Raw genomic sequence first — 144,179 nt, 5'->3', positions numbered from 1 at the left:
ACATTGAAAAATAAAAATTTATCAGATCAAAAGATTGAATTTAAATCAAACAACCTCATGTTTGTTTGTGTTCTTTTTCCCAAAGGTTTCCTTTACAGCAATTTTGAATTTCACATTTTCAATACTGCTCTGAACAAACTCTGGAAATCTTCCTAAGGCAGAACATCAACATTCAGTAGGACCTTCCAAGATTTATGTTGCTGACCCAGCTTGGATTACCAGGAGACACAGCATAGCTGTATCAGATGGAGATCCTGATTAGTGTATACACAGCTATGTCTGGGGCCTCTGCCAGCACAGCCTTTCCAGCACAGCCTCTGAAGGAGAAACTTGCCTTCCATCACTGCTTGTCCTGTCTGTTCCTGTTTAGCTTCATAGCTCCACACTGGCTCAAAAAAGTGCATTTATCTAAAATAAAGTTGGAGCTTTCAATTTCATTTGGCTCGTGAAATTTGGTCCTACCCACTTGCATTTTGCTTGATTTTTTTTTTTTTAATGTACACATATACATGCATATATATACACGTGCATTCACACATATACAGAAACATGCAATGGTAAATACAGAAAACAGGCCTTTTAAAATGTTTTCCAGGTGGTTTTCAGGCCCAACAGCTGAGACTCTTTTTTTCTTTCTAAAGTACTAAGAGGATAAATATTGCCATTTAAAAAATAAACTTCCTCAAAATTGTCCTTTCTGTTCTGAAAGACCATCTTGTTCTTTAGGTGATTTATGGTATCAATCTGTAACTACACGTGTATTGTTCAGAGTGTTCAGCAAACAAGACGTGAGTGTTTGAAATACTTCAGGGCAGGAAGAGGCACAAAACATTAAAACAGCCTCCCAGTTCTAGTACAGGCACTTGAAACCCAGTGTCTTCTTTCCTGTTAATACATCCCATGCTGTCACTGCCTCTTCATTTCCACATAAACGAGCATTGACAGGCCAGCTAAGCCAGGCATTTGCTATGCAGAGACCAAAACCAGCTTAAGTTGAGTACATTCCCACTTTCCAAAGTGTTAGGCCATTGGCCAGCTGGGCCAAAATATTTTGATTCTTGATTACTTGATGCCCAGAAAAAAAAAAATCAACGTAGGAATGCGGGCCAGGTAAAATGCAGCAGCAGAATGAATGTTAGGAGATTGGTGTACCATGAGCATGGAAACCACCATCTAGTGGCAGGGTTGGGCCAACCCTTTCCCTGGCCAGTTAAATCCCAGAGGTTCTCACCATGGCCCTGCTGCCTGAGGAATCCAATTTCTGTTTCAAGGGGAAGGTCTCCAGAGAGAAGACCAAAAAAGTTAGCCTTAAAAGACATGAGCCCTGAGAGAATTATAGGAATTCTGAAGTCTGTAGCCTGAGGGTTTCTGGGAAAGAGGGGAGAGCCATCCCCCTGCAGGACCAGCCATGTTAGGGAGAAAGCAAGACAGTGAGGAGGAGAGGGAAGAAAGAGAGGAGTAAAAAAGAGATCTGGCAATTTGCTTAGAGAACCAAGGAATAATCTAGGCTAGGAGGCACTTCTGGGATGGCTCATTCCAACTTTGAGTTGGAGCAAGATCAAATTGCTCAGGGACTTGTTCAGTCCAGCCTTCTACATCTCTGAGGATGGGAAATCCCACAGCCGCTCTGGGTGACTTGTGCTATATTTGACCACTGTCATGGTAAAAAATTTTTTGGCCTTAAATCTAACTGGAATTTTCCATGTTCCAACTTGTGACATTAGAGGGCACATCCCTGCTTGCACCTTTTGTTTATGAATTTGTGTAATCCCTGGCTCTGCTGGCACTCCTTGCCTCCACAGCCTTCTAAAGCAACAAACTCCCCAAGCTGAGTACCAGCTATGCAAGAAATGCTAATCCTGGTGGTCTAAGCCAAGAATGACCTTGGGGTAGTGGCGGAGAGATGGGCAACAGATAGTTCCCACTTCATACACCTCTGTTAAGACCCATTTTCCCATCATGACCTATTTTCTAGGTTGAGGCTCTGGGATCAACAGTTCCACAAGCATTTGATTTGCCTGAAGAACATTGCAAAGGTTATTAATTTCATCAGTGACTGATTTGCATAAATTTGTTCAGCCAGCACTACAATAGCTCTTTCTGGCCAAGTCTGAATGAGCTACACATCTAATATTATATATCTCACAGACATTTTATGTGTATTACCTACGTGCACCCGTACTTACACATACATTCATCACCTCCATACATCCTTTCATGTCAGGTATGCGAATTATTTTGTTTATAAGAAACAAAGTTCCCTCCCAGTGCCAGGATTAAGACCTGCTTTCCTTTCCTGCCTCTCCTTGGGATCCCATGTGATCTGGCCAAGTCATTTCATGTCTCTGTGCCTCTGTCTCCGTTTGGAGAGCAGGGGCAGCCTGAGGAGGAACCACACGATTTGCTCTCCTTGGGGCCGCATCCTGGAGATGCCGAGCGGGAAGAGCAGGGATGTGTCATTCCCTGCAGAACAATGGCAATTCTGACATTCCTAATGTCATGGCAATATGAATATTCAAAATAACAGGGCCTTTTGTTAGAGATCCTGATTAATCGGTGATTAATATCTCTGTCATTTCCTTTAGACTAACGTGTGCTGTGCTCTTATCTGGAGAAAAGGGAAAGAGAGAGGGGGAAAAGATAGTTCCTGAGTGCACCGGTACATGGACTTCAGTTGTGTCAGACAAAGCCTGGAGACTCGATTAAGAACAAACACTGGTTCCCAAACCGTCCCTATTCCTGTGACATTTACACTGCTCAGGTTCATGTACTTAACACTCAGCTCCAGGAACCCTCTCTGATTCCCAAGTGTAGCTGGTGTAAAGTGTCAAACCCATCCAACACCGGGATGACAATTAGACACTGCAGCTATTTTCATCTTTCTCGCTGTGCCCCTTGGCTGATCCAGCTTGGCAAAACCCTCCTCTGAGCAACAGAGTACACAGAAGATCCACACTAAACCTTGTCACAATATTGGTCCCTAATTAAGTTGTTTCAACAAGAAGGCGTCTTTGAAGGACACTCATATTTTAGTGGAAAATTAAAGTATTAAGCACAGTATTTTAGATGTTTCTATTTCACTGGGACATCTGAAGATAACTTTACCATCAAAGTAACCATATCACGTAATTGTACTCAAGCTGCTGGCCCCAGTACATCTCCAGAAAACCTTCTCACTCCATTATGTGGCTCAGACAGAAGAATTTTGCCCTCAATTTCTTGTTATGCATACATCTAGTGCATATTTTCCTACTAGACAAAGCTTAACTGTGCGCAATTCCTCTGCAATGAATTACTTCTCTAGGATTTAACTACAAAGACCCATTTGGAAACCATAAATGCAGCATCAACCTCAAAGGGCAAATCCTACACTTTCATCAAGGCAAAACATAGAAGCTACATAACTATGGCAAAACATGGGCCAGAGCACTAGCAACATCTCTTCAGAAGGGGTCTGTGTTTGACAGGCAGAAATGTCAACTTCAACCAAGGAGCTAAGAAAAGAGTCTAGTTCAGTATCTGGAACTATCAAATGGGGTGCAAATCTCATTCATACCTAAGCTCTGTAAATTAAGATGAGTATGAAGGTGTGTGTTTCTGAGGGGACACTTAAGCAAAGATAAGCAGTTAAGTGCTCACAGCTTTGCTTGTGTCAATGTTATCTGTAGATACTCTTTTTCCATAACACTCTGAGCGACTTTTCAGTGTATAGATAATGTGTTCCTTAAATGCAGCCCACACATATGCATTGTAAATGGCTCTACCATTAATAATATAAATTTTGCCATTTAATGAAAATATTACCCCTTTCAGGATTCTTCTTTCTGGTTTTGTTTGATGAAGCTTCTTTAAACATACTGAGTGCTGGATTTCAGCAATGGCTTTTCCATCACTGCTGCACCAGACTGCCCTGTCTGCTGAGAGAGGTAGTCGTCCTGTTTGGTAGCAGAGAGGGAAGTTTCTTGCCAGAAGTCTCACACTTGTAATTCTTAGAAAGGTCAGAGATGGGGACTAAATTTTAAACAGATTCAGACTTTGCTTCCCTGTTAAAAACAGCCAGACCCTTTTGGGTTCTCCAGGCCACGAATATCTTGGGGTCTGAGGGAAATTCTGATGTCTTGTTTGCTCATGTTTTTCTTCATGAGGAACTACTACCTGCAATGGCTAAAGTTAAACTCCCTGTTCTCACTCTCAGTCCACTCTTTTTCCATCTTCCTCCACCACTCTTGGCAAAATATCCATCTACCTTGTTCTTAGTGCTCTCCTGATTGTGTTTCCTTAACTTTTACTGTATGATCCCATCTCTGCCAGTCACTTTTCTGTAAACTCATCCTTCTAGCCCATCCCTGCTCCATGTTCACCGGCTCGTAGCATTGACTAGTTTCTCTTTACTTGATCCTAGTTGAATGGCTCTTGCAGGCAAGGTCTAAACAAACATACATATATTTATACCATGCTGAAATAATCTTAAGTATTGCAACAACAAAACCAACAGTAGAATTTTTTTTTTCTTCATTTAACCACAGTGCTTCTAGCATCTGAAAAGCTGAACAACGGTAAGCCCTGTATGAAGAAGAGTATACAGAGAGGTATCTACCAGTTTGAGGAATTTACAAGGTACAGGAGGAGGAAGATGCTCACTGCAGTGATGGGAAATTGAGAAATGGAAGAAACACAGGCACTTCTCAAGGTCATGCAGGAAGCTTGTGGCAGAGCATGGTATAGACTGAACAATACTCAGGCACCAGCCCAGGCCTTTGCCAAGCAACTATCCAGCTTTTTAAAATATTCATGGAGGAAAGACAGGCTTGTGCAATGCTCCACAAATAAGACAGAACAAATGACAAGTCATTACCCTGTAGAAGGGCAGACTGCAGAAAGTGAATTTGAGGGGTTATTATCTGCTGGTAGAAGGTTGTAGATATTGCCAAAGCTAATTTAATTTTTTTTTTTTTTGGTTTACAGTGGTTAGGAAAAATGAGTTTTATTCTCAGCCTTAAGCACTGCAGCAAATTCTGTCCAGTGGAGTTAAACTGGCCATGTTAGCAATCCAGAATTTATATGTCACTGTTTTATCAGATTTCCAGAGACATATAATGTCTCTTTCTCCTGCCAGTAAAACCAGATGCAGAAGTAACCTTGTGTGTTTATTTAGCACGGGATTGTTAATGGCTGGGAGTAGCACACACTGGGGTGTGGCTTCCATGTCTTGCACAGAGAAGTCAGTGCTAAGAGACCAGAATTAAAACAGACTGAAGCAGAAGTGCAACCGACTGACCTTGGCGCCAACAGAGTGGGAAAAACATTATGAAAATCAGGACTCGGCAGCCAGGTCAAGGCTGATTTTCACCCCTTGAAATTCAAAGGTACTTGATACAAAGCATTAATATAAGTAAATTCTCAGTTTTCCGTTTCCTTGAGGAAACAAACTTTCAGGCTGCAGGCAGTCCTTTTCATCTCAACTTGAAGGGAAGAAAGAAAATGCTCGGTTGGTCTTTCCAGTGAAGAACTTTTTGCATAACTTCATTAAGACAAAACAAGATGGCATTATAGATTAAAGTAAAGACTTCTGTTAAGCAGGAGGTTAAACAAGTCTTTAAACACAGCTCCTGCTTCATATGCTAATCCTGATTTCACGACAGTTTGTAGACAGTCTTTTCCTCTGGCTCTACTTGGCTCAGCTTGAGTCTGAGCATCCCTGGTTGAAAGCAAGCCTGGCATCTGCAGCAATAACTTTGAGCAAAAAGGAGGTGTTGCTCCAAGATGCCTTTGGTGGTGAAAATTATGGTGTCAGTGAAGTTATCTCCTCTCTCACCCTCACAAAGCTCTTCCTCAACAAAAGGCAAAGCACCCTGAGATGTCTGGCAGCACACAAACCAGGGATCACAGAGGACCAAAACACCTGCAGCAGAAGGGGGGTTGTCATCCCACTCAGAGCACTTTGCATTTTCCTCTGCTCCAGTATTAGGAAGGCAGCCACGTGCCCAGCAAAGCCTCTGGCTGGGAGAAACGGTGTGGTTGCTCCTAACACGACTTCACAGCAGTTCCAGCCTTGCTGAGAGCCCAAACTGGGGTTAAAGCAAAGGTGAGGGCTGAAAAAACAGTTCCAGAGAAGGGTTAAGGCAACAGAGCAGCTGGCCCACCAAGGGCAGTTTTGGGTTAAAAATCCCAAACCCAAAAAACTACTTTGCACAGAAAATGCCTATGTCCAACCAAGGCAGCATCCTTACCAGTGTTAAAGCCACACTTAAAGCAATAAAACTCCTCACTCTGCCTCTGAAGAAGCAGCAGCAGAAATCTCTGATAAGTGGGAAGGGAGGAGAAGAGCATTTTACATTCTCATGGTTCCTTGGCTCACTCCAGCACTGTTTGATTAACTGGGAGCAAGATTTATGTGCTATAAAGTGCTCTGGGGAGATTGCTGATGCCAAACCTCTGCACCTGGGTTTTGAAAGCCTCTCTAAAGTTATGAGAATATCTGTATATTCTCATCTAGGAAAAGAAAGCCCCCCTGAAACCCAAAAGTAACTACTGCTTTTTGGCAGAACAGCAGAGTGCAGTTTCACCTAGGAGGTAGATTTGCAAAGATACTGACAACCACTAAATGGCCTGGTCCCACAGAAATTGGATGTGAGTGAGCATTTCATGGCCATTTACCCCTGGGGAAAGGTGTCCCTTTACCCCTGATTAGCTTGGATTCTTCCATACAAGGAAGATTAAAGAAATATCCCATTAAATTATTTCAGGATTGTTATTGTTTTTCAATCTTAAATTATTCTACCCAGTATAATCCCATGGAAACTTTCTTCAGAAGACAAACGAGTTCAGTGTCTCTTAATGGTTAGTGGAGTCACATTCTTGTGTGACATCTGCCTCTAATTTGATTATTTGGGAATGAGCATGCCAGCAGGGCCAGCAGTGCAACCAGGGATGTTATCAGCCTCTCAACTGACTTGGAAATTGATTTTCATCAACTATTGTTTAAAACTATTGTGCTGAGCATTGAAATTGGCCCCTTTTGCAAATAATTATGCTGTGCTGATGATGTTTTCTACTCCTTTTAGAAGGCATCAACAGTTTGCGATATTTGGGTGTTGTGCAGGCTTTGTCTGGAAATGGCATCCAGCCTTCAGAAAGCTCTGACCCAGGTGGAAGCTGCTCAAGGGGATGCGTTAACACCAATTTCCACCAAGTAAGATTTCTTTCAGAAATGTTCTGCTGTTTATCACCAGCTGATGCCACACATGGTGGAGCCCTCATTTGATTTGATTCTTGTTTCAGGGTTGAACATTGTGAACTGGGACAAACTGTACAGCCTGCAAGAGCTGTGGTGGCTTCAGACTATCCATGAACATGGTGAGAGAAAAGAAAAGGTGTCTGCACTTCAACAAAGGTGGAGGAGCAGCAGAAGCAAAACAGCCTTGAGGAGGGGAAGCTGAGGCAAACTGGATGCTCAAAGACCAAGATTTTGACAAATCTTGGAGGTCAGTGGCCTTGGGCAGAGAGAGGAAAGGGGTGAGATGATACTTTACACGGAAAAGATGCATCCAAGACCAATTTCTTTTGTCCCTTGTCTCCACACAAGTGTTCAGTGGTGCAACTTTAGAGGCCCATGTCTGGATGGCCATGGAGCACAGCTGTCTGCTCACAGGGAGGACAGGGCGCCGAGTTTCATTCCCATGCAGCCCAGGAGTGAGGGTGAGATCCAAGAAGGTAGTGGATGAGTGGCAAAATACTGGGAGAGAAAGAGGGTTTGGAGTGTGAGAAGATGCCTTGGAAGATGTTGAATGTCTTTGAAACAGAGGTGGGAAAAAATCGCTTTTTCAAAATCATTTGGGGTCTCACTTCTGCCGCACACTGAAGAACCTTCAGTGTTGGAGGCAGTCCCTGCCTCATTACAAGAAAACCTGAATAGCAACTAGCAGGACTTTTATCTTCTAGCCTTTTTGTGGCTGGGTGCTGCCATTACTTGCTGCTGATGCCTCAGACAGACAGGCAGCAGTGCCCTCTGCACCTCTCACCTCTGTACTCACGCCAAGCCCTTCAACCACACAAGGTACAAGAACAAAATTTGCATTTAGTCTTTGAAGCAAAAACAGTATCTCCAGGGCTTCACGTGGATTAGGTCATTAGATCTCTCCTGTTGGACAGGAGCTCCCTGAAGGAATGCAAGGAAGTAAGCAGTGTTTTGCCTTTGAAAGAAGTCAAGAGCCATGGATTTAACTCCCACTTGATCCTTCCAATTAAGCAACCTGGTTCAAATCTAGAGAGGGCTCAAGGAAAAGAGAAGCCATGGGTCTGTACGAAATTTGAAGGTACCTGCAGTTCGAATTAAGTGGTATTTGGCTTTGACAACAAATTAGTCTGCAGGCACCCACACTGCCTGGCTTGTTTCTGGGTCTCTGGGTTCCCTGGGACTTGATGTTCATGTGAACAATAAGTACATAAATTACCCAAATGTCAGGCACTTGCTGGCAATTACATGTACTGGATGCCTTGTACTCGCTGTTCACTGCACAGAGCTCCCAGCTGGGTGATGCTGGTGCCATTGGAAGAGACTCCAGCCATCTCCAGCCTGTTATTTGAAGGCCTTGTGGTCACCTCATGTGTCATCTGAAAGCTTTCCCTGGCGTGCTGGAGGAGAAAGGCAAACCAGGTTTACCTGCATTGTCTCCAGACCTTTGCAAGTTCTTCTCACAAGAGCAGAGATAATTGGCAGCAGGATCATGAGTGCTGGTAGACCCCTTAGAAAAAATCCCTCTTGCTAGCACAGGCATCTGCTTTGTTTTCCTTCCAAAGGGGTGCAGAGCACAGAGTTTGTTCAGCAGATCTGGAGGCATCAGCTGTCCTCTTTCTGAGGCTGAGGAAAGGCTGATTTTTTAAATCTTTTGTGGTGCTGCAGGTATACCTCAAGACCAGTTTTACAGATAAGTGGTCCATCTCATTTTGGAATGCAAAATAGGTAACTGTGCATGCAGAAGGACTTTTCCAGCTAAACAAGTAACCAGTTGATAAGTTGGAGTGAAACAATCCAACACTATCCCACAACCATGAAGTGTGAGGAGTTAAAAGAGCTTTAAGAGATTAATCTAGAAAAGAGATATTTCAGATGGTGAGTTGATGGAGCCAGTAGTGCAGTCTGGGCCTGCGACAGTCCTGTTAACAGGTGAGCTATAAAATTGTACCCACATCCATACACACATTTATGCATATGTATGCATATTAATCTCCTAATTGGCCTCTAAATGAGATGTAGGTATTATCCAAAAATGAGACATAGCACACAGTAAGAAATGCAAGGGTTTTATCTGTGGGCTTATTTGGCTTATTTTATCTGTGAGCTTATTTGCATTTAAATGCTGACATTTAAATACAATGCACTTCTTATTTTTTGTGATCTGGATGCCTGGGTGGGGAGAAATTGTGGTAATGCTGCTGATGGAGCTGCAGCAGCACAGATCAGAGGACCCAACCCATGCAGAACAGTAGGAACATCAGTTCCTCCCGTTTCCTTGTGAAAACTGGTGTGATTCCTCTCGCTGATGAAGTGGCAAACCCGTCTTCCAGGATTCCAGCTGGCATGGTATAAGTCTGCACACTGTTCTCCACTGATGGTAATTTATGAAACTTTAACAAGAGGGGGTTTGACTGGTGCTAGAGAGCTAAATTTCTCGAACCTCAGACCGAATGTATGCAGAGAAGTCCGGCTATAAATAATTCCTGGGCTGTTTTATAAACTATTCTAAGTAGCAAATATCATCTGTTAACCTTATTTGCAATTGGTACATGCAGCTAAAGGAAACAAATGAACTGTTGCTGAATTAATTCGCAGCCCATCCAGAAACTTTTTTGCACTTTGTCTGGAAAGTTTCCAGGCAGCAGAGCATCTGGCATGCAAAAAGTGGGTGGCTTCCTTGGAAAGGGGGTTGGTTTTTTCTTTTTTTTTTTTAAATACAATTTGTTTACAAAAATATCCACCTTTGGCCAGATTTAATTCTGCTGATCTGCCTGGAGTAGCCCATTTTAAAGAAAGACCTTTGATACTGACAGAAGCTATTAGCCGGTGAGAAGACACAGCCCCTTCCTCTCAATAATCCTCTTAGGGTGAGAAAACCTCCTGGTGGTGTCCACCTCTCTCCTGTGCAGCAGGTGGGACTAAAACAACTTCTCTAAATGAAGCACTGAAAATTTTGTGATCCCTGGGAGGGCAGGAAGACAAGTGTGGTGGTTTTGAGGGTTGCTGGTGCCTGAAGGTAAAGCAGCTCTCAGTGTGTGCCTCTCACATGGGTTAGCAAGCAGATCTCCACTGGGCTGCAGGCAGCTCCTGTCTAGGGAAGAGCTTTGTAAATAATCCCTCTTTTCTAGGAACGTGCCCAATTTCTTATGTCAGTTGCCCCACTGTGTTTGCAGTGAGAGGGAAACAATAAAAGGAATTTCTTAAAACTCCTTCTCAAGAAAAAAAACCACTTGTCCCAGAAATGCAACTACAAAAATTCTCCTTCATCTCTTCATCTCTTCTGTACAAGATTTTTATTTTTTTTTGCAATTGCATGTCTAGGTCAGGCCTCCCATGGTGTGTGCTGCAGGATGTGCAGGATGTGGCCTGGAGCCCTCTTGCTTCCATAGCCCTGAGCTCATAATTGTTCCAGTGGTAATAACAACACTGCTAATAAGGATAATGACTGCAGAGCTGGAAGAGTATATCTGATGTTTTCACAGGTGATGTAACTTTTCTTGATATGGAGATGCCTCTCAAACCCCTTCAGCTATACTTTTTATTACCCTCCATTTTCTTTTATCTTTTCTTTTCCATCTAAATACACTTTTGATTCTGGTATAAAACAGCTGACGTACTCATAGACAGACGAGTTTCCACAAGCAATTAAATTTCGGGTGCAGACATTGGTGTCCTATAAATGACATTTCTTCTGAGGGAGGGAGGAAACACAATGGCAAAGTTACTATTTTAACTTTATAGACAACAACAATAAAAACTTGAAGTAATTTCCTAGAAGAGAAAATATTTAAGAGCCAAATCACTGCTTTAAGTACAATAAGAAACCTTCATCGGTAATAAAATTCTAACAAAATGTCTTGAAAACCCTGCAAGGCTAAAGAGACCTTTAGCTATGTGGGGTTGAAGGTGGCACTGGAGGGAAGATGGCAAACTTGCCATGCCTGCTCCTCTCCCAGTGGCAAATGACTCACTGGGGTTGATTCTGAGGCTCTTTGGAAAAGTTTTAAGTTCAAAGGGTGATCTCAGTTACTGTGTCTGGAGCAGCTCCACGAACTTCCTCTCAAAATGCTACTCCAAATTTTGTCATGCTTGTGGATGGTGGGAGTTTGGTCTGTTTTCCCTGGGGTCACCCTGCAGGCATGCCTTCCCCTTCCCTGCAGGAGCACGTCCTGCACTGCTCTAACACATTGCCTGCTGCTGCCACAGAAGCAAGGGGAAAATTGCACTTGTGATTAATGCCTGAAGTTTTTATGGACGTTCATAAGACATCACTTTCTGAGACCACAGGAATTCAAAGCTTACTCAGGCTATTAGATCTAAAATGTTTTCACTGAGATATTTTGCTTTTGAAAACAGAAACAAAGAAGAATCCTTATTCTTTCATCTGCTCCAAGAAATAGGCTCCTGAGTGGCTACAGGAGGGTGTAGAACAGAGCAGGTTCCTTTCCCATTCCAACCCAGGGGCAATGCTAAAGTTGCCACTCCGGAGTGGCTCCATATCATCCTGGGATGAAGGAGAGACAGTTTGGAACTGCAGCCTGCCAAGATGCCCACTGGGAAGTCTGCCCATGGGTACACAACTCTGAGCCTCCTCGGGGACACACCGTGGAGCTTTCCAGAGCTCCCAGGGGATGGCACCCTCTGCTTGGCTCCATTGTTAGTGCTTGCAGGAAGCACTCGAGACGGCGTGGGCAGTATGGGCTGGCATGGGAGGGAAGGCCTGGCCACCAGGAACAGGGCTGGAAGGTGCCCCAGCATGCCAGGCCTGGGCACAGTGCCGGGCTGGGGCTCACTGGGGCCATGGGGCTGGGAAAACCCATGGGAAGTGCTACAACACCACATCAGGATGGACCAAAGCAGCCCCACATTCAGCCTCCGCCTCGCCGTGGAGGGGCACAACCAAGAGCTTCACTTGGTGCTGTGCCCACCTACCAAAGCCTGACTTTTTGCCCAGTTCATTTGGGGTGGGGCAGCAATTACAAGTCAAGAGAGGAAGCCACCACCCTGCCTTGCTGGGGGACCCTGTGTCCCTCCCTTGGCCATCACACCACCCCTCAGCAGCATGTGGGTGAGCATTGCTTGGATTTCACCCAGAGCAGCCAAACCTGTGCCCTGAGGGAGCCCATTCCTCCTGCCCCATGTGCTCCAGCTGAGTAACCCTGCAGGAATCAGGCACCGCGATGCCGGCGGAGCGCCGTGGTGTGCAGGGCCCCTCCCCATCACCCAGGAGCCTTGGAGAGTGTATTCCCACCTGAGCCAAGAGCAAATACCAGAGGCATGAATCCTGCCCTAACAGCTCATGGTTTGCAGAGCTAAATTAAAATGATAAAGAGGCTGCAAGGCTGGGCAGGCTCGCTGGCACAGGGCACAGCAGCAGTGGCGGGGCCACTGGCTGCGCTGGGTTCTCACCACCGAGGAGGGCAAGGGCTGCTCATGCCCACTCCTCTGCTGCTCCTGGTGTCTTGGGAAGGTGCTCATCTGCCAGGACAGAGAGGGATTCACCTGGTGCTCCCGTCCCACCCTTGCCTGGAGTTTGGCTGAGCAGCTGAGGTGGGATGAGCCCTGTTCCTGTACAGACACTCAAACACACCCATCCGGAAGACCCAATGTAATCTGCACCAAGGGACATCATTGCCGTCTTTCTCTTCACCTTGCCTTTCTCTTCAGCTTTTGATGTTGAAGGTTCATGCTGTTGTGAAAAGCAAAGCGTTTGAGGGATTTGCTTTTTTCCAACACCCATCACTTCAGTGACTGGAGAGACTCAGCTCACCCTCCCTTGGTTTAGGAAAGCTTCAAGATTCACCTCTTCCCTTCAACCTAACCCAATTTCGACCCATGCAGAGGTCCTACCCTTGCAAAGTGTGTCTCTGCTCCACCAGGAGAGACCCTTTCCCTTCCCTTGGCTTCCAGAGCCAGAGGCAGTTCCTATGAAATCTGATGGTTTTCCTACAAGCTTAAACTGATAGGTTGCTGCATGTGTAAATACTTGTGTCCACACAAAATTTCCTCGAAGCAGTCCCCAGGATAAGTAACCTTTCACAGATCTGGTTGTACCTCACCACCAGTGCTCCTCTTCCATCTTTTCCACAAGAGCTCCCCTCCCTTCTTGCCATCCACACCCATTTGTGGGTTTAGGTAACCAGGAGTAAATGCCATAGGAAGAATGTTTATGTGGTTGGAATATCCCCGTGATCCCTGACCTGCCTGTCTGTAGGAACAAATGCTATTAAAATGCAAGTGGTTTTTAAAGGGCCTGAATTCTTATTTATTTTGTATCAGAATCCTTTCTGTTCTTAGAAATTCTTTGCCTTTGCAACATCCGGCAAGATGTCACAGGAACCACAAGAGCCCAAGATACATACTTTTATGTTTCCTGGAACTCACTGGCTGTTACAGTGCCCTGGGATGTTCTGCCTCCTCTTCCTCCTCAGGGACATAGCTGAGCTGCTTCAAGGACAAATATTCCAATTATAGACAAAGCAGGGAGCTCTCAGAGGCAGGTGTTAACATTCAACTTACTGCTCCAGCTCTTCCAGTGCCTCTTTTGAGGTTTCCAGGCAGCAAATGCAATCCCCTCTGCTTCCCTTTCTGTCCACAGGTCTCACTGTTCTCTGAGTTCACATCACTGTCATCTCCTGGTAAAAAGGGAAACATCTGAATGGCACCTCTGCAATAGGAGAGCAAGAATAGAGACATGACGTGTGTGTGGAGCACCCTGAGTTCAGGGGAGAGCATGAGTGGTCACCCCAAAACCCACCACCCAATGAGTTAAGGATAGGGTTGCAAAGCTGATGACTGAGGGGAGCAGCCAAGGACTCACTCCTCATCCCCACTCAGCTGACGGAGACATCCCTGCGTCACTCACTTCCCCTCTGCCACAGATGAACTGGAATATCATGGATATATCACTTCTACCCACAGGACAATAGTGGGATCTGCATCAAGCACTCTTGCAATGCTCTCTATCTTCTATCTTCCCACTCTATCTTCTCCTATCCTAAACTACTATTTCTCAGTGGAAGAAGAGAGAAAATTAAAATGGTGTCAAGGAAAATCAACTTTTTTTCATGGACCATGGAATCCTGAGGATTAGTTCCTCTGTAATAACGATAGCTGTATATAGGTATCAGATAAAAGCCCTTACCATTCATTGGTAATATTCTGTTCTGCCATATTTTTCAGTTAACTCTTTCCATCACTAGGGATAGCAGAGTCAGAATTGAATGGACAAAATACTTGACAGGGAATAGGGCATGAGGAGAAACAAATCTCAGTCTTAAAGCTGCAACCTTGGGCAAATCTCTTATCTGCACCACTGTTTATGCTTTCACACTTCCTGTGTCTTTTCTGTCCAGACTACAGGTGCTTTGGGACAGACACCATCTCCCAAAATTTGTTTGCAACAATTCCCCTGGGAGGGAAAAGAAGAACATAATAAGTGCTTAGTGTACCATAAAATTATTTAGTAAATAACAGGCAGTTGTGAGTCACTGCCCTGTAACTCCATGTCTGGTTCTTGGTGAGTATTTTTATACACTACTAAGAGACATGAGGACTTACGCCCTATCTTCAAAAGAAGGAACATAAGGATCTTGACTCACATGGAGTTAAAAATGCAATGGCTGAGGCAGGCAGATGTCCTGCCTCTCTGGATGGGGAACATGAAGAGGACAGCTGAGGCCAGTCCCTGCCTTCAGCTGTCCCACTGTGTAGTGGCAACCACAAGTCCCTGAGCTCCCATTACCTCAATCTTTTTAGCCCCTTCTGAAAACAGTTTCATTTCTTGACACTTAAAAACTTACTGGTCTTTTGGCTCTAAAGTATCTGTTTATGTTGTTGTGTTTGTTTTGCCTTGGTTATTTTTTCTGGCTTCTGAGCAGGATTTTGTCGTCTGTATGATATAGTTTCATGATATAAAAAGTTTGTTGATGAACAGCTGTGAATGAGTCTGCAGAGCACTGGAGAATCACCCAGCTGTAGGGACAGTTTCATCTGCAGTCGCCTTGTGAGAGATGTGTCCCACTGCCCCTTCTTTTCTTCACCTGTTGTTCAACTTCATTCAGACTTCATGATAGCTTGGTGAAAAATATTGGGTAATCCTGGCAAATGCACACCACAGGAAGTGACTTTTTTACCCAAGAGCCATTTCCACACCTGATAGTGTTGGTGCATCTCAAGCTCATGCTTGCAAACTGGCTGTTTCAGCAGTGCAAGTAAAACTGCTGCCAGGTGAGCTGGTGGCAGGAGGTGGGATAAAGTGGGTTTGTCTTGGTGAACAGGAAGATCTGGTGAGTGTGGCAGCTGGATCAGCCAGATGTTTCACCAGGTTCTGAGGATTGTTTGAAGACATGAGATGTGGAACCAGCATGTTCTTTCTCTCACCAAAGAGCTTTGCCTGTGTCCCCACAGATAAGGGAGAAATCTTAAGTGTTTTCCTGTGATAATATTGTCTAACCAATTAAACCAACCTCCAGATTTTGTGTCCTGTATGGAAGTGAGAACGTCTGTGCAGCAGTGCCAGCAGGAGGACAAATTAGAAATTGGAAATGTACAGAAACATATCTTACAGTGAAAAAATGGGGCATATTCAGAAGTGGGCTGTGTCCAGGAGAAAGCAAGTGCTTCCTAGGTCAGACCCATTCCTTATCCTCCACATATCCATGCCATCAAAGCAGCATCACAACCTGACCGGCAGGGCTGTGCTACTATGTTGTTGCTCTGCAAAAACCCTTTGCAGACAAAACTAGAGGTCCTAGGCCATCAAGTGCATTTTATTCTGCCAAAAATGACAGGGCTGTCCATCCTGGGTCCCAGTGCATTCCTCCTGCCACTTCTCCTTAAAAGGCATCACCCACCTGGCCTGATTATGAACATGAACTCAGCAGCCCCACACTCACCCTTGCATAGCAACTGCTGGATAGTGACAGATTTTCAGGGAATTGGTGGTTATCTGATACATAGTTGAGCAGCCACGTTCAAGGCTATAATTGATCCTTACACTCTTTTCTTTGCCACAAGCCCACCTGCCAACTGCAGCTCTTTCCATCAGGTTGTCCTCTAAAAAAACCAAGGGATTAATCTTGTGGTGTAGCTCAAATTACACAGGAGTTATTTGGCAGAATAATATCTGTGCACTGAGCTAAAGAACCAACCTGGGAGTAAAAAAAATCAAACAAGGCTGCTCTCTTAATGTTTAAAACCTAGAGAGATGGTGTAACAGGCAACAGAGAGGGCAGATTTGCATTTTTATTTTCATTTTGAAGGGGTTCTCTTGTGCTGTGACATGTGCTCCAGGCTAATGCTGCTTTACCTTAAACTGCTCCCCTCGGGTAAATTCTAACAGCTAACAGCTCTCATGTTATTCCAGCTGTAGGCAGAATGTGTGGCACTGTGCTTTTTATTTGAAAAAGAAAGTCACAGTGGTGCAAATAAATGAGACTGGAATCACTGATGCTGCAGATTATTTGCAGCTTGGGAAGTACATGAGGTTGAAAAAATACCTCATTTATGGGCAGGTCACTATGGAGGTTAAGACCTGAAATGGAATCATTAGCCATGTTCTGTAGCTATGTTTGGTAATGTTTCTTAAATTATTCTTTCTACGGAGATAAAATCACTGCTTTCTTTTCTCCCTTTTCTGGTTTTATGATCACAGAATACATTAACATATATTCATTTTTTTGCACTTTTACAGTTGCCTTCACGTGCTTATGAACACAAATGAATTTAGCACACAGGCACTTGGACACAGACAACATTTCACCAGCTTAAAGGTGAAGAAAAAGACCTGGGGGTAAATAGCAGGGAAGCAGAAAGTGGCTGGAGGCAGCTGAGAATGCCAAGGAGAATCCAACATGCTTCACAAAACGGCCACCTGGATCTGCTGGTCACCAGCACGTGACCCTGAACTCAGACATCAGCACAAGGGAAATTCCTTAGGGAAGAACGGACCATGGAAATATGGCCTGGGAGTAGTAATTACTGCTTGGCTGCCAGTTCTTCCAAACACTGATGTCAGGGAATCCCTCTTTCCACATGTCTCTGAGAACTCTTAAGAAATCTCAAAGAGTTCTTATAAGGGGAACAGGCCTGCAATAACGGTGACCCCTCTACATCACAGGGACAGTGAAGAAGAAGAAAATGCTTTTTTTCTGACAGCCCTACCAACAAATTCACTGACAGAAGAGCTATTTGTTGGACAGGAGGTTGCAAACATTGCAGCCATGCTTACATGGGACAGTGCTGCAGTTGATACCACCTCAGTTCACAGCAACTGGGAGGCCAATTAAACCTCTGTTTGCAGAAGGAGCTGTACATTCTTATAAGCCCCTATAAGCCAGGGACATATTGATTTTCCAGCTGGGGTAGTTTCCAGTTTAATGAATTACTACTGAAATGAGAAGAAAGAAGGTTTCTCCCACTCACTGCAATCACACACCAATGCTGGGGCTCAGATGGCCAGCCAGAATCAGTGAGATGCTGTCAAATGGAGCAGCCCTCCAGTTGTACAGGGGAGTTCTCCAGAGATTGAGGGGCATTGCAGGTCAGGTCTTCTCAGGACAAAGCAGAAAGCTGCATGGCCTGAAACCCCAGACTGAGCACCTTATCAAACCACCTCCAGTCCACACCTCCCTGAAATGCCACATGGAAAGAGCTGTGCACAGAGGTCCTTGGAAGGGGCAGAGTGACTGGATAGGCTTTAGGCAGCAGAGCACCCCCATGGCATCAAAATCCACCTGGCATTAGTAGCATTTATTCCTTAGCCATCATTTGTGAATTGTTTGGGCTTTTAGCTAACGCGCCCATGTTCTTCCCTTCCCCCACCCGCCAAGTTTATGAAGTAATTTATGCATGTGTGGAGAGATTGACATTTAATAAGATGTTGGAAAAATGGAATTAAAAATTTCAGGAAGGAAAATCAGCTGGAAAATGACATTTGATCTTTTAATTGAGACAACTAGGAAGAAATGAAGAGATGTCAAGGGATGATATGGGGCTGACAGGGAAGTGGAGATGGAGGCACTTAAATACCACATGAAGTTCTTCAGATTTGTTTTACTTTGAAAAAGAAGAAAATACTAGAACTTTCTTCAAGTTTTAGGTAATTTTCAGATATTTTTAATACCTGCTCTGGCTTTATGTTTTTTTGTAGACAGTGTACCAGGGCTCCAGATAAAATGTGTTTCTGATGCATATGTTGGGTTCCCCTGTGGTCATTGCAACATCTGTCAGATCACAGAACAGTTCTGCTACCTGGACAAATCTGCTCATAGCTGCTAGAACATTGTTGTTGCTTAAAACCTTCTCTCACCTTTCCTGAAGTATTCAACTACATGCTGGGGAGGTTTAGAGAAGTAATGTCTATAATTTTACTTAATCTGGTTTGTCCTTTTCTGCTTAAAATGCCCTTTTGGCCCTAAATTTGGAATATATGTGAAAAGTTTTGGATTTTCCTAAACACATTTCTTAAAAAAAAAATAAATCTCTTTTTATGACAAGTGGAGAATTTTGATTTTTTACTTTTTTTCCTTTCAAATTACAGTATGTCTTTGTTTTATTCCTCCTTTTAAGTCCTTGTAAGCTCAGCATTATGCAGTTATTGGGAAGTCACAGATGACAGGGCTTGTCATCCTCTTTCTCTGTCTCAGATTTAGATGTCCAGTGAAAGCTAAGCTCAGCCTTTTGCCCCTTCCTAGAGAGCGTGGGATAAACTGCCAGCTGGGTCTCCCTCTGCCCACTGTAAAACGAGCCCAGGAGATCAGCCCCAGTGAGTACCTGACTCTCAAATGGCTGAAATTGCGTCAGATGATTTGCACCCAGAGTGGCTGCAAGAGAAATGAGACACGGGCAAACAGATGATTGCAAGAAAGCTGAAAAGAAAATGCAGATTATCACAAAATATACATGACATTGAGTGACAAGTGAGGAACAAAGGGACTTGGAATGAAGAGTAAAAAGGGAAAGATAAGGAGGAAAATTGCAACTTCAAGTATTTTAATAGATCAGTATCAGTAGCTTAAATTGCTGATTTTTTTTTTTTTTTGGTAAAAAATTCATGATTTCTCACAAGGCTACCTTCATCATTTTAGGATTCGTTTCTAGTTTTTCCCAATTTCTGATACATGTTACAAAATAAATGAAACCCCTGCATCTACCAAATAGGTTCTGGCATCACTAACAGCTTCCTCTGTCTTTCTCTGCTTCTCCTTTCCAGCTTCAGCTGTTGTCATCTGCCTTCACACACACTCTGTGCTGCTTTCCCTGGCTCCAGATGGCCAGAGAGAAGACAGTCAGCCAACACAGTGCAGGCACTGTGGAGCAGCCCCAGCAGCCTGTAGAAGAGACAATTCATTTTTCCCTTTCTGGGATCATCCTGTTGCATGTTTCCTAACTATGCAGGACATGATGTAGCTGATATACTGGCCCTTTTACAAGTGGATGTGGACGGATTATTATATGGATAAACCTGTCCAGCTGCTTGTTCCTGCAGCATGGAGCGTGGCACCGTGTGCTTGCATCTTCCCCGAGCTTCTCTCCAGGGCACACAGTGCAAACCCTCCATTTTAACCATTCTGACTGGTGACAGGATGGCCTCAGTGTTACTTTCAGTTGCAATAATAGGTAAAAAAATTATTCCTGTTGGAGGGTCATCCCATGGAGCCCAATGAAGACCATGCTCCCTGAAGCATGGACACAGCCAGTTTGTGTCATTTGGTGTCCGCGTCTTATCACTCTCACAGCCAAGAATTTCTTCCCAGTGTCTACTCTAAACCTGCCCTCTGTCAGTTTCAAGCCATTATCCTCATCCTATCACAACACATCCTGTAAAAAAATCTCTCTCCAGCTTTCTTGTAGCCCCCTTTAGACACTGTAAGGTGGCTGTCATCGTAACCACTGTTTCACTGATTCCCGTTCTTGGTTTTCCTAAGGTTGTAGTAGATTTTCAGGAAGTTGCACCATTTGAAAGGGTCACTGGATGGAAGGTTCAATTTCTAGATACACATTTAAGTCTGGGAGACTAAGTGCAGAGCAGCCCCCTAGAGCTGTAAGCGAAATGTGAGCAAGATATATAATTTCAGGCTGTGCCAACAATAAAATCCAATCGCTATCAGCATTATGACTTGCCACCCTTCATAGTACTATGAATTTGGAATCTGAAAGACAAATAGGAAACTTTGGAAGTCACTAGTAGCTATTACTGGAAGTGGTATAGCTGTAGTCAAATAAATGTGTCCCACTTCCAACATTCTAATATATTTTGTCATTTTTCTGGAAGAGGCGAGAGAATATAATGGAAATTAGGTTTCATTTTCCATTGTTCATTTCTAGCAGTTCTAGTAATATCTGCAGAAAACCTGCTAATCCCAGCTACACACCACAGGGAGACTCATATTAGAAGCACATCTAAAAATATTTCAAGCCAACCCACAAGTGTATTAGCATTATGATACCTCCTACAGATGCTAAGATTGGGCACATTGGGCTAGTCCTTGAATAAGCATATGCTGAGAAATGGTGCTTTTGCCACACCACTGGCAGACCCAGTGCCCAGGAGGGTCTAAAGGTGGGCAAGGATTAAGAAGGAGTGCACAAACTGGAGTCAGACTCCTTGGAGTTGAAAATAAAATCCAGTTCTAAATGTACTTTTCCTCTGGCATACTGGGCCAAGTTGCCTACACTCTTACATTCATAAATGCTTTACGTCAGTCAGCCATAAAGGGCTTTACCCATATCTTCTTCCCTTTGAAATGGATATAAACCCAAATACCAGTGGATCCCTGCGAAGGCTCTTTGGCCATTTCTGCTGGCTTTGTAACTTCTGATGTCCCGCTGAGATCAGCCATGACCAATTTGATTTGGTGCTAACACGCAGTGTTGCCATGACTCTTCCTTTTGCAAACTCTTTTCTTCTTTTCCCAAAGTCAAATATGGAAAAGCTGTGACAGCAGCATGAGCAAAAGGATATTGGAAATAATCCTCTTCATTCAGCCTGCATGCAAGATTTAGTGGTGCAGTAGCATTGCAAGGATGATTTCCACGCATCTGATAACACTGTGACACCCTATAATAAAACATATACCTTCTGTTTCATTTTATCCTTTTAAGCCCTTTGAGCAACCAGCAGTTGTTGAGTTCCCCACTCCTGCTATTAATAGTCGGGGCAGACCACTCTGCCTACTTAGATTTATTACATTTTAACTAATCTTGATTGAAGTCTTCACATGTAAGGGCTCCAGGGCAGTCACTCACCAGGGTTACACACAGCACACGCACACACAGTTTGTCCTGAAATTAGCTCAGTAGATGTCATATAATACCGTTTAATGTGAAAAAAACAGGTTTTGGTTTCCCCCTTTCTTTATGAAAGCTGGACAGCGAAACACAAGGATCCCTTCTTTCACCATGATGGATGTATTCTGGACTTTTACCCATGCAAAAATCCCTCTGAAGCCTGTGGGGAGATTTCTCTGAACAGGGAAAACTTGTGCAGCTCCACAAGTTTTGCCTGTACGGGGTAGCCATGATTCAAAAGATATCACACAGGGAAGCAGAGAAATTCCCCCCCAGTACTCTATATTTTTTGCTGAATATTTTCTATGATCAATTTTATGTTGTGAGATTTTTTAGTGACATGTGAAAACCCTCTCAGGGGAAAATTCATGGTGCAGTTTCTCAGCTGCAAGATGAGATCAAACAGGCCCAATGTACATTTTGCACGAGGATGATGAAAAGGGTGATGCTTTCCCCATGGCAAAGGGTTTTTGGAGGCTGTCATATCCCTCTGCTCCTCCCTCAGGACAGCATGAGTAAGGTGAGTGCCTGGCTCCAGATGATGAGAGATGAGAATGGACTTTTGAAGACACTCTGAATACTTTGCTTTAAATGCAAAGTGTTTTTGTCTTTTGTAGACAAAATATTTTGTTCAATGTCCATGTTTCAGTTTCTATTACTCCAGTAAAACTCATTCATGTTTTTACTGAGTAATTCTAGGTGGTATATATCAGATTATCAAAAATCATTTTCTAGGTGGTATATATCAGTGTTAAATGTGTCTCTGAGAAGCATGTGAAACCTTGAAAAATTAGAGTAAAATAAAGTAAAATAAAATAAAATAAAGTAAAATAAAATAAAAATACCTTCCATTCTGGGCAGGAACATCACCATTCTAAGATTCAACCCACTACAAGTGTCTCCAAGAACTGAATTTACTGATGAACAAGCAACACACCAGCAATGCAACGTGACTGCCCACAGCCCCCTCTGGGTGAGCTAGGCAACCTTGGGAGCTCCTGCTCCAGGAGAATAGGCTGCAGCCTTTAAAAACTCTCAAGGTCCTCCTTGTTTTGCCTGAATCTGATTTTCTCTGGACACCTGCTGCAACTGCTGCTGCGGGCAGACATAGATGCAGTGCCATTGAGGCTGGCTTAGTAAATGCTCCTATTGCAAGAATAGCATAAATCTCTTTGGTTTATAAAGATTGGCTCCAAAGTGCCTGCAGCTGGTGATCTGCAGCTCAGGCAGGGCAGTGGGTTTGTCCCAGCTGAGAACATGCAGGTGTCTGGGCAAGATGCAGTGGGTGTGGACTGAGAAATCACACAGTGCAGGGAGGTACAGCAGTGGTGCTGCATGCTGTCAGCTCCTGGAAAAGGCACTGTGCAGCAAATCTGATGGGTTCAGAACTTGTGGATCTTCTTGACCACACAGAAACCTCCTCCACCACTGGTGCTCAGCAAGTGTGAGGAATCTAGGGTGTGCTCAATGTGTTCACCACGTGCTGCGTTTACAGCTTGACGGTGACCAAGGGCAGACTGGGATTGGGGATGCTGTCAGCACTCTGCAGGCCCCTGTGAGAGAGTGCACAGGAACTGCAGAGACCTTCCCACGTGTTCCTGGAAACTGTGAAGAAACTTGCCTATTGCCAAAAGTCTGCATTTCAGGGAAGGGTGGCAAGAGGCTGATAAGAAACTGTTTTCTTGATAGTTCAGCAAAAATCCCAGGGGGAATGATAACCAGGGAGGGGCTTTTTCTGTCTGAGGTTTGGAAATGGGTTTTGGCTTAAACAGAGACTTTCAACCTATAAAGCCCTCCTACTGTGTGGTCCCAGGACAGAGGTGACCACTTGTTTCCTCTTGCTTTCTTCCTCTGGCACACTGGGATTTCTGGAAATTTTAGGTGTTGGGCTCAGCTCTGATCCTGCCCCGTATGGTGGTGACATGCAGAGGCAACACTGGAGAGTTGAGTGATGCTCACAGGATCGGTGAGGCCGGACTGGATGGCCCCAAAGGTCTTCCCATCCTGCTTTGGGAGGTGTCTTCTGCTTTGAACCACTGTTTTGACCCACAAGCTGAAGGATTTTGCTGCTCTGATGTGCTTTTGTGCTGCTCTGATCTGGGAAACAGGTAGAAAATTCACCCTTTTACTGAACTTTCTGTCCCTGGTTGTGCATCATGCCTCTGCCTACCTGGTCAGAAAGGGAGCCTTTCATGGAAAGCTGGTAATTGGTGGCATTTGTTGTCAAGAACAAAGTCAAAGGGAGGTGTAGGAGTCACCGTTAGGTGTGCATGCAAAGGTGATGTCGACACTGCTTCAATGCTTGCATGGATGCTTTAAATAGAGCAAAGCTTGTGTTTCAGGGACGTCTGTGGGGAGTAGCACAGTGTGTTTGGTTTGTGGCACTGGCACACACCACACATAGCTAAAGGAACCTCTGCATACCCACTCAAATCGTAAAAACATCAGCTGCAGGGGATTTGCATCTAATGTCTTTCTTGGCACAAACAGGACTTCCCCACCCCCAGCATCCAAATAATCCATCCCCTATCAGCTTTTGCCATAATATGTAATGCAGTTCAGCATTGCCATCAGGGAAATCTGAATGCTTTTATAAGCAATTTCATAAAGAGGTGCTTCTCTGAGCCCACATAAAGCAGAATCTGAAACAAGGGATACAACACAGTGGTGAATCTGTCCATCACCAGCAACGTATTTGGGAAATTTTGTATCTTTTTCTCTTTCACTTATTGCAAAATTCTGTATCTTATCAGTTGCTCTAAACAGTGTCCAGATTTCCTTTGTAAATAATTTTAAATTCACAGCCATCACTTTGTGACTGTAATGACACTATTCACAAGGCATTTTTACAGTTACCAGCAGCTTGATATATGTACATATTCCAGTGAAAAAAGTAATTGAACAGCCAAGCAAAACACAAAGATTAAAATGTTGTTTTAAGACTATTGAGGAACAACAGAAATGGAAGAAAGTTTGATGGGAGAAAGAGAGAAATTTCAGTTTACATTTTGGAGCAAAGACTTGGGGCCATGACTGTGGTTTCTGCTGTCTTCTGCCAGCTGGGAAACCCTCTCCTTTTCCCTGAGTGTGGATTTTCCTTAAACATTGTGACTGCAATGTGTTTTCCCAGGGTTTTGCATAGAGGGTAGGAGCCCATGGAGCAGTGCTGGGGAGGCAGACACCCAGTTGCTGCACCCCTTCCCCAGCTGATGAAGTGCCCTGGTCTGGGATGGAGCACTTAGCCCCATCCCAGCCTGCAGGGACTCTCCAGCAGTGCTAACCCACAGGAAAACCAGACCTTGCCAAGGGCTGAGTGCAGCAAAAACCCTCCCTGAAGTTCATTCCTGGGCTGACTTCAGCATGAAATTGGCCCATGGCAAGAAGTGTGTGTGGGACAGGAGGCAGGGAACGGAAGCATAGCTGGGAAGAAGGGGAGAGGCCGGGATGGAATATCCGTGATCATCAGAAGCCCAAAGGAAAAGCTCCAGGGGTAAGCAGTGGGTAGTGAGGCTGGACTGAATACTCCAAAAGCTGGGGCAAGGCTTCTGTGATCCAGGAGAAAGAGCAATCAAGATCTGGCAGAAAGTGATTGTTCAAGCAGTGCTTCTTCGATGCTGCTGTGGCCAAAGTACATTGAAAAGAAAAACCCTGTTTAAAGAAAATAAAGGGCTTAACAGAGCGTATCAATTATATAATGACAATACTTATAAAACCATCTTCTGGTCTCTCGTGCCTCACTTAGTCACGAGCAATTACTTGGTGCATTTTACTTTCTAAAGGGCAAGAAGTTCCCTGCAGAAAGCAAACTCAGAACTACTTCTTGGGAGAAGCTTCTGTGAAGTGAAGCAATATCCCAGTTGCAGAAGCCCCTGCTGTAAGGCAGCACATCAAGGAAAAAGAGCATTTCACTCAGCTTTTCCCCCTGGGAACCATTTTGGAGGAAGTCCTTAAAGAATGATCTGCATGCCCCCCTTGAGCCTTCTCATGCTTATGTTCCCCCCACCCCGGGGAGGCAGGAGGACTCTGTGAGGATGCCGTGGTCCAGACACACTTGAAGCAGCCCCACGGGGGTGATTGATGGGCACTGTGCTGGTGAGAGCACTGAAAATAATCCCAACACATGTTTCCCAGTAGCACCTGGCAGCCAACCAGAAGACAGCGCTAGCATTTCCTAAATACTGGAAAAATGACTGTCACTGCAGATGCCTCTCTAAATATAACCCCGGTGATGTGGCAGCCTGTGAAAGGCTGGAGAGGGGCAGATACTCAGGGCAGACCTACAGCTTTGGTCCCATCTGAGCCCTGGCTGCCATCCCTGCACTGCAAGATCTCCAGCACCGCTTGTGGAACAGGCTTTGAAGGCACAGACCTGCTGAGGAAGTGTCACTCAAGGCATAGGTGCCAATAAGATACTGGAAATTAGAAATGCTGAGCTAAATAAGCAAAGCAGGCCTTTGCTTATGGTGGGTGGGAGGAATAATTTTAGAGACTTTCCATGTTTTGGTCTCTCTGAGAGGGGTTTTTCCTCCTGTGAGGCCAGGGACTTGGGAGCATGGGGTCCTGCATGGTGCTGCCATGGGATGCTCCTCTGTGCTGCCCAGGGGTGTAGTTCTGAGCCTCGTATTAAGTGCCAGTCAGCTCTTCACAGAGCAGGGAGGCAAAACAAATCCTTTTCCTTCTGAAGACCAAGGACAACCTTCAGGCCCAAAAGCACAAACAACAGTGGACTGAGGGAAGAACAAGAGGAATGGAACTTCAGAACCTGGAGTTGTAACTGGACAATTAAACCCCAATATGCAAATGGACCAAAACTTATAAAAGTGTAAGACCTTGTGACTGGTTTGTTGTTTTGTGACCATTTTAAGTCCACCTTGGGTGTAGCCCTGGTCAGGCTCCTGTCCTGCCCAAGGTGGATCCTGGGGGTCTTTGAATAGACACCTGTTTTATTCTCTAGTCCAGTCTCTGTTTCAGGCCATCCCTCCCAAGGCATCACCTGCATAAGACACAGGTGCTACATGTAGCACCCAGCTGAGAGCTGGGCAGCTTTGCACATCTAAAGTTTCCTGGCTCTTGTGAGTGTTTTCACAGAGCAAAGTGCTACCCACTGCTAGAGCAGTGGAACAGGGTGTTTAATTTTTAAAGGAGGTGGGGATTATCCTCTTCAGTGTGCCCCTGTCCCGTTTGCTCCCTGGCCTCACCACAAGGATTACTTTGCCAGCAGAGTCCAGTGGTTCCTCAGGTGCCAAGCATCAGTCCTGGGAGCTGCTCTGTATTGTGTTACAGGACAAGCCAAGGGGTAGCACTGCCAGTGTTTGCTTTAGCAGTTTGCTGGGCCACCAGATGCGTCCAAATCTGTGGTTCTGACCTGAGTGTCATTTTCCCAAGCTGGCTTTTGTAGGAGGGAGTAGAGTTGAATAACCTCTTGGGTCATTAGTGAAATCTGGGCTCTGGGACAAACGCTGGTCCAAGGTGTTTCATGCTCCTGAGACTCAGAGGTATCACTTTAAGAGCCAAAATATTAAATAACATGCCTGTGTTTGTGTTTCTAAGACAGAAGAGTGTGTTTGCAGAGGTTTCATTTGCTCTCCAGCCTGCTGTCATCCCCCAGCAAGAAGTGTCAGCCCTGGGCTGCTCAGCTGCAGACACAGCCCTAAGGTGCTGTGTCATGAACCCTACCAGGTGAGAGCCAAGGGGCAGAAATCAAATTTTAAAAATAGTGGATTTCTTTGCTGCTTACTCCCTCCATGGAACTCATGAGGAGTGACAAGAAAGGTGGTGGAGGAGAGCCTTCCAGTGTTGGAGCACAGAAAGCCCCAGTAAGGAGGAGTTTCTAGTCAAGAGATGAAAGAGGGTGAGGCTGCAGAGCAAGGTGGTCACAGTAAAATGTCCAATCTGCCTTCATCTAACTCACAGGAGCAATGGGGCACCGAAAGCATCTTGACACAGCTTTCACCTGACTTACTCAGGTCCCCAGCAGGGTTGTTCTCCTGATACTTATGCTTGATAAAGCTAATGTCATGTCATCCTTCTAGAGATGTGCTAGCTGTGTTCTAACATGTGGAAAATGCCACAAACAAGGAAAAAAAATTATAGGTATTTTCCTGGCTTTGTATTCTAGGAAATTATGGAAATGTCTTTTGGCCTCAGTTTTGTTTCAGCAATGCAGAAGGAAAACCTCAGTGGGAGATTTGTTTTTCTGGATTTGGTCTTGTCACAGAATCACAGAATCTGAGCTGTGTGAAGCTGCAAGCCACCTTTTTGCAGCTCTTATTAATGAGCAGAATTAAAAAAAAATAGCAGAATAGAATGAAAATGTAAACTATGTCCTTTCTATATGTTGCAGAGTGCCTGCTAGGGCAAGCTCAGAGATCCCAAAAACTTACCATCAGACAGTTAACAAAGGAAGGCAACTGCAGAAGCCCATCTCAAATCCATCACCTAATATACTGGCAGAGGGTAATTTTGGAAATCATTATCTGAAGCTTTTAGATGCAGCTCCTCATATGCAGTTCCAAGCACTCTTCAGAAATTCTCCCTTGTCCCCTTTTTTAAATGGTTCAGGCTTCAGCCCATAGGGATGAACAATTAATTTCCAGCCCAAGGGGCAGAGGGTTTCAGACTTGCAGGTGTTCTCTCTAACAGGAGCTGTCATAGGAACAGTTCCTACAGCAGAGTAGGTAAACAAACAGATATAGAAGACAGTCCTCCAAAGGACAGCTGGTGAGAAAAGCTGTAAGGGCAGAAGTGTCATTTAAACAAAAATAGCTAATTTGGGGTCTCCTGTACAGTATCCTTCTGAGTTGCCAGTGTCTGACCATATTTGAGCATATGGTTATGGCTGATCCATTTTTGTCTCCAGCATTATCTGTACAACCCAGAAGGCAGCCCGTGAAGTTTTTGATGCAATGAAATGGGCAAAAGTAATCTCAATAAAGGGATGTGCAGCTCCATAAGCATCTCCTGAACTTTTGGGTGTCCTTTTTTCCCATGTGCTTCCCTCCAGTCTGGCTGTCTGTGCCCACCTGTTGCCTCTGTTCCTTACATTTCAATTGTAAGTTGAAATGGGATGGGAAGACTTATCTTTCTATGAGGGGCCCTTGTGCAGGGTCTTAAAGCACTGGCATTATATGTAATGTGCCCTATTGCACTATGGGAAGATTTAGAAGCTTTCTGGATTGATAAACCTGTAAAGCTCTGTCTGCAGGTATGTAGAAAGTCCTGTGCTCACACACAGGTGCAGACTGCCCAGTGTGGCATTTTGTGACCCCTGGAAGATGGGAAGTTTTGGGGTGTGACCAACAGGCACAGAGCTGAATGTGGGAGCTGCTGAGTAACCTGCATCCCAGCTGGGGGAAGGACACATCCTGCCCACAGAAACATCTCCTGCCTGTCCTGGGGCTCAGCTGTGTGTCCATCCCTGGAGCTTGGTATGGTGCTTCTGGGCAGGGTGTCATTGTATGGAGCAGCAAGGGGCTGTGGTTCATGGAGTCAGCAGCTCCTGATCCAGAGGGGAGGGAAGGGCTTTTGGGAGTGAAGAACTCAGCTGAAGTGTGAGTGATGAAGTTCTGTCCTCTTCCCAGCATGCCAAAGGGTAAATCACCCTCTCAGGGCCTTGCCCCCACACTCACGTTTGTCCTGCCGTCCTCCACCTCCTCTCCTGCCAGTCTGTGTCCTGCAGGGCTATTTGTGTTTCACACCCTGTTTATGGCATGTGGTGGAGTTGGACTCTCTCCTTTCAACTCAGGAGATTCGTGGTGGAGCAGTGAGCACAGAAATGGGTCCTTCAGCCCACCTGTCTGGTTCCTTCCTGCCTCCTGCACAGCCGTCCTGCAGGAAATGGGAGATAAAGACTCCTGGCAAATCAGCTGATCTGGGCTCTTCATCACTGCAAATCTCATATCCTATCAGGAGATTTCCCAGGATTGTCCTTCCCTCACTTCAGCATGCTTAAGGATGCTCTCAGGTGGTTTTGGTGAGCAACCCTCCATGGCTGAGACTCACAGCTCTGGGTGTCTCTACTTCAGCTCCCCTACAGTGGGGTGCTGGCTCCTGAAAGGCATTAGAGGGTATCAAGCAAAATCAGCTGACAAAAACTCCCTTTGTCTTCATACTCATCTTCTTCAGGAGGCCCATTCTGTGTCTTCCTTTTCATTCAGGTTTTAGCAGAGTTAACAGGCACTTCAGGAGCCATTAGGATTTTAATATTCATGCACTTTCCTAATTGTTTGCTTCCCAGTGCCTTCTCTTCCTGCCAGGAGATGAAATGTTCCTTGCCTAGAGCCAGATCCTCCAGCTCCCTGACTAATTTCCCTACAAATTTTGCAGCCAAACCAGTTGGCTGATAGACCTGTTCAACACTTAAATTGTACCTAGGGTGAAATTCATCTCCCTAGCTCCAGGTGCCTCCATCTATCTGGTTACCATCTAACCTGCTGCAGTCTTTTTGTAATCCATGGCTTCAAGAGGGACCTATCTCATGCTGAAATAGGTGCCCAAAATAAGTACAGTCATCCTTTATTCTGTGTTACATGGCTGTGGAGGGAGCTCTGATAAGACAGCAATGGTGTGAACATCCAAAATGCTGCGAGGTTAATCCTACTCTTGTGCCACAAGTACTGTTCTCTGGTAATTAAAACTGCTTAAAAAAATAAGGAATTATAAAAACTCCCCAGTTGCACTGAGAAAAGTCATCGAAAAACCTGTCTTCTTTCTTGCTGCTCTGATTGAAGAGTTCCTATTTCCTCTTAAATCCAAACATCCTCTTGAACCTCCCAATTCCATCGGCAGCCCCAAGAAATTTATATGGAGTTTCTGTATCCATTTTCTGGGGGTATGCACACAGACTGTTATCTGTAATGAATAACTGAACTGCAGGTTTGGATGCCTGAAACAGCAGTTTTGAGGTCGCTAGCTGTGAATTAGGAGCAGGCTGATGAGCTGTACCTGTGCTTTACACACCATGTCCCCACCAGGACAAACACAGGCAAAGAGGGCATCAAAGAACCACAGAATGATTTGGGTTGGAAGGAACCTGATAGTTCACCCAGCTCCAACTCCCCTGCCGTGGGCAGGGACACTTTCCACCAGAGTAGGTTGCTCAGAGCCCATCCAGCCTGGCCTTGGACACTTTCAGGGATGGGGCAGCCACAGCTTCTCTGGGCAACCTGTGCCAGTGCCTCACCACCTTCACAGGGAAGAATTTCTTTCTAATATCCAATCTAAACCTGCCCTTTGTCAGCTTAAGGACATTCTCTCTTGTCTCTCTTTTCCTACCACTCCATATCCTGGTTCTCCTGAAAGCCTCCAGGTGAGAAGGAGAGAAAACTTCGCTTTGGTTGTGAATCCCACATTTTCAGTCTTCTCAGTGTCTTTAAAACCTTGTAGAGTCTTTGATTTAGTGGGGCTTTGGCACATGTTAAAAGACAGCCACCTAGTGAACCTCCCTCCTGAATGAGATGCCAAGCACCATGGCCCTTTGGATGGAGCATTAGTGTTTATTTTAGGTCTTCAGGTTTATGCTCTTGCTATATGGCTGTCCAAGGGACTGGAGACGGTAAGTCTACAGACACACAACTGGTCCCCAAACATCAATTGCATGCAGCACTAAAAAGAAAGTTTGATATCTGACTAAGACACCCAGCTGAAGAGGAAAGAAATAAAGAAAAAGAAAAAGAAAAGAAAAAGAAAAGAAAAAGAAAAAGAAAAAGAAAAAGAAAAAGAAAAAGAAAAAAGAAAAAGAAAAGAAAAGAAAAAAAGAAAGCACAGAAGTGGCTAGAGAACTGTCCAGAAGTAATAAGTTAAGTTTCTAAGCTCAGTGAAGACTAGCTGCAACTTGCCACACAGGAAAAAACAGAAGACAAAAGCACCATTATGCTTTCTTAAAAATGTAAGAGTAGAGCACACACATTCCCTGACAAGGTCATTAACATGGGTTCAGGGACCCACAGCAGCATATGCTGGGTACAATGGGTGTTTACTCTCTGACTGAGCAAGGTGGCTGGTATGCACAGGGGTTACTGCGCCTGAAAAATATCGTTTGGGCCCTGTGTGGATCATAACTGCTTGGTTTGGTTAGTGCACAGAAATGCAGCTAAACCCTCCCCTTCAGATATCTAATTTGTTTGGAATGACAGGCATGTCCTGACTAAAAATTAATTCTGCCAGGTGATATAACTTGTTGAATCGCAGGAATTTGCCATTTGGAAAAAGGAAAAAGGAAAGACATTTAATTAGGGATGGAGCTAAACGCAGCTAATTGATCTTTCTATGGAAAAAAAGAAATAAATTACAGGTTAAATATGAAGCCTGTGTGCTCTGAGTGAAGCATGCTCCCTGCTTGTAGGTATGCTTTGATGAGGCTTCTCCTGCTAAGAAACACAGCGCACATTCTGTTGAAGCAATAACTTTATCTGATGCTTGTGTCTTCCTGCCTCTGCCTCTGAGCAGATGGCTCAGCCATGCCAGGTGTTTATCCATGGGGACTCACTCTGGCACTGGGCTCTTTGTGGCATGTGGCACAGCACCCACAAGGGAGGGGAAACACCAAGCTGGCTGCTGTGGCAAGAGGAGTCTACCACTTCTCCAGAGCTTCTGGCTCAGCTCAGCCTGTCCCCACACTTTCCCAGGGGAAGGAGAGTCCCTACTCCCTTCCTTTTCCCTGGAGCTGGGCAATCCATTTACCCACAGAGTTTTATCACACCAAAGCCCGTGGCACAGCTCCTGCGACAGAAAAGGTGTGGTGAGGAGTTAAAGGCAGGTGGGCACAGTGCCACCACAGTCAGGGCTGGCCCAAGCATGGCCATGAGACCACTGCCCACAGCTTTACTGTCCCCTGAAGAGCCCCAGGGCAGCCTCAAAGGAGCATCTGTGTTCACCACATCTTAAGGATGTCTCAGTCCCTGCCCAGATGCAGAACGAGCCTTGCATATTGGTTTGACCTCCTGCCCACAGAAACCCAGGAAAATTTCCTGCTGACTTCCAGCACTGCAGATCATTAACAGCCCCAAGGACGTATCCCAGCAGCAATGGTATTTGGGCTTCCTCCTCCTCAGGGAGGCCTAGGACTCCACTGCTCCTTCTGCCTCCCCTGGGACACTCAGTAGAGGAGCATGACTCCAGAGAGCTTCGTCACATCGGAGTGCTTCAAATGCAGACGGGTTCAGACTCACCCTTCCCTGGCCATGAGAAGAGGTCTAGACCACTAAAACCACATTTTTCTGGAAGTAGGTTCTCCAGATGGAGTCACTTCATGACAGGGCTCTTTGTCTCTTATCAGGAGAAGCGAAATCAGAAAGAAAAGCTAATTATTTACTGGAGAGAGATTTTTTTTTGTTTAATTCTTTTCCTCTTTTTTTATTAGTGTCCTTCCAGTTTATTACTCATCTGTGGCTTTTTTACCAGTTGTCTTTCAGGGTGAGGCGCAGTGAAGTGGTGTTACATTCCATACATGTAGGGGCTTAGCTGCAGTTTCATTGTGTATTCAACCCTGTAATTAAGACTTAGATGGAAGACTTTATGCCTCTAAGCAAAGAAATTCTAGGTTTCTTGGCAAAACATTTGGCTGAGTACATAGAGAGCACCTTAAGTACTTAAATGGTCTCTACGTGAGGAAAACCTGATGCCAGAAATGATGTACCATTAAAGGCAGGCTGTTGGGAAAAGGCAAACAAACCAGCGCTAAAACGCTTGATGTCTCAAGGTACCTTCTTCCTGAGTATTATTTTTCTCTTGGAAGATGCTCTGTGAGAGGAATTGTGTTCTCAAAAATGACTTGTTGCTGGCACTGGGCTAACGTGAGCCACAAAAGGTGTGGGAGGTCAGCAAAAAGCACCCAGCTGGTTCTCAATAAACTATGAGGGACTCGACCGTCGCCTTTAAGCAAATCAATACAGCGCTGCTGTGGAGTGCCAACAACCAGGAATACTCCGTGGGAGGAAGCCAGAATCTTTCTAGGGCATGTCCATGCACGGCTGCAGTGCCTGGTCCCTTCAAGGGGAATGAGGAGAGCCAGGGGACTTCAGGATGAGGTGCACGGCAGGATGGGTGTTTTGGCGAGTGTGGGGCTTTGTCATAGGAGGGCTTTACCCAGAGAAAACCCCCACAAGAAAAGGGGAAGTGTGTTTCCTTCAGCCCAAAGCTCTGCACGGGACAGCCAAGGGCTGTGCTCCTGTCTGGGGATGGGCTGGGAAGTCACAGAGAGGAGGAGGTGCTCTGCTCTTGCCAGTGGTGTTTTCCACCTGGGCGTGCACTCAGCATCTTCCCCTGCCTCTCCTCTCTGCGTGCCACCCTGCAGCCTTCCTGTACCCCCCAGGGCCTGATGATGTGCAAACCACTGCTGGAAGAAAGGCTTTGAAGGTGAGGGTCAGCAGAGCAGCCCTCTTACCCCACCTCTCCAATAAACTTGCTCTTTTATTTGTTTGTGTCTTGCTGGAAGCAGTGCCCCTCAGTGCAGACTGAGAAGCTGGAAATTTTAGGTAGGAAGAAGGACACCGTCATTAGTTTCAGAATCATCCACCTTCTGCTCAGACTTCTGGGTAGAGCAACGTGGGCTCACGGCCTTAGAAGCCACCACTGGGGTAACAAAAGGCAGCAAGAATATTAATGCTAACAGTCATGGTGTCTGGTTCATACAAATCTTCTTCCAGCAGTTGGTCTCAAAATACTACAAAAGGGATCAATAACTTTTTTTAAATAGATGGAGAAACAGTGGCACAGGGCAGTGACCGTGTCACTGTCATCCAGCTGGCTGCCAGCAGACCTCAGAAGCAGAATTAAATTCATAGCCCATGCCTTCCTCAGCCTAAAACCATCTCAGCTTCACCAATTCAACTTTCACAGTTCCATTCTAAAGTTTGGCAAAGAAAAGCCCATGTATCCTCCACTCACCTCCCCTGCGTTTGGAGCCTATCAAATGCTAAATGAAACAGTAAAACCAGAGCAATAAAGATTTCTATCAATGGGGGACCTCCCACTGCACAAGGAATGTATTTAGTTTGACCTTCAAAAGTAAGCATTTTGCCAAAAGTCTGCCCGAGGTTTACTAGGGGTATCTGTGTTTCTTTCAAGGGAGATGGTCTGCATATCAGATGAGGCACAATTTTTTGGGATGTGCAAATTAGGCAGCTTTTTTTTTTTTTTTTTTTTGGTTATTAGGCATCAGAGTAAATAAGTATAAGCCCTACACGGAGCATCTTGTTGGGGCATACAATGTATATGCTCCAGGGCACAAATATTTTACACACCCTCCCCTTTGATTTATTTTTTTTAATGGAATATGCAAATCGTGCATGTTTCAGCTGGGATTGTCTCACTTTGATCTGACTGTTCTCCATCCTGGAATTTCTTGCAGCAGGGAGAAACTGAACTGAGATGTGAAGCTACAGGGAATTTCTTCCTGCACTTTCTCCAAGCCTGTTGGAAGCAGCAAACTCACTACAGAGACCTTGGAGGGTGGGAAGAGGTTTGAAATAAAGGTCTCTGCAAAGGAAAGGCCAGAGAGCACTGCTCCAGGCCATTGCAAAAGGATGAGCAAAATGGCTTGGGTGCCATCCATGTGAGGATTCACCAACAACTGGGACAGTTACATGACAAAAAGCCATGATTTAATTTGAATTGCAGTATCTGTTCAAAGTGTGGGGTGGTAGAGGCACTGATAGCAGGTCACGATGTGTGCAGCGGAGTGGAGAGCAGCATTTGTCTCTCCTGCCCAAGCCAAGACCTACACAGTCAAACCCCTGTCAGCACCTGCTCTAGTGCTGTTATATGTGTGTTATGTTAATGGCTCAGTTTGCTGCCTTTGCCCAGCACACTTGTCCCCACAGGGTCTTAAAATAATTCAGGGTGCCATGGTCACACCTTCAGGTGTCCTGCTAAGCAGGGCAGGAGCTGCTCCATCCACAAGTGAGTCACAGGTTTTAGGAAGTGTAGCTGGGGAAAGGCCGGGGTGAGAGCCACCTGCAGCCATCCAGGAGGGAGGAGAGGTCAGCTGGAGCGAGGAGCAGTGCCTTGGCTACGCTGCCAAAACAGCTCCCGCCAGGGCTTGAGTTACCGCCTTTGTGCAAACACCCGCGCGGCCACCGCCACCAGCTCCCGGCTCTGATGGAGCAGATAGGGCTGAAAGGAAAACAGAACTCACGGAGAAAGCAGCATATGGTGATAGGGGTGGATTTGCTGGGTGAAACCTGCTCCCCGCTGGAGACAGGGCAAGTTTTGCCTCTGACCGCAGAGGCACTGAAAGTGGAGCTCAGAGGACTGGACTGGAGGGGTGTTTTGGCACACAGGGAAATGTGTGATGAAGGGACATATCCATGGCCACGATGATCATCCGGCTGTGCTGTATTCCAGGCTGTGCTGCAGCAAACCAAGCAGCTTCAGGAATTTAGAAGTTTTCAGAGATAACCATTTGAGCTGTCTGCAGAAAAATCTACTTATAGTGGGGAAAGGAGGGAGGGAAGGAGAGAAGGAGGGAGGATGCCCTTCCTGAATTTGGAAAGCATTCTTGTTTGTTTCTGCTTGCCTGTGAGGGAGAGGGAAGCTCAATGAATCATCCCAGCCACATAAAGAGCACAACTAAGATTTTACCTGAGTGAGAAGAAAGCTTTTTCATGGCTCATAAATGCTTATTGATTTGTCCTTTTCTATTTGTGTGCCTCTGCATTTCCAGGAGCACAAGTGGAAAGAAAGCATCCTGAAAAAACCCCACAACATTATTAGCAGAGGTCTGACCCTCAGCCCTTGACAGAGATGCAGCCACTTGCCTCCAGCGATGGGTTTGGTCCATCCTTTGCTGACAAAAACAAACCAGCCCTGTCATGTGGAGTCCCTGGTGTGTGGAGCCCTTGGCCTGCAGCAGTGCCCTCCTGTGCTCCCCACTGCCTCTCCCCTACTCACATTTGCCTTTCAGGCAAGTGCAGGACACTGCCAGGGGTCAGCTGGGGGGTAGCCAAGAGTTTGGCCTGCAGTGTCTTGGGGCTTATCAATGGGCTGTTGTTCAGCTTGGGATTCCTGAGCTCCTTAGTCACATCTTTGCAGGTAACTATAAATCACCTTGTGCAGAACCTGGAGTTTTGCAATACTTGGCCCTCTGCAATTTTGCTTCTTCTGCAAATAACAAGAGTGGCCATTTTTGCTCTCCTTGAGACAGACCTTCCAGTCACTGGCTCTAGAGTCACAAAAAATTAGTTGGGCTGATTCTCCTTCCTTGTTGAAGTTATTAAATTTCATTAAAAGCAGCTAGAAACACATTAAGTTTCTCTATGCACTTGTTTTTCCATATAAGGAACAGTTGCCAGTGGGCTGGAAAATTGGCAGAAGCATCCATAAAAGCATCCCTAAAAAGGCTCAGGGAAAAGACTGGGATGAGGTCGCATACCTGCCCAAATGTGTCTGCTCCAGGCCTTTCCCCTCAGGTGGGCTCAGTGGTGGTTGCTGGTTGAAGCTCTCCTGCTGTTGCTGTGGCACTCATCAGTGGTGCAGAAGCTGGTGACTTCTGGGGTCTCCCTTTCCCCCACATCACATCCCATCCACCTCTGTGGGCGATGGAGCCCCAGAGCACAACCCCCTGCATCCACACCCCTCCTCTGTGCCTCACTCTGTGCAGTGTCACAGGGCAGCAGTCTGCTGGGAGCAGGGCTGCACAGCTAAATGTGTGTCCCAGGTGGTTTCAGCAGATGGTTTAGGAGGGCTGTGGCCATGGTGGGGCTCTGCCAGGGGCAGGGGCCCTGTCACCCTTCCCACATGTCCTTTGGGACCAAGGGGGCGTGCCGACCAACCATGGTGTGCAGCAGCCTTGGGTGACAGCAGTGCCAGCCCATGTCTGCAGGGTTTGGCTCTGGGGCAGCTCACCCAATGGCAAAAGTACTGAGCGGATCAGGACAGAAACAAGTGTATTGCAGACTTTTAACATTTACTGACTCATTTTTCACACAGGCTGCTTCCCTGTCCACAGATTGGCTAAGACCATGGAAAAAACCCCACGCTACTGCAGCAAACCATCAGCATGGCTGTCATGTCTCCGCGCCGGGTCTGCTCTGCCCAGGGGAGCAGCTGCCGCATCGGCTGCTGAGCCTGCTCGGGGCCGGATTTAGTCCTGATTTTTTTTTTTTTTTTTTTTTTTTTTTTTTTTTTTTGTTTCTTTTTAAATTACGGGGATGAATTCTGACTTTTCCACTTTTCAGTTCGCTCACCCCCTGGCCGGCGTCTCTCCCTCCCTGAGCTCAGTTAATAATGCATGGCGAGGGCTGGCTCTGCCGCAGCAGCAATAACGCAGCGCGGCCCCGCTCCGTGCCGGGTCAGGTTTCTGCCGCTCGGGAATTCGACAGATGGAAACGCTGGGATTCTTTTCCATGGCCCTCCTGCCTCCCAGGGCCCCAGGATAGCAGAAGATTATCGAGGGCAGATCGCAGCAAGGTCGCAGGCATGGGAGAGGGAGAACCCATGGCGAGGGTGGTGGGGAGGAAGAGGGGGTGTGAGTCATTATTTTAATGAAACTGGTGAAGATGAGAACCTTTCCTATGCCTGGGAAGGCAGTGCGCTCCTAATCATATTGCTAATTAAATCAGTTTGCCTTCTTTAAACTGATTTTCTTTCACTCTCATGACTCAACTAATTAAAAATCTCAGACACAAGGCCCTTCACCTCCATCCCCAAAATGATGCTGGTGTTTCCTTTCCTTTATTTTTCCTTCTTCACATCAGAAGCAGTCCTCTGTTCCAAGGGAATCTGAAGATGATGTCCAATGCCTCACCCAGCAGGGATGAGGCCATTATTAGAAGCTCTAGTGCTCCTGCAGAACATTGTACTGCCAACCCTGAGTCACTGCTGCTTTCAGATATGCACTTCTAGAGATGCAGGGACTGATCCATATGATCACATTCTTCCCCTGTCTGTGCAGGGGATGCTGCTTTCACATCAGTCCTTTTTGTGCCAGTTGCCCCAGAGGTGCCAGCCTGCTGCAGTAGAGGAGTAAAGAGAGTTTCAGAAGCTGGTCTGGTGGTAGAGCAATGTGTACCTTATTTCCCTAACCTGTGTTGACTGTGAGAGCAGGGATCTTCAGGTGATAAAATACAGGACAGAAAAAGGTGGATTAGGAGGAGAAGCAAAAATGCACATGGGGTCACCAAAAAGAGGAGCATCCAGGAGGGTGTCACAGGCAAAGCTAAAAAAGCTGAAAAAGACAGCTCATTTGAACAGTTTTGTCATACAATACCAAAGCACTAATGGAAATTTTCTGTGTCATATGTCTTTGTTTCCTTACACTAAGAATATGAGTGGGAGCAGCAGCATGCACCAGCCAGGGATACTGGGATTTAAGGATAAAGTGTCAGCACATCATGCTTGAGTATTGCACAGGTGAGGCCATCCTGAGACATGGGTTGAAACCACACTCATCCTTCAGCTCTGAGGCTGCCTCTCATCACCTCTCACATTGGGGCATGACAGCTTCTGACTTCAGACCCAATCCTTTCTATATGTGGAAAGTCTTTGTCCCCAGAAGTTATCTTTCCTTCAAAAAACCAAAATCCCAGCTACCTTCTGGATTTCATCCCAGATTGAATAGCTGCTTGTTTCAGCAAGAGTTGTGTGCACAGTAACAAAAATATTCATCTTCATTTTGGAGCAGGAAACATTGCAAAAGCCAAAACTGGTTATACTTTATGGTTATGTCAGCTGGCTGAAGCAGTCTCACAAAAATAACATTGCTGTCAGAAATGATTGCTGGGATATGGAAACACCAGTGCGTCACAGACAATGGAGTTTTGGGGACCATTCCACTGCTCCTGCAGCTGCTTTCAGTGGAGAAAGGGTTGAACAGGAACCCATTACTCAATGCCCTGCAGTGCCAGTGCCTACCTGGGATGCCCAGTTATGGCTGAGTGAGCACAAGGACAACAGGTTGCTGCCTAGATTGGGTGCATTCCCTCAGCCTTCTGCAGTTGCCACACGCATTTTACCACCTAATGCTGCCCCACACAACCACAAAGCTGCTAAATCTGTAACTTAGACACATCCATAATGTAAATCCATTCATTTTTGTCTCAGCCAGGAAAAGCATGATGCTCTGGCAGCTATGGGAGCTGAGCGTGCAGGAGCAGGAGCAGGAGCAGTGGATGCTGTGGACACTGGTGCAGCCCTGGTGCTCCATGGCCAGCAAAGCTGGGAGGGGAAGGAGGATATGTGCTGTACTTTCACATCCTCGGATCCCAGTCAGTGCTTGGGGTAGCAGGGAGGACGTGATGTGGCACAGCAGGGCTGTTTCAGTGCCTCTGGCTGGAGAGGGACAGCTGGCTGCTGGCAGGGACATCAACACAGGGCACAGTGACCCTCCCCTCAGCTCCAGGAGGGTATAACACAGAACATCAGGCAGCCATATCATTTGACTTTATCCCTTTATGAGGCCACTTTGTGGTCTCTGTCAATCCTGGATGACAAGATATGTAGATGGAAGCCAGCATTTGCTCCATGTCTCAGTTTGCCAGCTCCAGCCAGGCCTAAAGTGCCTTGAGAACAGGCACAGAGACAGGTCCTGCACCAAAATATGTCAGTGCTGGTTGACGCAATCCAGGCAAGAGACAAGGGGACTTAAGACAGCTCATGAAAAATATGTCATGAGACTCTCCTTTAAACCTTGCCTTCAGGCTTTTGGACTTAAAAATAACACACACACACACATTGTTGGGGCCATTTATGTTTAGCTCACTGGGGCTTTCTTTCTTGCAGGAATGCAAGGATTAGATGGTCTCCTCCGTGTGTGCAGTGACTCCAGCAGCAAAGTGATCATGTTCTTCCCTCCTAAAGCCCGGGTTGGATTGGCAGCAGTGGTGCAACAGCAGATGCATGAATGAGATTCCAGGGCTCCCAGTCCCATCCCGGCGGGAAGGTGGGCACTGCTGAGCAGGACAGGCTCCGGGGAGAGGGCTGGAGCAGGGACTGCGAGCCAAGGGAAGGCTCCAAGAAGAATGTGGATGGCATTCAGGTCTGTTCTGTAGGCAACAAACCCCACTGACTGCAATCTCCCGATTTCTGAGGGTCAGACCCAGCTGCCTGGCTGAAATTGGTGACAGGTTGCCAGCAGGTTTCAGTGCACTGAAGTGGGAATTACAGCAGGAAGTGGCTGCAGAGTTTTGTCAATCACAGAAGTGTTAGATAGGCAGGTACTTAACAGGATGCAGAAAAATCATCGGAGTAGAGAGGGTAACACTGGCTGGAATATTGGCTGTGGCTGGGGGCTCATAAACCTCAGAGATGCCCTCAGAGATGAGCTGTCTTCCATACATCAAAACAGTATGTAGGGTAAAACAAACAACTGGTCTGCTCCAGTTTCCTTGATTAAGCACTTTTTTGATCATGTAAAAATTTGGGGGTGATGGGGAAGATAGAAATAAAAGAGGAGTTTTACTAGGAGTGGCCTAGAATGAGCATCCACACAACTTAAGAGCAAGTTTACATCTCAGAGCACACCTGAGATGTGGCTCTGCATCACAGCAGAAGACAGCTTTGTCACAGGGAGACATACTTGTGTCTCCATCCCTCGGGGCACAGATGAGTGATGGAGCAGTGTAGCAGAGCAAGCCTGTCTTGCCTCGATATCATCTTGCAGATACAGGGAGACAATCTTGTTCAGAAGGAATTTCATTATCAGGGACAGTGAGGCTGGAGCAGGTGCTGGCTGCCATTCTGGGTGTTGATGTGCTTTCCCTGGGTGGTACCAGCCCTACATCCTCCCTCAGGAACATTCAGCCATCCAGCCAGAGGGATGTGACAGCAGGCACTGCTGAGCTTTGGGCTGTGCCCTTCAGCAAATAATACACAGAGGAGCTGGGGAAGTTGTTTAAATCCAGATAACACAACACTTCCCCATTCCTCCACATCATCTCACGGAATCAGTGCTGCCTGTCAGAGGCTGCTGAGATTGCCATGACTTTCTCCTGCACTTTCAGGCCTTCTAGTGCCTCTTTCTTGTGTCAGCTCACCCATTTTGGGGTCTAGTCAAAACTCCTTCACACTAATGCCTCTTAACACATTTCACCTCCAACAGAGGTAAGAGCTGCTGCTTTTCCTTTGGGTCACAGGTCTCCTAAGACACTGCTTTTAGAGGCTGTGTCACAGTATCACTCATGGGGAATAGCCTCCTCCAGCTCACATTGAGATAAGCAGCCTCTCTCAAAATTGCTTCAGCCTCCTATGATCTTTATGGAGCAATTTGTTATGTCAAGTGTAGGATGCAGCATGGGATACCAGGACCAGTAGTCCTTAAAATGTGCTTGTTGGAGAAGGAGCACTTTGCAAAGGTGAACTTGAGGTGAAAGGAATGCATAGCTCAGATGTCAAATGCTGTGCTGAAGAAGTGTTTGGTGATGAAATAAAGATCAGTAAACTCTGTTGTGGTGGCTAGTTTGAGAGATCAAGTATTGCCTTTGGGCTAACTGTAAAAATGTGCAGAATCTAAAAGCACATGGGCCTGGTGAAAGAGAAAAGTGGTAGGTGATCATTCATGCCAATCTAATGAGGCTGGAAATAATTGGAAACAAATTAGAGGCGGAAAACAAAGAGTCAAATAATAATAAAAAAAGATGGTAGGAAAAAACAACCTGTAGGTATTGCTAATATTTCTTGTCCTGTATGAGAGAAAAAATTTCCTCATGGATAATTGGACTTTCCAGCCAAGTAAGAATGTGTAATTGTAATTCATGTGGAGAAGAAATTGTTGGTTGTCATCATTAGTGATAATATATTAGTACTGGATGTTCTGATGAGGGCCGTCTGTGGTCAAGTAAGCATGCCTGCAAGGCTTAGCAATAGTCCCTTCCTTTGGGAGAGCACTTAATTACATCTAGAGAGACCTATGGCACCTTCAAACATGATAAATTACCCCTGCTAAGCTTCTGACACTAGAGCTGCCTATCTGCTGAGCAGGAGATAAGGATCAGGAGACTCAGTAAAGGTGGTTCCTCAGTAAAGTAGAAATCATTGCCACCATCTGAGTCTATCCTTAATGTGTTTTATTTTCATACACCTCCTCATCTTCTGGGCTGGCAAAAAGACATACACAATTTTCTTCTCTTCTGACCTCCCAGCCCCTTGCCAAGGTGTAATTCCCAAGAGACAAAACACCAGGAGAAGGTCTACCACAATTGTTGACCCAGCTCTCAGAATGAAAGGAGGTAGCTCACCCAGCAGGTGTTCACAGGACTAAGCAACCCTGAAGATTCATGAAAAAGCCTATGTTCAACCATTTCACCTCAGGACAGCTGCAGAGGTGTTTACCAGAGGACTTTCACTGCTTCAGAGGGGAAGAGATTGTCTCTGCCTCATGAGCCCCTTGCAGCAGTCAGCTTGAAGAACAGCAGAACCCCTGGTGATCCATCAGTATTTCTGCAAATTGGCTCCTAATTGGGGGGGGGTGGGGAATAACTTCAGAGTGTTTTTACTGGTCACCTTTCTGACTTGCAAAGTTTTACTCAATGGTCCCTATGGACACATTCCTGGGGAGCGGTTGGGGTGGCACTGTTCAGGCAGGCCAGGGAGAGTTCAGAGGAGCAAACAGGCTCTCCTGATGCAAATGAGCCTTTTGAGATAGCTGGAAGCTCTTTCTTGTAGGCTTTGCTAAATGCCATGGTCTAACGAGCTCTTGTGTGTTCCTTTGTCCTGGCTGCACACCCTGGCATGACGTGGTGCTGTTTGTCCAGGCTGCAGGTTGGGCACCCAAATTCAATCAGCACAGACTCACTCGCTGACCCTGTGAAAACAAGAGGTTCATAAACCACTTTCAGCTGTACACCGAGTCACACGGGCACAGGTATTGCTTGGGCTGCATTTGCCTCGGTTTCATAAAGTCATATGATCATTAAAGTTGGGATAAACTTTTAAGACCATCAAGTCCAACCATTAATCCAGCACTGCCAAGGCCACCACTAAAATGTCCCCAGCTGCCACATCTGCATGTCTTTTAAATTCCTTCAGGGATTGTGACTCCACTGCTCCCCTGGACAGCCTGTTCCAGTGCTTGACTGCCTTTTAAGTGAAGAAATTTTCCCTAATATCCAATCTAAACTGCCCCTGTGCAACTTGAGGCTGTGTCTTCTCATCCTACCACTTGTTAAATGAGAGAGGAGACTCTCTCCCCATCTACAACCTTTCAGGAAGTTGTAGAGAGCAATAAGGTCCTCCTTTAGCTTTCTTTACTTCAGGCTGAACAGCCTCAGATTCCTCAGCTGCTGCTCATCAGACTGTTGCTCCAAGTTCCCTGCTGGCTTAGGCCTGATGGCTTCACTGCCATTTAAACATGACAAGGATCCCATGGAATGTGTCTGTGTGCTTACATTAGGCCTTGAATATACAACAGTGGCACAACAGATCTGCTCCGAAAATCAGATCCTTACATGTTTCCTTCAAGTCACTGTATGGAAAAGACCAGAGAGGCACAGTGTAGAGCTAAGAAACCCCTGCGATCACTTAGAAGGAGAGTGATTATTTCCCTCAATGACTCAAGGGAAATCAGGCAGGTGAAAGCCTGTGAGTGAGGTCCTAATTCATCAAAGTCTTTCCCCACGGGTCAGCATTTGGTCTACCCTAAAATATCAATATCAGCCTGATAATGATGTGTCTAATGTTGAGTAAGAGCATTTTCCCAGCTCAGTGCCCAGTCAAATGGACAGTCCTATGAGAAAACATCACTGAGAGCTCCCCAGTTTTTCTTGTCTTGAAACAACTGGGACTGCAGCGACAGAGCTTGATCCAGTTTGCCTGATAGGCTTTTTTATCCCTGGCAGTCAAGCCAACAAAGCCCACAGCACACATGCAAAGCTGCAGAGAGCTTTTCTGGACTAGGTGGTCAGGCCATAGTGGTTTGGAGCTACTCGGGGCGTGCTGGACCACCCCAATGGTGAAGTCATGGCATCCCTGCTGGAACTACGGAGAGCTGATGGAGTGAAGAACATTTCCATTGCTGTGAGCCTCAGCTCCCCTATGGCACCCAACTGCAAACTGCCACCAGGGAAAGACAAAGTGCTGCTGTGTAATCTTGGTTGCTTTTTGTCATACTTTCCACACTGGTCCACATCCTGTTCTCTTTTCACTGTAGCACTCCTCTCCTTGTCTCTTCCAAGCTTGATGCCCTGCCAGGATATTTCCACTGGAAATCTTCCTGCCTGAGTCCCTGAGTCTGCACTGTGCCCGGGATGAGGGTACTCAGCGACATTTATTTGCCCCAGGGCATCAGGGCTCGTGGCTCTGGTTTGCTCCTGCTTGCCTGCACATTCCCGCCTGGGATAACAGTATTGTCTCAAGGAGCGGCTGGCTGCCGTAGGTATGGGATCAGGAAACTTGTTTGGTCATGCTGTAATCAGAGCAGGAACTCTCTTATCTGCCCTTATCACGCAGTGCTGCAGTGCAGCTTCCCCAGCAGAGCCGGTCCTCCAGGACCCTGCCAGCGTGGGACCAGGGACCCAGCACAGCACTGCTACCCAGGAATGGGCCAGGCTGTCCTCCCAGGCTGACAGCCCAGTGTTCTGCTCCCCTGAGGATCCCATAAAAGCATGGAGAGAAGGGAGAAATGCAGGAAAACCCCTGCATTCGTTGCAGCTCCAAATCTGAGGCCAGCTGCTCCCTTCAAACAGCATTGGATACAAAAACTGGACCTGGTCAGATTGTAAATCCCAGAGAAGGAGGTTTTGACTACCCATGAGCATTAAAATGCCTTGGCATGGGACACTTTGGAGAGCACCCATCAGGCAGGATCTGCCAGTGTTGCCTTATCCTACAGCCAGCCTTCCTGTGCTCATGTCATTTGCTTAAGAATGAGCTTGGAGAAAGCTGAGCCCAAGTTTTGGATTTCTTAAGGGATCCAAGATAAGATACAAACTTCACCACAGTGTTTTCTACCCCCTCCAAGTCCTGCCTGGTGCTGCCTGCCCAGTTTCTGATCAGGAGTCAAGGCAAGTGCCAGGTCTGCTCTGCACTGCAGTCCTTGGCACAGAGGATGGCCTGTTCCAGGCAGCGGCAACCAGGAGCAGCTAATTAACCCAGCCATATTTGAAATAATTGCTGTGCAAAGTAGAGGCACACCAGGCTGGTCAGTACATGTCCCATTCTGTGGTCAGTTGTGTCCTGGTGCTCCTGGGCAGCCAGGGTTTGGTGGTGATTCATCTGGACCTCTCCTTTTCCATATGGAAGGGTGGTGAAGGTGAAAACTCCCACTCTGAGATATGCCCAGTGCTTCCCTGCTGTCAGCTCTGTGCACGTGACATGATGAGGCAAGAAAATGAAACAGGTTGGGAATTTCTGATGGCATTTGAGCAGAAGGAGAGGTTGGCCTTTAGAAACTCTGGGTTCAGTCTTGTTTCTGCACTGCCTCTTCAGAGGAAATGTTTCCAGATTTTTCCAAGCCTCTTAGAAAAAAAAACTGTTGAGCTCAGCAAATGTGTTTCAGTATTTTGTCTCAGACCTTTCTCACCATGCAAATACTGTGGTATTCAAAAATACAGGAACAAGCCAGTTGCAAGCTTTTTGGTGCTGGGTCCAAGTATAGGCAAACTGACATGGGACTGTTGCTGTCATAGCAATTGTATCTTTCTCCCTTTGGTACCCCTGGGGCTGCTGTGGCTGACAGCATCTTTATGGACCTCCCTCAAACCCAAGAACAAACAGAGTTTTCCATCATGTGAGGACTGCTGTGATTTATTGCTGAATAATCTACTGAAAATGAGTGGAAGAACTGTCAGGATGGGGAGAGGGGGTCACAGTGACCTGGACAGGGACTGAAAACAAATGGAGCAGGAGGTGGGACATGGAAACAGAACAGACTCAAGGAATAATCCTTAGGTTCAGCAAAGCAAGCTGCTGGTTTCAGGTTTGGGCTACAGGATTGAACTCAGTAAAGCAATTAAAATATTGCAGAGGAGCAAGTAAAGACTGTCATAGAAAGGAAAGCACCACTGCTTCTTTGCCTTCCTCTCAGTGTACTGCAAGGGGCATCAACAGCTAAGCTGCATCTCATGGGCTAAGAACTGATCTCATGGTCCTGCATCTGAGGCATTGCCAACATCCACGGGTCCATCTTGTCTATTATTTTACAAGAAAGCACAGCAGCTCTTCTCTGATGGGAACTCTCTGTTTGCTCTTGGATTTAGGGGCAGAGGAAGGCTAGGGGCTGGCTGGGACAAGATTGAATGTGTTTGCACATTCCCTCCCCTTGTAGGATTGAATCCCTGTCAGCCCAGTGATGGATGCACTGCTGAGCCAGTGTATCTGATAACCACAATCATTAACTAAATTGTTGGAGGGTCAGGGGTTGGAGGGCCAAACACCATCCCTGCTCCAGCTTTTATAAGATTCCTTTGTGGCATTGTGTGTGAGCACAAGCCCTGTGGGCAGGGAAAGCCACTGCCAGGCCCTGCCTTCCTGGCTGAGCCACAGGGGACATGGTGAGCAAGGGACAAGCTGTTTGCACAAGGATGGGGAGAAAACGGCAGGGCTTGGGTCTCTCAGGCACTGGGTCTGCCCTACCTTTGGGAATGAATGCCCCACACTCACATTTTAGTTTGCCTTTCCTTTCTTGCAGAAGGAGAAAAGGCATTGTGGTTGAACTGGCTTCCACTCCTCCTCTTCACTGCCCTCCTACTCCTTCCTTCTCTGGAAAAGGTCATTCATGGGCTTCTCTCCTCGCTTCATCTTTCTGCAATCTCTTTCTCTCACACACATGCCCAGGATCTTTTCTGGAGAATTGCCCTCCATTGACTTACATCTGATGCACAAACACGTGCAGATCCCAGGGAGGCAGTTACTTTCCCAGGCAGATGTCTCCAAGTGTTAAAAAAATAATCAGCTGCAAGCTGGAATGCTCCTATTCATCCTGGAAGGCAAACTGCAGCGGAAAGAAAGGGATGTGACTGTCCCCTGGCTCTTTATGGAGGGTCTGTTTCTTAAGAGCCTATTGAACCAGATTCAATGCACCACTGAGGCATCTAAGAGAGGATTTAGGGACTTAAAATTTGCCTGTGGGCACCAATACACACTTTGTGAACAAATGGCTGGGATCCTGTAAAGGTTATCTGGCGAACAAAAGAGGGGGAAGAAGCAATCAACTCACATTGGGGCAGAAAAGAGAGAATGAGACTAGGACAATATGGCAGCAGGATGCTCAGGTGGGCCCATGACTGAGAGAAAAAAAACCTGTGATGAAATTCCTGAGCAGAGACATGTGCTGCCCAGCAGCTTCGGGAAATACACTGGAAAAACTGTAGAGGGAAAATGTGTGATATTAAGTACATCCACTTCAGTGACTAAAAATACTTTTGCTCATTCTTCAGTGTCACAAGAAGACATTTTTGTCATAGCTTATTTAGACAGCTGCCTGCAAATAATCAGGTTGAGTCCTATTCTGTCAGTACCATTAAAAAAAAAATGCCATTCCTTAAATAAATTCAAACTTACTGTGGGAACATAGCTTTCAACCAAAAGTGACTTTGCTGGAAGTTGCACTGGCGCTTTCTTGCCAAAGTCAAGATATTCTCTCAGCTTTTTCTAAGAGCCTTCTCCTTTTTTTGTCTTTTTCTTTTTTTTTTTTTTTAACAACTTTTCATTAATTTTTAATGCATATTCTATTACAAACAGCAGTTACTTCAGAAAACACTAAGCCTGGAATAAGAAGCATTGATTGTATTGATGGAAAATGTTCTTCTGACATCTGAAGTCCCACCTGTACCTTTCCAAGGAGATGTCAAACTTTTTTTCTTAAATTATGTTTTGGTTTGGAAACCACATTTCAAACTCACATAGGTTTCAAAATCACGTAAATTTGTGTCCCTCTACACCGCCAGCAGAGGAAATTTTCATTCTGTTTAATTTTACTAATTTCTCCCAGAGACCTGTGGAATTTTACTCATTTCTCTCCACAGACCTGTCATCAGCAGCACTGCTGCCAGGCAGTGGGACAAGGAGTGGCAGAGCTGGCAGAAAGCCACTTATGAGCCATGAGGAATAGGAAATCCTGCAAGAAAAAAACATCAACCACCCCCAGTCATGGACATTCTTAAACTAAAAAGCCACAAGTATCCAAACTGAGGACACTGCTGCAAATATATCAATATCCACGTGACTTATCATCAATATGATTGCAGAGACAATTCCTTGGGGAACATGTGTGGGAAGAGTTGGAGGCAGCAGGGTGGATGCAGAGACCCTGTGAGCATCCCTTGGTGAGGGGGCTGCTGCAGGCAGCACCTTCTCCAAGTTCTCTCCAAACAGTCCCCAGGCTGTTCGTGGTCTGGGCTCTGGCACTGGGGAGGTTTGCTACAGATCTGTGGCCGTATTAATCCTGCTGCTTGGTGACCTTTGACAGGAGACAACCTGGCTGCAGTCCCTGGGGAGCTGCTGGCAGAAATGGAAGCAGAAGATGGCTGGAGAGGGACCCAGGGGATATCAATTTTCACGGCACAACACAGTAGGGAGAAAAAAAACTGCTGAAAAGCAGAATATTCAGAAGTACTCCTCTTCAGCTGCTCCTGGAGTGATTCCACTCCCAGAAAGGTCAGACTGACACTGGGAAGCCTCATTGCAGGCAGCACTTCCAGTCACAAACTGGAAGGAAGGAGACTCTGCAGAGAGGATAACAGCTGAAGGACTAGTACAGGCACACAGGAGAGACTGGATTAGAGGGGATCCAAATTCCTGGGCTGTGGAACACTTGCCAGACAGGTTCTCTCATTTGTACCTCCAAAATCTGGGGGCTTTCCATGAGTACAGCGTCTGCACACCACAGTGTTTGTGGAGAGCAATGCCCATGCCCAGGGCTGGTCCTCAGCAGCAGAGCTGGGGTGCTGGGCATGCTCTGAGGCCAAAGGCAGGCTGGCCATCCCTCCCTGACAGCTGTCTCCAGACCCAAACACGAGCCCAGGCCTAGGGAACAAGCCTGGGAACGTTCCTGTGGATGGGCAGAAGCCAAGCAGGTGCTCTCAGGAGTTCTCATTAACACTCCATCAAGAGCTCAGCTTCTGGATAAAATGGGGAAGGCAAAAGAAAGAAGCTGCACTAAAAGCTGGCCTTATGCAGTAAATTTTTAACACACATTCTTCTCCTGTACCTTTCTGTCCTGCACAAAGGGCCCTTCAGCCCTTCCTCAGCAGCTGGATAGTGTGCCAGTCTCACTGCCGATGTGTGGGCTCCAAATCCTCTGCACTTGACTCCTCATTTGGGAAACCACTCTGAGGTCACTTTGGAAATTTGGCATCTGGAGGATTCAAAACTGTGACTGACTCAGAGGTGCAGGAGCTGCTGCCATGAGCTTGGTTTGTAAGATGACTACACACAGTATCTCTGACATGAGAGTTGATTAATGCCACCCAGGCCATTGCTGAAGTGTTTGCTGAATCACTTCTCTCCTTTACCCAAGAGGGGTATTTTTCTTATTATTTATTACTCATAAGGAAGACAAGTTTGTCATGTTTGTAAGCCTTGGGCTGCTCTGTGGCATCCAAATAGCTTTGCAGGAGAAGGCTTCTTGGTCTCCTGTCCAGATCGAGAGCAACAAATATTAAATGTTTCTTCTTCTGAAGAACTAAGTATTCACAACAAGGTAAGAGTATCCCTGTGCAAAGACTTTAAATTTTAAAGGAGGAATGATTTGACAACCCAGCAGACATCACACAATGCCACCTCTCAGTGACATTATTTTGTGGATTGGTAGATGAAATGGTGAAGTGTTCCTCACTGGAGTCAGCCAGCTGTGGGCAGAAGATTCTTAAATTGTCACTTGAGATCCAACACTGCACAGAGGGCAACAAAACACTTCCAACCAAGCTAATAATTCCCAGGAAGGAATTTGTTTGGTGAATGTGAGCAAGGTGCCCAAGAATTCCTTGGAGTTATCAATTACGACCTTGGCTTTTTCTTACCAAGTTGTGAGTGAAGAATTTTGTTGGCGTTGTTGTTGGTGGTGGGTTTTTTGATTTGATTTTTTTTTTTGGGGGGGGGGGGGTGGGGGGGGGGTTGTTTGGTTTGGTTTGGTTTTGGTTTGGTTTTGTTTTGTTTTGGTTACTGTCAGAATTTTGGGTGCATTCTGATGAGAAATGCAGGATGTGGCCTAAGTTTGAAATGAATAAAACTTCACAAAGGACCTGCATTGTGACAGGGCTTTCTGTAGTAGGAAGGACAATTCAGTGAGGATCACTATTTGTGTCCAGGGAATAAAAATGGGAGATTAACTGAGCTGCTAATTTTTCTGTCCTAGTACTGCACTAGCACTAGCTGGCCAGGGAGCAAGCGGATTTTCTCCCTGTCCCTGGTGAAAATCACCAGTGTTCCTGGCTCATCTCCACCCCAGGCAAAGCAAAAGGCACAGTGAGCTGAGCGTAGCACTTGGGTTTTCTTGGGAAGGAGGGGAGCTGGAAGGTGTCTGCCCACCCTGCACACCAAACTGAACACAGAATGAAGGCTGTATGGAGGGCTTCCTTTTGGTGTTGAGCTAAGAAACACATGGAAAGGAGACCTCTTTCTCCAGTGAGCAATGCTGGCTGTCAAATCTTACATCTTGAATTTTCTCACCCCAGTCTTCTCTCAGAGATTTAGGCCCTAAAAGCACTGATATTACTATGCACAAATAGCCAGATTCTAGATGGCAAGACATTGTTCCTCCAGCATTCAAATGCTGTTGGTTCTTTTATCCTTTTCCCTTTAAATGGCATTAGAAAAGCCCCTACACTAATCTTAGAGCCTGCTCCACCTTCACTGTTGAGTCAATACCCCTCCTTCCAGCATGGACTCAAAACACCACAGGCTTCTCCCCACAGCACTGTCATCAAACCTGTCCTGGCTGGTCAGCGATAATGCCTGAGATGCCAACACCCATATCCAGTGCAGTACTGGGCCCTGAGTTGTTTCTCTGCCCCCATGTTGTATTTTCATCACATTTATCAACTCATGCCATCTCTGAACAGCACATGGGTGTTTTGTCAGGTTCCACATAGATAAAAAAACTATCTTTTCTTTCCATCTTTTAAAACCTGCTGTTTGTTCTTTACTCATTTCCTTTTGCTGATTACATCTGCTGCAGAAATGAGCCGTTGCATGGTGGCTCCTCTGAGCTCCTGGAGGAACCCTGCACTTGGGCACCAATCCACAGAAACCATCAGCTCCTTGTCCAGGGTGGCCACCTCCCTTGGAGATGCTTGCCCAGCACCTGCTGCCCATAGGATCTCAGCCACAGGAGGGTATTATCCCAAAGTTTGGTCACAGGCCTTTTCCAGAGCCTGAGGAAAGGATGAAATATCCTGAGTTTTGGAAATCATTTGTGGGAGACCAGGTTTCTGATGCCGATTGGCAGGGATATATGCTATCCATCATGGAGGTAAGAGTCAGGGGAGAAAGGCAGACATTAGAGGCTTAGAGCCTCCTCAATTTTAGCAAAGAGGATTGAGAGACAACCTGATACATATGCTTCGAAGGGGTGAAGATATTCAGCTCTTCTGGGATCTGCAACATTACCAAGGCATAGAAGGACAAAGATTTTTGACCCAGAAGGAAAGCATATGAGTGAACAACGATAGTGACCATTTTCCAGGAGAAAGAGAAAGAGGTGCCCCATCTCCCAATGTCTTCAGAGTAACATGAGCTTCCAGTGAAACAAGCTCCTGGGTTTGAGTGACTGAGCTCAGTCATCTGTGTAAATCCAGATTTAGCAATTCCTCCTGGCCATAAACACTATGACCCTGCTGGTTCTCACAGTTTACCAGTGGGAAAAGGCCGAATTTGGTAAACCCAGACATAAATGTCACGTGCTATATTTATACAAACCAGTGCAGCTCTCTCCTTGTAGGGGAGCAGCCCTGTCCCCATGTGGCAGCAGTCACTCATCAAAGGCTAGCAGCAAGTCTGGGATGGGGGGACAATCCCTGGAAGGGTGGCTGGAAGCTGTCCACAGCTGTCTGGTTGTAGTGGTGGTGCTGTTATCCCAGACTGGCCTCTCCACTCCCAAGGAAGCTCAGAGGCACAGAGGGAGGATTCTGTACTCTCAGAAAAGCATTTGCAAGAGGTCCAGTGTTGGCAGCAACCTGAAGCACCTGGCCAGGAGCCTAACATAGAGGGCAGTGCTGTTTCTGAAGACAGTAGATAAACAGCATTCACATGACTGTGACCTGATTTGATGTTGTTCTGCTTCATCTCACATTTATATAAATGCAGTTCTTAGAAAGCCCAGAGAGGCCTAATCTTTACCAGTTTACTGATCCCTGAAATAACAAAAAAAATCCAAATTATGTAAAACCCTGCAAGAAATATAAACTTTGTAACTCCCTAAACCCACTTTGGTTCCACACTGTTGCTCTTGCAAGACAGAAGAGGATTTCCAGCTTTTGTCTGGAATTCACCTTCTGTGCAGGAATCCCAGGCACCAGCGCTCTGTCTGTTCTCTGCAGGTAACACACATGTGCAGCCATAAATGCTGCTAACCCACCTGAGTTTCAGCACTAGTTTTTTTGTGAGACTCATGGTATTAACCAGGCCTCCTCTGAAAGGATCTGGAGTGTGGAGGGTAATGCAGGAGCAGTGTGAAACCCATCGAGGGGAGTAACCCGAGCAGCAGCATCGCTATGGCGATGGAGATAAGGGGCAGCTCTCACACCACAGCTGATGAGTGACATGGTTCCTAGCCCTTTCAATGCCTTGAAGTGTTTTCCTCCTTGACTCAAACTAGTAGTGCCACAGCTTAAAAACAATTAATGTCCCCTTGGAGGGAAAAAAAAAAAAAAAAAAAAAAAAAAAAAAAAAAAAAAAAAAAAAAAAAAAAAAAGAAGAAGAAAAAAAAAAGCAGTAATTTTTTCCTTCTATTTTTAAGTCTCACTTCACCACAATAGCTCCAATATTTCACTCCTGACTCAAAGGCAAAGTCCGAGGGAGCAGGATATGCTGTAGGGTATCTCTCTTGCCACACTATTCGTGTTATTTTCAAGTTCCTCTCTCCAGGGTTGATCTTGGCAGTAGATCACAGTGCTGCCGCAGCACAATGTAAACTGGAGCCATTGTTACTCCATCTCCCACTCCTCATCCCTGCAACAACATTTCCCCACACGCCTCCCTGCAAATTGTTGCATGTCCCATCCTGCTTCCCACCCCCCTCCAAAGTCCATTAGGCTGCTCCAGTTCAGCTATTCATCCAGCCCCCTCGGAGGCACCAAAATAAAGTGGTTTCTCTTTGCTGGCTGATGTGCAGGGTTTTGAGAAAGGGTCTCGGTGACAGCAGTGGGTGGCTGTGCTGCTGGGCTGCCCAATGTTTCATGTCATGTGCACCAAGCAGGCAGAAGAGGGTAGCAGCTGTCAAAATGGCCTTAAATTGCTTCATTTTCTTCCATCACCTGGTGAAGGCACAGTTGTGGGTCTGGTATGGGACCGAGGAGGTGACCCCTTCACATGGGATCAGCCTGTTGTGCTGTCTGGGGAGGCCACCAGGGTCTGCATCAATACAGCCAGGGGGCTTTGGCTGATGGAGCCACAACTGAGGGTAAGTTGAATTACCAATGGAGAGCTCAGGGCCTCAACCTTCACCCGGGGACTGGTAAATGGGAGCTGTTGCTGGGGCTTTTTCTTACAACTTTGAGGCCCTGTTATACATAGATATGATGTATATACATGTGTGCTCACTCTGCCAACAGCACAAAGCCAAAGGGCGCTGCGCAGAATCAGCACCATGCTGAACCTTAGCTGACCCACGTGGCCTCACGTGGGTGCTTGGTGCCCTGGTGCCAGCAGCTGCAGCAGGAGGAGGCTCCACCAGCAAACCCAGCCCCATCCCCACAGAGCTCCTCACAGCCACGCTCTGCCCAGGCTGTGTGGATGGCACCCAAGATGGGCTGGGAGCAGCAGTAAAAGTGACGTCTGTGGGAGTTCACCGCCAACTTCAGTGAAACAGGATCAAGTCTTCAGTCACTTGGCAACCTGCTTTATCAACCTGAACTTGTATCTCTCTCTGCTGCTGTTTTTCCAAGGGCTATTCATGGTTCAAAGCTGTAGACAATGCTGTTCCTTTCTTCACTCACTGCCACCTAGTTATCTCTGGCAGAGTGTGACTCTGGAGAGAAGCAATTTGAGAGAGGAAATACATTGGAGATGGAAATAGCATGAATGATACAACAAGGACTTGACTTTCTTGTTTCTATCTTATTCAAGATTATGTTTCCTGACTGAATCCCTGAAGACATTTGAGTTGTTCTAAAAATTATAAAAGAACTAAAGATTTTTTTTTCATGCACATTGTAGACAATCCAGAATGATTCTGCTGATTTCCAAAGTGTAGAAGTGGGAAAGAAATGGGGGCTTGGCCCTTGGCTAAAGCATGAAATATAGGGAAGGCCCAGGGGCCTGGAGGAAACAAATGTGTGTCCCAATCAGATACACACATGGGAACATTTGTGTCAGCATCCCAGTCCACAGCCCTTTGGAAAATTCATCTTGGTCTCTGCAAACATTCCATTTCATAAAAATTCAGTAGGTGGACAGAAAGTTATAGAAATGGATAATTCTACAAATAACACCATGACAGGACAGGGTTTTGTTGAAAGAAATGACTGATGAAACCCAAAGCCACAGGTTTCAAACCTTGGGTGTGCTCCTGTTCTTTGGAAGCTTGCTGGATCAGCTCATGTGCACGGTGAGGAAGTTTGTCTTCTTGTCCTGGGCTTACCCTGAGTTTCCTACGTTTACACCAGAATTTGGCTCAGGAGCTCTCACACACTTCATTCATGGAAAGGTGCAGTAAAACAAGGGCACACAAACCCAACACAATCTTTTATAACAAGGGTTTTGCAATCTTGGAAAAACTTTTCTTGAAAAACCGAAGTCACCCTCCCATGGGTGAATCTGATCAGATTGATTTGATACTCTGAAAAAAGGTGTACATAGTCAGTTATATCATGAGTTTGCAATGAATTAACAAAATTAATGAAGAATGAACAGAATAAAAAAATTACAGGGAAGTTTTAAAATCAATAACCTTGAGAAAAAAAAAAGTCCTCCTTTTCCCTACTTAGCTGACCTGCAGAAATTAAGGCTAAAAGGCCACGTACACCCCAGTGGGATGGTCCAGTGGCTCTGTCTGGAGCAGTTCCCTGAGGATGGAGGGTGCTCAGGGAAGCAGCTCATGGGCCGAGCTCCTGCCCTGCTCCACCTCCTGGGACACCTGCACTGGCCAGGACACTGGGGTACAAAGTGGAACCAGAACATGAACTTATCCCCTCCACATCACTGGGGCTATATGTTGGAAAGCCTCACTGAGAGCAGCTCTGAAGAGATCCAGAGCTGCCAAAATGCCCAAACTGAAACTTTCTGTCTATTTTACTATTTTAATCTAATCCAGCATGATTGCAAAGTTTTTTCCTGCCTGATCCCAAATGGATTTTCAGGCAGGGAAATTTATGAGAAGTAAACAACTAGAGTTAAATAAACACTTGCAGGCCTCTGGCTATCCTGGCAGGGGACAAAAAAATAAAACAACAACAAAACAACAGCAACCACCAAACCAAACCAAAAAAACACCCAAAAAACCCCAACCCACCCCCCCAACCCGCCCCCCCACCCAAAAAAAGAAAGAAAGAAAGAAAAGAAAAAAAAAAGTATAAAAGAAACCTGACACAAATATTAGCAACAGATTTTTAACAGGTGGAGGAATTATCATATGTATCTAGGAAAGAAAACAAAACAGGCACTCCTAAATCACCAGCGCTGATTTAAACATGAGGTTTTAAATATAGTGTGTGAGCAGCAAATGAGTTCTAATTGAGGAAAGCTTGTAAACAAACAACAGCTTTCATCTGCAGCATCACACACGATAAGGGCTCTGTGCTGGGGCTGGACTGTGCTGCCACAGCCCAGGGCTGGCAGTGGAGATGGGAACGAGCTCTGATCTCCTTAAGGAATGTCAAGGCATCCTGGAGCAATGAGGAGCAACAAACCTGGACTCACACTTCTCAAGGTCTGGATGGGCAAAAGGAGCAGTGGCAGCTCAGTGGACCAGGCATGCACCAGGAGCCTGGGGCTGCTCCTCGTCCAGGTACTGCAGGACCCAGAGCAGTGTTTGGGAGCAGTCAGCCTGCCATGAGAGTCACTTTTTAAAGCCACCTTTGAGAGACTTCATTTCTCTTGAAATAAGAGAAGTGAGGCCTCTTTCCAGGACCTGTGTGGGCATCTCATTGGTGCCACAGTCACTCATCATCTCCTGCTTTGGGATAAGACCTGTTCCAAGGTCTATCAAGCACCATGAAGTGTCTGAGGAGCAATCTGGGAGACAGACAAAGGAGGGAACGTGGCTGGGAAGCAAGCCAAGGTGAAAGACAGCTGGGGCTGTGGTCAGAAAGGAAAGGTCTGCTGCAGCAAAGCATGCACAGTTAATGCTCAGCCTGTGATGCAAGAGTGGGGGAGATACAGCATGTCAGGAAACATCTACGCAGTGCAGATACAATCAGGCTGAAAACACACAGAGCATGCCAAGGAAGTAACCTTGAATGTCTGCTGGTATTTTTCTCTGGGAAGCAACAACAGGATATTACAAAAGGACAGAAGCATGGACATGGTTGCCAGTTTCTTACCAAGATACATAAATTACCTGCCCTGGAAATGAGCATGAAAGGGAAAAGTGTTTATGCCCAGTTCCAGACCAGGGCTCCTTAAAAGGCCAGCCCTGGCTCCACCTGTAGCAGTGCCCCACTGAACTGTCACAGTCAGCTGGAGGTTTTGGCAGCAGGATGGTCACATTCAGTGTTAGAGCTCAGCCTTTCCACAGGGTGTGCAGGGAACAGGCCATGGAAAACGCTCCCACTGCAAGAGGGATGTCCTGCACCAGCCACACTGTGTGTGTCAGGCATCTGCTGCTGGGGAGAAGCAGCTAGCCTTTATTCAGATTTTATTTCTAGAAGTTTTAATCTCTATCTGCTCTGATAAACGATTAATCTCTCAGATTAGTCGAACCAGAAACTGGCAAATCAAAGCCAGCCTTGTTTTGAAAACACATTGCCCACAAACCCCAGTTTAGCACCATGCCCCACAGCAGGAGAAACACAAACCCCAGCAGAATATAGCACCCGCAGCTCCCAACCTTAGTACCCAAATTTAGGCATGTAGATAGAGCAGCTTAACCCCGAGGATTGCTGGGACCCATATAGACCACCAAAGTCAATGGAAGCAGCAGGTGCTTGGAAACCCTGCAAATCAAAGCACCCGTTTAGGGCACTAAATATAGAGCAAAATTCAAACACTCAGGCTGGAAAATGTCGGCCATGTGCTCCCTCCACTGCCCTGTGGGTCCCACACACCCAGGCTCTGCCACACCATGCCTCTACAAGGTGCTGGGTCTCTGCTCCCACCAACCCTGCCCATGAACAGGTTTATATCCAAGGTGACATGCTGCAAAGAGGGTTCTCCCCCTCACTTTTTTGGAGGATATTGCTGCACTTGAGATAACCTCACTGGTTTATCTGCACTGAAAGCCAGGTGAGCAGATTGTCAGAACTCCTCCCCGGGGACCTGCCCTGTCCGTGGGGCCTTGGGACCATGCATGAGGGCTACCTCTCTGCCACCACCCAGGGAGCCTCACCAGGCTGAGGGTGGCTTTTGGGGACATCCCAGTGGCCCAGGGAGCCCTGGCAGCACCCCTGTACTTCCCAGTGCATGCTTCAAAAATGTCTTGACAGAGCAGAGCTCTTCACTGCTGAATTCTTTCTCTTCTTTCTTTTTTTGGTTATCATTTAATTAAAAACAACAACAACAACAAAACAAACCAAAACCAAACAAACCCCAGCAAACAAACAAACAAAAAACCCCCCAAAAACATTGAAGAGAAATAGGGAGGAAAGCCTGCTGATCCATGCCCACATTTTAACTTGCCCAAGTGATCAACTCCAGCAGTTGTTTTACCTCCCATTGAGAAGCTGCTGTACTCAACATTTCCATTTTCTTTTGGGAAGTGGGGATGAGAAAATGCTGCAGCAGTTGAGCCTGTGGTGCCCTGTGGAGGGAACAGCCCTGTCTGGGGGTGTGTAACCCTACAGAAGGCAGAGCAGGTCAGGGATATCACCTCAGCCAGAAAAAGGGCTGCTTGGCACGTTCCCTGCACAGGCTGGCTGGGGGATGCAGCACTGAACAGCCCTTTCTCTCACCCCTTTGCACCTCCTTGTAAGTAACACGTGGAGGATTTTGGAGTGGAGCCCAGTCCTGCAGACATACATCAGTGAGGGGACCACCAAAGAGGGAAGCACTTAGATAAGCCACATGGCAAAAGGAGAAACAGATACAAACTGTCCCATAATTTCTAACCCATGGAGGGGTCTGGCCCCGGGTTCTCAGCTAAAAAGTGTACAAAAGGAGGGACAACCCCCTTCTCCTCCACAACTATCACATACTATTGTGAAATGATGTTACACCTACATGTTTATTTAGCACTGTTAGTTTATTTAGCACAAAACTGATTTTTCCAGTACTTGCAGGTATCAGGACCTAGAAAAGCCCTGCCAGAGGATTTCTTCCACTCCTAAAACAACGGGCTGTCTGAAGCAGTTGTCAGACATGGGTAAGCTTTTCATAAGGGCTTGTGATGAACCAGCCCTTATGAAAAGTGGCTGGTTCATCACAAGCCCAGTGATGAACCAGAGCTGATGCTGTCTGATGGATAATGGTGGGGAGAAGCCTCCTGGGCTGTTCTCCTCACAGTCTGAGCAGCCACATGTCTGCCCAGGGCTGGGCACAGGGCAAAGGCCACCAGCTACCCACTCCTTCTCCCTTCTGCCTCTCCAGCAGCAAACCACAAGTGGTGGTGGTGCAGCATTAATGTGGCCCTTTTGGCCTCACCTTGAAGAACACAGAGCTGTGAATACATCAGTTTTGAGACAGACAGACTGTGCCAGCTGTAACTTGTGGCACAGCTCTTCAGCAGCAGAGAAATTGAAGAGGGATCAACCAGTGCAATGTGGTACCTACATAACCCTCCCCTCTAGACCTAACTGGTGTAGCATTCCCCAAAACACAGTCTTCTTCCACACTCACTGATGCCCACATCCTTTTCAGCCTCCTCACTGCTGGGAAGGCTGCAGGGCTCGTTCCTGTACTGCCTGGTGTGCACAAATCCTTGTCATTGGCAAATTCGCTCACTCCAACCCTGCCCCAAATGAACAGGATCACAATGCTCAGGCCCACTGTGGACCCCCACAGCCCAGTGCTGCTCCTTGCAGACACTCATGGTAGAGTGAGCTTCTCAAGGGATCCCAGCACTCAGAACAGTGGGATTCAGACAGTTTTGCTCTAACAAGAACCAGGAGCATGTTCAGCCAAGACATGAAATCATCATCTCTAATTTCTCATCAGTCTTGAAGCCAACATGGGTCAAAAAGAAACCAGGGACGATCAAGAAAGGATCTGAACAGAGTATAGCACCGTGCTGGCATTTGTGGGGTGCCCACACATCAGATGCTGTTCAGTTTGGTCAACCTGACTGCAAAGGACAGAGAATAATTTGACACAGAAGTCATATAGGAAAACCAGCTGGAGACCTGGAACAGGTCTGCAATTGGAAAGAGAAGAGACTGTGATTTTGAATTCCAAGGCTTAGGGAGAAAGTGGTGTCTGCACAGTAAATCCCAAATGTTGTGGAGATAGAGAGGGAACAAGTGCCTGCTGTTTTTACATCACCTTATTGAGGAGCAGGTTTACAACCAACAGAATGGCTTTCCCACCCAATCCATGGTGCAGTTGTGCACCACATGATGTTGTGGTGGCCTAAAGCATAAAAAGGATGATAATGATGCTACAGAGGAGAGGTGCCTATCAAATATGACCCTAAACTGCTGACTCAAAGAACTGCATGAGTGTGAGAAGGGCTCATGCTGCAATTTGCTGCTGCCTTGCACTTTCTGTAAGCATCTTCCACTGGCCACTGCAGGACAGAGGATGCTGCAGTAGATGGACCTTTGATCTGCACCAGCACAGCTGTTGGCTGAGCAACTTCCACCCACAGGTGGGGCTTCATTAATGCATAGGTGGGGTTATGCCCAGAGTTATGCCTGCAGGCTGATGGCCAAGCCTTCAAAGGGCCTTCTGTAGGCTGCTGCCACAGCAGTTTCCAAACCTGCTCCACAGCTCCCTGCCCAACCTCCTTTCACAGCCTATCAGCACAGCTAATCTGCCACAGGGAGAAGTCCCCTCCACCCCAAGCCTCCTTCAGATGGGTGGGAGAAAAGATAGGATAGCAGCTGAGAAAGACCCACATGTTAACAGGTCTCTCCCTACCCAGCAGGGCTGAAGGATTTGCATTTGGTGTGTGTGGTTCTTTTTCCTAGCCAGAACATTCTCATCCCTCTTGGGAACCCAAAGGTAAGAAAATGTCATCCCTCCCTAATCGTGGTCTTGCATCCTTACAGAATGTCACATTTACAGCTGCAAAGTGATCCTTCTGCTTTATCCATCACTGGAAACCAAGAATTCTTAGTTTGACTTCAGCAAAGCACACTCATTCCTTGTGTCTCAGTGGTTATAAAGAGTAATATGGATGGAGTACATTAATTTGAGCAAAAACATGACATCTCAATATTGCATAAGTTTTCCATGACTTTCTTTCCATCTAGAAAAAAAAAAAAAAAAAAAAAAAAAAAAATGAAGCAGATTTGTTAGCAGGGGAAAAAAATTAAATGGAGATTTTCTTCTGAGCTTCTAAAGACTAGCTCATTGGTCCCTAAAGGTAGTTGATTTATGTACTCCTTTCATAAAGATAGTGCAAAGTATCCTTTGAGAAGGATTTCTACAAAATCATGCTGATTGTCTGCAGAAAACTCCAGATTACTAACTTTGAAGCAGGACAGGTGGGTCTCTGTTCACTCATTTGTAATGTACACTGCCCTGTACATTGTCTGTTTCTTCTTGCTCTAGACATGGTAAATACAATATAAAAATGAGATTTGTATAAACCATCCAGATTTCCTAAATAGATGCAATCTAGCTTTTTCCAAGGGAAAAGGTGACCCAATGAACCATGAAACTTAATGATCCTCATAAAAAAGCCCCAAAATTTCCTGCTTAGGAATATTTACCTATGACATTAATTTATAAACTTTTGCAAGCACATGTTTACTATCAAGTGGGTGAAGAAGAAATATTTTTGCACTTAGACTAAGTCCTTGTCACACTGAAAAAAATATATAGAGCGTGATATATATACAGAGCAAAACCAGAAAGTTCCACCTATTCATACAGAAGGATGGTCTTTGGAAGGATTTAGTCATCTCTCATTCTCAAGGGGACCTTTTGCTCCTTTACTGTTTCATAAGCACATTCTTTATCCCACCACCTGTGATGAAATAAGAACACAGGGCTGATCAGGGACTGCTTTGCAGCACTGAACAGAGCAAATCAGAGAGTCACATATTTTTTTCACAGCAAGACCAATATTCTAAGCTTGATACAAGCACCAACCTTAGTGTTGAGAATGGAGGAAGAGCAAAAACAACCTCTACTCCCCTCACCCACAAGAAACCTCCTAAAGGTCACTACTAGACTGCCTAAGGGATGCCAGCTGCCCAGGACAGCTCACAAGCCACTTGAACTGTTCTTAAGGCTCATCCTTTCGCCAGTGCACCCAAAGCACTAGGATGGCCAGCCAGCACTCAATAACAATGAGGGAATTCAATTCAGTCCCACATTTCACATCTCTAACATAAATGCCTCAGCAAATTTGTTACACACTAACCCCATCCCTTTTGTCCAAGTTTCCTCACAACTAGAACTGCAACTGGCATTCTCTGCAGCTTTCAAGGCAGGGACTGAAATGCCTTTCAACCCTTGGCTTGTTCTTGAAAAGGTATGGGCAGAGTGAGCTATCTTGCTGGATACATTGACTTTCCATCCAAGCACAGTCTGATCTGAAGAGGAATAATTATGTGGCCTGCTGGAGAACAAACCAGACAACAGCAAATGGCCAAAAAACAACGGAGCTCAGCAGGTATTTCAGGTTAACATCAGGTCTTGGAAGGAGCATCAGGGAAGAAAAATTAACCCAGAACTACTCATTGCTTAGAAAAACCACAAGAGTCCATTTATTACTTTGCCTTGTTATGCACTTCTTGTAACAGAGAGGATTCTGGCAGCACCATAATGCTTTGCACATGTGCATCAGCAAGAAGTCAAGATGCAAGAGTTCAACATCTCCTGTAAAAATAAATCAAGAGGAAACAAAACTACTGAATAAGGTGAGATGAGGCATGTGGAGACACACAAGTAATTTAAGAGCAGCACAGCAATAAGACCTGCATAAAATCGATCAAGCTTAATTTGTGCAAGTCAGAAAGTTTACCTTTTGTTTATGCTCCTAACCTTATTCATCTTCCTTCACATATCTTAGTGCACATAACTCCCTCATCACATGAAGGAGGCATCAAATAATTCTTGGTTTTGGCAGGGAAAAAGCACTACAAAATTGAACATTTGACTGTGGTGGATTTGTGAATCCACAGGGGAACGACTCCCAGACACAGGATCAGTCGCTTTGTTTAGAACAGTTGGTGACGACCACTGGTATGCCCCCTTTACTGTATATGCTACTTCAGTAGTGGGAAGAAGTAGAATTAGCACCTTTGGGAGCAGTGAGCCAGCTCACGACTACACTACTGAACAGCAGAGACCATATTCCAAACATATATAAACCTATTATTTCTCCTTTTGAGAAAGATAACAGAATTAGATTTTGAGAACTGAGTCAGCTGAGAGTTGCTTCCTTCATGATGAAGACAAGCAAATATTCCAAGAAAAGCAATAAAAAGTAGCTGTGTGATGACTGGAATAAAAGCTCTGCTAAAATCTAGAATTCTGCCTCAAATGCTGATAGCTACTAAGAAAAATCCAATTTTTACTAGGAATGCATTTTTTACTAGATAAAATATAATCCACAAAGGAACTGCTACAGAAACAGCAATAGACCTGAACTGAGATTGGAGTATGACATGTAAAGGCTCTGAATGGCTGCAGAGCAGAGAAAGGTATTACTTTAAAATCCAACTCAACTGGGAAAGGACACCTCCTCAGGCCCCTGCATGCTCAGCCAGCCCTCTTCTCACCCCAGGAAGCCAAACTCAGCTCAGACAGGCTTCCCTGAGCAGCCAGGAGGAGAACCACTGCAAGACAGGCACATGGAACATGCAGAACATCCCGAGGTGGCCGGGACCCAGAGGGATCATCCAAGTCCAACTCCTGGCAGCTGAACACAGCCCTGGTGCTTTGCAGGGAGAGCCCCAGTTTGGGAGCTGGAGGTGTCTCTAAGGCACCTGTGGACAGCAGCTCCTCCTCCAGCGCTGCACACTCAGGTCACGGGAAGCACCAGGAATTAAACCTGGTATCCCACTGCTCCTCTGCTCAGCCTGGCCACATCCCAGCTCCAGGCACTGAGAAAGCAAACAACAATCTGAAATATCTTACACACAAAGAGGGAATCATTTTATTAGATTATGGAAGACAGCAGCATTACAGTACAAAAAGTTACAAGAGTAGCAGAAAACATGGTTTTGGTTTAAATACTCAGGATTATACTGGGGAACATGAGAAGGATAGTACCCTTTTCTAAGCTAACTCCTAACCAGGTTATCAAAATAAGTTTTGAATATTTAGCACAAGTAAAAAAGTTACAACAAACATCATTATAAAACGCTTTAATAAATAGTTTCTTTTCTGAAAGGTTTCTTTTTTTTTTTTAAGAACATGTCAAAAAAAATGTACTAAAACGATGATCCTGCAAAGCAAATCCTGCATTCCTGTATAAAACAAGTGGTTTCAAAACATTCATGTTTACATTGTTCGTGGGCCAGAGTTTACACTCTCAGACATCTGTTCCTCTCAGTGGTAGGGTAACTAGGTGTATGTAGTGTTATGCTTCTTCAGTAATTAAAATAAACTGATAGTCTGCCCAGTTAACAGTAATAATAAAAGCCTTAAAAAAAAAAAAAGCATAAGCCTTCCATAATATTTAACCATTTTTATTAAACCATATTTAACTGAGGTACTCCCATCCTCTGAGCTTGCCAGCCTTTTTCCTTTAGAGCGAAAGATGAATAAAGCACAACAGAAACAAGACTGAGGAAAATATTGTTCCCTTCATTAGGCCTGTATTTAAACGCAAAAAAAGTAATACCACATGTAATTAACATATTCACAAAAGAAAAAACAATGCCTCTCTATGTTGGTACTGTACAGTAGATGCACCCGTTAGTGTTCTTGAGATGGGCTGAACATGGGGATAAACAAACATTTCTGGATCTATTTACACATAAGTGGTTATGTTCCTATGTAAATACAAATGACCAACAGATTCCTAACATTGATTGTATTAACATTTTCTAATCTGGACATTATACCAAAAAAAGTCTTAGAAACTGCCATAGAACCTCCTTTTCTGCAACATAAATTAAAAGGAATGACATGTAAAAAAAAAAAAAAAAAAAAAAGACCAAAATATTTAACTTATTAAATCAAATATACAGAGTGATTCATTTAATATGTACATATTTACAAAAAAGCACTTTCACTATTAGAAAATAAACTGTGTCAGTTGGGGAACCTAGAGTTCTCACAATTTTACTATATTGATATGGCAGTCTTTGACAGTTGCTATAGAAAAAGTTTAATCTCAAGGCACTTGTCACATGCTTCAATACTGCAATTCTAAAGTAATTAAACAGAAATAAAAAGGCCACTTTTAAACCACAGTTGAAAGATCTCTATTTTTTTTTTTTGTTCCTATTACAAAGTGTGTAAGGCAAATTTGGAAAAAATCTTACAGAAGCTACTAACGTAACAAGTGCAGTGAGCTGCCATTAATAGAGATTCAAAGTCAAGAAAGCAGTTTAAAGTTCACACAATTTCCTCAACCAGGAGGTTTTAAAGCCACCATTAAATTAGAGCAAGTAATAAAAAGAAATACATTCTGTAAACAGTGTACAGTCTTTTGTAATAAACTTTACACATATTGAAAATACAACCTCTCCTCTGCCACATAGCGAGTGTATTATAAGTAAACTTTACAAAAATAGCAACTATCAAAGATTACTCATTTTTTTATCTGACAGTCATTGAATAATTTATACAAGGCTAAAGAAACAAAATAAATTTTATTTATTATTTTTATTTATTTTTTTTACGCAAAATAAAGAAACTATGAACATTTGACTCCAGATATTTTTAGTCCTTGATGCAAAGTGGAGATGTCAATTTTTTCCCCTCCCCAGCAAGCGCAGGCGCAGTCTGCCTACATCCCAAATACAGGTTTAGTCTCTACTGCCTTCAAAGTTTGATGCATTCACATTTTTTACAGATCTGTTGTCCATTTTGCCTATTTGATGGGATTTCTTTACTGGACTGCTCTCTGACGTGTCAGACACCTTTGTAGGCAAAGGCTTTGTGAGTTTGTGAGATAGGAATTTGTCCATTTCCTCATCTCTTTCCTCCTCTTCATCCTCCTCTTCCTCATACTCAATGTACTCCTCTACTGCATCACAAGTTCTCTTTTGAGGAGATATGAAGTTTTTGCATTCGTAACGAATGTCTTTGTTACTGTAAGATCTGTCTATAGGATTTCTTATGGGATTTAAAGGTGCCCACTGGTTATTGGCACCCTCTTCTCTGGGAGGATGGCTTCTCTCTCTCTCTTTTCTTCTCTTCCGAGTCCACCACACGCAGATGATTATACAAGTCAGCCACACAATGCTAAATACCACACAAAGAATTGGGACCAAATAATCTAGAGGGCAAATGGAAAGAAATAAAGTCTCACGTTAACAGAATACGCAGCACAGGACATTTGTAAGAGAAGTATCCATACCTAGCTACAGGTCATCCCCTGCACCATTTTTAGGAGAAAGGAAGTAAGATGTCTTTACAGCACAGTAACAACTGCCTGAATGCACCAGGTCCATCTGAAAGCGCTCTTTGCTAGTTTAGTTTTACATGATTAATGATGAGGGAGGAAAGCTCCATTTGAGATCTTTTGTCCCCTTCAACAGACAAACTGGTTTTGTTAAGTAGCATCTTTCAAGCATCTACACAAAGTTGGCCTAGAAAACCTCAGTAATCCTGCTAGGCTAAGGTTTTTCTTAGGAGGAAAATCTTATCCTAGCAGGAGGCAGGCAATGGAGTACTGTACCTCTAAGTTGCTCTAGAAGTACTGGCACTTCCATCACTAATATGTCCTGCATTTATCATCAGAAAAAATAGTCCTTTACCATCAGTGTCTACAGACATTTATGTATCAATGATCTCCAAAAACATTCAGGTTAGGGCTATGTAACCAAACTGGTCATGAATTCTTCAGCAAGTTCCTGTTCTGCCTCAAGATGAAACACCAGAATATTGGCCCTAGAGAGGGGAGTCTTCACTGCTCAATGAACAAAAAAAAAAAGCTGTTGAGGCAATTGCTTTTCTCCAAATCTCACTATTCAAACCCAGCCACATAGACACAGATTATTTCTCTAGGAAAATATTTCTGAAAAAATGGATGTATATTTAGATTTCTTCTGCTCTCCTTCCTCAAGATCTGTACAGCTAAGAGAGAATAACAACTTTTGTTTTTTCTTCTTGATAAACAAAAACTCTCACACGGTAAGGGGCAACAAGAGATGAGGTGTTTTTATAGACAGCAATGGGATTGTCCAACAGCTCTGAAGATAAATGCTATCAACCCACCACTCTAATGCCTGATCCAAACATAAATTCCCTCAGCAGTTTTATGACATCTGCTGACAGAATAACCTGGAAATGACTACACAAAAACAACCAATGTTTCAACACCACGGTCGTTCAAGTGCCTCCTGAGCACATTCTTATGTGGAATGTGACATTCTCAAACATTTCCTTTTGGTAAAAGGAGGGTGAGTAAACTGCCAACATGGCTGGCCTCAAGGGATCTCAAAATTCTACTTTAACAGTTATGGGAAGCACTGCACTCATGAGTGCAAAAACTGCTACTTATCTCCTGATTTTTCATAAGCAACCTAACATTAAATCATGAATGGGAGAAATACTTCAAAGAAAAAGGAGTTCTTCAGAACAGCTTCTCCAAGATTAGAATACAAAGCTTGCATTCTCACTGCTATCACTTCATCGTATGACCATGGATCCAAGTTTACTTAGTAACAGGTTCTTAATACAGAATTTTTGGCATACCAATTCTAAATTCAGACTACTTTCTCTTAAAGCTAGAGAAAGCCAGTGAAGCATCTAAATTATCATCTCTACCTAGACACTTGAGCATCCCACCAAAATGAGATTCTCAACACAAAGGGCTTTACACCACATTTTCTGATAGGTTTTCATCCACCTTAACCAATTGAAGGGCAGAAAATAAAACAAAATGAAAAAACAGGTTACAGTTTGCTTCATAACTACTCCACTTAAAGAACTAAGGGCCAGTGGGTCAACACTCAGCACACATATTAAAATGAGGAGTCTGGAAACCATTTTGCAAGAGAACCCAAATTAATCTACTATTTTGGGAGAATCTTTAAATCTTACTGAGGTATGAGGCAAAGTAATCTGCAGCCCTTTAGCTCTAGAATTTAATATGCAATCAGAAAAGCCAGAGGCTGAGGTATGTCAAAATCCCAGCTAGATCCCTTATCTTCTACACAACTGCTGTTTAAGGCAGTTTAAGCACAAAGCAGGCACACTCCTTCAGGAGAGCTGAGGAAACAGAGCATTTGCCAAGACTTTAACAGATGAAAGGCATTTCCTAGAAGGAAAATGCAAGGGAAGTAGAACCAGGCAATCTCCTAATTGTTTGGACTATGGATGGAAGATCTTCCAGAAGATTATGCTGGGGAGGTCTAGGAAAAAATTGGGAGAGCCTCCTACCACTAAGATTTCCACTCTGGGGCTTAGTTGAACTTAAGCCTACCAACAGTCTTCCACAAGCCCATCTCCTGTCTCCCCCAGGCAAGAACACAGGCATGCAAAACCTTCAATCCCTTATTTTGGCACAGCTCTTGGAGAGCCAGCATTCAGAGATAAAGGTCTCCAATCACATTATATCCTCTAAAGAGGAACGAATGCTATGTTTTTAGCCAGCTGTGCACTAGTGAGAAACACATGTTGAAAAACAGTGAAGTTTTACATCATGGAAAATTATTGGAAGAAACTAGACATCTTTAATTCTTGTTAAGGTAAATAAATAGCACATGAGCACTTCAGAAGAGATTGGTATTACACCACACCTTCTCTCTCCCCATATTTTCATTTCTTTACTGCCTCAGTGCAGCAGCATCAAGGGCTGAGGTTGGTTTAAGGTTAATGGAGGAGAATTGGACAGAATTGGAATGGCACACAAGAATAGCTCCTCATCATTTGAAAGGTGTGCTTGGGCTGGAGAGCTGGGCTGGAAGTCAGAGCCAGAACTGTGGCATGAGCGGCACGTGTGGCATGGGGCATGTCAGGGATGAGGTTGAGTTTAAACTAGCACACAAGCACAGAATCTTGATCTCAAAGCTGCTTTCTCTTCAGTTAGTAACAGCAACTAAAGACACAACCTGGTGGATCATTTTCTCCAATGTGCAAAGAAAGATAAGGAGTCTGCTAGCAGGGGAACAGAAAACACACCACAGAGGAGGTAGGCATTGGAATCTTACCTGATGATGAATTCCCAACAACGATGGTCTCGACTTTGACTTCAGTTACTGCCAACATAACTGTGCTGTTCTGTCGCTTGGTGATGGCATTTACTATTGTATTAGCAGCATTCTGAATGAGGCTGTTATCTTGTTCATCTCGGTGTGGGACAAAGGACTAAAGGGAGTAAAGGGGGAAAGCAAGAAATTATTGCAGTTACCTAACCATGGAAATGTTCTTTTTAAATCCAGCAACATCTTAATTGAGTTCACTCAGTTGCATTTGCCTAACAGCAGCTACAAACAGTTCACTGAAAGCTTACCACAGCAACAGCATGGCTGGCTCTACCCAAACTGCAGATGCAGTGCCAGACTTGGTGGGTAGCACACCTACTTGTTAGTTTAACATACCTCAAAGGAAAGGCAGTGACTTCCACATTACTGAAACTGATGAACTAAACTTAGTCATAGTTTGGAGCAGTTCAAGACATGTAGATTATCTAGACAGAAACCTAGACTAGTAACAGTCAGCTCATTAATACCATACACTTTGCTCCCTGCATGGTGGCTCAGCATGCTCTTTACACTACCAGCAGAGACAGACAGTCCAGCTTCTGCCTGGATTAACATTTACCATGAAAATTGACTCTTTCCTGAAAACTAAGCTTTACACAGTGATTGAGCTGTAAATGCATCTAAAGCCAAGTCTTTAGTTCATCAGGGCAACAGTCACCTTCATCTACTCAACTTGCACCTTCTTTCACTTCTCATTTAGTACTTTGTGTTTAAAGAATAAGCCTGAAGCAGCCAGGCACTAAATGCACAGGAGAAACCTCTTCACAAGAACAATCTAGCCACCTGTAACCATATCTCCCTACTGAGGTCAAGAGCCCAAGATTTCTGACAGAACAAGTAGGCACCTGTTCACTAATTTGGGCTGCACTAGTCTTTAGAGTAATTTATCATGAGTTTGTAGTAGCCATCTGTCATTAACAAAACCCGCAGTTTCAGCTCTCTGGCAGTGTAGGAAATTGTGAGATCACAAAATTGCTTTGCAGACAAGACTAAGCCACAGATTGCTCCACCTGCGTTCAAGTGAAACAAGCTTGAACAACTTCTTCCCCAGAAAAACTAATAACAAAATACATTTGTATATGTATACACACACACGTCTCATACTTACAATAGCAACTTCCACTGCATTCTCTGTGGAGTAAGACGGATCACACAATATTATCAGAGTTCTGTCCCTAGAAACAGTCCTAGTAGCTGGTAAATACCGGATTTCAGAACAGATATTTTCTGTTGTAGTGCCCTGTTAGAAGCAAGGGAGATTGTCATTTTAGTTCAAGTCAAAAACAGCATGTAAAAACAAGACTCTTCAGAGTTCTTGAAGTTGCTAAGAACTGATGGAGGCAGCAAAGAGGGAAGCAAGAAAGAGCAGAAATGTGAAGAACAGGGTTTTGGAATGAAGGGCAAAAAACTGAGCTTGCATGATTATGTTAGTACAGTCTGAGTCTATTTTGAAATGTAAATAGTTCTCAAGACTCAAGAAGATAAAATATTCAGTACAAACCCAAATTTTGCTTCATCCTTTAGAGAAAGCACAATTAAAAGCGACAAGGGAATCAAGTAATGAAATTTGCAAGCTTATAAGAACAAGGAGTCATGCTAGAAACCTTAATCTTGCATGCTGTGACATAGAATAGATCCCTACACATATTGCCATACTTCATTAAGAATTCCATTCTCACCTGGGGGACTTTGTCTCCATTAAAAATTAAAGTAATCCTAGCACAGTCATTGTCCAAGTACCCAGAATTAGGCAGACACTTGATATTGACAGGCAGAGGTTCAGAGGCACTGCATTCTCCCCAGTCTGTGCATGGTGGCTGAAAGCATTTCATATACTTCTCCTGGCATTCTTGACCCATGGGACACTGGTTATTGGAATTATCCCAGTATTTGTGTAACAGACAAGGCTTTTTTCCACACCACACCTAGAAATTAAAAAGAACAAAGCACTGTTAGAGGTAGTTGCTCTCATGCATCAAAACCAAATAAGCAATTCATCTAAAAAATATCTGTCTTTTGATACTAGTAGCAGATGGATCTGCTCTTCTACAAAATTAAGACATTTAGTACAGACAAGAATAAAAATCTGTGCAAATATAATCTGAGAAACCACTGACTGGGCATGTCTCCTTAGCAGTTTATGAATTTGTCCCACTTAACTGAGTTATACGGAAGTTTAAGAGTTTATTTTAATCTAGTCCTCTAGGCTTCTACAATATAGAAAGAGAAATATCACCAGAGATTAATTTCTTCAATATCCATACTGAGATGCCTGCCAGAGAATGCTGAACATGTTAAGAGCTGATGCACATTGGTGATAAGCACAACCACTCCAACCATGCTCCTAAAAAGGTAACAGTTTGCTGGTACCCACAAATTACTGGGGTGCAGCAAATTTCCAAACACAGCTCCATTCCAGGAACTGGACTTGGATGATCCTTGTGGTTCCCTTCCAACTCAGGATATTCTACAATTCCACATAGCATTTAAGATCCAACATAGCACTGTACAGCTATTAGGAACCTAGGGACTTCTTACAGCACAACTGTCAGCAAGAAACTGCAAGTGCTACATCACACATGGAAGAAACCTAATACCACTCATGGACGAGCTGAATTTAAGGCAATATGTTTAATCTGTATTTAGGTCTTAGTTTTCCTCAGTCACAAAACCACCAGGATCTAGTCTGCAATAAATACACAAAGGTTGAAAGCTGTTAATTCATAAAGCTACTGAAGGACAATACAAAAACTTAGTCAATGCCCAGTGAAAAATTTTTTCCTACATGTCCTCTACCTTGGAACTCACAGTTCACAAAATTAGGAATTCTAAAGCTGTGTTTGTAAAGCTCCAGCAGTGTGATTTATTTATCCTTTATTTCAGCTCATATTTCATTTTCTGCAACAAGTGGTCTAGAGAGCCTGTTCTAGCAGGCAGACAGCAGGACAGTAACTTTCTGATATTAAAGACAATCCATAACTAGTTTTACAGGAAGCCATTTTTTTAAACAAAGAAATTTAGAGGAGACAAAGACTAACTTGTGCATGAAGAACAATGAGTTGGTTTCAGCCAAGGGAATTTAAGAAAACAGGCCAAAATGCCTACCTTGGTGCAGTCAATACGTCCATCCAAACAGTGGCAGCTGTTGCACTCCTGTTCCCAGCGGCTGCCATGGGGAAAGGTCATTCCTTTAAGCCAGCAAGGCTTTCCAATTCCAATCACTAAAGAAAAAAACAACAAAAAAAACCACACAAAAAGCACATTCAGACATTTCACCTCTTCAAGTCATAATCACTATACAAATTTAAATTTAAAAAATTAGCTACTGTTCCTTATATATCAGACTACTGTATATAAACTTTATACTGGCTACATGGTGCTGTATTGTGTTTTGGGTAATGTTTGATAGCAGATATAGGAATACCTTCTTGGCATCTAGGACCAATTCTTCCAGGGGGACAAGTGCATCGGTATCCATTTATTTCATCTATACACGTGGCACCATATCCACAAGGAGAAGACTGGCATTCATCAATATCTGGACAGAAAAAAGGTAAAACTCAGTGACAAAGACACAGGACATTGTAATTAATAATTTACTGAGGTGTAACCTAACAGTACCTCCTTTCTTTAAAGCAAAAGTCGGTGTGGCTACAGAATTATTCTTGTAATTAAACAGCTCTGCCATTTCAGCAATAACCTGCAACAGATTTCTCATAATTGTACCCTAATTGAAGTTCTGGTAATCAAAACAGCAGTCAAATGCTGACTCATCTCACAGAGCAGAGGTGTTGGACACAAAGTGTTAATGCCTTGTCCACATTCAGCTACACAAGTCCCACATCCTGTTCTGGCACTAATCTCAGTCATTTAGGCTTCACACAAGAGCATGTGCTTTCATGAAGTTATCAGAGTGCACAAGCTGAACAATGATCTTGCTCAAGAATGCTCAAAGAAGTGCAGCAATACAAGTGTCCATAAGGCAGAAGAGTAACAGTTTGGTTTGTAACGTGCATTTGATGAACGTGAATAACCTTGAAATAATAAGTAGATTAATTTAATACACAGACACTTATCATTAAAGCCTCTTTAGAAAAAAAAAAAAAACTTCAAAGATTCAGAGGCGTAGCTACAGAAACCAATGGAAAAAGGCAGGGAAGCATGGTCCATTTTGATGGATAGCAATGTGTCATCTGTTATCCTGGGGAAGAGATCAATACTGATTTGTGCAACAGAAAACAACTTGGCAAGTTGTGAGCCACAGGCACCAACTGCTTCACTTTCAACCAGAACCTCTCTCTTCCAAAGCATCTTCTATAAGGTTTCCCTCCACTGAGTATGAATGCTCTTTACAATCCCAGAGGAAGCCATTTAAACTCCAGTTCTTGTCCAATCTACAGTATCAGCTCACTTTAAAGTACAAGACTTTGAAAGTGAATGTGATAAATGGCAGCAGTGAGTGTTACACTTGCAGACAAAGCAAAACAAGCCAATGGATATGGAAGGGTGTTTGGTTCTCTATTTTAGTTTCCTTCAAAAGTGAACTAAGATCTAAACTTCAACAGGGTTTAACTACTCTTTCCTCCTGTCTTCATACTATACAGGTTTAAGGTTCTCCAGCCTCTGTATGCTGAAAAAGATGACTTAACTCTGTTTCTGTATTAGCCATAAAAAGCATTTTTTTCAGAGCTACTCCTTCTATCTATACCAGTCTAAACAAGTTTAAAAATGTCTGCAGCTCCATTACAAACACACAGGATTTGTATTTGTGACATCTTAGCCTCAAGGGGAAGAGCAGGGAGAATTCAATATCCCTTCCTGAGAATCTGGTTCTAGACACACAGTGATCTGCCATGCCTGGTTCTGAAAGACACCACTAAGCTGATGCTTCCACAAGTGCTACAGCTGCCCTCCAACCAGAAGTGCTGGTTTGTTTTCTCTATGCCAGAATGAGGGTGAAGTCTCAACTTGACAGCACATCACCACACTGATGGAGTGGAAGGACCAAGTCCAGAAGCCTTGAGGCTACAGAAGATTTAAAGCCTGATCTTCCAAAGCAGAAAGTAAAAATAAGCTATATATGCATTCAAGTCAAAACGGTAAAATTCCTTCAAAAAGACAAAACCAAAGCAACCCAAAAAACCAACCAAACAACAAAACTCCCCTACACACACTTTTAGGGTCTGTTTTCCTTCCTTCTTCTTGGCCTCTACTCTTCAGAATAATTGCAGTGTAACAGCTTTGTTTTCTAGCTTGGAGAGACCTTTATCATACTTTTGCTAGTCATGTGCCAGCATTCCACTCAAGGTTTTTATTTCCATTTGAAATGTCTCTGCATTTTGGTTTCTTACATTAAGTGGAACACATTCAGATATATGTCATCTTTACTGACAAGATATTTATCATCAGAGAATTATTTAAAATGTAAGCTTCTATGAAGCCAGCATCCCAGAAACGTCAGAATTATCCAAGAAAATCCAGCAATCAAGTCTTTAAGCATGATTTAAGCCAACTCATTTCAGTGCCATTCAATGAAATGAGTAACAGACCACAACCTGCTATCATTTACAAGGTATCAGTACCTGGCTAACAGGTGGCTTCTGCTTCGTTATTTGGAATTCAGCTGAGCTAATGTAAAAGGGTCACCAGGTGTTCTTTCCAGTTTGTGCAGAGTACAACCACCCAGGTCTTTACCCATGCAGGTACTTACTAATTCTGCAGTCAGGACCAGCAAAGCCAGGGGCGCATTCGCATCGGAACCAGTTCACTCCATCAACGCAGATCCCTCCATTGTAACTGCAAATTAAGTAGTGCAGTTAACAACCCATCTACATTGTTTCATTGGCCAATAAAAGCCTTGTTAATTAAAGCTTCTGCTGCTCTTTAGAGGGACAATTTATTTATATCAAGAACAAAAGCATAATGCTAAATAAACTATATTGCTTAGCAAGCCAGCAGTTAAACAGCAGCATCCTACAGATGCATGAGGAAGCACATCCACAGAACTCAAGGAAGTGGAACAGCACTTTCTAGTGAGTACAAGGAAAGTCCAAGGTTTTCCCAATTTGGTTGTTTTTAAAATACATGAAGCATGGATTAGGGCAGCAGCGTGGACAACTGAGAAAGATAAGGTAGATTGTTTCATCCACACATCAGGTTTTTTCCCCCCTTCAACCATAAATCTAAAGCCTCTGTATTTAAAATATTCCCATTTTATCTCCCAAAAATTCAGGTTTTTAAAAACATGTTTTTACATAGTAATTGGTCCAACAGGAAATTTTTATATTACTGTAAACTAACAGGTTTTAATTTCTCATTTTCTACTTTATCCAATTACAAATGCTTCATATGTTATTCACTTCATATCACTAATTTACTGGTCAGTTCCACCATGGAGACTACACTAAAATACTTTAATTTGTTCATATATGAATCAGTTCAAGATTGTTTTGTGGTCTTTGGTGCTGTCAAGGAATAGATATGGCATAGCAAAAAAAAAAAAAAAAAAAAAAAGCTGTAGATGTTCAACAGGGGCTGGCTTGAATTATTTTAGAGTAAAATTAATTCTAATCTGTAATGTAAATCTGTACTACTGTGCTCACTTTTATTTTCATAATAGGTACAGGACTGGAGTTTATATACTTACCAGGGATGAGGGTTGCAGTCATTGGTGTCTAGAAAAAAGAATATTGGCTAGTGTAAATAGTGGCATAATTTATTTTCTAAAATATAGAACTATAGCTCAGAAGCCTCTATATTTGGTAAGTAAAGAAAAATACACAGAACTGAATTTTTTCTTCCACACTTAACAAAAAAGTTTCATTATCATGTATTTCAACAGCAGGCAGGGTAAAAGCAAAACTGAATTTGAGTTTCCCTCCCACTCCCAATGTTACACCTTGGGAGAAAAAATAAAAATCAAAGTTGCAGGCTTTACTCCACCTAACCAATTCATTGTCTTGGTATGTCAAAGCAGTTAACTGCTGTCCTCTGAGAAAATGGCTTATACTCTGCTGCCTGCCTTTCCAGATACTCTTCATTATTAAAATTATTATTTCTGTGAGTATGTTTTCCTGCTCTACATACGTTTCCAAAAAAATTATATTTTTATAGAAGGCCGAGAGTCTTATTTTGGCAGAGACTGGATGCAAAAAGCAGCATGACAAACTCCTCATTCATTACTCGAGCATCGTCTTCTTTACCTACCTCCCACTCTGAATGATTCAGATATTTTGGCACATGAACCCCATAAACTCGCTTTGTTTCAGTTAACAGCTCTCTGCCAGACACTCCCAATATCTCAGGGGGATGCAGGGGAAGAAAGGAGAAAAGTCTTACTCTGTGTGCATATGCGTCCTTCCCACCCTTCTTTGCAGATGCACGAGAAGGAATCTCCGCTGCCAACACATGTTCCACCATTCATGCAAGGGTTTAGAATACAGCTGCTGTTTTTAGCTTTGAAGACAGAAAAATTGTCTATTAGCCCAGAAAACAAAGAGTACCTATCATCTGGATATGTCAGTATCACAATCCTACACAGTATTTAAGTCAACAGCTAAAAACTTACAAAAAGGTCAAAAAAACCTCCAAAAATACTCAATCACGTGAGAGTCTCTCACCCACCTTCACCATCGCCCCAATTCAATTGTTTGACTGAACCATGAAATTTCATTAAAAAAGAATTATCTCCGTTCTGCCCCATTTATGTAAGCATTCTTCAAGTACTGCTAAATTATTACTTTGGCAGTGAGTTACCCAGGCTGTGAGGCATTCTTTGCAATAATATAGTAGTATTTAAAGCTCAGGTTTTGATTAAAAGCTGCAATTGTATCTAAAAAGTAGAAAAACTATACTAAGTTATCTTCATTCAACTTCCTGATCATAATGGAAGTTTCATTTTCAGAAAGATGCACCACAGACACTACATTCAGTCTCCAAAGGAGAAAAAAGTAAAAAAAAAAATCAAGTAGTGTCCTATAGCTGGCATTCACACTGCAAATGAATGCAGGAAGAACCTCTTAATTTTATTTTTCCTGAGTATGCCTGCTCATACACATCATGATCACAAACCTTGTCACTCTGCAAGCTAAGCAGAGAACTAAGTTCCCAGGAAAACTTTTACACAGGGCCTCTAAAGACCAATAGAAAAGTCAAGACACAAGTCCAAGTCTTCTAAAACTCCTTAGGAAAAAAACTATGGAAAAGACCATATAAGCAGCCAGAGCAGAACAGCTTCCTAAAAATCAGTATCATGTCAGGTGAGCGGAAGAAATTACTTAAATTTCAGTCACCACCCAACTGGAACAGCTTTGAACCAGCCAGCCAGAACAGTGTGTCTGTTTACTAAGCAGTTGATTATTTAAACACTTCTCTGCTTCTTCTGGAGACAACTTTAAAAGCTTACCAGTGTTGCAAGTACTTCCTATCCACTCTGGAGGACATGAGCAGCGGAACGTGTCGCCATCATCATAGCATGTCCCACCATTACTGCAAGTGTTTGCATCACACTGGTATTCACCTGCAACAACACAAGCAAAGCAGTTTTAACTTCCATTGGCCTAGCTGAATGCTAGAAACAGGTACTTTTTAATCACAAAATTAAAGAGATTTTGTATTTAAATGTACCAGTATCAGAAACGCATTTTTCCAAATAAACAATCCAAAGAATGGAATCTAAGGCCATCTCTCACAAAACTGTTTCACTACACGAACGAATACATTTTTTTAAAGTTCCATTTTGTGACTGGGAAACTGGAAGTGGCAATGAAAGTGCACCTATTTTTTTCACTGCAATTGTTTTACTTTAAATTTCAGGAACTCCAGTCCCACAAGAAGAAAATAAATCTTTGGGTAATCTAAAGATCAAAGCAAGGAACACTTACGTGAGTGACAAGTTTTGCCTTTCCAGTCATTCTTACACTCACAATAGAAGTCATTTACCAAATCAATGCATCGGCCACCGTTGTGACATGGGTTAGGAGAGCAGTCATTGAAATCTAAAAAAAACAGTTATTCAAATTAGATGATCTAGCCAAGGGCATGAGAACACAAAAAATCTCTTTATAAAGAAAATAGATTTTGAGCTTCTTAGGAAGACAGCAATCCTAATTATTATGAGGTTATATTTATACAAGCAAGGAAAACACATTGATTTAATACAGAACAAAATGAATTATGACTTTCTGACAGGTTCAAAGGACCATTCAGTATGGCTTCTCAGTAAAGCACCGAAGTAGCTTTGCTTTTACAAACAGCTGTATTCTGAACTTCAGAAAAAGCTTTCTAGTAAGAACTACAATGTCCTAAAAAGGAGCCCTAGCCCAGAACATCCTAGGAGATGAGTGAGACAATTAAGGTTCCCTTTTTCTGTTCTAAAACAGAAAACACATACACGCATTAAACATATTCATACAATTATAGACTTTAGAGAAAGCTCCTTTCACTTGAGACCAACATTTTAATAGGTGGAACGTAAGTATTCCAGAACAAACTTCATCTAGACCACACAAAAAGCCCTTTTGACAGCAATAGCTGCCAAAAGCTGCTCAGTCTGTATTTCACATCTTAATTGATGCGTGTCCTGTAATAAGTCTCAGCAAGTCTTTGCCATAATGTTTTAGAAGGGGCTTCATTCAGAGCAGAAAAAGAAACAACTGCAGTTTCCTCTGAGGTGCATTAACCATGAACTAGCCTAGTTCACTTCCTCGCCAACACTTTTGCCAATCCCCAGCAGAAAAAGTTTTCCCCTGCTGAGATAAATGCTGAAGTAGAGCAAAGAATCAGATTCTGCTCCTATTAAAGGAGCTGAGGCTTTTAGAGCAGCTACCTGAAGTTATTTCTGAAAATACTTCTGCAAACAAGACTTAATTACAGAACAGAGCAACCACCCCATTATTAAGTATGTACCCACCATCTCTGTTCCTAACAAGGCTGCATCATTTGGCCCTGCAACACTGAGCAGCAGTACTCACTTGTGTCACACAGCTCTCCTTCCCATCCACTTGAACAGAAACATCTAAATGAATCAACTTCATCAATACATGTCCCACCGTTCTTGCAAGGTTTCCCAAGGCAGTCATTGATATCTACAACAAAAAGTAGACAATTACTGCTCAAGGCTGTTTTCACATACTCAGAGGAATGATCTACATTTGTGTCTCTAGAAAAGCAGCACAAGTTATTATTGCATTTGTTCATGCAAAAGAAAAGCTCAAAACATCTGTTTTCAAGTGTGTTTCTGGCTGTATTGTCTCTCATGTAGCAAGTCCAACCAGAGCATTACACTTACCTGGCAAGAATATCCAGGGGTTTAAAACACCTGGACCAGCAATACAAGTTCTAGTCCCTTCTTTGTCATTCTCACCTTGGAGAAATTTGTGGCTCATAAGACTGTACATAAAGGTAGGGGGTACAGACACATTTACACTTAAGTTGAACTAAAACCAGTTTTCCATCACAGAGGAAGTGTAAACCACCACAAAGACTGCTACCAGAAACAAAATTTCGAGCAGCACATCTAAAACATCGCCTTATGCAACTCTACTGAAATCTAAATGTTATATTTTATGTTGTAAAGATTCATAACATTAACTTTAAAATAAATTTAGAGCAGAAAGAATAATCTTTTACAAGCTCCTACTTACTTTCATGACAGTATGTTCCAGTAAAACCTCTGTCACAGGCACAAGTGAAATTCCCTCCTGGCTGACTAATACAACGTCCATGAGGCCCACAAACATTGGATGAAATGAAACGGATTCCTTCTTGTGTAGTATTAGTGAAGACTTCTATTGTACAGCTGTCTATTACTGAAAAAGAAGTGTAGTCTTTAAACCAATGATCTGTATCACCAATCAGATCTTAGTTTTAAAAAAATTAAAACTAATCACAGTTTTGTGTTAGCTCTAAGTTACCATCTACGTTTTCATAAATGAGGAGCACTTCCTCTCACTGCCTCACTATTTTACGAAGTCCAAGTGAGAAGAACAAAAACATTTCTGCATTATATTATTCCCCAAAATTCCTTTTTTTTTTTTATTGTATCACCATCAAGACAGATTTATGGACAACAGCAGGTACCTTTACAAGAATTGTTCTTGCAGTGGTCCTTGAGATGTGAACAATTTTTTCCATCATAGTCATCAGGACAGGCACAGTAATAATCTCCTCCCAGATCATAACATTTAGCCCCATTCTGGCAAGGGTTAGGTTCACAGAAATCAATATCCATCTGTAAGAGAGACCACAGTTAGCAGCAGCTGCTTCATTTCCCAGGAGTAAGCAGCATTATCTGCTTTTCCAGAGACACAGATGAAGCTAATGTACAAGGAACCTCAAGTTTTAAGGTTTATGAATCATAAATATTGCATTCCATCCTGCCAGACAGAGAAACTTCAGCTTCCTTTAGTCTATCCCAATACAAAGCATTTCTGACACTGCTAAAAAATACTCCTTTGGAGGAGGCTGAATAAGCACATTTGCTGTAACTCAGTAAATAATTACTTAAGCCATTAGGAGACATCTTACAGCAACTTCTCTGAATCTTTATAAGTCACTTCTCTGTCCTTCACACCCACGTACCAAGTGTCACAAGGCAAGTTAAACACCAGTGCACTTGTCAGCTTTCTGTCTGCAAGAGAGTTAAAATACACAGAACCTGAACAAAATCCCATCCCTTAGAGCAAATTCTCTTCCCATCTCAATTAACACACAGAATTTATTATAAAACCACACATCTTGGAAGGCACCTCTAGAGGTCAGCTACTCCCCACCTCCTGCTCAAACTAGGTCTAGTTAGACCCAGCTGCTCAGGGCCCTACTTTAACAAATACCATCACCACACCAATTTACACACAATTACACAAGATGCATTTTGAACTGTGACCATCTGATGCAGAGAGCAAAATTTAAACCTTGCCTTCATAATACAAACTTTATCATAGACATTGCTGTGGCAAAAGAATTCTGCTGCTTTCAGCTTTGGACTGATACACAAGATCACTGATTCATGATGCCCTAAATTGGTCTCAAAATCCACAAAGCATCCTCAAAAGAGATATTTTTACATCACAGTATCTTTCCTGCAAATTGTTTTCCTTAAGGATTGCTTTTCTTCCCTCAAGTCAGTTTTTCCTTCTTCACATCTCTCTTGGGAGAAAGATAGCTTTCAACTTTACAGACATGAAATTAATTTCAGTAGTGGTTTTGATCCCTATTTTTAGCAGTTCAGTAGCTAAATAGGAGAAAAATGCAAAACTAACCAAAGGAAAAGGAACACTAATGGTGCTAATTAATTTAATTCAGAGGAGCACATATAATTCCAGTTGCAACAGAAAATTTTTCAGCAAACCATTTCGTGCTCTCACACAGAACATTTAAAGTAAGCTATAAAAAAATGGTCTGAGAAAGATTCTCAGATCTCCTCTATCAGATGTCTCCATTTGTTTCCTTCCATTAGTGTAAATTTCCCCTTCTCAATGCAAGTTCAGTAGCTGGTACTTTAGCATCTGGAATCAATGGTAGATATTTCCTGCAGCACACAAGGCAAGCAGCCAACTCACCCCTATTATTCAAGCATATTTGCTAAAACTTTAATTACACAGTATTGTATGAATCAGCTCAGAGTAGAGCACTGAAGTTATGATCCTTATGCAGAAACAGTTCATGAGCTATTAGGTGCTGCACCAGTTTAATAAAACTGGTTGATATCTGCAGTCCTTTTAAATTTTGAATAAAATGAGGGCACTGCTTCTTTAACGGTGCAAATAACATAGAATAAAATTACTTTGGTGTTTAAGAGAGATCACTCCAATATCCCCCACAAAAAAATGCTGGAGCAAATCCAACAGAATTCTAGCCTAATGCCTCCAGTTGATACTAAGCATAATACCCAGATGAATTTGACTATCAGCAAAAGCCAGAAAGCAAATACTTAATGCAAAATAATTTTACACTGAAAAGCCTAATGTCCTCCCTAGAAAAGAGGAATATCTTTTTTACCATGAAATACTTTAAGAATTACCACTATGACTTCAGTATTTCAGATCTGAATCCTTAAGCACTAGAACTCCATGTTCCTAGAATGATCTCAGACAAAGTTCTGAGAGCCAATACTTGCCTATCTGCCTGCCTTTAGTAATTATGTTAATCATCACCATTATATATCATATAAATAACTGATACATAATTATTCTATTCCTACCAATACTTGGAGGGTAATTCAATTATGTACCTCAGAGTTATTAGGATGAGAACTTAAAGCACTCCAGTGTAACAAAAGGACACAGGTCCTGAAAATGGCAAAGGAAAACACTTCAAGTTTAAGGAATACTTGAAGGCTTAAAACCCTTAGGAAGGCCAACAACTTGCAGTTTATCAGGCTTCAAATTCAAGCGTTACAGCTACTATGACAGCGCTGCACAACAAATTTGCTTATTCAGAGTATCAGGTAACAGCTACGACAGGCAGTGACGCTCCAGCCTTTGGTTACTCCCATTTAAACCCAGAGATAAATTTCTTTCAAGAATTCAGTCCATGACAAGCATTGCAGTAATGTCTGTGCTGCTCTCACCTCGCAGAAGACTCCTGAGAATCCCTGCGAACACAGGCAAGTGAATCCATTCACCAGGTCTTTGCAGCGGCCCCCGTTCTGGCAGGGATTGCTCTCACACTCATTGGTTTCTATCTCACAGTTTTTTCCTGTGAAACCACGAGGGCATAAGCAGTGGTAACCATTCACTTCATCCTTTGCAGAGCAGGGAAAAGAAGAAAAAGTACAAGGATTTGTTTATTGTCAAAACTTGTACACAAAAATTCAAGTTACTTCTGTATTATGGATTTGCGGACAGCAGTAGCACCACAGAATTTCCTTTTGTGAAATGGGTGCAAGACTCAGCAAGTACAGTGTCATATTTTTAACATTTGAACCCTTTTAACCAAACGATAAGTGCAAACTATAAAACACATAATTAGTCAGAGAAAGATTAATTTTCAACATGGAATGTAATAAACAGGAGTTACCTTACAAGTCCCTCCATGCTGGCACTGTCCATGACAGTCATTTATATCTATGGATAAAATATGCAAAGCATTAAAATTTAGACTGGAAGACTAAGCTGTAAAGCATAGGTTTAGCATAAAAAATGGAGAACAAGTGATTTTCAAAAAGGTTTTTTCCTAGATGTTTCAATGGAAAAGAAGGATTCTTGATGTCTTAAAAGATCCCTATTTTTTAAAAATATCCAATTAAAAATTACATTCTATATTTCTACTATAGTGTACTAAAAATGAGGTATCAATATCAGTTAATTTTGTATCTAACATTTTAACTTAAAAGTATTTTAAATTGAATCAGTATATATCAGTCAGAAACATGTAAGAGTCAAGAGATTTATTAGTTATTTAAGTGTATATCTAAGCTCACTGTAACACCAATTACCTTTCAAAATAAATTTTTGAACAGTATTTTCAATTTACATTGCTAGAAGTTAGAAAAATTCTGACAACAGGTATTTTTTTCTTATAAATGTATGTATACTATCACTCAATTATTTTTTTCAACAAACAAAGCATCCTACTGTCAATATATATACTAAAGAAATACTAACTGATATGACAATTTACTCCTGTCCATCCTGGAATGCAGTCACAGTAATATCCACCAATGAGATTTTTGCAAGAGTAAGCATTAACACAGGGTTTCCCCTCACACTCATTAGCATCTGTGAAAGAAGAGAAAATAAAGAATAGAATAAAGAACAAACCCAGAAACAGATTACCACAGCCCCAAGCAAAGTGTCCATGCAATCCAAGCATCAGAAGCTCATATTAAACATTGGTAGGGCACTGAAACCATTTACATACCACAGGATTTTAATGCACACTTGCCTATAGTAGCACATGCATGTTATCTTACTGTTCCCTTGACCAAAACTCAAAAAGGCAATTTGTTAGTCAGGGCAAACCCCTCCCTGGCCTCCACAAAGCTTAGTCACTGTTCTGCCACCATGGAGAAGGCGTTACCATCACCAACACTGCAACAGAAAAGTAATGGGGCATTCTAAAAGAACTACTATAAGTAAACTTAAGTTGAGGCTTAAATAGTTACAGATCCACTTGAAACTTCTGGCTTTGAAATCTACTAAAGAGAAGCTAAGATACCAATAACAACACATATATTCCACATTTTCTTCAATAAACACCATGCCAGAAACACAAAGAGTTATTCACTGTTTAGGAATTATCTCCAGTGGTCTCCAAAGCTTTAGAATTACTTACCAAGCTGGCAAGTTGCTCCAATCCACTGTTGTGGACAAATACACTCGAATGCATTGACACCATCAATGCAGGTCCCTCCTTGAGCACAGGGGTTCGATGCACATTCATCAATATCTGCAAAGGCAAAGGGGGACCTTCCATCACACATCCTAAAGCTTGACTTCACAGGTTCTGCTTCAAAGTTAGTTTGAGAAGAAGGGGGAATGTACAAACATGCTTAGGTGCAGACTAACATTTCTAAACTCATTTTTACTTAGGCTTTTCTCACATCTTTGAGACAGAGTAAGAAGATCAGCAAACAGCAAAGAAGAATCAGATGACGTACCTATGATCTGCATACTCATTAAAATTCATGTCCCTAGATCATTACATAAATTTAGCCAATTTTAGTTCTGTGGTTAGCAATTTTCAGGGTTTTGTGTGGTTTTTTTTGGTTTTTTTTTTTTTTTGTTTTTTGTTTTTTTTTTTTTGAGGACAGTTGCTGTTTGAAGATAAGCCACCTGTGTTCCAAATCACAGGCAACGTGCAAATCAGTTATAGTCCCACAATACATTCAACTACTTCTCTGTCCTCTAAACCAGACACTTAAGCATTTAACTGTGCAAATCTAATTTTCTACTATTAAAGAAAGGGAGAAACTTTGACCTTCACATTTACATTTCTCAAAATGAAACCTTTCTGCATTTTACTTCAGGGGGGGTTAAGGAATCAGGAACTGTCAGACAAGCTTTGTTTGACAAACAAAGGACATTTCTTTGGATATGGTCCAGGTATGTTTTTGATAACTTTTTGATAACAGGAGCTCAACTGTATTGAGTCAATACTGTGGGCTACACAGAACCCTCCTCTTTTCACTCTGCCAATGCTCAGTTGTTAAAAGATAGAAAAAGTAAAAGACTACCACCAAATTTCCAAACCTCAGATATCACCAAGTAAGCTGCATCAACCCTTCCAACCCAACAAGTCAGTCACCAGCAGAACCATACCCACCAATAGCACATGTTGGTCCACTCCACCCCGATGGGCAGTGACACTTGAAGCCTGATGAAATTTCGTGACAAATTCCACCATTAGCACAGGGATTAGATACACAAGCATGCTCAGCTGGGGAGAAAGAAAGAAAGAAAATCTTGCTATGTACTCTTCCAGTACCAATTAAGGAGAACTGGCAAGAGAAACAGCAGTGGAGAGATACCAGTAGTGAAGTTTGGAGCCTTCCTCTCCCACTTGCAGAGAGTTAAGATTTCCAGAAGGAAAATGAAGCAGGATTTCACTGAAGATGTATCATCCTTCCCAACTAATGACTAGAAAGCCTAAGCACAGGCATCTCACTCTATTTCATTATCCCAGCAAAGTTCTCCATTAACACTCTGCTTCCAGCCATGCACTTCTACCTTGAGTGCTCCAGCACTTCTTTTAAACTCAGTGAGACAAAATAGGTATGCTGAATGCAGAGGTCTGAACAGTTGTAGTAGCTTAAGTATAAAAGGTCTGTTTAGCTTCATTCTGTTCCTTGGAAACAGCAGGGAACAGAGGAGCTTACAGGCAGTGATGCTCCTTGTCACTCCATGTAGGGCTGTAGCAGTGGCAAAGGCTGCACAAAACAACCATCAGGTTGAGGAGGGACAAGCTTTTCTTAACTTCTTTTTGGTAACTTTCTCTCTCAGAGGACAAGGAAGCTTTTTAGTATCAGTACCTAAAGCAGCTCACACACCAGCCTACTATTAAAAATCACCATAGATCTCACCAAGTATATGGCTTCCTTTTTCACCTCCTGCTGCCTCCTCACCTGAAGAGACAAGCTACTTCTCTTCCCACAAATTTCTGGGCAAGCTGTGGCAAGATTTCATCCATTTCAGCCTAAACTTTACATCATGTTCTACCAGCTGAAGCAAAATTCAAGTTTTGATGGTATCTTTAATACCATACAGCTTTGTGAAGTTCAAAGATCTACATCCTGATTAACTCTGAAAACCTTCTGCTGATAACAGTTTAGTGAACTTAAGGCCAAGCAGTGAAGTGGAAAAAAAAAAAAAAAGGTTTCTTTCCACCTAAAATTTTAACTATCAAGGAAACAGCAAAATTCATAGTGAGAAGCTGTGAATATCAGATTTCAAAAAAGGATTAAACAACACATCACAACAAAGAAACAGAACACCCAACTAACCACTATATTAAGCAAAATATGAAAGAAGTAGAAATTACACACTGCCCATTTACCTCCAAAGTGAGAAAAATCAAGAAAAGTCTCCAGAGACCAAATCCGTCCCCAGAACACAAACACTTTGGTCTTTGTGTAACACAAACAGATAGAAAAAAGCAACATGCTATCTTTGTACTGTGGCTGAGATAGGAAGCAGTTTTTCAAGACACAGATCTGTTGAAGACTCAAGTCAAAGATCATCAGAAATATGGTTTAAATGTCCTCCATTTTGCCAATAGGCACAAGAAAGACCTTTTTTTCAGACTGCTCAAAGTGACTCTGTAAGATGGTTTGAGCACATTTCCATAATAGTTAACATTTTATTATTAATTCAATTATATTAGAAATCCCACATTAAAAGACGAAGTTTCAGCTGATTAAAAAGGACAGTCAACACATTCAGCCAACTAAAAATTGCACCAAAGCCCCACATCAGAGTAGAAACTGAAGTGCCCATCACTTCCAGCTTTCTTAGTCCCCAGCTTGGAAAAGATGCATGCTTGCCAGCAAGCCAGTAGGCAAGAAAATGGCCACCAGGAACTAAGGTAACAGGGAAAGCCACATGTGTAACCTATTTCATGAGACTGCAGCCCAACTGCATATTTGGATTAAGGAAGAGAAGTCAAAGAGAAGAAAGAATCTTAGTCTTATCTAAAGGGAAAGTAGTGCAGCGTTTCTGTTGCCTTTGGCTGTGTTTTGAACAGCCAGGCTCAGGCACCAGAAAGGAGGGATGGGGCATATCCCCACTGAAGTGCAGAAGTGCCTAAGGCAGCTGCAGGACCCCCAGGAGAGGTAGAGTATTCCCAAGTACCAATTTCGCAGTTCTTTCCCGAGTAGCCGTCGGGGCAGGCACAGCGATACTCATCCGGCTCCGTGTTCATGCAGGTGCCGCCGTTCAGGCATGGGTGGTGATTCCCACAGTAGTTCAGATCTGCACAGAGAAAAGGCTCAGTCAGCAGGGAACACATATCCCACCATTTCAGTCCCTAGTCAAACACACAGATGCCTTTCTGGCTCAAACATCCTTCACCCACATCATCCCCATTCCAGTGGCTAGCCTGTGATTGGGTAACTATCCACAGAACAGGGAAGAATGGACAAGAGACAACTGCAGGAGTTAGAAGAGTCAGGACAATTTCAAGCCTTTTGTCTTGAACCTCCTATACTTCTGATACTGAGGCACCACCTGCCACACAAGAATTAAGGCACAGAAACACTCAGGTAGTTGCACACTAGCAGAAAAAAAAAGGGTTAATGAGTTATTAGTTAATCATGCAACTTAACTTATTTTTCCTGTACATTAATGTTAAGTACCTTTGTTACAGAGCAGGCCACCCCAGTTGGTTTCACAATTACACTGCCATGGTTCATTACAGCTCCCATGAGCACAGCCTGGGTAGCGGACACACTCATCACAGAACTGTCCTTGCCAACCATAATGACACCTAAGATGTAAGTTCACAGGTTAAAAGTTAGCAACATGATGCTTCGTTATCAGCATTACATGTATTTACAACACTACACTTACCATTCTCAAGAATAAGGTCAACTGTTCAATGTGCAACAGATAACAAAACTTTATCCTGTTTAGAAGGGACACAACTAGTCCTGTTGAACATCCTTACAGGAACTCATACTGCTCAAATGTGTTACACACCATGGCAACAAACACCACCAAGCACTACACATTATAAGAACTGGACATGAATTAGTTGTTCTTTCACAAGAAGTCCCATCTTCACATAATCATCTCACACTAGGACAGAACTTGTGATCAATACAAGAAAGCTGAAATTGATTTTCAGGAGACTGCTGGCTTACTGCATCGAGCACCATAGCGTTTTTCTGTGAAGAGAGATTTCAAGATAACAGCCAATTTGCTTTAGAGTGCTACAGCCTTAAAAGACCAGGGCAACCAAAAAGGCAGCAGTCTTGACAATTTTCTCAAGAAAACCCTTTTTTCACAGATTTATTTCATTATCTCCTCAGTGTTCTCTACTCACACTTTGGGAAAACTACTCTTTGGAGAGAGGAGCAAGAACAGAAACAAAAGCCATTAATAATTTATTCAGTTTAGAGTCGAATTTTTTCCCACTAGACTTCTTTTGAGACCAGTATCTTTATGTTAATCTGTAAAAGAACTCTGCTGACAGAAGCAACTGTTTATGCTACAGGAAAGTATTAAAATCTGAATTTATAACGGGGAGGAAGGGCATAGGCTAATGGGTTTTTTAAAAACATATATTTATATTTCACACACATTTCAAGTACCAAGAAATAAGAAGCTTGCTCTTTTGGGCCAACAAAAGAAATGTTCTGTCTGTTAAGAGTGTATTTCTTATACAGAATTCAAGAGGCATACTAGCAACAAAGAGGCATAAAATCACAGTGACTGAGAGTTGGGCACATGCACAACAGTGCAACCCTATTGCCTAGAGGAAAAAAAATATATTTGAAATGAAACTATGGTTTTTAGATTTGACGCTACCATTCTATAATCCATATAATCTGCATAGTATAAAAGTGCAGAAAATAAAGTAAGTCTTTGGGGGGGGGGGGGTGGGAGGCAGTGAGAGAAGACAAGTAAGAAGTATAAACAAGGAACCTTAGTTCCTTGTGAATCAATCCCCAGAAGAACAGAACAAGCTGTGCTGGCAGCACAGTATTTAAATCCTTACTATTTACATTGGCAGCAAGGAATCTAGATGCAGATCTCTGCAAGACCATTCTTTTCATAGGAAGCTCTAGAACTGCTTTGAGCTCCTGTCCCAGTACCTGCTCCTGCCCTGAAATCTCCCAGCTGCAGACATCCAAGGAGAGCCTCAGCTGAGCACCCAGCCCAAAGGCCTCCACTGCTCCTCTGAGCAGGGCTGGCAGAAGCCTGGAGAACACTCGTATTTTAGAAGCCTCTTTTCTTCGGCTGCAGCAGCAGCAAGAGGAAACAAATACTGCTCCTGCTAAATTTGATCTCTTCCTTCCTCCTCAAGGACAGAAAAATCTTTTCAGAGGATGGTAATAAACAATAAAAAAAGCACTGCAACTCACTTTACTGGCTCAAACCCAAATCTTCATCCATGCCAAACCTGGCATTACTGCCAGTGATTCACCATGACTATCCCAGCCAGAGCCAACTCCCCACCCACATACAACAAGCATTTTCAAGAGCTGAAAGTCTGCATCACAAAGCAAATAATCACAGTAACTCAATTTATCCTTCATAGCCAATGTATAACAAATTTCTTTGTTTAACACTGCAGTGGTGCTTAAGAGTGCAAAGAAAAATACAGCCACCTTCTAGAACTCAAAGGCATCTTAAAGCATCTACTTGAGTTTGTAGGTATGCTTGGTGACATTACAACCACTTCAGCAGAAAAATGGTTGCTGCTTTTTCACGATACTCGACACAGTCAAAGTTTACTGTTAAATTTACCATCAAGCCTGAGGGAAATAATTTCTAGAAGCTAAAAGAAGTCCAAAGGAACACAATGTTTACAAGTCAAAAGGTTACTATGTGGTAAGCTGATCAGCCTTCAGTTTACAAGGAAGAGTAAATTAGGATTTCCTCTTGAACAGGAAGTCTGGTCGCATCCTACATTAACAGGTGCTAGAGCAGTGTTAATTCCACTTCCTTCTAAAAAGATAATGCTTACATGGATCTCAGCCCACCCTGAGAGCAAGATGGGATCAATAAAGGTAAACCAACCCAGAAATGGGTATGCTGTATGTCGTTTATGGGTATGGGTATGTAGTTTAAGATAAAAATATCAAGACATAAAACAAAGGTGAAAATTATTAATGATTCACTATGAGAATCCTAAATGGAACAAATACGAATTCAACGTCATTTAGGAATAAAAACCCCCCAAAACCAAACCAGGATTCCTTTTCAACTACCAACCACTTCTGCAAAAGCCAAAAAGGAAACTGCCAGTGCAACTCATAGTGGGCTAAAGTTACTTCTTTCCTGTCCTCCCATCTCAGTCAAGAATCAACTAAATTGCAATTCTAAATTTTTCGCATCTGACAAAATAAGAAAGCCAAATATAGAGAATCCATAAGGATTCTCATTGTTCAACAGACAAAGAAAATTCTTATTGGAATCAAGATTCTACTTCCTTTGTCCTTCCCCTCTGCTGACTTCATCAGCTCAAACTTGTCTTCGCAATCCAGCACATGCAAAACAAAATCAGACCTGGCTTAATCTTAGCCCTTGCTGGGTTATTAGCAGTACAAAGAACCATAAATAGATTGTTACAGTTTAGTAACTTCCTGATGGAAGGCTGAAGCACAGGCATCTGCTCCCAGACTAAAGCATCCCTTTAGGTCACAGTTAACACAGAGTGCAATACGGACAGAAGAACAATTGTTGGTTATCTTGAAACCAACAACCTCGAGAACAGATCTGGTAATTCTACAAGGCAAACTTCATAGCCTCCATTTTCCTTAGATGAGAGTCTGGTGGCAATAGAAAAATGGGAGTTCAAATAAAAGGCTAGAGGTGGGGGGTGGCAGGAGTTGACATTAGCAAAAATTCTAGACAACCCTTCAATCGACAGATTAGAAAAACTGCAACTGTGCAGAAAAAACACTGCTGTCATTGACAAGCAGAAAAAGCTACAATAATTCAGCTCAGTAGGACTTCGAACAGCTAAATTTTAGGATAAAGGACTTTCTACAGTAAATCTCAGTAGTAAATTTTACATCAAGGAACCCTACAAAAGCACTCATCACTACACACAGTTCAAAGGTAGATGTGTACTGAGAGGCAGGGGAAAGTGGGGAAAAAAGCATGAAACAGAACATTTGGTGTTTTTTATTTTTTTCTGGGGTCATTCAAAAACTAAATTCATCAAGTCCAATAAAAGATTTTTCTACAGAAATATTCTTTCCTTATGTTCTTCTGAAAGAGAGATAATGAAGGAAAAAGCTGACAGTAGCCTTTGCTTTCGTCTGAGGAAGTTTGTTACAATTATTAGTAAGAGCTAGGTTGAAACTAAACATTTCCAACTCAGATGGAGCTACACTAGATGGGTTTAACTATCTTTGCCCCTTGGGCAAAAGGGGACTAGATGACCCTGGAAATATTGTCCAGATTGCAGAAGTTGATGTCAAATCCTCCAGCGGCAATCACAGAAGTGATGTGGAAAGGCGAAGAGATGTACCCAGATCCTGATGGCCTGTGAACCATGGCCCCTCAGCAATTAATTGAATGATTAACCCCTCCTTATACAAAAAGAGGATGCCTCTCCCAACGCAGCAGAAAATTGGGGTGCCCTCGATGGTCAGCCTCAACCCAGCTCTTTTGTACAACCTCCACACATTGTTTATTCTCCTGGTTCAATCACTTCTGGGTATTCCAGAGTCCTGATCCTTCTGTGCAGAAAGTTCAGCTGAGAAGCTGCATATTGCACATCGCATCCAATCACTGATCTATGCTGGCTAACCTTAAAAAAAGCTCTGTAATTCATGAGAATGAACGGATACCTAAATAAATTCTGTTCTACACCTACTTACAGAGCTTTATCAGCACTTCATGCATAAATACACCTTAAACCATCGAACTGAAGTCTGTTCTTGAAGTCAATGCAAGAATATGGGGCCTAAAAATAAGTTTTTAAAAAAATCTGAGGGAGGATGTAGGCAATGCAGTATGAACCTTTAAATATCACAGGTTACACCTTACTGATTTATTGCACATCTTACAAAGAGTGAAGAGGACACCATTTTGAGATATTCATACACCTTTTTATAAGCAGACTTTTTGGAATGAGCCTCTCCCAGTCATGCTTTAAGTGGAAGCTGTGGCCAAAACACTCAATACAGGAAAGCAAAGCAAAACAGTGACATTAAGAGCAGAAGCAAAATGCATCATTCAGGGGTGGGAGAGAAATAACCCTCTTAAAGAGAAAACCACTAAATTTTCTAGTGACGTGAACAGGATGGTGTTGCATAGGCCAGAACAATAGCTTTATATTAGTTATTTACTTAAAATAACCATAAGAAAGCCTGTTTAAACTTTTAGGAGATTACTTGTTACACAGCAGGCAGCAATATTGTTCAGCTGCTAGATCCTACAATTCTGAGCATCTGGAGTCAATGCTAATAGGCAGTACAGTACTCATTCAGTAATACTTGTCACAGAAACACTTTGCTCACCTTCCTACCTTTGAAATATGCAAGATAATTTCGTGAACAGCAAAGGAAAACATACCCATTAATGAGCTCAAATAATTTAATTACCTGAAAGCTTGTTATCTTTACCTCTCACTCCTAGTATTCTTATCACACCAAAAATACAAACCTTTCCCTACAAACTTTTTTCTCCTCTAATAAAGGAAGTTGAAAGCTAACAGTCTCACTCCAGTACTACACAGAGTTTTGAGAACAAGTCTTTTAACTTGTTCTCAAAGGGGACGGTTCAAAAGTTTTTAGCCAAAACATTGCTCAGTTAACTTACATAAGTGGCTCTAAGGGCATGCCTGTATTTGCATTAGTTCACATCAGGAACATGCTTTTTACGTGAACTGCCTGATCATTCCTGTTGATGGTGTGTTAGTTCACATCACAGAGCTGTTTTGGAACAAAGGAATTAGATTCCTCTTAGGTTAAACTAAGGTAACATTGGACAATGTATGCCAGGAGCACACCCAGTGTGTTCCAGCTGCAAACAGGGGTTCAGGCCACAAGAACAGACTAGAGTCTAAAATTTAAAATTCTGAAGTGTTTGGAGTATGATATTGAGTTCTCTGTGCTGCTTTGATCTACTGTTCTAGTTCAGCTGCACTCCCCACACTGCTGTAGACACAAGTTCAAGCACTACATGTTTTTACTTCCTGCACACCCACTCACATCTCCTGGATGCAGATCGACCTTTAGGATATGTTCTATACCCTCCAACCCATTCATGCAGAGCATGCCTCAGTTCCTTGACCAATAAAGACACAAAATAGAAGATTCTTTGTCTAACTTAAGGTGTCTACTTGTGAAACGCCAGCATTCCCTAAGGGCTCACCACTAGGACATTAAAAAAAAAAAAATAAAAGCACACTGGTTAGAACAACAGGCAAGAGAATTCAACATGATGAAAGACACAGCAATGGTAAGGATTTTACAAGATCTTTGAGACCTGAAACTGCCATAGGATCTCTCACATCAAAGAGGAGACAGGAGATATCCCAGTCCTGGTACCAAGTGCATTCCTGTGGGGCCAGACAGAAGCCACACACTTTTTAGGGACCATGGGCAGCCCAGTGTTGCTGGAATTGAACTGGACAGATGCCAAACCAGCTAAGCATACTGCCCAAACAAGGGTTTTTTCTAGTTTACTACTCAGAGCGGCCTTTGAGATTTCTTATAATTCCATTCTGGAACACTTGTGGAAGATCTCCATCTCTTACTTTCTCCTGATTTTTAGAAGCAGGAATTTTATTTCCTTCTTTTTTTCAGTTCTCTATGACTTTAGCTAGTCCTCTACAATCTTTCAGTAACAATCTGTTTTGAAAAGCCTTACCAGATCACCTTATACCCAAGAATGAGTTTACAAGAATCCATCTACTGTTTGATTTTTTTGAAGTTTAGACAGAGTTCCCCAGTGCTGATGCTAAACATGTTATCCACCCAACCATCACAACCACAAGTGAGATATCAGTGATATTGCATAGTCTCTGAGAAGTCTCAGATTTAATAAAGACTCTCTAGAACACTCTATACTCCACAAATACTCCAGCTTCGTTGCAGCTCATTTTGCAGTTCCAGCTTTTTCTGCATCTCTAATAAAAGTACTGGATAACAGTTGAGCGGGGTCTGGCCTGTAAAGTGACAGATGAAGGGAACAAAACCACTTGGGAGCTTGCAGGCATGGCAGGACTGCTGAAGGGGAACACACTGACTACAAAAGGCATGGCACTGGACAGAAAGCTTGAGAAAACTTTTTCGGTGGGGCAAAGATAAGGTACATGTTTAAACAATACCAACAAAAATCACCAAAATTGTAAAACTAAAACTGTCATGAATAGTTTCAGAACAAGTCACTTCAAAGCACACAAACCTTAATATATTGTAAAAGTTATTTTAAAAGAAGTATGTTTGCTTTTTCCACCTTGCACAGAATTCACACAGAAGTGGAATCGTTAAGAGCTCTTCAAATTCATTTCAGTTAGTGTGCACATTCTAAAGAGATTTTTGTATCAGTTGTGGAAAATAAGACTGGCATTTCCCAGGACAAAACCCAGCTCTTACCATGGCTCCAGAATGCAAGATGAGCAGTGTTAGGGATTCAACTCCTTTTGCTTAGCTTTAGATGGGAAAGAAACATTCAAAGGCAATGAGAAAAGTAGAAAGACTTCTGAAAATACCATCATCCAGGCAGGGCTATGACAATGTAAGCCAGATATGAAGCATATCTGGACCTCAACCAAAGCCATACCACTCTGGATAACAAGGAAGTGAAAGATTGAGCTGTTAAGCCTAGTGACAGTTTATGAGTAGTACCAAACATACCCAGGTCAGCAGTTTTAATCAAGGAAAGAGACTTTCACTGGTAGTTTCTCTATATTCAACTTTGCTAATTCCATGAGGTCATTGAACCCAAGCCAGCTATGAGCCATTAGATCAAACTTCATTTTCCTCTAGACAGCTTAATGGAATTTAACAAAGTACGTTAAGTGATGTAAAAACACACAAAGTACCAGCATCAAGGCTCTGCAATGTTGTGTCTTTGATAATCCCTCCTACTACTTCAGCCTGGTGAAGTCAATAAAAAAAATACCATTTAGCCTGCAACTATAGACCAAGGTTTGTCTCTCCTTATGCACTGTGGATAAAGACTGGTGTGTTTTCTCTTTAGGATGGTGGCATGTATCCATCCTTGCAAGACTTAGTCAAGTCGCTTTTGCTTTCCTCAAGGATGTATTTCTCATCTTTATTCTGGAAATTTTTATTTTTGCAGAATTGCCTCCACAATGGCAAAACACATCACCTAGACCCAGCCACACCACAAAATCGTTTCCTCCATCAGGTCATTTTGAAACATCTGGTCATCCCTACATATTTTCCATTTTGATGGAAACTCAGAAGAAATGGAAAAACAGCTCCATACTGTAACTTTCTCAAAGCAAATGGGTGCATGAACTTGACCATCAGATGATGCATATCCAGAACCAGTGACATAGCCTTTACTAGCAGTCTGAAGTCATTTCGCTGCTTCTGATTTTAGTGTAACTTAGAATCCAAGAACTGCTCTAAATTATACTGGAACATTAAAAATGGAGGATAGATCTTCTCCTGAGACCTTGGATCCTCTGCCTAAGTTACCTCCATGTTCAGGCAAGTTGAAGATGGAAACCATTTTCCAGCTTTTCTGTTTACTAACAGCACTGCAAGTTTTGGCAATTAAGCAGCTTTTGGCACCAGCTGGTTCCCAATTACCTCACACCCATATTTTTTCTCACATTTTCATTTTCTTTCTGAATTAAAAAAGGACATTGTTTTCACCTGTTAAATTGCAGTGGCAGCTGTCCAGAAACCAGGATGAAGGAATCTAGATTAAAATTCAATAGCACCAAACATAGCAGTTTCTTTTAAATAACAGCTTCCTTTGTACTGCTGAAGACAAAGGTCATGTCTGTAAGTCTCAATTATTTTTAGGCCAGCATCATTTTTCTACAGAAAGTTTTATCCATTCTGGTTAAAAGCAATATTTACAATACAGTCTAATAAATATGACAGAACACAGTTTAAAGACACAATTTAAAGCTTGTGTGTGAACACACTCAAGCTACCAAATCACCTTTAAAGAGATAGCTAAGAACTTTCTGCAATACTACAGAGAGTGGCCACACAGAGAAGAGCCATTGTTCTCCTTCAGCTTGCTGATCACAGATCTGACTTGAGCAGACAGGCATCAAGAAACAAGATAAACTGCACACAGTCCATTATTCCTTCCCTCAGTGCTTTCTTTAAGGTGAGAGAATCCACACATCACAACAATGAGATACCTGGACAGAGTCCTTCAGTAGACTGAGGGTTATTTTTGTGGGCTCAGTTTAGCTGGGCAGGTTGCAAGGGAACACCTGGATTTACAACCCCAGATGCTTCTTCACATCAGCTCCAGGCTGCAAGAAAAGGCTTTGCCATGTGTGATCACCTGTGGACAGCCACCTTGAAAAAGCTAACAGCACCCAGCCTCTCAGCTTGAAAGGTTTTATATTCCCTCCTTGAAACCTCCCTCCCACTCTCCAGCTTCTGCCTTCTCATATACAGCTGGCATCACAGAGAAAGGGAAGCTGAAAAGGAAACTGCACCAACCCCTCACCCATCCCCACCCAAAAAAGAACCCCAACCAAAGGTACTGCTTTGCATTTGCCTAAATCTGTTTCTTTTAGGCATTTAGTCAAAGAGTTTTTGCATTCAAAAAGCAAATATTCACAGGCTCCTTGGATGCTACTTTGACACCTACAAGACACCAGAAGCTCTCACATGAATCAAAATTCATTAGAATAGGCTCTCAAGGGGAATAAATGCATTCTTGGAAGGCTCAAGGGAAGGAATGTTTCTTCTTCAGGCAGAAGTGATCCTGGCCCAGCTCTCAACCACAATCTCTACTTGTAACAAAAAATGCCCAACAGCAGTATGAGCACCCAATACTTAAAATCACAAGGAAGATATTTAGTGATATGGAAAAAAATCACAAATAACTTTAAATATTTTTTTCTTACACAAAAAGGAACTCACCATTGAAACATCTTCCTTGAAAAAAAAATCTTTTCTAGGCATTTTTATAGTTTGAGAAGTGAAACCTATAGCTTGAGAAGTGAAGTGAAACCACACACAAACTGAAGTGCTGTTTCAATTTTGCTTCAGATTTACAGCTTTCAGTCAGACCAGAGGGGCTACTACACAACAAACCTTCCAAGCTTCCAAGAAGTCAGCAGCCTTTGATGGAAGTTTCAGGGCAGTAAGAAACCACTCTGTGCTGCAATGATTTAAGGTTTGCTTTGTTATCTGCCATCCCCAGTGTTAAAAACACAAGGCTCTGAAGCAGGATGGCACTAGCCTGCATGTCACCTACCACAGCTCAACTCTAAGCCCAGCTAAGATGGGCTATCTGCATGCCATTTCTGCAGAGGCTGTAGTAGTCAGAAGAATGAAGCCAAATTGCCTTAAACTGTCACAGCTTGCCACAAAGTGGTATTTGTCAGCTCTCAGGGGTTCTGGCAGCCACAGCTCAGTTTCACATCATTCCAATCAACCAGGTTTGACAGAGCTCAATAAGGAACCACCGTGTGAATCCACTCTTACAATGGTGCATACCACTCCGACCACAAATAAACTCAACAACTTACACAGGATCCCAAACTTGCAAGTAGACCTGTCCCATTTCTTCAACAGCCAGTGTAAAAATAACACCCATTTCCCCTTGACCTACTACATTGAATGCCTGAACCTTTACAGGAAAACAATCAACTGCCCTTGCTATCACAGTCTACTTAAGCTGCATCACAAAGTTAAGGGAACATTTCACTCTGTTCTCTCATATTTAGGGACCAAAAAAATTAACCTGAGGTCGAAAGTTTAGGTCGGTGTTGCTACTGTATCTCTATTTTTTACCAGAACCCTTTTTCTTCTTGGAATAGCAAAATTTACTGTATTTTGGTGATCAAACATATATTGAATGCTCTAGGACTGTGAGCATTTCCTCATCTAACAGTCTAAAGAGCAAGCTGCCCTTTTCATTTGAGAGAAACAAACATATAGAAATTAAAAATCCTCAAGATTTTGAAAATAATAATAATAATAAAATATAGAATTTTCTCATTTGATAAAGGCACAGTTTTGAACTATATGAAGCAAATCTGTTTAGTCCAATATAGGCAAGAAATAGAATAGCATCATGAAACAATTTAGAGTATATGCAGTTCTTACACACATGACATCTACTTCGAATCCATTTCCATCCATATTCTTGTACAGATTTTTTCCATTTTAAAGCAGACTTTTTAAAAATAGCAATATACATTTAGAACACTTGAGAAATGTGTGCTCACAAACCCATCCACCCCCCCACCCCCCCCAAAATAAAGGAAGATACTCAAGCATGCAGACTTACTTGCATTCCCCAGGTACACTGCAGCCCCCATGGAGCAAATTACATCCTTGTTTACACACAGCTGTAGACACAAAAAGATGTGGGCATCAGCCTGGGCAGCCAGGTATCCATTAGTACAGCAGCAGTCAGGAGCCCTACCTGAAGAGCTCCAGTCATTTAGCCTGTCTGTTTGTGTGCAAAGCAGATTGCCTTCTGCCATGTTCCAACAGTTGGTCCTTCCAGACAGTTATTTCACAGGACACAGCACCATTACAACCAAAAAACTTTGCAGCAAGAGTGTCACCACTGAAACTTTTATAAAATACAGTTGTTTTTAAAACCTGGTATAAGACTGGTACTATGCTGGAAATTCCAAACTTTAAGTGATACATGACTTTGAGTAAGCCCTACAAATGCTCCTCCCCATCATTGACAAGCTTTTTACTGAAAAGAAACAGAAAACCAAAAAGAAGAAAGAAGACTATTTAAAGTAATTTTAGCACTAAAATTACTTACTGAAGGCAAAATCCAGAGAGATTTGACTGAGTGGTACATTAAAAGAGACAACTACACTTGAATTTCTGCTCCCATTAAGAGCTATCAAAAAGCTTTCAGCTTTGCACACTTCACAGTTAAAACTGTCTCATTTGCAGAAACAGTGTAATGGGTGCATTTTTACAGGATTAAACTCTACTGTGTAAGTGATGATATCACTTCAATAAAATCTTACATTAACAGATGTAATGCATCATTTTGCTCTGAATGAACACCACCATTGAATAAAGACAATTAGTAAAAGGATGTTTCCCTGAATACTACATTTGTTTAGGTACATTCACAGCACACACTAGAAGAAAAACAGTATCCTGTGCTCCACTTTTCAGAGATGATGTTTTACTTAAAGATTTGCATTGAAAGGACAATGCCTTTAAGTGCTAAAATTAATATACTACAGTATTGACACCATAGAAATACCTACTGCAGTTTGCACCTATTCTACATACACCAGGGCTAATCCAAGACAAAGGGAAGATACTACCTTGCTTGCATTCTTCTCCCATCCAACCTTCCATGCAGGCTTTGTTTCCATTTTGATCACACGTGTAGTGACCAACAAAGTCATCTCGAGGGCCACAGAACTTGTTGCACAGAGCACTGTAGTAATTTTCATCACATTTCACCCTTATTTGTACTTCAAAGTGGGCAACAGGACCATTAATTTGTAGGGTCTTCCATCGATCTTCTGGGTTGATCATGCCAGCATGTGCCACTCTCTCTATTAACAAGTTTTCACCTTTTTGGAAAGAAAGGTAGATTCAACAGGGGGTTAAGTTTGATAGCACACAAGGACATATGGAATCCAATCAGAAGTACTCAACTGGTTAAGGGAAAACCAAGTAAAGAAAATGTTAAGATGATAAAGATCTACTGTATAACTGAATTTTCCTTTGCCTTGCAAAGTTCATTACAGGAAGGCCAATTTAAAAAAGTGTCCCAAAGGAAATATTAAAAAACCCTGGAACATAATCCATAGGAAATAGCTTATTTTTCAAGGCAGCCAAACATACCACACCCACATGCTGACAACTAGCAGCTTTATCTTGATCTGAGACTCTTCTTGACTCCTTTTTGTTCTTATAAAATTGCAAGATCTGCATAATCTCATAGCTGAGATAAAGTTCTCTGTTGCTAGTTTAATTTTAAAAATAAAGCAAAACACAATGTATTAATTTTGCTGCAAAATTACTGAGCAATAGTGAATGTTCCAGTGGGCTTGCATTATATACATAAACTAGCTTGTTTCCATTTTATCATTCTATCTAAAATAAAGAAAATATATCTTTAACAACTATTCTATAGAACACTGCACAGCTAGTGTTTGACATTTTGAAAAAAAATAAACAAGTGAACCCAGGATTGTCAAGGGCCATTCTCAGGATACATTCTCTGTATCCTTATCTTCAACCCCAGTGAAACTCCTGCTAACTGTGATCCCTGTTGCAACACACTCTGTGAGCATCTTGCCTTGTGCCCATAGAAAGCAGCAGCTCTGCTACTGCCAGACTCCACTCACTGAGGCCAAACCTACACAAAGAATTACATATCCCAGAGGACAAGAGGATTCTAGGCTGTAACATTATAGGAACTGCCAACACAAAGTATTATCATCGACATGAATATCCATTTTGTATCTTCATCCATGTAATTCTTTGTATAGAAGCTTCAATACCAGGAGGTGACACAATTATAGACAGTACAACAAAATTATACAATTGCTTCAGCAAAAATTGAGAATAAGCAAAGCTCAGTGAGGGGGGTAAGGGCAGACAGTGAGCAACACCAACGACAAAAGTTTTCTAATAGGTTCACCATTCAAATCTGGTACCACCCTGCTGGGCAGCTTTTCTAGGTGACTGCAAGTTGCATCTGGAACTGCAAACACTATTTAAGGATGAGAAGAAGGTACAGAAGCTCCACTTGAATATATTAATTTCATACACATTTATGAAATAGCTATGATATTGTCAGCTCAGAGCTTCAGCACCTATTTTCTTTAAATAAACATTATGTAAAGTACACGCTAAAAGAAATTAATAACCAAAAACCTGCACACAGCAAGAGGCTGAGATGAGAGCGAGATAAGGCCTGGAGTTCAAATTATTCATAATATAGAATATGCCAAGTTGGTAGCAATCAATACTAAGCTACCACCTTTAACAAACGCATTTTACCTACCCAGCTGCTTTCTAGAACTCATTAACCTCAAATGTTTAGAAAACAAAACCCAAGGAGTGACTGTTTCTCAGCCAGAATGTTACTGACAGTTTAGAGGAATCCTGTGCAGCTCTTAGCAAAGTGGCATTTTCCTCTCAGCATGTAAAAGGACTAAAGTGACAATTTTCAGCCTCTCCAATATTAAGAGAAAAGAATAGTTACAGAAGTATCAGGTTCTCCAAAGTATCTTGCTCTCTTGGCATCTTTTATTCAAGTTTGCTTCTATAAAAATGTTTCCTCTTGAAATTAAAAAGTATTGAACTTAAAAAGAACCCCTTTTTAACTAAGCACTGAAAGGTACTCACTCCAGTTACTAAGACCTCACAGCATCTCTCTGCTTTATTATTAAAAGTGGCATTGCCATGTACAAGCTATAAGTCATGCCTGCTTGCACTAGACTGCATAAAACATTTCATGGCTGGCCAGGACACACTGAAGCCTATCCCTCCTCTTTAACTCTCATTCCTGTGCATGAGCTCCTCTGTAATCCAGCAGCACTTACAAGATACAAAAGGCTACCTACATTTTATTTTCGACCAACACAATATTTATCACACCAGTCACCATCGGAAGTTAAATAATTAGATAGAATCACAGAATTTTTTAGGCTGGAAAAGACCTTTAAGATCATCAAAGTCCAACTGTTAACCCTGTACTGCCAAGGCCACCACTAAACCATGTCCCCAAGCGCCACAGCTATATGTCTTTCAAATATCTCCAGGGAGTGGGACACCACCACTTCCCTGGGCAGATCTCAGCATCCTTTAATAATCTGATTTTTCACCAATGACTACTGATCTGAAAAATTAAAAAGCAAAACATGCTGAATCACCAGATGGTCAAGGAAAAGTGAACAAATAGCAAATATACATTACAGATCTGCATTCCTACTATAAGCAACACGGGCTCCTTATAAACAGCTGCAGCAGCCACTGCTGTGAAAGTGTTTCCTCAAAGTGCATCAGATGGAGTGAAGAACAGGTCCTGAGATTAAAGGAGTGGCTTATATAATAAATTCTTATCAGGCATCTTCAGGCTAATGGAGATTCATCAGACCCAGCTAACTGGAACAAGCATCACAGGTACTGCAAATATACCTGTGCAGAACAGACCTCTTGATACCAGGGGTCAAGAACAGGGGAAATAACCCAAGAGTGGCCTTTTTATCTTTTTGAACACTCAAAGTTTATCTTCACAAGCTCTTCTAGAAAGGAATGTATTCAGAGTCTTAAGGGTTTTTCCTCAAGCTTGTATCAGTATTAAGTAGGGCTTAACAGCCTACATAAGCAAGACAAATAATTTACTCTGAGTCACAAACAGCATGAGGGAAGCAGGTCCAAGCCATTTCATTTCTAAGACTAAATTCTTAAGTACTAAAGTATGAGAGTTTTGTTTAACATCAAATTTAACACTGATCCTATGTAGAAAGCGCATCTTCCAGAGAGATCTGTAAACACGGGGAAGAACGTGTTTGTCAAGGTTTCTCCTTCCTCCCCCACAATACCAAAGTGTGTCTGAAGATACTCAGACTCTCTCACCTGTTTTGATGAGAGAAGTTTACTCCCTACATCTGACTTTGCTTAGGGATACACATTTATTATTTTTAGCCCTAAGTAAAGACATAACTGAATTTGTCTGGTTATCGGTAAAAAAGCATCACTCACTACTCAGATACACACAAACAGCCCACCAGCAATTTCCCTGATTTAATGGGTTTTCTACAAGCAGCTCTAGAAAAGCAGATAGTGGTATGCTCGCATAAAAGGAGATGATGGCTAAAAGGTAGTCCTTTAATGAATGTTCCCAGAGCATCTGATTTTTGGAAGAGAAAACCTTATCTGAAGAGTATTCAATTGCACCATTTACAAACAAGAACACTGCCCATCAGCACCTTGACCCTTGGCAAAGGTCAGGCACTCCCAACAAGCCAACAGGGCTGTACAAAAGGTGATGCTGGTAGTTGTTTGTGAGGGAACACACCACATGAACTTCAAAGGAGCAGGAGGTGCCCATCTCAGGAAGCACGTTCTCTTCAGAATGTCTTCGAGCACTATGGACAGATTAGTCTCCTACAGGTTAATGGGAAGGAGGAAAGCAACTGCTGCATCCCTGCAGTAGACACAGAGTCAAATGGAAAGTTACTTCTCACGTGAAGATGCCAGCTTGCTCTGCCAAGGCAGGGATAGGTTGGGCATTGCCAAGACCTCTGCTAAGCCTGCCCAGGCAAGCAACTTACCTGGAAAGTGGAACTGCTGTGACAGATGACAGCCAGCAGGCCCTTTGCAGTGACTTTGTATCTAAGCCAGTTTCCTCTCCCCCTCTTCCACCCTCCCAAAGCAAACAAGCGGTAACACTACACTGCCACAAGCTTACCCCTGAGCCAACCCTGCTGCCCACAGGAGGAAGAAAAAACAGGAGTAGTTCAGGAATCAGGGCTGAAGGATCCTCTAAGGATTTGTACAGGGGAAACATTTGCCATAGCAGACTTGCTCTTGAGATGGTAGTTCCCAGGTCAGCTCCGAGTCCCCCTGCCTTCACTGAGTGCAAGAAGAACGCAGGATGCTTGGACACAGAGGGAGGGAACAATGACAAAAGTTCTAGAACTTCCAAGTTGCTCGCTGGAAGTTTCTCTTTCTGGGTTTTAGGAGAGGATTTTTGTTTGCTTGTTGTTTTGTTTGGGTTTTGTTGTTGCTATTGTTTTGTTTTTATTTTGTTGGGGAGGTTGTTTCGCTTTGGATAGGGGGGTTTGGGTTGTTTGGGGTTTTAATCGCCACTTGAGAGCCCAAGCTGGAACACAGCCCCTACATTTAACTTTCAGCCTTACCCATCCCCACTAAAGGAAAGCAAAACCTGACTCTAGAACTAATTAATCAGCTTATAAACAGACTCTGGCAATTACTTTGATTAATCTATCTTACAGCAGCAGAAGCAGATACATGTAACCTGATCCCCAGATCAGCACAGCGCTCAGGATGGACAGGGAGTCACACTTTCCACGGACATTCACTTCACCTCTCCAGGACCAGATATTGTCTTTTCTCTGTTTTCTCTGCAGGAGCTGCTGAATTCCCTTTCCTCTTCAAGTGAATTTTTACTGATCTGTGCCTGTCTGGCAGTTCAGTGGTGCTTGCAAAATACAAGAGAAGCATCTTTTGTACCTGATGGATTAACAGGGCAAAAGGACTCATTGCCAAGATCACTCAAAAAAAAAAAAAAAAAAAAAAAAAAAAAAAAGGCAAAAACCTTCAGTATTAAGGAATTCTTCCTATGAATCCTATATCCTAATCTAAATTGAAGCACGGCAAAGAAACACATCCCTACCCCAGAATCAGAAAACAGACTACAGAAACATTTAACCAAGACAAGTACTTAGCTAGTCTTCTGCCAAATTACAGGCCAAGAAAGCCTTCCTACATTCACCTGACAAGCCTTCAAGGTTTCAGCTGCAATACAGCTTTGCAGTACCTCTCCGGCAGCCTAAATTAAAGGGAAGTCCACTTTCCATCAGCAGTTTCTCATAGAACTTAACTGTAATCTGACACTTGTATACTCTCCCACAGTTCATAGAAACTGTTAATTTAAGGAGATGGCACACTGGGCCTCCAGAAGACACTCTATATCCTGTTTGCCTGAAGTTCAGGGGGAAAAAAAAGAATGCAAGTAAAGAGATTTGTTAGAGCTTGTTAAACTAAAAAGCATAACAAAGACCTAACACAAGCCTGAGGTGACTATCCTCCTATCAAGTGTATTTAGAAGAAATCTGGGGCTTAAAGCTACAGATTTGCAAGAGGATTCTGCAAATTCTAACAATTAAACAAAGTAAAAATGCTATTATTTATTAAGAAGCTAATTTAAAAAAATTAAATCCAGCACTTGAATGCATACAGATGATTTGCAAAATAGGCTGTCTCTTCATGTTCAGTCCTTTCTACACCATCTCATTTGCCCTCTGTAACTAGGGCATGAATATTCTAATATTTGCTGTACTAGCTGCCCCTAGATAAATTAGTCCCAAGCTGGAAACCATTTAAAGTAATCAACACCACATAGTATATTTTAAACAAAGCATTCTAGAGGATTTCTCCAATCTGTTACTATGCAGGGTATCTAAACTTATTCAAGATTTAAGCTTACTCTGCTCAACACATAAGACCTCATTTTGAATACTACATCAAACTTTAGGAAGTGCCACTCAAGAAGGCTGTGGACAAACTCAACTGAAGGGTTGCAGCAACATTAACATCAGAGATGTAAAGAGAACAGCCAGTAGAAAAAGGTTTAAGGAGCTGTTAAACAAGACAAAACAAACTTAATTCTAACAGAAGAAGGGTTCAGGAACAGAGTAAAAACTCATCATTACTGATACAGAATCTGATGATGATTTGGGACATATATAACCTCTTCATTATCTTCATGTTCAAACACTTACCATCCTCTACACTGATCCCAACCAAAATGAATAGTCCATCAATAACAGTGCAAGTCTGAGAATCATTATTTTCTTGTAGCCAGAAGCATTGGTTATTTTAAGACATATTTGCACACCATTTAGAAAGAGCAGGTTCAAGCTGGAGTCCCATTATAGCAATCAGCACCTTGAAATGATTTTGAAGTATTTATAAAATAATCTTGCTTTCATTTCAGATCAATAACCCTGTCTCGACACTGAGTATTAGCATTTACAGACTGAAAACGCAAGGTAAGTTTCAGTACTTGAGTAGAAACAGACAAAGGGATCATACCATGATTTAGAAGAATTTCATCAAAAACATGAAGTATGTTTTCCTTATGGGGAGCAAGAATGTTTAATTGTTCACATAATCATGGAAATCATTGCATAGCATGATCACAGGCAGACAGAAGGGAATTTGAAGTGAAACATTACCGATTATCTTCCCTTTTTTTTTAAAGACATAGCATGATTTTTAAATATTTTTTTTAAATTAATTATCAGGAGTCATGTGTCAATTACACGCTTTATTTACAACTGTCCATTCTGTTTCCTATACAGCAATAATTTTTCACAGTTCCTAACTCAATAGTCACTGTTTGGATTTGTACACAGCCTTTACTCAGACAACAGGTTTGCCTAGTGCTGATTTGGAGGGATGGCTGATTGCAGGAGGATATAATTTTCCCCCTCCCCAATTTGCACACATAGAGCACAGAATAAGTACAGACTTCAAAGCTTTACATAAATACTCACCAGCTTTTGTATCATTATCCCAATCCCATGCTTCTAATATTAATGTGAACGACCTCTGAAAAAAAAAAAGACACCAATTAGACAGTAAAAAAAAACTGTTATAACCAGACAAAGTGATTTGAAATAAGCAGATATTACTGCTACAAGAAAGCCAACTGAAAGCAGTTGAAAATTTCACTTCTCTGTTGTCATGTGAAAGCCCTTGAAGGCATCTTCCCAAAAGCATGAAATATAACAGCATTAAAAATTGTGGGACAAGCCACACTAACAGCAAAACAAAAAACATTCCATGCACACACACATTGAGGACTGAATTATTATTACTCTCCTCCCACTGCATCTAATTCTCAGCTTTGCTTAGCCACAGAAATCCTTTTCAGAAGCAGCCCTAAAAGGTTTAAATGAAATGAGGTTCAGAACCTTGGGAAACAGCTGGAATATTTAAGACTTAAACAACTGAATCACCTCCTCCTAAAAAGGAATGAGAGCCATCATATAGAGAGCACATGTAAGGTAAGTCTATACCAGATCTGTTTTACAGAAAAACAGATCTAAAAAAGAAATACACAATTCATCCTGCATCTATCAAAAATTTACACTTTCTCATGAAAGGGTAGCATAAAAACCAAATCTACAAAAGACACAACAGAAACAATTATTACAGTAAGCACACCTGGTACTGTACTTTCCCCTGAGGAAAGAAAAAAAAACATGATTTGAGACAGTTCCTAAATGATTTAGAAAAAAACATGAAGGCTTCACTTCACTAAACCAAGGCTTCAGGCACTTTCCTTGGTTTATGATCAAATATGTAGGACAGATGTTGATATTCAAATACTAAACTTATTTAGAAAAAAAGTTATGCACACAGGTAAATTTTAACTGCTTTGAGTTGAACAAGAATAGCTGTCAAACGACTAGCTTTGATAGTTTCCAAGTGCTGCAAGTAACAGAGAGATTCTCACATACATTCAAAACCAAGGAAAACCCAATGAGAACAGAAAAGAGTCATTGTACCACTATCCTGAAATCCTCCATACACATCTTCGTGCAGAGCCATGGCCTAATGTGTGCACAGTTCACAGCCTAAAGATCTATAAATTCACATGGGTACGGAGACATTCAGCCAAGAAATTGCAGGGACCCTCTTTGGAAGAGGATTACATAAGCGTTCAGTCATCCTTCAAAGGTGCATTAGGACTATTTTACTGTGGCATCAAGAGATGAGTCTTTTATTTTGAGATAGCTCCTTATGTGCTTTATACACCCCCCAACTCCACACCAAGGAGGGTTGATTGTAACATTGAGACCTCCCCATTTTAGAACAGCAACAACAATAGGATCAGTGCAGCACTCCAAGCAGAAAGGCTCACTGTCAGAGGTCTTCCATGGCTACAGCAGAGATCATTCTACTCAAATACACTTATTTTCCTACTGCTCAGTTACATTAAGATACAAACCACAACTCAGCCTTTGAAAATAAGCCCTTCTGCTGTGTTTTCAGCTTCAGACATATCCTAGGGAAGAGGATTTTACATCACTGAAACAGAAACAGGTTTAGTGGTGACAATTTAGATTAGACTACAGAAAGGAAGCGAAAAGGGAGGTCAGCAGTGACTATACTGGACAGGACATACTTGGGTTTGTACTGCCTTTGGAAATGGAAAACTCAGATCAGCTGAGAAAGCAAAGGGCTCTTACCTCTGAGGTATAATAGTTGCTTCACCCTCCAACTCCCTGCACTCCCCAATCTCATCACTTAGGGAAGCAGATAGGATCCTACTCTAGTCTGAATACACTACCTGCAACCCCTCTTCCTAACTAAAAAAAAAAAAAAAAAAAAAAAAAAGTACATTGAATAGTTGAGAAAGTAAGTTTGATATAACACTGCCCTAACATCATCTTCTGGCAAATTCTGTCCCCTTACTTTGTATCAAAATTATTAACTAATCTAGGCAGAATTCTGCTGATCAGTGCAAGGTCCAAAGTTATCCACATCTTCCACGTTTAACTACTTACCTTCTAACATGTCCCTTAGTTTCCCTGTGTTCCACTGATTTGTATTAGAAGCACAGACCAGTGCTCCAGTGCCTCTAGATGTCCATTTACTTATGTAAGGGCTGGTCTTTCCTACTGCAAATTGGCTGTTGCAGCTGACTGCCCACAAAAGGAAGCAAAAAATTTAAGATGGACTTACTGTCTTAGGAAACAGGCCTAGCAGTCATCTGTGCTTCCCCATCACATCATTTGAAAGCAGATTTGTATCTGTGCTCAGGATGCTAAGGATTTTTTGTGGGTAAAGAGTTCCACGCAATGCACTGTTCAGTGGGATCATGCTGGACAGTGTGAATGGGAATAAAGAGGCATTCTACCCACTTTAAGATATTTAAAACAAGAAAACCCACAGCTCTGGTGGCAAACCTCATGGTCTTAGTTGGCATAGTCCCTGGAGCAGAAAAGATTGCTTTACAATCTTATAAAAAACTTCATCGTACATTACGACCAACTATGACTCTGGTGCAGAGCTGCTCCTCCAAAATGTGGAGGAGTCCTCACAGGTCATATTGCCTCCTCTTGGCTTTGTAAGCCCCAGGTCCCACAGGCCTGGTCTTCAGCATCTGCTTTGGCCATCCTCCAGCTGGTCACCATCAAGAACCACAGCCCACCTGTCATAAGTGTAAAGAACCTACACAACAAAGACAAGACAAAGACTTTCAAATCCTTTCACTTCCCTGTGTCTACTTTTATAGCTGACCAAGCTGGCACTTGGCAGTTCACACATGAACAAGCATTTGGAGTGTGACCTTTCAGGAGGGCTTGCAGGAGATTAGAGATGTTAATCAAATGGGACTACTCAGTACTGATAGACAAATGAGTATATACTGGACTGTCAGCTTCAGCTGGGACAGTTCTCAGTTGTGCAACTTCTGCTCTCTGCTGAGTTATACAGTCACTCTTTAAAAACCCAAACAGACACAGCAAGAATGCAACTGTAAAACTGATTTTATGGTATTTTACCTCTAGAGAAGATAGTTAAGGTTACCAACCCAATCTGTCACCCTTCCTCATCTCCAGCTGCTCAATAAGTTGAAAGAGGAATTCCTCCCTGTGATAGTGCAATGGATCATCACATTACAACTACCACACCTCAAAAGAGAAAACTGGTCTTTAACCCACTTGTTAAAAAAAGCACAGTCCTGCCCACTACCACATGTATCAAGTCTTGCACCAGATCTGCTTACATGTCTTTGAATTTTATACTTCACTTTAAAATGACAGCTGAAAACTTACAAAAAAGCATCTGTGTTACTAAATATGTTCATATGTGGCACTGCGAGCTTCCCATTTATGGCTCAATTATCAGAAGCACATTTTACTACCAAAATGATTTATTAGTGGAAATTTTAACAGCCATACAATCACCCTGAGTGCAACCTTACCTAATAACCAAAGTACTGGAGTTTAATAACTTAAATGGATATAAATTTTAAAGGATATTTCCAGCTTCATACTGGCCATACTTATTTTATAAAAACTCTGCCATCAGCTGAGCTGACATTAGTCACACCTGCACTCTTCTACAGAAAGTCTTAACACAGACTAACCAACACATCTACTGACATCTGCTGCAAGTAACTCATCTATATCAGAGACCCTGACACCAGACATCTTTCTTCAATTGTGCTTACAAAAAACAGCAACACAACTTGCAATAATTTAGCTCTTGTCCAGAACCTAAGCAGTACCCATACAGCAAATCTTTAACCTCTTCACATCATCCAGCAGTGTCTTAGCTTTTTGATGTATCTTTAATAAGAACAGACTTGCTCAAAAGTTATTTAAGAACATGTTCTCCACAGAGACTGTTGATTTAAGCGTGCTCAAGTTCATGCATAAATCTAACAAAAAACACTACACAAGTATCCTAAGAATGCCCCATAATCATAAGCCTTACACATAACACACAGGCATGTCATCACAGCTGCTTCTTTAACTTGCACACAACTCTTGCTATAGGCTAATAGAACAGCAGGACATGCATATTCCAGTCTGCTCTGACACATACAAAAAGCTTTGTGAAGTAGTATCTTGTTATTTTCAAACAGGACTAGCAAAATATTTAGAACTAGTACTAGCAAAATATTTAGAAAATATTGTTAAAGTGACCATGGCACAGATTTGAGGGGGAGGGGATGGAGGTACGGAACATACAGCACTGGAAACAGATTTGATTCTACTGACTCTGGTGATTAGGTTTATTTTTTGGAAAGGATTAAACACAACATCATCATTTGTGCTCATCAAATCAAAGCTCAGAAGAGCATCAGTGCACTTCTGCAGAAGAGCAGAGCTTTTGCAAGAGCCACTTCATAGGAGTTAACTAAACAGATATGCCAAGTAGCTTGGAAAGATACAAATTAAGTCTGTTTATCCTGGTGATGCTGCCTCAGTTGTGTGTTCTTTTTTTCCTCAGGATTGGTGTTGACACAAACAACTTCAAAGCATTATTCCACTGTTTACACTAAACAAAACACTCCCCAACTATCCCAGCGACCTCCTTTCTGGGGAGGGGGAAACAAGACCTGCAATATTGGTTTGGCATTTTCTTTTCATGAACTATTCCTGTCACCTTGATATCTGCAAATCAACATTCAAAAGGTAGGGTTCTTTTTGGCAAACCAGTCATGTGAGAATCTTCATCACAAGAGAGATGATCATTCTGATGACAGCGTTTTCAGTCAGATATAGAACTTAGATTCTCCAACTCAAGAGTCTGAAAAATGCCAAAGGTGAAGTTTGAGCTAAAATCAATACTTGAAGTTTTCTGCATTAATAACATTCTATTGTGACTTCTATGCTAACAGACAAAAAAATTATTAATTTCACATAAGTAAAAGAACTGACTGGATTTTCTACATGGCAAAATATTTTAAGAATCAGCTATGAAGTAGAAAAATGTGGCTCCTAAACAAATTTCAAGGCCACCTTATCTTCTTGTTCCACAGTCACACAGTAAATGCAGGGTCTCATCTCCAGTAAATACTGTTTCTTTTCAAACCTCAATCAGGCATAGGAAACATTTGTACTCAAACATTTCAACTGTCCAAACACTGGACAGCATATCACTAGTCTTACTGCAGGTTAATTTTTGTAGCTTCTGGAACAAGCCACCACCAGTATTTCTTGCAGCCAAGTTCACTAAGTCTTGATCAGCACAGTCAATTCTCATACTTGCTTTCATAAGAAACTTTGAGTCAAGGGAGACAAGCACAGGTTTGGGGGCTTGCCTCCCCTTTTTTTTGTTTCAGCACCTCTCCCCCTCCCCCAGGCAGCCTGCTTGCCATGGAAAAAGCTGACTTCAAGGCAAGCATAATCCATTTCCTTCCCCAGGAACTCTGCAGCAAGTTCATATAACTTCCTCATGAATAACCCAGAGGTGGAAAGTGAATAAGGAAGAAACTAAGAAAGATTCTAAGATCTAGGACTCATTGTCAATACAAGTTTAAGGGCAGACAGACAGTCTGCAGGTTTATCTTTCAGAAACAGACATTATAAAGTCATAATAGGGACCTTTACTGAAGGAGTAAATCATCCACATTTGGGATGGGCCACTTGGAACATGGGCACAGGGACAGGGTAAGGAGCTTTTTCTGGAACTTGAAGGATATTTCAGCCACCTGCATGGAAGAAGCTTGTCTGCTGAATTCAGAGACCATCCACCATGCAAAAATCATAAAGATGACAATCCTCTACATCTTCATTTTCCATTTAAGGAGCAAGCATAGTGAGTCCTAAACAAAGCCTTCCCTTTGGAAACCAGGACAATTTTTGTTAGGACTGGAAGGCTGGGTTAGAGTCCTGCAAACATCAGCAGCAGAAAGCAGTTGAGCAAGTCCAAGTTTTCTATTTGAGAGCAATTACTGCAGTTATACTCCTCTTGGCCCAGTCACAAAAGCAAGATGATGTTTACAAACTCTGGAGCCCTACTGTTGTGTGAGGGGAACTCTGTGAATTAGCCCCACCTGACAACCTTTAGGAAGTCTGCAAAACCAGGGAGGGGTAAGAGGGGCTATTTTTTGCCATGGCTAATAGACAACAGGCTGATATCTCCACCTACATGAGTCTGAACACTCATTCCACTCCTCCACCAAACTAAGCAAAACCTAAGCTGGAGGGGTGTGTAAGTGTGTGTGCATATGGGGGTGGCAGAGGGAAATCTAGACTATTAAGATCATTTCATTGCAAAATGAGCACAAATAAAAACAACAGGTGAATAAGAGTCAGTCCTGGAGTTAATATATCAAATTTAACACCCAGGTAGAGACTCGCTGCAGGTAAAGAAAATTACCCAGCAACTAGGTGGAAGAATCCTACCAGCAACCAGCTGCATCTGAAAGATCATACAAAGGAGGAACTCAAAGGAGTATTACAACACCACTTTGGCAGTGCCTAGTGTTTCATGAAACAGGAGCAGCATGCTTCTCTCCAGAGTGATCAAGCTACCAGGATCCTGACATACCAAGAGAACACATGTGCAGTAAGATCCTCAGGTGAAAGTCTGAAGACACTCTGATCCTCCTGCAGTGGCAGAACGCAGCAGGAGGTCATCAGTGTGAATGGGTCTTCATATATCATGAGACAGCAAATATTTCAGCTGTGGAGTTCTTAAAATCATCTCAAGTCACATACTAGCTTTAGCCAATGCCTGTAGGAAACAGTGACACATTTTCACAAAAGCCCCAAATGCCACGCAAGACTAGAGCTCCTCATGGCAGGACGTTAATACAGTCAACCTCAGACCACATAAAAGCAAAGTGAGAGCCCTCTGGAGATCCATCTACATATGAGAAGCTAAACCATGGGAATAAAGACTCCATAACTTTCTTGTAACTTAGCACCCTAGATAGAAACTCAAAGCACATCTCAGCCAAGTCAATCTTGTGACAAATGGCAAGTCAGAGATGGCACATTTGGTTCAGCACTGGCCCTGACCTCTCATAGCACCTGTCAGACAGCTGCTGCCAGCCAGGGCAGCAGCATCCCTGAGGAAAAAGGAAACAGGAACCCCAGGAACAGTTTTCACAGCACCAGGAGCAAGTCATTAGCTTCTCATTTAAAAAACCTGCAGGAGATGTGACCAGACAGCAGTCACATGAGAATTTCATCTGAAAAAGAGCTCATCTGCTCTCAGCCCCTAGAAGATCCCCTCCCTATTTTAAAGGGGTGCCTTTCACCATTACACACATAGCAGTAATGCTAGTCCAAGGGAACAGAAGTAATGCTTGCCTCTGCTATTTATAGCTGCCTGCTATTCATCCCCACCCTATCCATCCCCCTTCCCCTGATTCCAGCATCTACACATCTCTGCTGTGTTCAGGGAGATTAAGTTCCAACTGTGAAGTCTGAGCTGCCAACTGTGGCCACTTAAATTCCAGCAAATACCATAGGATCGACTTAGAAATCATCTGTTTTCCATATACTTTCAGACAAAAAAAAAAAAAAGAAGAAAAAAAAAAAAATCAGTCAAAATTCAGCTATACAGGACTCCCATGATAACTTGCCTTTCTTGAGATTTTCCAGCAAGGAACAACAAGAACATCGCTGTTTAATACCAATCCATGCTATAAGCTGTCAGTTTTCTTGAAACACTTTTCTTTTACTGCAAATGCCTTCTGCCTATGCCATTCCTAGGCACCTTCACTGTGACACAAGTCTCAATCAAAGTATTGTCATATAAAAATAATCAATACATCAAAGAGGAAAGATTATTTTTTTCCCAACTGAATAAGCAAGCTTAATGCTTATGAAAAAATACTCAAGTTCATCTTAGATAAATGACCAGTAACTTTATTCCAGTTACTAGAACAATTACATTTTAGGTGGTCTTTAAACAATTTCTTAGTCTTATTATTTTCTCTTTCCATGGTATCTTTCAGAATTCTTTGGACCAACTGTTGCAGTAGGAGTACAGTGTTGCAAATCTCATTTTAACTTCCTTTTAACCCTGTTGAATTGTAAACTAATTTTCACAGAGCCTGTCACAACCCTAGGTTAATGACACCTGTGACTTTGTTCTTCTGTGCAAATCTGTATTGATAAGCAAGGTTTCACTAAATACATCTTTTGATAACGATAACCAGCTACTCCAATACACCAAAGCCATGTAGCTTCCTCCAGCCAAGCAAGTTCCCTTCACAAACTCAACACAAGTTCTTTGATCACAGTAAGAGATCTGCCTCCCACTCTTACCCATACCTTAACTGCTTAATATTCAGAAGTCTGTTTAAAAGAGCCTCCTGGATAGGAAAAGAAGTTAGAGAAAAACAAAAATCTTCCAGAAAGGGGGCTGTAAAAATAAAAGGTCCAGAGAAACGCAAGAAGAAGGAACAAAGAATCAAGTTATGTCCATGAGAGAAATGAAAGAATTGGCCAAAACTCTTCAGCCTGGAAACTCCCATAACAGGAGTATGTGACAGAAGCCTAAATGCTTCAATAGACCCTGGCTGGCCCAAGGGAAAAGTGGCTTTAAGAGTTTTTTTGGGTCCAAGGGCAAACTGGAACAAATACATTGGAGAGACCAATCACAACTGTTTCTGAAAGCTCTCAGGTTGAAAACAAAGCTAGAGACAATGGCAAGCAGTTTTGTATATTCTTGCCCTTAACCTCCAATGAACATTTACTTACATTCTCTGAATTCCAGTTAGAGTACAGGTGTGGTTCTGAAGCAAGCATTTCACTTTTTCTCATGGCTGACATTAAAAAACAAGACAGTGCTAAAATTAATAAAATAATTACACTGTGTAATCTTGCACATCTGCCTGAGCCATTACCATCTATCCCAGGATAATCAAAATTGTGATCAAGGTGTATTTGAGGAAGAAAATGAAGCCAAGAGAAACAATGTAAAATTCTAAATCAGATCTATAATCATATCAGAACTCCGCTTTGAAAACCACGACAGAAGATGACAATTAAAAAATCTAATCAAGATTCTCTTTTCTGCAACACCAAAATGTCACATGAAATAGAACAAATGCAGAAATCACCAGCCCATGCATGCTATTCAGTCAGGTACCTGTTGCAGTAAATGCAACAAATGCTATTCAGATAAAGACAAGCTGAGCTAAAGCTACTAACTGGGAGATATTATTCAGAATAAAGGTTTAGAGGACTGTAGGCTGCTGAAACTTCCCCTGAGGACAAAGTAATCCAGACAGCCTTTTAATAGTGATTAAGTCAGGTGACACAAAGCAGAACATACTGTCATTCAAAGCAATACAACAGAAATGCTCAAATACAGCAAGCACTTATTTCACTAGAAGAAGATTGACAAGTGTCAAGTGAAACACAAAGCTTAACGATTTCATAGCAATTTTTCACACAAAAATTCATCAGCGCATTTGTGACAAAAATCCTGGTTTAACTATAAGAAAATCACTACTTGCTTTGGAGAAGACTGGTAAACCAAGGTTTACACAGAAAAATAACTGAAATAATTTCACAATTCATCTCCAAACTTCAGCTATTCTATTTACACTAGCCAAAACCATCCCCTACTGGCTTCCATGATGAAGGCACAGATGAAGGCTAGTGCTATTCCTAATTAACCTTCCTCCACTAAGTAAGTGATTCTGCACCGTCTACGTGTGTCACTGAGCCAAGTGTCACACCAGCCACACATGTTATTCCATACCAGCTGAAGAGTAAGCAAGGAATATTTCCCCCATTAAAAGCTGGGCCTCACAGCCACTCAGGAACCAGCCTAAGAAACAAAACAGCTTTCAAAACATCATCTTTATTCTCCAGGGAGAATTAGGGGAAGAAAAGAAGAGGAAAGGCAAAGATTAGTTTAGCATGACTGGCACAGAAAGCTGTGAAGGCAAGTGCATCTGTGACAGTCTGGAAATAACAGCTAAAAAAAAATGTTAGGACTTAAAAGCTGAAAGGGAATAAAAAGTAAAAAAAGAGTCACAGACTTGCTACAGGACTTCCCCTAGTTGATTGAACCAGACCAAATACAACACTACACTCCATAAAACACAACTTGGAATCCTTGTCGTTACACAAGATCCCAGACACAAGCTGCTAGAAGAACCAGTCTCTTCAGAGCAAACCAGGTTAATTAGCTAGATTTCCAAAAGATGCTTCTAGATACTTTGCATGGACCCCTGGAGATAAATGGAAAAACTAGATATATCCTTTTTGCCATTTGGGCGCGCCTCAAAATCTGTGTGCTTGACAGTTGCTAGAGGCTCAGCCCAGGCCTCAGACAACACAGATTTGGAATTTAAGCAGAGACCAGAATCCTTAGTGACCTCAGGAAACACATTTTAGACCAAAAATAAACAGGAGTAGAGAAGCAGGAATTAAGACATCACAGGCCTTCTGGAGCCATACTTATATAGAGGTAAACCGAGTGCTAGAAATATTTTTCATTTGAACTTTTTCACATTCTCTAGTAAGGAAAAAAATGTCTTTAAAGCTTTTGTCAGTGCACACAAGACCTTCTCCTGCAGGTCTCCAACAAGTTCAGGGAAAAGACTTGCAGAAACTCAATACCCTTTGACAACTCTGAAACTGTTTTTCTTCCAGGTAAAAGAAGCCCAACTCACCAATTCTACTCAAATTTGCAACAAAAAACATGGCAAAAGCATCTTGGAGCTGATCCTCAGATCTGCTGGGCAGAGGCCTAGCATCCCATAAAAAGCTTTAGGCATTTTTATGGAAAAGAGGCCTCAAAAAAAGACAGCTTGTCCCAGCAGCCTGAGCACAGCAATGCTCTGTTCCTACATGACACCATGAAAGAAAAATCCACACCATAAAGCAGAATGACATGTACACAAGGTAAAATCCACCTGAAAACAGTCTTAAACCACCCTGCTCATCACTTTGCTTTGTTTCAAGTAGTTGATTAAGAGCTAATGATGAGCACAGAATACAGAACAGTTACAGAAGAACCATTAGTCATCTCTTCTACAGGCACAGCTCTCCTCTGCTAATTTACCCAAGATAAACATTAAACTTTTATGTAGTCTGACTAAAAGCTAACAAATATTTGGGTATCCTTTGATATGGGTGTTACTGTGTCTGTCCCAGTGAGGTTTCTTGAAAGTATATTGGAATATAAAACAGCATTAGCAAGATATTCTTCTACACCATAGAAGAAATTAAGTAGTAGAGAAGCCAGCCAATTACCAACACTATTTTAAGTGTAACAGCTATCAACTAGAGCAACAGGATTTGGTAAGGAACGCTACAACCATACAAAAGGAAGGGACAGCACCTGACAACTGTCAAATAAGTATCCATTTGTATTCTGCCTCTCTCAAACAGGAGAGCCTAGTTAACATCCCCCAGTAACATTTCCCCTTTTGTGAGCAAAAGCAGCAGAAAGGAAAATGAAATTAACCCCATGTGCATTAATCCTGAAAACACACTTGAACCTTAAATAACAGCCTTCCATCCTATTCAGGGAGAACACACAGTGTTGATTTTTGAGATTAGAAATTGAAATTAAATCATAAATTATGTACAAGATCAGAGTAGCAATTCCAGTAGATGTTTCTTTGCTACTTTTAGTGGACAACAAAAGAATCAGAATCCACTGGTTTAGACAGAGGATCTTAGGATTAAGTGTCAACACAAATTTTGCCCAATCATTATATTGCAGGAGATAAACTAGCCACATCTTAAGATATTTTCATGACTTCACAGCTAATAAACTCCAGTCCTCTCCACCACAGCCAGAGCGGGCACAAGGAGTTTCCAGAAATCCATCCAGCTAATCCAATAGCAAAGAACAGAAGAAAGTATTGATGAAATTAGAGAACAAAGAAAAAAGACTCTTAGATAAAGAGACATGTACAAGTACAGTACCAGGCAGACAGTGAGGGACCATCTGAACATCACTCTATTAGATTTAAGCAGAAGCTTTCAGTCTTGCTACCACCTTTGAACTGTTTCAGACAAACTTGATATTAACCAAGTATCCTAGTCCTATTCTTTTCCTAAAGTTTTGGAAGAAGTCCAAGATAAATTAAGCCCATTATACACACACTTTCTTGTTGCATTAATGAAAGTATAGCTAGATTGTCTCTTTTGAAGTATATGTAACAACCATGAAGACCCATTAATGGTTAGTGCAAGACTTGTTTTATGCTAATATTTAGAATTCAAAGATGAACTAGTAATTAATACTGCTCTTCCCCTCCCCTCTGCACTCCATGTGGCATGGATATTAGTGTCCTCTGGGCACTTGAAGCCATGCATCATTATAATTTCAACTTGAAGTCAAGAGGGAATTAAACTAACTATGTAATAACATACTTTAATTATTGTTCTAAACACAGAACACCTGCATGCACTCTCTTTTGTATTGGAAATATGCATACTAAGAAGGTAAGCAAATACATAAAAAAACCAGATATGCCCCCAAGTTCTATGTATGCAAAGGCCCCAAGAATACAGAGTAGTGTTTTAATCTTAACCCTTTTAAATAACGTGAGCTGTTGATAGCACTGCAGTCTCTCCCTTTGTCTTTGAAAAAGCAAATGCCCACAAAACCAATTCCAGCTAATGAGCTCTAGATGTCTTGCCTTAGGAAGAGGAGAGGCCCACAACTCAACCACTGTTCCTGAGGGAGCAGGGATTGTGGCACTGTTTTTCTAAGTCAAATTCCCTCATCAGTCCTACCCAACTGAGTCATCTCTAGAGCTCCTTGGGCAGCAGCAGCCACAGCTGAAAGGGGACATGAAACAAAGATTCTACTAGCCTCAGTGATGGCAGCACCTGACGGATCAAACCCTCATGGAACTCCAAACAAAATCCATTATTTTTCTCCCATGGCTTTGTTTCTGAGCACAGGTATTACCACAGGCATTTTCAACAATAACACACACAAATGTCTCTGTTTTATTGCTACATTGATTCACACAACAGTTTCAGTCAATTTGAACTTCACATTTCCACAAGAGATTTATCAAACAGAGTGTAGATCTGCTCATGGCTAGTAACAGAAGAGTCATTAATTCAAAAGAAAGGGACAATACGCCTAAGCTGTCTTTCATTTCAGCCCCCAGCAAAACACCAGCTCAGTTTTCAATTCTGCATGTGCTAAAGAGGCTGGCAGGGAAGCAATTAGAAATAAAACACCTTATTTTAATTCTCTGTAAATTTACAGGAATAAGTTGAGAAGAAAAATAAGAGTCACCACTCTAAGAGGGGATGCAAGTTCTTTCATGTAGATCAACACAGGCAAGAAACTTGAATAAAAGATTAAACAGGGACTATGCACACAGTTAAATATACATGATAGAGCCAGAGTTTAGCTGTGAAAAAAACTAAGTTTATAAACACATTCCTGAAACAAATGCTTCGATCATATTCCAGCGGCAGGACTGAATCTCCTGAACAGCACTTTGTGGCAGTAACCCTTTATCACATGGGCAGCATCAACCATTACACTGGAGTAATTACTACTAAAAATTAACTGCTTACAGTAGCAAAGAAACACAGCATAAAACAGCATATGTAACCCAAAACTCCAAGCTATTTGAATATATGACAACCGAGACATGATCGATCCCACTGTAACAAAGCAGCATCAGAACGTCAATACTCAATCACCTCTTTCAGATTCATGTAAACTGGAGGGGATCTGATATAGGTTTACATTTTTACAAATCTGACAAAAACCACAAACGAGCACACCTTTGGAAGGAAAACTTTGTAACACACCCTGTAAATTTACTATAAGCATGTAAATTCAGAATGCTTCTCTTTTTTTCCCCCCTTCTCCTCCTGCTGACACAGATCTGGAAGCTACAAAAGGGAGATTAGGTCAGCAAGTCTTCAGATTTATTTCATTGGTGACCCCTAGTTACTGCTCTGGTGAGTAACAATGTTATAGCTTTCCTCATAAGGATGAGTATTGGTAGAGGACACAACAAAGCCATGGAAAGTGGGCCAACACTAAAAAAAGCCAGAGTAATTTTGTTAGTCCAAAGCTGGAGCCATAACTCAAAAATATGTCCCAGTGACTACTTTACAGTTTCAGCACTTCATTTGCCATCGACTCCCTGCTGTTCCAACTTTCTCCAGATTCCCTGGCAAGCTGAAGGTTCACAGAGAACCAAATCTTTACAATCCATCCTAACAGCTTAGGGACAAACAAATGATAGCAAGCTGCCACAAGTCAGGACTATCATTGCTGTCAGCCAAAGCTTATTTTGTTTACCTTATATTTGCAGTGATCTGGGAGTAGATATGAGCAGCTTGAGAAGCCCTGGTGAAACACCAGTTTGCACTTCTGTTCAAGCCCTGTGACAATTAACATTCTGACAGCCCCCAGCCCAAGAACAGGACAGAGCGTTAGACAAAGGGAATCTGAATTCTGGAAATTAACCTCTCAAGAATTTTCACCAGTTGGGTTTGGCCAACCACTTTATACCTTCACTTCTTCCAGAACAAGAGATGTGTGGTTTATAGTTGGGTAGTCTCTCCACAGCCCTGAAGTTATCACAGCTGAACAGCAAACATCAGAAGGCACTGAAGGAGCACTCAATATTTAAGAGCCAACACCCTACATGTCTGTGCAAGTCCAAACACTTCATTTTCCCATCTTCCTTCCCTTCCTCACTTTCTGATAGGAGAAAGCACCAATACGTGTGGATGAATCATGGAAAAATACTTTGTTTTACAAAGATATCCAACAGCCAAACACAACGCTAAAATATTCTTGCCCTCTATATAAACATACGAATTAAACAACAGTTAATAACCAACACAGGGGTGCTATCAGGTCATTGTGGGGTGCAAAAACCAGTCATTGCTGAGGGGCAGCACATGGATATACCTGCCCTCAACAGTCCAAATAAGCATGGTCTGACTTTTAGACTTTGCAGATTACATGTAGCCAATTACAGTAGAAATTCTATGTTATGATACAAGGACAATCACATCACTGTACCATAAAAGAGTCAGAACTATCAAAATCACCACTATTAAAAAAAAAAAAAAGAAAAAAAAAAAGGAGAGAAAGGAACAGTAACCATTAAGCAGTAGCACAGGTTACCAGACCACCAGACCAGTGCTGTTAAAGTTGTCCTCAGTCAGTAGGAAGAACACTAAATAGCACCAAAAACTGCATACCCTAAAAACCTTCTACTTCAGTAGATTAATTGAAGATCAATAATTAAGCTATTTAAATATTTCTCAACTTACTGCTTAGAGCATATGTCAATCAAGTCTTCCAAGTACGAACAAGTTCCCTAATTAGATCTTAAGTTCTCCAGCTGGAATCCAGGACCTATTACATTAAAAGTGTAGATTCTGTCTTAAAGTAGACTGTTGAACTTTGCAATGCTATAAACAGAATCATACATATTCAGGGGGGAAAAAAAGGAAGGAAAAAAGGAAAGAACCCTATTTGATGCTTTAGTTAACCGTTAGCTCATACAATAATGATCTCCAATTTGCATGAAGGGATAAGGACATTTTTCCACCTACCATAGGATACTGCATCAGTATTAAGATTCATTAAGAGTCTGAAAATGTAAAATTCATCGAGTTTGAATGTTATATGCTTAAAGTTATTTAAGATTGTATGTTCACAATACTAGAAAGTACTGGAGAGACTAGAGACACAGTGGACTGTGTGGAACTAGAAGAGGTACTGCAACAATAATTTAAATGCTATATAATCAAATTGTAGCATGCTAAATGAAGCCCAACAGAACATATCCTGGTGGGAGCAAGATATATATAAACAGGACTTTAAGGCCCAAAGCAGGACGTAAACAGATTGCAGTTTGTGTACCACTAATACTCCGGCCTTATCTCAGATTTTAAAAAAATAAACCAAACAACAACCAAAAAAACAACTTCAGAAAATGAGCACCTGTGCATCTGTCCTAGGGGCATATAATTGGTTACTCAAGGACTATTAGGCTGTTTCTTAGCAACCTCTGCAAGCTCTAATCAAGTAAGACTAAGATTGTCATTTAGCCTTGAAATGCATTGCCCCTTCCATCTAATGTAGCTTTCTATTAAGGAGCAGTCATTGCAACCACAGATAAAATCCAGGCTCACTACATGATTCATCTCAGAGCTCTTCTTATCAGAAGATCCTCACGTTAAATACGCCTTTTCCACTTTATTTAGCATCTGAAGCAGTAACAACAAAATAAATATTTAATTTTTCTCCTTTATATACAAATTAAAGGGTAGCTACAACTATGAAGAAAACCCTTGGGAATGGTTTAACAAACGAGCATAAGGTATAGCTCAACTCTTAAACAACATTTTATACTGTAAATCATTCTCTAAGTATAATTACAAGAAAAGTGGTTTATATCAAAAGCAGTGGTAAAGACATTTCAGGTAAATAGCAAGGATTGCTCTCAGAGCTCAATGGTATTTAAATCTTTGGTGATGCTGAAATGTGTGTACTATGTTGCACACATTGGACTTCTAAAATTAACTATCTTAGAGCAGTCTGGCCATCAGACCAGAAAATAAAATAAAAAATAAAATAAAAAAAAAAGGCAAAAGCACTGGAGTAATCAAAAAATAAACTCATCTGTTCAGTCCTAGTCTAGCATCATTGCTTGTCTGTCGTATCAATGGGCACATGGCAGACTCTGCTCATCTGTCACATGAAGACAGCTCTCAATCATTTTTATAGAGTATTTTTTCCTGTACAGTAAACAAAGGCACCAAAAGACTGGTCACGTCACAGTTAGCCAACCCTCCCTGACTCGAGGTGATCTACACCAGAGCCATCACACTGCTCTCCTCAGCTCTGGCCCTCCCCTCCCTGCACAGAGGGGAAGGAGCAGCTCCAGGGGAGCCCCACCATCCCACAGGAGGCAGAAGGTCAGTGGTGTCTCACATGAGTAGACAGGGATGCTCTCAGCTACCCACATTGGTTCATTCCCCAGCCCTGGGAGCAGGGTGGGGTGCTCAGGGTACCCCCTCCTGCTCCTGTGAGAGCTGAGCAGAGCAAAACCACTGAATGGACACAGCAAATGACTGCCCGCAGTCACCTCTGACCGGAGACTGACCCGTTTTAGACACCCACCATCCAAAGCCAGAGCAGATTTCTAGCAAAAAGCCCATCAAAGGTTTATCACAGTGCAGAGCGGGAGGGAATGGTGGAGTTACTGCCAAGGAACAGCAGCAACTCTCCTTCAGGTAAACAAATAGAGCAGCATTCAGGAGTCAGAAGCACTGCCAGCACACCCTTATTTCTCACTTCTTGAAGCAGCCTCTCCAAACTGATGCTCTCAAGCTCCTTCCAGACCAGGGGATTACTGCAGCTACAACTGGAGAGGAACAAGGGAAAGCAAATGGGTGCTGGCAGAAAAGGCAGGGAAACTTTCTAGTCTCTTCAGCAGGTTGAGCAGCTCTGAAACAGAGCAGGCAACACAAGCAGGACCCACACAGAGTTGGCAAAACATTGGGCTTGTTTTCAGAAGAGCAGGGAGGGAAGCTTTCTGGCACACAATAACCTACAGCTCCTGCAGATGACTAAATATACAATGTGATTATGGTTGCTTTATGAACTTAGGGTAGTTTTTAAAATATGTTCGTAGCATGTATTTCAGAGCCAACACAAAGCAACACCTAAAGGAAAAACAAGCGAAGGAGTCAGACTACACAAAAAAGGATGAATTCCACTCATCTCACCAACAAAGTGACTTGAAGGCATTACTCAAAAGAGGGGCCAGACAGCTACTGTCTCACAGGGGACAAGACAAAAGTAGTTTTCAAGGTTAAAAAACATCATCACAATTTACATTACACATCTGTCTCAAATCTCATACAATAAAAGCTTTGTGGCAAAAATACATATTAACAAACATAGTAAAAATTCACTACACCATTTTTGGCATTTTTTTAAATCCAAAAAATGTAATTGTTACACTTTATTATTTGTTTGAAAAAAGCTTAATTTTTGAGCTTTTGTGCTGAAAACCAGTGAAGCCCCAATAGTTCTCAAAGCCAACTGCATTTGCACAAGAAATACAAGCAGTAGCCTTAAACATGGAAAGCAGCTTCTGCCACACAAAGCTCCTCAACATCTTCACTAACACTTTAACCTCACACGACCACTCAAGCTACCTAAAATACAATGGGAACACAGCCTAATTAAGCCAAATATCATAAATCTGATATAAAACAAACCAATTACAATTTCACCCCAGCTATGTTCAACACAAACCTGATTGTTTAAAGATTAAAGCTACAAGTGGTCATGTCTCCAGCAAACCCTTCCTTATGTAGACTTTTTTTATTGAGAAAACAGCATTGGGAGTATTTTTAAACAGCCCAGAGACAGTGCTACAAAGCCTCTACTGCACTGCAGTGCATCAAACATGCTCTGCTTCTACCTCACATCCTCTTGTGTAATCCTGACTACTTTAATACCTATTCCATTTTCAGGCAAAGATTTAATGCCCACACCAGCTGTGTGGCTAGGAGTGTAGCATTTCACAGATAGGCTGGCTGGAGCACCTTCTGGAATAAAGATTAGAAAGCTGACAAGAGGTGTGCAAGCACATTGTCAGTGACTGGGAGGTGAGGGAATCCGTCTGCAAGTTTTGACTTCAGCCCCAGTGTTTCAAATAAATAAGCACATGTTTATTTAAGGAAACTTTCAAGAAGTATAAATAGAAGTGTTCTTTACTATCTGACCATCTCTGTGACATTCAAAAACCCCCGAGAACTTCAAGGTATAAAGTTTAAATAGTTAGCAGAATACTGTCCTTTGAGGCATATTTGTTTCAAAGACATAAGAAATTCTAGATTTAATGACATGAATGCATGAAAGATTAAGAGTGCAAAGAGCACTTCTGCTTAAAATTAGAAGATAGATTTCCTATAGTTACATGAAACTTAAGTCTTTAGACTTTCTATTCTGGGCAAGCTGCAAATAGTTGCTGGCACACACAGCATGCCAATAATAAATCCCTTTTTCAAAGAGTGGTTCTGAAGTGGTCACCATTAAGGCCTTGGTCCTTTTTTAGAGGTGACACCTGCAGCTGCTATTGAAATCAACTGGAGTTGTCACTTCCCAGCATTGCTGAAGTCACTCTCTAAAACATCATCCCATTATCTTCTTTTAGGAAAGAGCAAAACAAAACCTGAAAACTACCCTTTGCATTTGCGTCAATTGAGACCAAAGGGATATCATTTTTATAATGCACCATTTCCTCAACCTTTCATTTCTGATCAAAAAGGCTTTGAGGCAAATACAGTACTGAGCAGGTGAAAGCCTGTAAATTCCATGATCTACCTCCCCAAAAGTGAGGAAACATGGATCCATGTTTTCTGATTCACAATATATTAGTTCATGATTTGCAACAAACAGAGGAATGCTTTATGAGCACAGGGACTGCAGGTATTTTGGCAAAATAAGAAATATTTTGGCATGGCAGTTCCACAGGGGTCTCAGAGTCTGCTGACAAGCCCACCAGGCAGAGGCAGTAAGCATGCACCTAAATTCGGGGAGGGAATGTCAAGTAGATCCAGCAAAGCCTTCCACCCAGGGATAAAAGGCTACTGGTAAATAAGACATTAAACATATATGTAGACCATCAATATACAACTATCAACTACATTTTTTTCCCATGCTAACAAGGTGCGATGCATGTACATTACAGCCCATCACTACCAGGTGAATTTTACATTTTGGCATAAGGTCATGCTTTCACTTCTTATTCCCTGCCCTCAGGTCTTGCTTGGAACTGTGCTTTTGCAAGCACTTTCCTGAAGAAGGAGTTTCATAGGAACAAAGAACAACTAAATACAGGTAAAGCTTGCTGTGTCTCCCCTGATGTTTCATTCATCGAACTGTAATCTTTTTCATAAGAAAAAAACATACCTACTGTTCCTCTAGTACAGCCACGCACAAGTTCCTTTTCCAGGGCTAAATAGCTTAACTTTAACCTGTCTAATTTAAGCATATCTGACCCAATGGGTTGTCATCCAAGATGACAGGATGCATGTTTACTCTATCAGGGAGCAGAGAGTAATCTAATCCAAGATATTTTCATTACAAAGCCTGAAGAGCCTCATCAGAGAGCAGAGACGGCTGTGTTGAGACAGGAGGTAGACCAACTGTGGATCTACCAGCCAAACAAAAATAGACAAGAGCATTTCCTACAGCCAGGCTATCTAGTTCCCTAGAGGCACCAGGGATCCCAAATAATGAGCATGAAGGCTAGACATCTTTCAGGGCCCTAGCCACCTTCATCTCTCAAAGTAAAAGGACAGGGAGAGCTTGATGTAGAATCCTACAGTTAACCAGGCAACAGCAGAATGCTGTACCCATTAAGCAATAAAAGCTACAAGGTCAAGTATTCCTGCTCCTGTTTTGACAGGGGAGGGGATAGGTTGCTTTCTAAGAAATCTAACATTAACTGCTGGATTCAAGTTATCCTCACAACAGCTTTACATATTTGTAGAGTTCACCCTTCTATGTATGTTTTAGATGGAGACTGAACCCTTCCAGGCATTTGGATGAGACCCACACATGGGCTGCATACAGATGAAACTCACACACAGCCTGGACATCAAAATCATAGGCATTTTTTATCTACTTGAGAGTTAATATTACTTCAGGTTAGAGAGAGGTGCTACAATCACACTCCAAATAGGAAAAAAACACCAAGACGGTGCCAAAAAAAAAAAAAAAATCAATTAGTTGCCTAATCCTAGTGGGGAAGGCGCCCTTTATCCAAGAAACTTCCAAGGGCTGCCTGAACCTTTAGTACCACCTCTCCTTCAGACTGGCTACTAAGCACTAAGGAAAAGGACAGGTGAAAATGCTTGTTTCTGCTACTTATCTCCAAGACCCTGAAAGCTGAAGTTCACCTGGGGAGTTCAGAGTATACACCACTCATGGGTGCACTGTCAGTCACAGCAGGATCTCAAAAACAGAGGGGATGAGGAGAGCTAATGATGCATACTGTAATACATGATTTCAACATCCACAACTAGTCAGAACAATTCCTCTATATGACTAATTAACTGAAGTAATGGATGCCATACCAATATTTACAGTACAGGAAAAACTCTGAATTCCCTGAGGGAAAGAACAGGGTGGGGGGAAAAACCACACACAACTCCATTTCATACCATCTTGCAAAGGAATACAAGAAATGGTTCCACATAACCCATCCTGCAGAACGACTAACTTAAAAAAAACATCTTCAGAAGCAACCTTCAATTAACCCCCAAATCTAAAATTCTGCCAATGGCTATTGATAAATATTAATGTGCCAGGTATTTGTGAAGCTTCAGTGTCTGAACAAAAAGCTTTGTGCAAGGGAGAAAAATGCTCAAGACTAACAAGCCTGAACTGTAACTGATCAGAATCAATTTCAAAGCTACTTGAATTCTTCTGTCTTCTTTGTTTTAAAGTTGCACATAAATTTTAATTGCATCATTTGTTTGTTAACAATCTCAAACAGGCATTAAGCTTCAAGTTTTACAGCAGGAGGCAAAGAAAAAAATGTGAGGTAGGTGGGTGAAGAAGACAGCTGTATTGTTCTAGCTGTTCCTCAGCCTCTCCCACTGCCAGATTTCTGTGGATGATGTATCCCAAGGTAGCAATTTTAAGAACTTTCTGGCACTATCCCAAGCTCCCTCTTGCAAATCAGAGATCAGACTAATGATACCAAAAAAGAAAAAAAAAGGACAGGAAATAGGAATAAGCTGGATAACTGACACTGTTTCAAACACTGGAAGTCACTGAACTCTGGTACTGCAGCTCTACAGAAGAGACAGTTGTTCAAACTGAAAAAAATTACCTCATAAAATTAAAAAGGAAAACCAGTAAAACAAAACAAATCACTTCTCAAGAAATTACTTGCTTTACAGCTACTGCTAGCTTGGGACACTGTAGTATCACAAGCAGACTTCAAGAAACTCCCCCCGTCCTCCCAGCAGTTATACATTACTGCATCAGTCTCTAAGTGAGGGTGTTATCATTCAGATGAGGCTCACCAAGAAGTCTGCACATACTCATGTTGGTTTTCATCAGCGTGGAGCTTAAAAATTCAAGCTGGAACTACTGAAAAAAATCCTTTGCTCACTGCCAGCACCAAAGCAAATTTGTTTCATAAGAGAAGGACACAATTTCCAATGCTCTTTACTCTTGCTCCTTCCCATCATATTAAAGAAACAGTAACTCCATTACTGTTGTACAGCAAAAACAAAAGTCATATGAAAAGACTGTGCCCATATTGTTGTTTCTCATTTGCAAACCTAAACACAGAAAGAATACTACTTAAGAATAATTTTGAAATTACCCCAGGGAGTTGAAATATAACCCAGGAACTCAATCTACTCCAAAAACCCCTCGTGTTAAACTAGCACTACAATTAAGCCTCTCCTTGCAAAGCCTACACAGCTTATACACACCCCTGAAAAAGATGCCATGTTCCCCATCAACAGACTGAGCACACGAAGTTCAAGATCTAACTACAATACAATAATACAGGAGGGACTTCTTTCCATAGGTGCATCCACAGACTGTTGTAAGTAAAACTATTCCACAGCTTATTTTTAGAACCCAGGGTGGGCTGGGAGAGCATTCAGTAAACCATCCAAAAATCAGCTAACCACCCACTAGACTGCAGTGGCACTGTTCAAATAAATTTCAGCCTGCTTTGCAACAGCTGGGAAAAAAAAAAAAAAAAAAAAAAAAAGAAAAAAAAAAAAAAGGTGGAAAAAAGAAATACCCCAAGTACTTAAATTCTCTTAAAATGCTGGAGGCAATGGTACAAGAAACAGCAGCAGACAGGGCAGTGCAGGCTGCAGACACTGCATTAATTCACCTGCAAGAGGCAGGTAAAACAGGCCTTACTTAGGACTGGGTGAGCACAGAACAACAATATCCGGCAGCTGCAAGGTAAGAATGCACTTATTCCAACAGAGAAAAATTCAAACAAGGCTGGGCTTAGGGACCTGCAGTGCAAGGATTATCAAACACTCCTTGTGTTTCAAGTAGCAATACTAGAAACTGGCAAAATAAAAGCATGAGTTAAGTTACCTTTACTTCCTCATGCAGATAACATACAAAGTTTGAGGTGCTAACGTTACTGAAATCTCTTGCTGAAGAGTTTATGATTTCATCAAGTCCGTATTAAATGGCCAATAAAGAGTAGAAAGAATCTTAATTTTTACTTTGATCTTATAACTTAAGAACACAGTTCAAAACACCCTGGGCTTATGGTATCAACTACACTCATTAAGAGGAACAATTCCAAGTTCAAGAGGGCACAGAACCAACAAAGACCATCAAAACACCCCAACCTGGCAATCAGAGCTTAAGCGCCTCTGCATGGAAAAATTTACCAGTTGCACCTTTTTGACTTTTAAACATTTAACTGCAGCAAACTCAGTCAGTCCTTAATTTGCAGAGCACGAGCATCAGGTTGGAGGGTCCCTGGTAGCATAGAAAGTGAAATTATTTACGTAGACTGGCTTCATTTAGCTTGAAATTCAAGCATTTTTGTCCCTACCCATTCCTAGCAGGCGTTCTCCGAGTAACCAAGATCCCACGAGCTACAGACTGAGAGGTCAGCAAGGGCCATTTCGTCTGTTAGTCACCAGGTGCCAAACGCAATCCACAGGTACCGAGGCTTCCGATACACATCTCCCCGCCGAGCTGGGGCACTGCACCATCCCCATTCCTCAGCACCTCGCAACTTGCCAGCTTCCACCCCGTGGCCCACTTGGAAGGGCTGAGGGCAACAGCTGTGAAACTCTCTGCAGGATCCTACCTGCCTGCAGCCGGGCAGGGAGCCCAGGCTTACCTCCCTCCCTCCCGCCGCTCCCCAGCGCCGGGCACCCTTCACACCCAACACTCCCAACAGCAGAAGGATGCATCCAGTCTCCGAGGACAAGGACCAGCATCAGCCTGCAGCCCGCGCTGATGCTCCATCCCTGGAAGCGTTCAAAGCCAGGCTAGACAGAGCTTTGAGCAACCTGGGCTAGAGGAAGGCATCCCTGCACACGGCAGCGGCGTTAGAATGAGACGGTCTCTAAGGCCCCTTCCAACCCACACTATTATTGTACGTGCGGCGCACAAGGCGGCGGGGGCTGAGGCGACAGCGCGCTGCGGGGGCGAGACACCGAAACGCCCGAGCGGCGGAGGGCAGGGCGCAGCGGGGGCGGCGGCGGGGTCCCGCACAGGCGGACAGGCGGCACACGGCGGCGGGGCCGGGCTCGGAGAGGCCGGGGCCGTGGCGGGCGGTGCCGGGGCCCGGCCCAGGTGCCCAGGTGCGGCGGCCCCGCCCCGCGCAGGTGTCGGGACCCCCCGGCGCGCGCCCCGCCCCGCCCCCGCCGCGGCACGCGCCCCGGCCCGCGCGCTGCGCCCGCCGCCAGCGCCCCCTGCCGGGGGCAGCCCCGCGCCGCGCCGTCGGGCTCCGCTGCGCGGGCGGGGACGGCGGCTGCTTCTCCCCGGTATTGCGACCCGCCTGCGCGCAGCCCCGCCGCGGCTCCCGCCCGCGGCCCTTCCCCGGAGCTCCCGCAGCACCCGCCGCCCGCGGCGGACCCTGCCGCGCGGCCGCCCCCGCTCCCCGCGCCGCCGACCGTGCCCCGCAGCCCCGGGAAGCGGCGGCCGCGCCCAAGGCAGCGCCCCGGCAGCTGGCCCCGCTCAATAACGGGGGAGCGGGAGCGGCACCGACGGGAGCGGGCGCGAGAGGAACGCCACACAAAAAAAAGGGTGATAAGGAGAGCGCGATTAAAAACCTACCGGCCACGCGAACTGGAAGGGAATAACAATCCTGCCCGTCTCGGGGGTTCTGCCTTGGTGGGAGTATTTGTTGCTATTCAAATAGAAAATATTTCCACCGAGAACGGGGGTAGATCCGAATCCGTAGTTGCAGGGTCCGACCGGGGTGATCTTGGCCTGATATTCCTTGAGGCAGACTTTCACGTAAGTGTCGCACTCGTCCCGGGAGCAGTCCAGGTTCTCGGGGCTTTTCATGCCATCGCAGCATTCCCCATTGAACAACTCGCCGTTTACATTCCGCACCGAGTTAAGCTGCAGCTCGAAATAGCCCGTGGACCGGGACACCTAAAAATAAAAAACCGAAGGGGAGACAGCCTCGTTACTACCGCGGCCGGGGGCAGCGCCGGCAGCGCGGAGCTGCGGGTCCCCGGCTCCCCACGACAACTTTCGCTAGCTACGGGATTAACCGCGCCGCGGCACACACACACATATGTGTACGCATATATTATACACGGATACGCGGATAACATTATGGACGTAAATATAAATAAGAAACGAGCAAGGTGCAAAGGGAGCAGGGAGAAGGCAGCCGCGACGCCCCGCGGCCGGAGCGGAGCCCCCCGCGCCCCGTCCCTACCTGCACGCAGGAGGCGAGGAGCAGCGCCAGGCCGAGCGCGGCGGCGCGGGGGGCCCGGCTCGGCCGGCCGGCGCCCCGCATGCCTCCTGCTCCCGCTGCTGCTCCGCGCCGCCGCCTCAGAGGAGCCCGCCGAGCCCACCGGCCACGGACCGGCGGCCGCTCGCGGCATGGGCGGTGGGGGAGCCGCCCGCAGCGCGCCGGGGGGCGCAGGGCATGGGCTGCCGGCGGGGCCGCCCGGAGCGCTCCGCCGCCGCTCCCCTCCCGCGGGCTCCGCTCGCCCTCTGTGCGCCTCGGCTCCGCGGACACCCAACAAGTAGGTGCCGGAGTGACAGCTTCGTTACCCATTCGCCGCCGCGGCCGCCGCCTTCATATTAATGAGGGGGACGGCCCGGCCCCGCGGCCAGCGGGTGGGGCCAGCGCCGCTCCCGCCGCGGCTCTTAAAGGGCGGCGGGCGGCTCTCGCTCCGCCCTGCCCTGATCGCAGCGGGGTCCGTCAGCAGGGGGATGAGAGATGCGGGACGGGCGTAGAGGAGCGCGGGTGGGAGACGCGCACCCGCGTGTCGGTGCGTGTGGGATGGAGGAATAGCCGCGGGATGCGTGCGGCCGTGGAGGAGGAGGAGAGCGTAGGGTGGGTACACCTCTGCTTGTGAGGGGGCAAGGCGGTGTGTGCGCCCACGCTCGTGTGGAACTGCCCAGGGATTGTGCAGATAAGCATGGAAGGGCACATACAGCCAGGGAATGCTTGGAGTACCCCAATAACGCAGGATTTGGCACTGCTGTGCAAGAGTGCTGGAGGGAAATCGTCTACAGCTGTGTAGGAGTGCTCACGGTGGGATCACTGATAGCTCTAAAGGAGTGCTCAAGCAAAGATCACCTCCAGCTGTGGAGGAGTGCTCAGGGGGACCACCTACAGCTGTGGAGGAACAGTGTGCACTCAGTCACAGACGATGGCCCTGGTTGGCTGTGCCTGCATTCATGTTGGGTGTATGGCGTGTGCAGATGTAGCCATGGAGGGGAACAGCGCATGGGATCATCCATGCTATTGAGAGAACATGCTTGGTGTGTGTAGCCACAGCTGTGAAGGCGTGCATGGAGTGGCTGCAGCCGTGGTTCTAGAGGAACAACAAGGCTGGGGACGCCCACGGTCCCAGAGAGCACCCACAGCTGTGTAGAACCACATATGGCTGTGGAATAGGGTATGCGGTGTGCGCACCCACGCTCATGTGGAGCCACAAAGGGTGTGTGAACCCACAGCCCTGCAGGAGCTCACACAGGAGGGCTTGTAGAGTGACATGTGCGGCATACAGAACAGATGGCCAAGTGGTGGATCGTGTCCTCCTCCAGTGGTGGCTCAAGCAAATATGAGGGTAACTGTGCGGAGATTTCTCCTTTAGTTTAAGCACCCTGTGATTTTGATCCCCGCTGACAACTATGAAAGCTATACATGCGGACAACTGCATGCTAGGGATACAGTATCAAAGCCCAGATCTGCATTTAGGACCTAAGTTTTCCTACTGTTTTTCTCCCTCCCCCCTCTCCCCATTTAACTCTTTCGTACTGATCATCCACCGGAGTGGACAATCGGAGAACAAACAGCTCAGAAATCAAAGGGCTGTTAAGTTCCCCTGCGCAGAAAAGCTTTCAGAGAGCCTCCCCCTGCCTTTTCAGCGCCCCGCTGCCCCCGTCCCTCCAGCAGCCAGCCGGCACGCTGCTCCTCTGCTATTCATGGCCAGCGTGCAGCTGCAGCTACTCTCCTAGGCTGACACAGCAGCAGCTGCTATATATGTGCCAGCTGGCTATCTGCTCTCCAAAATCCTCTTGTCCGCCCCGCTCCCCTTGCTTTCCTGCTTCCCCACCTACAGACCTGCTTCTCCTTCCCCACCACGTCTCCCACTTGCCATCCCACTTGCCACAATCTGCTCCAGTTTCCTATCTTCCTCACTGTCCTGAGCCTACCCCTCTGCTGTCCTGGTTCACCTTACTTGCTCTCCAGGAAGCATCCCCTACTTTCCCTCTCATCCCTCTGGAGCTAAAACAGGAGCTCTCTGAAGTGGAGAGGTGAATATTGCTTTTAATTATTTTATGTGTCCTCTCTTTGAAACTGTGCCTCCCAAGATAACTGCATTGAAGCATTTTTTTGGTTAAGATAACCTCTGGGATAACCACCTTTAGAAGGCGGCAGAGGGAAAGTGAGGAGGGCTGGGGGAGGGTGGTTATGGTGGGTTGAGGTCTCATATTAAAGCTACATTTTGTTAATCAGAAACTCCACTAAGCCTATGTTCTTTGCCCAGCTGAGCTGGCTTCCAAGTGGACAGGCAAATGTTTTTCAGTTTAATTACTCTTTCTGGTGGCTGAAGGGAAGGAGTTTCTTAGAGGAGCTTGCTGCCTAAAGATTATTTTGTGGTGGATGGCAGCCAAAATATTTTGCAAGACAGGTATTTTGTTTGCATCTATCATGATAAACAAACATAAAACCTCACAATCTACCTTCAGCACTATGCGGTCAATATGCCTGTGGAGGAAGACATATATTTCTTTAACTGAGCTAAGCAAATGTAATACAGAAGAAAGATGATCCAGTAGTTACAGCATATGCTCAGTCTCTACAGAGCCAAGCTCGGTTACCTGCTGTATCACAGAATTTCTTTGTTACCTTGAGCACACTGTGTGCTTTTTTTTGCTTTGGTTTTGCCTTTGTAAATATTCCACAGTGCTCTGAAACTCTGGGGCCATTTAAAATGCCTTTTCTCACTGTAACCAGACTTCACAGGAGCAGAGAGGGAAGGTGCAGCTATTTCCGGCCATTCTCTCTGCTTGGGGAAATTTTCATTTTATTCTTCTCTGTCCTACAGCCCCATTTTCAGCCTGAACTCCTTAGTTCTCTTGCTGTGGCTATTATTTTTTGAGTGCTGTGGAATTTCACTCTGTTCTCCTTTGGGTATGGAAAGCTGTTTCATTACAGCTACGCACGGACAGTGATGGTTTTCAGGTAATGCAGCAAGATTCTTTCTTACCAAATTAACTTTAAGCTTTTAAAAAAGCCTAGTGGCCAGAACTGGAGGTGAACGCTGAGCAAGGTTAAGAGGAGACATCCCTCTCAGCTTGGACAATGTGCATCAGATGACCCATGAGTGACCAGCCCTGAAGGAAGGCAGTCCAGCCTCTGGCACTGTCCCTCCCTTCCCACCAGACCTGCTGCCTCCTTCTAGCTTTTGGAGAAGGATGAAGTTAGGTGAGATGAAAAGCAAAATGCAGCCTTTGGGTGCCTTGGTCACTTCCAACAGGCTGCCAAACTCCTGCATCCAGGAGTGCAGTGGCAGGATTTTACCCCTTTTCCTCCAGCATTTCCTGGGTTCTGGGCCCCTGCTGCAGGACAGCTCTCAGGACTGGGCTTCCCCAGCTCTGAGCAAGCGTGCTGGAGGCGGCTGGCTCCATAACTCATTCCCAATCAGCTGCACACTCCCAGGCCTGCTCTGAGGTCCCGGCTGCCAAGTGTAAGCAAGTGTCTCCTCTTACATCCACACCTGCAGCCCAGCCTGCTGTCACCCAACCCGCCGCCTCCCTCGGCCATCCTGCATCTGGCTGCACCCTGTGCCAGCAGCCATCCTTTTTCCAGTGGGTGAGGCCAAGGCCTTTCCTTCTCCTCTGCGGGGTCATTGTCCCCTCACCTTCCCGAGGGGAGGGGCCCCTGTGCCTTTGTGTTGGGTTATGGGGCTGTCCATGCAGTCCCATGCATGCAGACACCTGCTTACTACTCAGGAGGAGTTGATATAGATTTTTCTATACTGAGCACAAGCTTCGAGGTGCTGCTCTCTTGCCCCCTCCTCACCAAAACAATGGCTGCCAAGATCCAGATTAAAAATACCCATAAATATCCTCCCATTGCTGCTCCTTTGCTTCCTCCTGCTGCTGCTCCTTCTCTTTTCTCTGGGAACTCCTGATGACCCTAGGAAGTGGGGACCAGGGACTGTGCATGACAGAGGGGTGAAAAAAAGGCTGAGAAAACTCATGGTTGACTTTAACTGGGGCTTAAGTGTGCAGCCAGCAGTTACTCATCCTGCACAGGGGACAGGACTGGAGAACATTGGTCCCTCTGGCAGGGGAGGGATGCACTCACCACCAGCCCCAGGCAGGGTGGAGTGCCGGAATCCTGTACCTCCTCACTCCCAGCCCTCTGGGCCAGGATTTTGGCTTTTGTGCTCTAGATGTGCACTTGTGCTAAGGTTATGCCTGCATGCAAATTTTTTGGAAGTATGCTTATTAAGTCATTTGCATAAAATATCCCTGGAGGATCTCAGCAGCTAGGAAGTGGTAGGGTTTTTCCATGTGCCTTAGAGGTATAGGAATGTCATTTATCTGTATTCATATGGGCATACATCTCACTTACCCAGGCCAGAATGTGTCCACTTGGGAAAGTTAAAGGCAAGAAGATCACTTTGGATGCTATCCATATGAAAATTGGCAGAGTAGGAGTTAACCCTCCCTTTGTGGCCAGAACGGCTACAGCTGCCTGTCCTTGAGAACAAGGCATTGCAGGACAGAACCAGCTGTGAAGAATTAATTTCTCTCCTTCTTTCTCCATGTGAAGCCTTGTTGGCCAGGGTTAAGGATATTAATGGGGAATACTGCTCAGGGACAGAGGTAGAGGATAACCAGCAAAGAAGACTTTTCTTTCTTTCTTGTTTGTGTAACTTTACTGGAGCAAGGTATTTTGAGTTTTGTTCTGGGCTTGGCAGGGTAAGACGCTTGTCCCTTGACTTTGAAGAGTTCTGTTGGGTTTGCATGGCTCATGTAATATCATTTATAAGGGTGTACATGCATGTCCTTGCGCTTCATGGAAGCAAACCAGATCTAAACTGCAAAGATGTTGATTTAAAATATCATCCAGTATAGGACCTGAGAGTGGTTTCTCTTCATTAGGATAGAGCTGCTTGTACAGCCCAAGAGAAGACCAGGTGGAGAAGGCATAAGGTGGTGCTTATACTTGTCTTCCTTCCTGACTATTACTAGGAAAGTGAAGTTATGCCTGATGGAAGTTGTGCCAGGAAGGGAGCTGAAATCTTGGCAGCACCCTTTTCTATTTCAGTGGTTGCCCAGCTCTGATCTGGCACTGGTCTCCGTGGGCTTTAGAGCAGAAAAGAGGTGGTTTCCTATCATTTCAACTTTGCAGCCTGGAGTGCTTTCTGCTTTTGGGGCCTGGTATTCTGCCAGCAGAAGCATATGCTGAGTCTGGCCCAAGAAGACAGTTTAGACACAGTTTGTGCTGCTGGTACTAAAGGCCAGCAACATTGATATAGTGAAGGAGAACCACTGAACACAGTCTTTGAGAGTTACTCCCAACTCATCACCACCTGTGTGTGAGCTCTGCTTGAAACAGGAACACCTGAGGTGAGGGTGGAGGTGTCAACTGATCACTTGGGAAAGCAGAATTAGAAAACCAGCTCAACTCACTTCTGATACACAATACACTCTCTGAAAAAGTGAAGTTCTTGCTCTCCTAGTGGTTATCCTTCTCTATTGGTTTTCAGAAAACAAGAAGCCTTTTCAAAACTGCCTGAACCACGCTGTGTGCTGTGTCTGCTACCCACACTCAGCCTTTACTCCTCAGGTACATTGCAGTCATCCTCAAAGAAACACCTGCCCATGGCTTTCCTGGTGCATGAATCACAGATAGCAAGGTCAGAAGGGATATCCAGAGATTGTCTAGTTTATCCCATTCCACAAAGAAGGAAAAACAGTGCCTGCTTCTTGCATAACAGGTGATTAAACACATCCTCAGATAGAAATTTCTTAGCTGTAATAATGTGTTCTAATGATTAACCATCAGAAAATGCATGCTGCTGCATCACTACATTTTGGTCCTGTTTCTTGACCTTGTTGCAATAGATGTGCAGCTCAGCAAATTTCCTTCCTCTCTGCTGCAACCATTTATGTATTTGAAGACTAGATTTGTGCCTGTCCCTGGTGTCTCTTCCCTCAAACATAAAAAAAAAAAAAAAAAAAAAAAAAAAAATGGGGTCTTATATGGTTGTTGACCATATTTTCTAGACCCTTCATCATTTGCATGGTCTTACTTTAGTCTCTCTGCCCTGGTTCCTCAATTTACTTAAAACCCAGTGCCCCAGACTGGACACAGAGTTCCAGTGAGATCTTTGCAGCACTAGATGAGATGAGAGGAACACATCACAGACCAGGCAGAAATCACTCCTGGCTGCATACACCACATGATGTTTGCTTAAATAATTTTTTTCCTTCTCTCTCTCTTTTTTTTTTTTTTTTTTTTTTTTTTTTTTCTTGCACCAGCATAGTGTTGTTGACTTTAGTTTGATTTGCCATCCATTAAGCATCTTTTTTCGTTTTGGAGCTTTAGGAAAAATACTTAGGTAATCTAACAAATTTGTGTTAGCCATTACTCAATTCCTTGTTATTTTACAGATGCTTAAAGAACATTTCTTTGTTCTAATTCTCTCTGGAAATTCCAATGGTGTTGGCTTGTGCCATATTCTTAAGCTGCTCCCTTTTCCAAAAAGGAGTCATGTCTCACTTGTGCAGTATTCTGACACCTTGTTGGTTCTCTGTGGCATCCCAGAGAGCTGTTAACAGCCTTGAGATTGCTTTAACAAGCAGTCTAAGCTCTTTATATGTAATCAAGGCATGTATTCCTTAGTTATTCTTTCTTCCTTCTAGACTGACATCTTTTCCTGTCATCCATGGCACCAACTGTGCAAACCATTTGGGTACAAGTGGTCTTTTTACTGAAAGCTGTGGTGAAGAAGGCAGGTGCTTTTCTTCCCTGTTGCATAGTTCTTCTGATAGATGGCCTTTATGCCCCTGATTATGTATTTTAGGTTTTCTTGATGTGCTCTTGAACCTGTTGGTTGTATTTCTTTTTGCATCTTGATTTTTCTTGTTTGGTCCCTACATTTTCAGCTTGTACATTTACATTCACATGCCAGTGAATCTCTTTTCCATTTTCTGAATAAACCATTTCTTTTGTTACAGGCCAATGAAGTGGTCAAGTTTTAAGAAAATAGTTTGTTTCTTACAAAAGCTGCTTTCCCTGCTCTGCTGGGATTATTTGAATTGATGCCCTTACCATTGTTTCTTTAAGGTGCTGCACACCTTCCTGAATTCTCTTTTCTCTGAGATTTTTTTATCAGTACTGTGAGGTTTTTGAAATATGGTTTCTGGAAGTCCATTGTATTTATTTTGCTGTTTTCCTTTTTTCCTTTCCTATGGCTTGTGAACTATGTTGTTTCATGGTCATTTTCACCCAAGCTGCATTCCTCTTGGATGATATAATTGGTTCCTCTCTTTGGTCAAACTTAGTTCTCATTTTGATTATGTATTGAGATTTTAATCTCTTTTTATTTATTCCTTATGCTGCTTGTATGATTCCACCAGGTGATCCCTTATCCTCTTCAGCAGCCCTCCAATGATTTTCTAATGAGTAATGGTATTTCCCCTCATTTATAGTGGCTCTACCCAAATACTTGATGCTTGTATTTACCTGCTCACTTCTGAAATCAGTCCTTGTGGATCCTGCTTTCATTAATTTAGCAGGTCAGGGCATAGAGATGCTCTTCCTGTCTTCCACTGAATGCTAGCTAGATCTGATCACCAGCTCTTTTTCTTGGAACATCCATCCAGGTTCAAGCAAGCCAAAACCACCTGCACAGCCATGCACTCATTTCCAGGAATAGAGTTATAAGTAGCTGATGCCACTCGTGACCAAAATAGCTAGTGCTTTATTCATGGAAGGAATTTTCCTTTCCTCCTTTAATCCATGAATTAGCCTGACCAATGCTAAGAAAACCACTCTGGATATGCTGAGCCTATCCAACTGCCAACACATCAGATTTCTGATTCCCATGGAAAAATCATAGGAAATTACCCAAGATGAAGTTAGCAGTTTCTCTCATTGAAACCTAATCGAGATTAAGACTAAGCCACTGCCATATTTGATGATCTGCTGTGAGACCAGAGAGGTCTGACATCCCTCTTCTGTGTCTAGGACACTTGTCAGAGCAGAAGCTCTTGCTGACCAGAAGGTACTGTTTTCCTGCTAAGAGGTGGTGGCAGAATTCAGGAAAATGCAATAAAATGTTTGTTTGTGAAAGGACATATTCAGTTAGTAGGGGGGAAAGCAGACATTTATCTATGCAATAAATTGCTATGGTGCAACATATTGTGGTGTATTTACATAGATATAATGGTAATTTTCTCTTCATATAAGGGCATTCCTTTCTCCACATTAGCCATGTGGCTGGGTTTGACCAGCTCACACCTTGCTAAACTTAAATGCGAGTAAGATGGAGAGTGTGGTAGATGAGGGAATAAAAAATATGAGTTATTTAAAATTATGGCTCCATCTTCTTTGAGAGCATCCTACTCACTGTCAGTAGAGCAGGGTTCATGTACTCCTCACTGATATTAGCTTCTTTCACAGCCGCTGATAATGTTATTTCTGATGACCTGGAAAACCTACCCAGCAATGGAGGAGGAGTAATTACTTTTTGTTAGCATCCTCTGTCATGTAGAGACAGCTGTAAGACAATTTGTGGTAGAGCAGTCAGACCTAGGGAAGTGCAGACCTGTACCTGCCACTGCTGAACATGACCTGGTGTGGTCATGGACGATCACTGGGATGTCCCAGAGTGAGCATCCTGCCAGTCCAGCCTCAGCAGCAGAGAGGCACAGGAGAAACCCTCTCAGTGCAAAGATCTGTTAATGCACTTATACAGAGAGATTGATTTAAAGAAGGAAATTTTAAAAAGGGCAATAACTACTACTTTCTTAGAGGTATTTTTTCTAGTTACTAATGAATTTATTTGAATTGCTCTTCAATGTGGAATTTGATCTGACTTCATGATCTTGCAGTCCTCAATTTCTCTCACTGACACCTCCAGCCATTTATGTTTTGCAAAATAAACTTTACAAAAGTTTTCTTTTTGGACTTCTCTATGGGAGAGATTGTCAGAGAAGTGCTTGTCCATATCATAGCTCTTAAACTAAAATACCTGTGCCCCTGTCTCCATTAACACTGGGATCTCAGTCAGCTCCCTTCAGCCACTGCCTTCCAGTATTTTCCATGAGAAGGTGATGTGCAGCAGCAGACATCAGGCTTGCAGAAGACAATTCATTTGAGATGAGTGGCTGGGAGGCAGGACCATGCCATCCACTGGGATGGATCAGATTGACATTCACAATTCATCTCTTGATGCCCCAATTAAGCATTCAAATAAAAATTTTTATCACTCCTAGTTAAAAACACATGTAAGTGGAGCTTCCTCTTCTGAACAGGAAACTTTGCTCCAAAACAGAATTCCTTCTTCCTGAAGCCAGGCAAAATAACCAAGAGGGGTGAGAGATGATTCATCTACCAGCACGCTCCATCAAAAACTGTAGCTAAAACAAGATTACTAAGAAGAGTGCTATTAAAGAAGGAAACTGCTGCTGTAATTTTGTTAAGGAACACTAGATTATTTAAAAGCCTTTTTAAAAGTGTGTTTGTTCCGGGAGAGGGAGGATTTTAGAGGAAGGGAGAAAGATTATTAGTCTTTCTTGCCTATAAAATTCATGCTGCTTCCCTTGTCTTAGCCAGGGATTTCAGGAACCATGGTAAGTCATTACTCCAGCCCTAATGAACAGCGGACACCCTCCACTTTAGCTTTGCAGCAGCTGAAAGCATAGGGAAAAAAAAAGGTTGTGGGCTGTAGAGAATTTGGTGCATGGCACTGCACGTAATTACAGGTTAAGATCTTGTTTCCAGGAGTATTTGCTCCTGGTGGTGACGATCCCTAGAATACTCACACAGCAGCAGTCTCATATTGTTCAGGATTGATTTATAAAACTCTCAGAGCCACAAACAAGTGAGCCTCAAGCCCTGTGCCTCGCTTCCCTCACCGAAAACCAGGTTTGCAGCTGCTCAGCACACACAGCAGCGATGAAGCAGTGAGTGAAACAGGCTGCCACCCCTTCCAGCAGCCTCTGCTGCATTCTTCACAGCAAACTGCACAGCACACACATGGCAGTGTAGTGACCCCGTACCAGGGGCTGCAGGGGCAGAGATTGGAGTGATTCTGTGGGGATGATGTGGTGCTGACTGCACACCTTAGCCAGGGACTGGATTTGGTCTGTTTGTGGTGCACAGGGTCTGCAACCAAGCAAAGCCAGCACAACTGTCCTCAGTCCTTGGGATTGAGGGCCAAACCTCAGCCTGGGAAGCTGGAGATTTTATTCTGCTTTTGAAAGTGGCTTCTTTGCATACTAAATGGGCATACTATCAGTATTACTGAGAGAGCTAGGAATAGGATTTGTGCAGATGCAGATCACTGGCCAGGAGATACATGCAGTCTCTCCAAACAAGATTCTGTGTAGAGAAAGGTGAGGGACTGAAGGGATCCATTAAAAAAGGACTGCAGCCTCACAAGAAGCATTTTGTGTACAGTGTCAACTTGCAGCCAGAGCTGTGCATTTTTATCAGGTTTTCAAGGTCAGTCAGGAACTTGGTGGTGATCTGGTCTGACCTCAACTGGTTTTCAGGCTTTCATTCTGCTTGCTGTCACTAAAACAGAGTCTCTGCAGCAGGGCTCCCCAGGATTCGATCAGGACAGTCTGCCCATGGGGCAGAATGTGGCCCAGGGGATACCAAAAATATTGAGAAAACACTGCTGAGCAGCAGAAAGCTCCAGGAGCCAGCATGGGTTGTGTCTATGCATTTCTCCCAGAGAAGGGAAGAGGGCTGTGGAACAGAGCTGATACCTGTTTGTTCATTGTGAATTAATGGCATGTCTTAAATGCAGAGCTCCACTGAATGGAATGGCATAAAACTTTGGTTTTCGGATGTGTCAGAATGGGGGGCTTGGGGGAACTGCAGAAATTCTGGATTTCAAAAAGAGAAATGTTACACAAAAGAACTTGGAAGTTAAGAGAGGTTCCAGTAATGAACAATTTTGAATAAAAAGATTCAATTTATGCTGGAAAAAAAAAAAGTTCAGGATGTGGCTTGTATTCTGTGGTTAATTCCTTCTAAATATTTAAGGAAGAAAAAAAGAGGGAATGGAAATAGTGCTTTGTTTAAAAATAGGATCAGAGGTTCTGCTAAACACATGAAGAAATGCTTCAACATATTGTACCCTGGGATCCCTCCCCTCAAACAGGGAACTCTGTGCATCCTGGAAGAGTAAAAAATGAGCTTGCATTTTTTAAATCTACATCCAGGATTTGTTCGCCTTCGAATTTGGGTTCAGCCCTCAAAGCATGTGTCTAAAACATATGTCACGTGCAAGCCATGTTGCCCTCATGCAAAGAAATGAGGAATCAGACCTGCTGTCACTGAAATGTGCCAGCTGACCTGGGATGGAGAGAGAACCTCCAGCTGTGGCATCAGACCCTCTGTACACCTGGCACAACCTCTCCTCACTGCCCTGCCTTGTGAAACCTCTCTCTGCAGGCCAGCAATGTGCCCAAGGCCTCTGAAGCCCTGGATCCATCCAGCATGGACCAAAACACACAGAGCTGGCTGCATGCCCGAATGCAGGGGGTTGTGGGTGTATTGTGTGCTTGCATACATTTCCAGGGAAAACATATTACACCTGGCTTCAGAAGCCAAACTTCTCCAATTATGAGAGAACAGTAATTCACCAAGGAGTCAGTATTCCTTCAATTTCCTTTCCTTGGAAATGATACTGAGAATCTGTTCTGAATGGAGGCAGATGAAAAATGCTACATGTTAATGCAGATTCTGGGTTAGCTGTCTTTGTTAAATTAGAATGAATGCTGCTCATTTCCCATCTGGTCCTCTTTGACATTACTTCCAGAATATATTCACAGCTCTTATTTGTACAGTACAAATGGCTGGCTGTAGTACCAACTTTACCTTTTATAGGCTGCTAAAATGTTGGTGCCAGATCGCAAAATAACGTTCTACTTCTAGGAAGCATCTGTGGGCATTGCTTGCTCCAACAGCTTTCTTTTTTCTTCCTCTTATTTTCTTTAAGTGTAACTATGTATGTGAAATGAGTTTGTTGTCAAACCAAGTGAAAGT

The 144,179-nt window shown here is 43.2% G+C and overlaps 1 protein-coding gene across 1 annotated transcript; it reads right to left on the bottom strand.

Moving 5' to 3' along the window:
• Positions 1-63,945: 63,945 nt before the first annotated feature.
• On the bottom strand, positions 63,946-132,476 carry JAG2 (jagged canonical Notch ligand 2). The gene is made up of 26 exons (XM_066321649.1): positions 132,132-132,476; positions 131,516-131,839; positions 106,750-106,804; positions 99,808-100,062; positions 98,790-98,850; positions 87,998-88,128; positions 87,495-87,614; positions 85,471-85,584; positions 84,481-84,594; positions 83,811-83,924; positions 83,224-83,270; positions 82,775-82,948; positions 80,284-80,434; positions 79,848-80,012; positions 79,176-79,289; positions 78,087-78,200; positions 77,609-77,722; positions 76,543-76,659; positions 75,851-75,878; positions 74,915-75,000; positions 72,629-72,742; positions 72,310-72,425; positions 70,884-71,129; positions 70,313-70,444; positions 69,151-69,307; positions 63,946-66,272 (listed from the first exon to the last, which is right to left on the bottom strand). The coding sequence occupies exons 1-26, from the start codon at positions 132,474-132,476 to the stop codon at positions 65,800-65,802; spliced, it is 3,981 nt and encodes a 1,326-aa protein (XP_066177746.1). The 3' UTR covers positions 63,946-65,799.
• Positions 132,477-144,179: the final 11,703 nt, after the last annotated feature.

Source organism: Sylvia atricapilla, chromosome 6 (genome assembly GCF_009819655.1).
Source record: "Sylvia atricapilla isolate bSylAtr1 chromosome 6, bSylAtr1.pri, whole genome shotgun sequence".
Classification (NCBI taxonomy): domain Eukaryota; kingdom Metazoa; phylum Chordata; class Aves; order Passeriformes; family Sylviidae; genus Sylvia; species Sylvia atricapilla.
This window is presented reverse-complemented; position numbering and strand designations above follow the sequence as displayed.

Excerpts from the sequence above, each read along its gene's own strand:
- JAG2 (XM_066321649.1), bottom strand. The coding sequence starts at position 132,476 with ATGGGTAACGAAGCTGTCACTCCGGCACCTACTTGTTGGGTGTCCGCG. Across the intron at positions 85,585-87,494 it reads GGGAAAGAACTGCGAAATTG|CTGAGCATGCTTGTGTATCT; the intron begins GTACTTGGGAAT and ends CTTTCTCCCCAG. Across the intron at positions 71,130-72,309 it reads GACGTATTGACTGCACCAAG|GTGTGGTGTGGAAAAAAGCC; the intron begins GTAGGCATTTTG and ends TTTAATTTCTAG.